The sequence below is a fragment of the Tamandua tetradactyla genome, chromosome X (genome assembly GCF_023851605.1).
Source record: "Tamandua tetradactyla isolate mTamTet1 chromosome X, mTamTet1.pri, whole genome shotgun sequence".
Lineage (NCBI taxonomy): Eukaryota > Metazoa > Chordata > Mammalia > Pilosa > Myrmecophagidae > Tamandua > Tamandua tetradactyla.
Genome location: NC_135353.1, coordinates 162310369 through 162448589, shown reverse-complemented (window position 1 = coordinate 162448589; position 138221 = coordinate 162310369). Strand labels below are relative to the sequence as shown.

The window sequence follows — 138221 nt, the reverse complement described above, 5'->3', positions numbered from 1 at the left end:
TAAGGCAGGCCCTGGTGGTTCAATTCAGTGGCAGAGTTCTTGCCTGCCATGTCAGAGACCTGCGTTCGATTCCCAGTGCCTGCCCATGCAAAAAAACACCAAAAGAATCAGATAAGGAAATGACAGTCATATAGCCCTTAAAAAACTGAATGCCAATGTTTTGGTACAATCTGAAATTGATACCAAAATAATCACATGATCCTTTTGATGCAGGCTACAGACTCCAGTCCTTACATTCTGCCATGAATCAGAGGAGTAATTTTGAAGAAGTCAACGAATTATTTGTCCCTGCAATTTTCTCTAAGAACAGTTCCAGCCTTAGAATAGGCCATGAGCATTTTGTCAAGAAATTGATATACTAATGGAGCAACCTTCAAAGAGTTGACTGAATTGTAGTCTGACTTTAAGAGTGACTTTGAGACAGCAGATTTTTTTTGGTGTACTGTGCAGGTCGTGGGTTACCTGGTGCTTCGGTTATTTTTCATCCCATTGTGGGAGACAAATTGCTATCCCAAAGATAATCTCTTACTTACTAAAATGGCAAAAGCCTTCCGTGTTCAAAGCATAGACCCTATTATCCCTCCTGTCAAAGGTCATGGAATTCATAAGATTTTGAAGTTAGATGGAGCATTTGCAACTGGATGATTCCAATCTTATTTTACAGATGAGGAAACTAAGCAATGAAGTGCCTTCCTTAGTAAGGTGACATTGTTCTTATAAAAGGAAAGCTGGCACTAGAGAACAGGGCCTCTTGATTCTTCAACCCAAGAGTTCTGCATTAACCCAAGCAATCACTGATGATTTTAATCACTATCTCATAGCAGTGAAGGAGCTTATTATTAAACGTCAGGGCGGTGAGGAAAAACTCAAAATATGGTACAGTGATGTCTATCAGAACCTGAAATACTTGCTTCTGCTGATTTGGTTGTCCCCTTTCCTTCTTCATTGCACCAACTGCATTTGCCTGGTCCTTTCAGATGGTCATGCTAAAGTGAGACTCAAAATAATAACACTGGGTAGTGGATGTGTCTGAGTGTCCCAGGGGCTGCCATAACAAGTACCATGAACTGGGTGGCTTGAAACAACAGAAATTTAGTCTCACATTTCTGGGGGCTGGAAGTCCAAAATCAAGGTGTCACCAGGGCTGTGATCCCTCTAAAACCCATAGGGGAGAATCCTTGCTTCCACCTAGCTTCTGGTGGTTGCCAGCAATCCTTGGCATTCCTTGGCTCACACTTCAGTCTCTGCCTCCACTGTCACATGGCATTGTCTCCTGTGTTTGTGTCTTTTAAGGGCACAACTGGTATTGGATTAGGGTCTGAAGCCACACTAGTATGACCTCTTAATTTAACTAATTATATCTGCAAAAACCTTATGTTCAAATAAAGTCTCATTCTGAAGCTAGGGGGTTAGAACATTTACACATCCTTTGGGGAAACACAATTCAATCCCAAACAGGGTATTTTTATAATAATGGTGATTCTGTAAATCAATGGTTTTCTGAGTGTGGTCCCTGGTCCGGTAGCATCTGCCCACCAGGGGACTTGGGAGAAATGCTATTTCTCAGGCCTCACCCCGACCTACTGCAACAGAAACTGGATGGGGACTAGCATGCTTTGGGGGCGGGGTGGGGGGGTGTATTAGTTAGGGTTCTCTAGATAAACAGAATCAACAGGGAACACTTGCAAATATAAAATTTATAAAAGTGTCTCACGTGACCGCAGGAACGCAGAGTCCAAATCCACAGGGCAGGCTGTGAAGCCGACGACTCCGATGGAGGGTCTGGATGAACTCTGTAGGAGAGGCTCACCAGCCGAAGCAGGAATGGGGCCTGTCTCCTCTGACTCCTCCTTAAAAGGCTTACTGTGATTAGATTTAGCATCACTAATTGTAGAGACACTCCCCTTTGGCTGATTACAAATGGAATCAGCTGTGGATGCAGCTGACGTGATCATGACCTAATCCTATGAAATGTCCTCATTGCAACAGACAGGCCAGTACGTGCCCAATCAGATAAACAGCTACCACAACTTGGCCGAGTTGACACATGTTCCTAACCATGACAGTCCACCCCTTGTCAACTTGGCACCTATATATATATATCACCTTAAACCATACTTAATTTCCAAATGAAAACAAATAAGCACACATTTTTTTTCTTTTACCTGACAATACTCAACTGTCCTGCATATAACTGGAAACACATTAAATCTCTCCAGAATAGGGTGCAAATCCTTAGGCAACATTCATTCTTAAACTTGATATCTTACAACTTAAATAGTATAACATGAACAAAACAGCATTACAATCCTCATTTCTGTAACTGATCACGTGGTCGAAGTTCATATTTATCACTACCTTCTTCCACTACCCATTCCATGTTCCCTTTACCCTCAGCAAGCACTTCAGCTGGCCGTGGTTCTTTGCCTGGTGGGGTGACCCAAACCTTCATTCCTGAAGTTCTAGAGCCATTAGTAGTCCTGCCTGGATTGTGTTGTTGCAGTTTTCCATTGATTTTAATCACAGGGCATAGTAATACTAATAGGCGCCCTAGGGGATCTCCTATATTCCAAGAAAACTCTTCTTTACCTCCATTATGTAGTTGCAGTCCTACTTCCTTCTGATAGTCAGGGTCAATTACCCCAGACAATAATGTAATACCCTTCTTGGCTTGTTGATCCAGAGGCATAAGTAGCCCAAAGTGACCAGGTGGCAATCTTAACTTCCAGTTCAGTGGTATCATTGTTGTTTCTCCTGGAGGAAGCACACCCCGTTTTGGAACTAAAACCTGTAGACCAGCAGAACTCAGGGTAGCAGGGACAGGAAGCAAAAATTTTCCTAGTGGATCACTAGGGGTAATAGTGAGTGGTACCACACCCATTTCCACCCCTTGGTTCCTGGACCCATGGATCCTGGCTATGGGAGAAACAGCACCATACAGCAGACGCTGATTCAGAGCATACACAGCTTCCTGGAGAACATTACCCCAGCCTTTCAAGTTCTTGCCACCTAGTTGGCACTGTAATTGAGTTTTCAAAAGGCCATTCTACCATTCTATCAATCCAGCTGCTTCTGGATGATGGGGAACATGGTAAGACCAGAGAATTCCATGAGCATGAGTCCATTCCTGCACATCATTTGCTGTGAAGTGTGTCCCTTGATCCGAAGCAATGCTATGCGGAATACCATGACGATGGATAAGGCATTCTGTAAGCCCACGGATGGTAGTTTTGGCAGAAGCATTGCATGCAGGGAAAGCAAACCCATATCCAGAGTATGTGTCTATTTCAGTTAGAACAAATTGCTGCCCCTTCCATGAAGGGAATGGTCCAATGTAATCAACCTGCCACCATGTACCTGGCTGGTCACCTCAGGGAATGGTGCCATATCAGGGGCTGAGTGTGGGTCTCTGCTACTGGCAGATTGAGCACTCAGCAGTGGCTGTTGCCAGGTCAGCCTTGGTGAGTGGAAGTCCATGTTGCTGAGCCCATGCATAACCTCCATCCCTACCACCATGACCACTTTGTTCATGAGCCCATTGGGCAATGACAGGAGTTGCTGGGGAAAGAGGCTGACTGGTATCCACAGAACGGGTCATCTTATCCACTTGATTATTAAAATCTTCCTCTGCTGAAGTCACCCTCTGGTATGCATTCACATGGTTCACAAATATCTTCATGTTTTTAGCCCACTCAGAAAGGTCTATCCACATACTTCTTCCCCAGACCTCTTTGTCACCAATTTTCCAATTATGGTCTTTCCAAGTCCCTGACCATCCAGCCAAACCATTAGCAACAGCCCATGAGTCAGTATATAAACGTACCTCTGGCCAGTTTTCCTTCCAAGCAAAATGAACAACCAGGTACACTGCTCGAAGTTCTGCCCACTGGGAGGATTTCCCCTCACCACTGTCCTTCAAGGACACCCCAGAAAGGGGTTGTAATGCTGCAGCTGTCCACTTTCGGGTGGTACCTGCATATCGTGCTGAACCATCTGTAAACCAGGCCCGAGTTTTCTCTTCCTCAGTCAATTCACTGTAAGGAACTCCCCAAGAGGCCATAGCTCTGGTCTGGGAAAGAGAAGGTAATGTGGCAGCAGGAATGGAAACCATGGGCATTTGTGCCACTTCTTCATGTAACTTACTTATGCCTTCAGGACCTGCTCTGGCTCTATCTCATATATACCATTTCCATTTTACAATAGAGTGCTGCTGTGCACGCCCAACTTTATGGCTTGGTGGGTCAGACAACACCCAACTCATGATAGGCAACTCAGGTCTCATGGTAACTTGGTGGCCCATGGTTAAGCGTTCAGTCTCTACTAAGGCCCAGTAGCAGGCCAAAAGCTGTTTCTCAAAAGGAGAGTAGTTATCTGCAGCAGATGGTAAGGCTTTGCTCCAAAATCCTAAGGGTCTGCATTGTGATTCTCCTATAGAGGCCTGCCAAAGGCTCCAGACAGCATCTCTATTTGCCACTGACACTTCCAGCACCATTGGATCTGCTGGATTATACGGCCCAAGTGGCAGAGCAGCTTGTACAGCAGCCTGGACCTGTCGCAGAGCCTCCTCTTGTTCAGGTCCCCACTCAAAATTAGCAGCTTTTCTGGTCACTTGATAAATGGGCCAGAGTAGCACACCCAAATGAGGAATATGTTGTCGCCAAAATCCAAAAAGACCAACTAGGCGTTGTGCCTCTTTTTTGGTTGTGGGAGGGGCCAGATGCAGCAACTTATCCTTCACCTTAGAAGGGATATCTCGACATGCCCCACACCACTGGAAACCTAGAAATTTTACTGAGGTGGAAGGCCCCTGTATTTTTGTTGGATTTATCTCCCATCTTCTGACACGCAAATACCTTACCAGTAAATCTAGAGTAGTTGCTACTTCTTGCTCACTAGGTCCAATCAACATGATATCATCAATATAATGGACCAGTGTGATGTCTTGTGGGAGGCAGAAATGATCAAGGTCTCTGCACACAAGATTATGACATAGGGCTGGAGAGTTGATATACCCCTGAGGTAGGACAGTGAAAGTATATTGCTGACCTTGCCAGCTGAAAGCAAACTGTTTCTGGTGGTCCTTACTAATAGCTATTGAGAAAAAAGCATTTGCCAGATCAATAGCTGCATACCAGGTACCAGGGGATGTACTGATTTGCTCAAGCAATTATACTACATCTGGAACAGCAGCTGCAATTGGAGTTACCACCTGGTTGAGCTTATGATAATCCACTGTCATTCTCCAAGACCCATCTGTTTTCTGCACAGGCCAAATAGGAGAGTTGAATGGGGATGTGGCGGGAATCACTACCCCTGCATCTTTCAAGTCCTTAAGAGTGGCAGTAATCTCTGCAATCCCTCCAGGAATACGGTATTGCTTTTGATTTACTATTTTGCTTGGTAGGGGCAGTTCTAGTGGCTTCCACTTGGCCTTTCCCACCATAATAGCCCTCACTGCACAAGTTAGAGAGGCAACATGAGGATTCTGCCAGTTGCTCAGTATGTCTATGCCAATTATACATTCCGGAACTGGGGAAATAACTACAGGATGGGTCCGGGGGCCCACTGGACCCATTGTGAGACGAACCTGAGCTAAAACTCCATTGATCACCTGGCCTCCATAAGCCCCCACTCTGACTGGTGGTCCAGAGTGACGTGTTGGGTCCCCTGGAATTAATGTCACTTCTGAACCAGTGTCTAATAATCACCAAAATATGTGATCATTTCCTTTTCCCCAATGCACAGTCACCCTGGTAAAAGGCCATCGGTCTCCTTGGGGAAGACTTGGAGAAAGATTAACAGTATAAATTTGTGACAGTGTACCAGGTTTCTCCCCCAACGGGACCTGGCCTCCCCTTCATTCAAGGGGCTCTGGGTCTGTAAACTGTTTCAAGTCTGGAAATTGATTAAGGGGCCATGACTCTGTGTTTTTGTAATTCAGGTTAGACTTCTGTTCACTTGACCTAGAACTCTTTTGTTTATACAGCTCCAACAAGAATTTAATAGATTACCCTTCTATTGTATTTCTATGTACCCCATGATTTACTAGCCAATGCCACAAATCTCTGTGTGTCATATGATTTTGATGCCTCCTTTGAGTTTGCTGTATATTATAATAGCCACGTCTACCCTGTCTTTGGTGGTTAAGTGCTGCCACCTGGATTCTGCCAATTCGGGATCCTGTCATCCCCATTGTGTTTAAGGATTCCAGCTCAGTGACAGCAGTTCCTACAGTAATATCTGACCTACAGAGAAGTGCAACCACAGAGCTCTTGAGGGATGATGGTGCTAGTCTCACAAATTTATTTCTCACTGTTCTGGTAAAAGGTGCATCCTCTGGACATTCCTGGGGTGTAAGAACAGGCTTTGCATGATAAATCCACTCTAACATTCCAATCTCTCTAAGCCTCTGGATCCCCTCATCTACATTATACCAGGGCAGTTCTGGCATGTCAACCTCAGGTAATGTTGGCCACCTTTTGATCCATGTTTCAACCAACCACCCAAACAAGCTGTTAACACCTTTTCTAACCACTCGAGCTATAACATTGAATGCAGAATCTCTGCTTAGTGGGCCCATATCAATAAATTCAGCCTGATCCAGCCTTATATTCCTCCCACCATTATCCCACACTCTTAAAATCCATTGCCACACATATTCCCCTGATTTCTGTCTATATAAATTGGAAAACTCACACAGTTCTTTTGGAGTATAACGTACCTCCTCATGTGTGATAATTTGTACCTCACCTTTAGGGGCCTGTTGGGACTTTAGTCTAGTTATAAGTCTGGAAGAAACGAAGGGTTGTGGGGGTGGGTCATAAAAAGAATTAGAAATATCTTCCAAGCCATTTGCTTCAGGGCCTTCATTTGCAGTTTCATCTGGTGAAACAGGATTAATCACTCTAGGGCTAATCCCTTCAGGAGGAGGTTGGGTGGCCAATTCCTCAAGGTAGGCTGGAGGTGGGGCGGCTATGTCCTCAGGGCAGACTATTACAGGGTTATCTAGAGAAGACTCAGCATGGCCTAGGGTTTCAACCTCACCCCCAACATCATTATCAATCCATATGTCACCATCCCATTTTTCAGGGTCCCACTCCTTTCCAATCAATGCCCTCACTTTAACAGCAGACACCATGCAAGACTGAGATTTCAGTTTACATTGTAAAGTTGCCACTCTAACAATAAGCTTCTGAGTCTGATTTTCAGAGATCTCAAGTCTACAGCTACAGGAAATAAGATTTTCCTTCAGGATACTTCTATATCTTTCACACGATGCTTAAGCTTCTCATTTGAAGCCTTAAGCCCATCCCTTTCACCCCTTAATGTAGACAGTGTATCTAACAACAACCAACCAACATCTCTATAACTCTTATTTCTACAAAACTCTGTAAAGGTGTCAAAAACATCATCCCCCAGAGTCTGTCTTCATACAAGCGAAGCATTAGGAGAACTGAATGATGATTTTTTGACTATCTCCTTTGCCAACTCACTCCATGGATTGGGAGTGTCATTCTGATTACAGGAATCAGAGACCTTAGTGTCTCTGAGTCTAGTCAGAGTAGAAAACCATTCATGAAAACCCATTTTTAAGATTCTGTTTCTTAAGAACCACTCCCGGTACCAAGATGTATTAGTTTTTAGGGTTCTCTAGAGAAACAGAATCAACAGGGAACACTTGCAAATATAAAATTTATAAAAGTGTCTCACGTGACCGCAGGAACGCAGAGTCCAAATCCACAAGGCAGGCTGTGAAGCCGACGACTCCGATGGAGGGTCTGGATGAACTCCGCAGGAGAGGCTCACCAGCCGAAGCAGGAATGGGGCCTGTCTCCTCCGAGTCCTCCTTAAAAGGTTTCCCGTGATTAGATTTAGCATCACTAATTGTAGAGACACTCCCCTTTGGCTGATTACAAATGGAATCAGCCGTGGATGCAGCTGACGTGATCATGACCTAATCCTATGAAATGTCCTCATTGCAACAGACAGGCCAGTACGTGCCCAATCAGATAAACAGCTACCACAACGTGGCCGAGTTGACACATGTTCCTAACCATGACAGGGGGCTTGGCATGTGACTCCTATGCAATCTAAAGTTTCAGAGCTACTGTACAAGATGAAGTCCTCCAGTAGTGGTTGTATTGCACATTGGAGCTACCTAAGTATCTTTATCAAATACTGATTTAAAAAATTGATGCCTGAGCCTTATTCCCAGAGATTTCGATTTAAGTGGTCTGGGGAGCAGGATTTTTAAAGCTCCTCAGGCAAATCTAATGTACAGCCCAGGTTGGAAAGCACCCCATGCCTGCTACTGCCGATAGTTATCCCTGTCCATTGCTGGGGGGGGGGGGGGGCGGGAATCCTTCTTTAATAAAAATTGTTCTGACTCTAGAAAGTTACAATCAAATTTAATTATGCTGTACAACTTGCAGGCATACTTCATTGTAAATCTTGTATTCAGCTGAGGAGTTATGCTTACTTTGTGGACACATGGAGAATAAAAGAGCTTCAAACTTATCAGAAGATTCAAATGTACCTAAAACAACGGTTTCGGATATTTGTATTTACTTACCCAACAACCATAATTGCCAGGTAATCTTATGATTAATTACAGATATTCTGAATTTGTTGGGGACCAGAGGCTAACTTAAGATAGCGATTGAGCCAACATGGCCACCCTGGCTAATGCAATGGCATCTATATAGTACAACAAGGTTCTTCACGGAAATAGGTTCCCGCTGGGACCTTCCCGCCGGCTGGTGCGAACTCCCCACCAATTATCTAACCAGCCCTTCCCGCCAGCGCGAACTCCCTCCTATCATAATGCCCCACATACCCTACTCCCTCCCCAAGTCGGTATATATACACCCAGCTTGCTTAATAAAATTTGCAGCTTGATCAGAATCCTGTCTTGCTGTCCTTCTTGCGTCTCTCTGTCCCATAGCCATTCTTCCCTCAGCAGGTGGCGGACCCCGTTGACTGTCCTGCGGGTCAGGACATGAATTGTTTCTGATGCTTTGGTTTTATGGGGGGGGGGCAGAGGAGACAATGCTGGTTTTCTAGGAACAAGTATAAGATAGTGTTTCTCTATTATTAATATTCCATTGGTGAAAATATAGTCATTACCAAAAATATTTAATAACAATAAAAGTACTTATTTTATTTGTAATAAGGGGTTCAATACAAACTCCTTAAAGGTAGTTAATTCCCAATGATTTTATTAATATGAGACTCTCCTTTAAAAAAGTGTCTTTAGCAGGAAAGCTGGATTCAAGGAAAAATTAATAGATGCCTGTTTATTTAAACACTATTTTTAAACACCATTAGTCAGATAACAAAAGCATCTGCTAAATCCAGGAAACATGTTTTTTAAAGGCTCTATACATGACTTAAACATTTGAATTTAAATTATGTAAACACATTTATTTTGGAGAGACCATTATCCACGGGTTGCACCTTTCTGTACGTCTTGTGAGCAGAGGGGCTGTCTGCCTTGTTCAAGAATGTCTGTGTAGCACGCAGCCTTGGGAGACAGCTGTAGTGTTGTTTCCATCTGGAGCAAGCAGCAGGTTTTTTGTAAGAATAAAGAGAATGTCTCCCTCTGAGCAAACTTCAGGCAGGTTTGCTTGTAGCCCACTATAAAAGGTTTGGGTTCTCTAAGCTCAGGATTCCTCACCTGTGAAGCAAACCCACTGCTTGCACAGCCTCTGTCTAGGTCATTCTGTGGGACTGGGAGACAAAGGGAACTGCTACTTCCTATGTCATGAGCATTAAGCTATTTGTCTCTAACCTAGGAGTCTCCCATAGTCTGCCAATATCCAGGAAACTGTGGCAAGGGAACTGGTTAACTGGCAAGGAGGATAAAATCTCAGACCATTCACAGTTTTTGACAATTGTATTCACCAATTGTTTTAATATAGGGGCAACTATGGGGCTATAGGACCCCTGAATGTGAGTCCACGGATTACCACACCTGGAATGCATTAACTATTATTTTCCTTCTTCTTTTTAAGTTTAGTGAGAACTTAAAAACATGTACACAACGACCTGAGTGCAGACTCCTAGATATTTTCTCCCGTCCTTTAAAGTCGCGTCACCCAATTTGATAACCTTTTCTTTTTTAAGCATCTTACCTTTGTTGTCTTTCCAGAACATTTAACTCTCTTTTCCTATACTCATATATAACCGAACTCTAGTATGACAATAAAAATATATACCTGGCACAAATATGTTTAGCAACAAATGTAACTGGCTCTTGGAAAACAATTCATCTGGTAGAACCAAGCGGGCTGACGTATTAGCCTACCAACCTGAAATGTTAAATAAGTTCTGGAAATTAGACAGCATTTTTTTACAGAATATGGTCCTGTATGGAGAATACGGGTTAACCAGTCAGTCCGGAGAGCTTCTGTTATGCCTGTGGGTCTCCAGCTTGGCCCATTAGAATCACCTGGGCAGCACTGAAAAACTCCCAGTACCCAAGGCTCACCCAGATTAGTTAAATCAGAATCTTTGAGTGCCAGGCATCAGTAACCTTGTAATAATCCCTTCCTAATGTGCAGCCTTGATTCAAGGTTATGGCCATGAAACTTTCAAGGTGGGCTGCCTCTTCCCAACATTAAAAGGTATCAACTTTGGGGCACCAAGTTTAGAAAAGTAGAAAGAAGAAGAAAAGGTATAAAGGAACAACATGCCACCATTAACTCCACATATCAGGGACAACCTCATATGATGAAATCACATACATAAATAGATACATTTTTTTCCCCAAAGTGAATTATGTTAGAGTTGGGCTTTATGCTTTTGTCCCATAATATTTTATCATGAACATATTCAGTAAATTTCTTTGAAAATATACTTTAAAATTTTTCTGTAACATTTCATCATACAGATGTACCACAATTTACTTTGGTATTGCTAGATACTGGATTTACAGTGGCTTTCAAAAATTTTTATCAAACAATTTTTTCTGACTATAGAAGTAATATGGTAAAAGAATTTAGAAATTAGAGAAAAACAGAAAGAAAAGAAAAATCACCAAATCTCCAGACATAAAGATAATCTCTCCTGGATCGTAGGGTAGCCCATGACAAACTCTGGGATCTGTCCTGTAACCACTTGCTGAAGAGTGCTTTAAAAACTATTGCTTTTCATTTCTTTGCTTTGTATATATGGTGTACTATACAATAAAAAAAAAGTTTTAAAAAATCACAACATGGAAAAAAGATAATCTCTCCTTATTATCACCTTTCTTCCTTTGCATACATATTTATTTTTTTCCTTTCACTTTCTTTTAAAAAATGAGTGCATATAAATCAATTTTACACGTAACAACAAAAAACAATAATTATTTTCCATGAGACTAAATATCCAAATTAAGAAATTTACTATAAAAACATACATGCATGTGTTAGAGAAGCATAATGTATGCAATATTCTCAAGTGTTTAGATAATAGAAAGATGGATAGATAGAAGGATATAATAAATGTTACAAAATGCTAAAAGTTGGTAAATCTAGTCATCTGGGTGAGGGGGTATATTGGAATATTATGTATTGTTTTCATATTATTTTTGCAACTTTACTGTAAGTTTGAAATTATTTCAAACCAAAAAGTTTTTTTAAGTGTATGTGAATCTACAATTATCTCAATAAGACTTTAAATAAAAAATGTATAACCTGATTATAAAAAAGTAATTCTGACAATACAAAAAACCTTAACAAAGAAAAAATCACCAATTTCATCATCTAGAAGTCAGTTCATTTCTAGAGGTAACAAGTTTAAATGTTTTAAAGAACAGCCAACTAAATATCTATGTCCCTGTATATTAATTTTATATAAATGGGGTCATATTCTACATGCCATTTGGTAAGTTGTTTTTTTTTTCATACAACATGTCATGAACATTTTTCTATGCCTCCATATTTTTATTCAACATGGAAATGATGGACATATAAGTTGTTTTTCTGTTTCTATTCTGCACCTACATTTTGAGGAATTGTTTAATTTTTCTCCTAAAGTAGAATTCCTATAAGTGGAGTTGCTCCAGCAAAGCAATGCCCATTTTTATCTATGATATATTTCAGTTGCTCTCAGGAAGGTTGTATTGATTTGTACTTCCAGCCAATGTCCCTCGATCCTAACCAACACTGTGAATCGACAATCTTTTTCATTTTATCCAATCTGATCATTTAAAAGATGTGGTGTTGTTTTACTTGAATTTTTTAAGAACTTTATTTAATTGACTGCAAATATTTTACTATATAAAATCTATAAAGTAATAGAGTACTGTAAATACTATAACATATAGATATACAACCAAACCTAGTTAACCTATCCCCTATTATTGAAATAAAGTTTTTAGAGTTTTTCTTCAATCAAAAAAATACCCTATTACTAATTTTAAAAATAATACATAAGAATTGAAGAAATTTGGGGAAATATAAGGGAAAGAAGTACAAACAAACCATTCATAATTACTCAGCAATAACAATGACAGACAGTATAGTATATAACCAAATGAGTATTTGTTTTAAATCACTTTTTGGTCAGCGTTACAATATTATCTTTCCACATTTAATATCCTAATGTGTGACATCTGGAGCCTGCGTGTATCCTAAAGTAATACATTTTAAATCCAATATCCCTCAAAGAACCTGAAACAACAGATCAGGGCTTAAATACTAATCCCTTTACATTTCCATTGCATGTACCACAAAGGGTAGTTTACTTTAGAGATTCCCAATGAACCGCACGTCCCCAGTATTCATGCTCTTATGCAGTACCCTCCCACACTGACTTTGGACATGGCCAATAAGACATTAGCAACTATAATGCTTGTCTCTCTTGAAATACTCAATCTTAGGATATAACTACCATGTAAAGAAGCCCCCCAGCATGCCCTACCAAAGCACCAGACATGTGAACAAAGCCATCTGTGCTGGTTTGAAAGGATGTATGGACCCTAGAAAAGCCATGTTTTAATCAAAATCCCATTTCATAAAGGCAGAATAATCCCTATTCAATACTTTATATTTGAAACTGTAATGATCTGATGTGATTTAATCAAGTGTGGTTGTTAAGCTGGATTAGGTGATGACATGTCTCCACCCATTTGGGTAGGTCTTGATAAGTTTCTGGAGTCCTATAAAAGAGGAAACATTTTGGAGAATAAAAGAGATTTGGAGAGAGCAGAGAATGCTGTAGCACCACGAAGCAGAGTTCACTAGACAGTGACCTTTGGAGATGAAGAAGGAAAATGCCTCCTGGGGAGCTTCATGAAACAGGAAGCCAGGAGAGAAAGCTAGCAGATGACGCCGTGTTCACCATGTGCCCTTCCAGCCGAGGGTGAAACCCTGACTGTGTTGACCATGAGCCTTCTCAGTTGAGAGAGAGAGACCCTGAACTTCATCGGCCTTCTTGAACCAAGTTATCTTTCCCTGGATGCCTTAGATTGGACATTTCTATAGACTTGTTTTAACTGGGACATTTTCTCAGCCTTAGAACTGTAAACTAGCAACTTATTAAATTCCCCTTTTAAAAGCCATTCTGTTTCTGATATATTGCATTCCAGCAGCTAGCAAAGTAGAACACCATCTGACTGCAACTTCATTGAGACCCTAATTTTCAACAGTAGAAGAACCACCCAGATGAGCCCCAGGCAGCCCACAGAATCATGAGTAAATAAAATGGCTGCTGTTTTAAGCCAGTAAATTTTTCACTGATTTATTACACAGCCATAGATCACCAAAACATGACAGGTAAACTGTCTAATATTTAGTCACATCAAAACAGAAAATAAATTCTTTAAATCATGAACTCAAAATGGCCTTTTGGTTATTATCCAGTCAAACATGCGAAGGTCCTGGGAGATTAGTTAACTTGCATAAAGAACACGGGTGATGGAGTTAAATGATATGAATTGTAATACAGTTTTGCTTATTACTACATATATGAGTTCTTTGAGAATCGGCTTCCTTGTGAGTAAATTAGGTCTTTAACAATAGCTACCTTGTAGATGTTTTATTCTTCAGCATTGTGAGTGATGGTGCTTATAATTCAAATGGAATCAAAAATAGGACGAAGAATGTTAAAGTGTGAGTTGCAGTTTTATTACATAGCCATGTCTTTTGACTCCCAAGCAACTGCTTTTTATACTCTATCTCACTACTAATAATCCACTTACAAGTCTACAAGAGACCAGATGGCGAGATGGAATGTGATACCCACCTGTGGGGTATTAAGCTTTGACTCGCTGTCCTGTGTGGAATCCTTAAAGAAATATAGGACAGCGAGTCAAAGCTTAACATGGGGGTGGCACTACACCTGATTTTCCAAGGCAGCAGGCAGAACCACTTGAAGACCATTACATCCATAAATAGCCTTTCCTTTCTTCAGCCCAGTCATTTATTCCATGATTTGCGCTGTGGGCCTTATTTCAAAGCACCTGACCCTGTGGATTCATCTGGTGAACCTGAGTATGTATTTGGGGCTAGGCCTCGACATGAAAGTAGCTTTTTATTAAATGAATTTACATATCCTGTGTCAAGACATCTTCAGGAACACTTTCATTTCTCAGCAAAACGAAACTTAAAGCACTAAGGAGGAAGGTGCTGTACATTTCAGCCTAAAAGGGGAAGGAGGGGGAAAAAAGACCATATAATGACACTGGGGCTTCAAAATACAAAAAAAGAAAAAAAGGAAAAAAAACTATATACAAAGGAACCATGTAGGCTGTGTTCTGTTCCCACCAGTCCTTGCCAAGTTATCTGCACATTTCTAATAAAGAATATTGTTATTTTAAAATTTTACATGGCTGCATCTAACTGAAGGGGTTAAAACTTCAGACTTGTTATAAAAACACCATGAAGTTGTCATTAAAGTCCTCCCTGCTTTTCATCAAGTAGACCCTGGCTTATAGCAGCCAAAAGTAGAAGCAACCAGCAGGAATTGGGGAGGCAGTGTGGTCAATGCCTCATTCTTACTTGCAAGCTCGCCCGACCCACACAACTTGCAGAGAGAAACAGGAGGCTTTCTACTACCACATACAAGTAACACAACATTAGGTAGACTAGAGCAATTGGTTGAAGGGATTTATGTAGGCTCCCCATCAGTAAGAAGAATTCTTTCCAACGTTAGAAGAGTATATATGATGCTAACTTTCTACTGTACTACTAAATGTCCTGTGCCTGAGCCACGGGGCAGAATTGGGACTCAAAGCTGAATCTTCTGTCCCCAACTGTTACGCTCTTTCCACAAGCGCCACTCAAGATGGCCAACTCACATCTGACCTTCCCTTTAATTTCAGAGACTTAATCCTAAGTGTTATTTGATGTTTAAGTCTCTAGAATAAAAAATGATACAAAACTAGGGTTGCCAGATAAAATACGGACTCTCAGTTAAATATGGATTTCAGATAAGCAATAAATAATATTTTAGTATATGTCTGTCCTAATTTGCTAAACTTGGCGGCTGTACACTAAGCCTTACTACCCACCAACGGCTATTTCCAATCAATCTTCTTCCTCATCACCTAAAGGGAAAGAAGAAACGCAATGAGACTTAGAAAATAAAGTAGGAGACATCCCAGCCAATGAGAAACCTGTTCCAACAAGATAAATAGAAGAATTCTGTCCTCTGAATAAAGCTACAGGGAACGTGGCCCACAAGGTACGCCACCTTCTGCAACCCCACTCGACTGGTTTAGTTCACTGGAGCCACACTTGACTTTTCAGAAGGTCTTTCATTTGGCCAGGGTTATTCATTCATTCCTTTCCTTTCTCTCTTTCTCTTTGTCTCTCTCTCCCTTACTCTCCTATATAAAAGTTCTGCACCTATTAAAATTAAAGACAAATTTTTTAAAGCTTTTGCTTTACATTGGTGTTTTTTCTTTTTTTTTTTTCACATGGGCAGGCACCAGGAATCGAACCCGGGTCCTCTGGCCTGGCAGACAAGCATTCTTGCCTGCTGAGCCACCGTGGCCCACCCACATTTGTGTTTTTTAAAAGCCCCATTCAAATGTTTTCAGATTGAGAGGGAGAAGAAACAAAGAATGAAACAAATTTTATTGTCTCCATTTCTAAGAAGACAGAAAATTCTTGTAGCTTTTAAATGGCATTTTTTTTCACTTTTCTCAAATTGTACACATTAATGTTTCAAAACCTTAGGGTGCTGTTCTAGCACAGTATGCCCCACTTTGTACATATAAGATAGTCCAGCACATAACTGGAAATACAGGTTGGCCATTCAGGAGAACATTTTTGCCACAGAGCTTAGAGTTAGCTTTGGGAGTGACAGCTTTTCCCAAGAGCAAGGATATTCAGTTATATAATCATCTTAAGTGCAGTTATCAAATTCAAGATGTTTAACATTGATATAAAGTTTACAGCCTATACTTCGATTTTTTTTTTCATTTGTTCCAATAATGTTCTTTTGGGTATTTTCTCCCCCCTTGATAAATCCTGTCCATTCAATACGTAAATTCACATATTGAATTCAGTTGCTATTGTCTCTTTAGTCTCTCTCTTTCTTTTATAATTATGGAAATGTGTGCACCATGACCTTTCCCATCTCAACTCCTCCCAAACACACAATTCAGTGGGGTTAATCATACACACAGTGTTGTGCTACCCTCACCACCATCCATTACCAGAACTTTCCCAGCAGCCTAAACAGAAACCCTGCACCCGTTATGCATTAACTCCCCAATTTCTCCTTCCCCTAACCCGTGGTCTACTTTCTGTCTCTGAATTTGTATATTCTAGCCATTTCATATAATTGGAATCATCAGGCAATATCTGTCCTTTGCATCTGACTTATCACTCAGCATGTCTTCAAGTTTCATCCATGTAGTGGCATACATCATGAGAAGTTGGAATAGTAAATAGCTTTACAAATACTTAAACTCCAATTTTAATTAAGAAACTACAAAATAAAAACAAAAAGTAGCTGAGGCAGGCTGACATGCCAAAGGTGTCTTGCAGTGCTAATTAAGACTCCTGCCTCCATGGGAAAGGAGGCGCTGTGATAAACAAGTCATGCTGACACCAGCAAGTCTGCTATCCTTCATCAAATTGGCCCATTCCTCCAAAAACATTCTGCCTGGGCAGCTTTTGCAGATTTATGGTTCCCAAAGACACCCTGCCCTAGACAACTCACATGCCTCCCCCTCCCCGTTCCCCACACCCTTCCTTTGTTCTAAGCAGGTACATCAACTGTTTTGCTGCCACTTTGCTTTGAGCACTAAATTTCTTTTTTTGTTGTTCTTCTTCCACATGGGCACTTAGCTCAATAAACTTATTCTGCACCTTCGTTTTCAGAGTCTTGTTTTCAACTTAACAATCAGAACTTCATTCCTTTTTAGGGCTCAACAATATTTCATTGTATGTATATACCGTATTTTGTAGTATGGGCACTTGGTTGCTTCTACATTTTGGCTATTGAGAATAATGTCACTGTGAACATTGGCGTGCAGATATCTGCCCAAGTACTACATGAAAGGAAATTAAATTCATGGATAACATAGCCCCAATCTTTGTGATAAATAAAAATGCCCAAGTGATTTCCAAAATGCCTCCCGATTTAAATCAATCTGGAAAGTTTCTCATGAAATCCTATTTGCATTTGATTGAGTTTGTATCATATTTACAAATCACTTTAAGCAGAATTTCCTTCTTTTTTTTAACAGTATTGTAGCCTCTACTCCCAATAAGGATACAGTCCTCTTCATTTACTCACGTCTTCTTTCATTCCCCCAGGGTACTGGTGGGAAACAGATGACACAATCAAACTGAGAAACTGATGAGTTTAACAAAGTGACTACAAGAGTTTGGACAGGATTTAAGGTATAACAAGGCCGGTGCAGCATCTCAGGGGAGTCTTCACACACACACACACACACACACACACACACACACACACACACACATGCCTGAAATGGCAAGGGAAGGCAGTAACTCCTGGAATTCGGGAGGAGTGCCTGTGAGCAGCATGGTCTGGCAAGAGCTTCATTAGAGGGACTCAGCCACCCCACAGCATAGCAGGGAGGGAGCCCTTACCTCCCTCTCTCCTCCCACCCTCGGGTCTCCAGCAAAGGCCTCCCATTGGCCAAACCCAACCAGCAACCAGCACGCGTGTACAGCCAGACAGTTTAATAAACTTGATGCTGGAGAGCCCTGGGAATTCTCAAAGTTGAGACCTTGACCAGGAACTGACAATGTGAAGATTTCTGACTCAGCTGCAGGAAAGAATCTGAGGACTAGTCAGTGTGTGCAGCCAATGAATCCAAACACTAGCCAGTGTGTACAGCTCAAAACTTAAATGTGTAGTGAAAGTACACGCTCAAAGCGGGGAGACTGCGGATGTTCTCCAAAGGAGGAGAAGCAGTCTGAGGCAAGGATCCTTGCATTATAAGGACTTGGAGGGGCCCTTCCCCCTCTGGCTACGCTAATAAGGGACTGATAAGGTGCACTTTTCACTGGTTCTTTTCAGGAGTGGGCCTCAGTGGGGGCTAGGTGTGTGTGTGCTCAAAGGAACTTTTGTTATGGTCCTGAAGGTCACTTCCCCCCTCCCTCCTTCCCTTTCTAACCTGTCTCAAGACTACCCTTTGAGAAGCAAGGCTTTAGATGACATTAAACTCCAAGTGCAGGTGACCTCTTTTAATTGAGGCAAGTGAACTAACTGGTCACTTTACCACTGCTTAAAACAAAAGGGTCCCTTACAGATGGGTGGAAGGAAGACCAACAAGGTAAATTTAGACATTGTCTTTAAGCTATCTATAGAACAGTGGTTCTCAAAATAGCCCCCAGGGGATATTTTGCAATGTCTAGAGACATTTGTGTTCATCACAACTGCGGGGGGGGGCGGGGTTTGTTACTGGCATCTAGTGAATATAGGACAGGGATGCTGCTAAAGATCCTATGATGCAACAAAGAATTATCCAGCCAGAAATGTCAATCATGCCAAGGTTGAGAAACCCTGCTATAGAAGAGAAGGCAGATGGATCTACCAAGTTGTTTGGATTTAGACAAGATGTTTCCCCAATTATAGTAGAAGACCAAAGAGGAACCTGGTGCTTCTGTAAACCTCACATCTGGGTAGCTTCAATAGCTGCACTCCTCCCCCTTCCCCTCTTCCTTCCTCCCTACCCTGTCCCCCAGCTTTGTCTTCACACTTGAAATAAAACTCTAGAGCTGAAAGCCTAGAGTCTCTGTGTCTCCAGGCTTCTTGCTGTCCATCTCGTCACCTCAGAGGACTCCAGGTATAGAATCACTCAGTGCAACCTAGAAGGTATTTTAAACCTCAGGACAAATTCTGACACCTTAAGCAAACTAGATGTGTGAACTGTTATAAGAAGCAAGGAGGGGAGAAGAGGGAACCTCAATCACATGTAAAATTTTTCTTAGACATAAAGGGAAATTTTAGTCTAAAATGTTTAATTCTTCGAAGAGAGTTAATCTTTTAATAACAATAGAAATGATTTCGTGGAGTGTGTCTAGTCTATATAACTTTGAGAAATAACTATAAATAGTTGTTTGAACAACACATTTAAAGCATTTTCCCAATCGGTTTTTAAGATACAGTATATTGCCATCTTTGAAATGTGAAGTTTGATGTTTTCTCTTTATCTTAGTTAATGCTGTTGAGCCCATCTCCACCTGCCCTGGGCATCTCATGCTCTGCTGTCTTTGTCTAGACTTCTATATTCCACTTTGGAAGAAGACTAAAAATGGTAAGCATACCCACGAGGTCCCTGCAAAGTGGTATATGTAATCTTTGTGGGAAAAAAAAAAACAGCTAGCAAGGGTGATGTTTAAGATGTATTTAGGTTATTTGCAGGGGAAAACTGCTTTCTGAAATTTTGTAATCAATACTAATCATGAGGGTATTTCATAATTGGAGATTAATGAATGTTTGCCCAGTCCAACTTCCTATAAGAGTTAATATGGGCTGTAGTGTGGAGGAGTTCATTTTTTTCATCCTGTGCTTTTGGCTTTAAAACCATACAAATTGCTGAAAGTACACTGTGCCTATCACCCAATCGCTGGGAGACTCCATTTCTCTGACTATAAAATGAGCATGGTGACACCTCCCCAGCAACCTTGGGGCCATTGGGAGGCTCAAATAACAGGATATTTGTTCAAGTTGTTTGCAAACTACTTAATGTGATGCAAGTGTGAGTTATTAAGTGGACCACAAATTAAAGACATTAGTGAGTGGCCTTTTTCTCAAATTAGTTTTGTCACCCAAATTAGATATGATGAAGAGGCTTCACCAGGAACCAACATCTGATTGTTGGCTCCAGGGCTCATTTTGTGTTAAATCCTGAGGGTGTAATGAAGAGTTAACCATGGGGATGATTGGTTGGGATGGAAACAACCGTACAGAGTTTCATTTCCTAGAAACCCAGATGTCTATTTTAATGCAAACGATTGGCCACATCTGTCTGTGCCCTTGAGATGAGAATGATAATAATGAAGATAGCTCACCTTTACAGAACACAGGTGAGCTTGAGACACATGATTCTGTTTGAGCCTAGAAGCAGCCTTGTGAAGTTCCAATGAGGGAACTTTGGCTTCCAAAGGTTAAGTAGCTTGAGCGCAGCGGCCCTGCTAGTGAGCTGTCATGGGCCGGCCAGCCAACTCCAGAACCACACTCGGAACCATGCTGTTCTGATAGACTAAGCCCAGCACAGACTAGGGTCCAGGAGACATTCAATATCCATTCTATGGGCTTCGATTATGACAGCTTACTATTTTACAAAAAGGGGGAAATTGGTATTTCTGTTACAAGAAAAGAGACATGAAACAGTTTTCCCCAGGAGAACTACAAAAGACCAAAAAGCACAGGATAAATATTGAACCTCATCAATTGTCATATGTCATATCCTTTCATCTGGATGTTCCACTTCCAGGAATCAGGGATGTGATAAACTATTTTACAAAGGTATTGGCTGCAACATGGCAAAGATTGTTGGGGGAAGGGTTAATTAATTGTGATATACCCCTTAAATAGAATATTATATAACTATCAAATCATGTTTTTTTTAAAAGAATACTTGACAGAAGAAATACTCATGATACAATGTTAAATGAAAAAAAAAAGGCAAGCCAGAAAGCCATTAACGCTGTAGGATTAATGCTGTAGGTTCTTGATTTTTTAAAGCACATGTAAACAGGTGCTACATGCTCTAATAAATGTTTTTACATATATTTTCTTATTAATTTCACAAAGCAGCCCTGTATTATAATCATATTACGGTTAAGAAATCAGAGACCAAATTCAATGTTAAGTGAATTACCAAAGTCAGGGAGCTTGCTGAACTTCGCAGAATGAGGATGGAAAGTCAAATCATTCCACTGACAAAACCCTGGCAATTACTGAAATGCATCTCACTGTGGGAAACAGATGCAGGTACGGAGAGATCAGCATGAGAACGAACCGCGTGAAAAGTTAACAGTAGTTCATTTCAGAAGTAAAAACATTATTCTACTCTTAACGATGGTATATTCCTTCATCGTTCAATAAAGGGATAATAAGGAATCCATTTACTAAATTAATCTAAATTGATTAATCTGCAATTAAAAACCATCACCACAGATTAGCCAACCAGTCTTTTTTTGCCCCAAGAATAGATCCAATATCTCAGAAACCCACCAAAGGTTAGGGCTGGGGTTGGCAAACAAAAGCTGGTGGGCCAAATCTGGCCTGATCTGTATTTGCACAGCCCCAAGCTAAGAATGTTTCGTATGTCTAAATAGTTGAAAAAAATCAAAAGAAGACTATTTCAGGACAGTAAAAATTGCATTAAGGTCAAATTTCAGCATCCACAAATGGCCTCACTGTTTGTGTTTTTGTTTACATATCGTCCCAGGCTGTTTTTGCCCGAGTAGTCGTGAGGGAGGCTGTATTCCCGATGGCCTGCAAAGCCAGCCCTTTATGGTAGAAGTGTGTGGACACCTGGTTTAGGGAAAACAAGGAATCAGAATGTCAAGGTCAATTAAGATTTAACAGCCTATGGTCTCTGGTACTGGCTGTGTTGCATAATAGCTGCTGAATTCCTAATTTACAAAAATTAGCTTATATCATTTTTTTTGTTTTTTTTTATTTGTTTTTTGTTTTTTATATCATTTTATTCTTTTATTTTGAAATCTAAATGTTGGGGTCAAATCAGAGGAAGTAAGTGATAAAAGGTCTCTTTTTTTAAAAAAGTAAGTGGGTTACATCGTTGTACTTAAAATATCCTTTGTTACATAATGAGACTTTAATATTTATGGTACTCCCACTTTACAGAGACTACCCTGTAGTAGAAATATTTCAAAATTCATAAAAAGGGGATATTCAGCCATAACTCTACTAGGGAAATTCCCGGTGGAGGCTTGGTCTACTAAACAAATAGCACTTTAGTAAATTCCCTGATTCATATCTCCCTAGGGGCTAACTAAGCTAACCACACCCTAGGGGGATGTACACCCCACAGATCTAGTCATCAAATAATTCAGTGTAAAATCAACATGGCCAAAGGTGAGTGACTTCAAATTCAAGGATTTCAATAATTGCTCCCCCCACTCCCGACCTCCTGCATCTCCTTTCTCATTATTCTCCAGCCAGCCAACTATCCCCTCTGGTTCAACCCAACCTATCCATCTGTGACCCCCTGCCAGGACATAAAATTCCTTCTTCCACAGCATGGCTCAAGCAACTCTCTCCACCAGAGAAGTTTATCTGGGCACCTCCTTTGAAACGTGGGTAACTTGGCCTTTTTTCTGCTCCATGATCTTGGAAATAAATGGGAGCAGTTGAGTGTCCAGAGCCCTTGTCCTGGAAGCCTGGCCCATACTAGTCCATAGCAGGTGCCCAGTACCTGCTGGTCTTCTGACTGGCTGGTTAGTGGGTTGGTTGGTGGGTTGGGTAAATGAGTGGAGTCAGGAGAGGAGCAAATCCTCTTAACTCAGTATAAAAAGTTCTCCTCTGGCCTCAGCCACATCGCAAGAAGAGTTTCCTTCTGTGAAGAATTTCAGTGAAAGTAACTAACTACAACTATAAAATACCTATGCAAAGAAAATATGATAAAGACTGGAAGGGAAATGTAAATCAAATACAGAACAGTGGATTTTTTTAATGGGGCAGGGGGCAGAGTTGGGATGGTGGTGTCTTCTTATTGCTACCACACAATCATACTCTACTTCAACCAGTCACTCTCCTACTCTCCAAGAGGACTCGCCACCTTTGTCTCTCTTTGAACCCCCACCATCTTCTCTCCAGTCTCCTTGCTCTTGGCTGATAGCCTTGCTTCATACTTCATGAAGAAATCTGAAGCAATTAGAAGAGAACTTCCACATGCTCCTCCTGCCTATAGCATCTGCACCCATATATTCTGTCTGACCCCCTGTTCCAGTTACCTATTGCTGCATAACAAATCTCTCCAAAATGCAATGGGCTGGAACAACAGCCAGAGGTTGACTGGGTTCAGTTATACATTTCGTGCACTGGGTTTCTCACACAGTTGGAGTTAGATGGTGGGGTCATCTGAAGGTTTTAGCTCTCACAGGTCTTGGGCCTGGGCTGGGAGACTCAACAGCTGTAGACTAGAGCAACTGGAGTTCGTTTGAGATCAATCTCTAACTCCACGTGGTCTCTCCAATATGGTGGCTGCAGGGCAGCCAGATTTCTTACATGTGGCTCAGCACTCTGAAACAAGTGGAAAGAGGGAAAGTGAGTACCAGGAGGAAACTCTATCCCCTTTTCTATCCTAGCTTAGAAAGTTCTGCAGCATCATTTCTTCTGTGTTCTATCCCTCAAAACAGTCACGAAGGCCTACTCAAGATCAAAGGAAGATGAGAGATGTGTCCAAGGATATGCAGACCCTTAAATGAAGGATAAAATGTTTATGCTTCTAACTAAGCTCACTCTCGCCACTGCTGCACTATATCCCCAACCGGCTGTCTCTTCAGGGTCAACACTACAGCCTTCTCCCCTCTCTCCCCCATATCATTTTCATTATTATTATTATTAATGGGTACTTTGGCTCTCAGAACCTTCCATTTGTCATTTCCATCAGCATGATAACATGCTGGTATTACTCCTCTCATGGAACAAATTATCTTGACCCTTCTTTCCCTGTGAACTAGTGCCCTGTGTCTTTATTCCCCTTCGTAGGAAACCTCTTAGAAATATTTGCTATCTCTAATACCTCTTCTCCCATTCTTACAAGAACTCTGAAGTCCTATTTTACTTGGCTATACCTTGAATATATGGCCAGTATCTGACCAACCTTCACCATTCCCACCACTGCCATCTGGATCCTGTGCTTCAAGTACTGTAATAGCCTCTTAGCTGGTCCCCATGCTTCTGCCCTTGCCCCTAATTGTCTATTCTCAACACAGTAACAAGTATAATCCATCTATAATAAAGTTAGACCATGTCACTCTTCAGCTCAAACATTTGCAATGGTTCCCAATTCCACTCAGAGTAGAAACCACTATCCTCACAATGGCCAACATGGCCCTACATACCTAGGCCCCTTCCCTTCCTGCCTGCCTCTCCTATTCTTCTATTCCCCTCTGCTCCAGCCACACTGAACTTGTTCCCAATTCTGGGAATACTCCAGTATGGTTCTACCTTGGGATCTTGGCATTAGGCTGTTCCCTCTGCCTGGGACAATTTTCCCATGGATATCTGCAAGGATAACTTTGTCTCTTCCTTCAGATCTTTGCCCAAATATTAGCTTCTTCTCAATACCTTCCCAGACCACCCTATTTATAGTCATAACCCCACCTCCTCTCCCTGATCCCCTTTACCCTGCCCTGTTTTCTTTTTCCATAATACCTATCACCTAACAGCTACTATTGTATTTGTGCATGTATTATTTGCTGTCTGCCTTGACCTACTGAAACGTAAGCTCCAGAACAGCAGGAATCTTTTGTTTTATCCACTGATGTGTGTGTCCCAACTACCTACAAGTCAATAAATACTGGTTGAATTTTTCATTTTTCACAATTTCCTACAATATTGATATAGTAATTGTTCTAGTCTGCTAGCTGCCAGAATGCAATATACCAGAAATGAAATGGTTTTTAAAAAGGGGAATTTACTAAGTTACAAGTTTACAGTTCTAAGGCCGTGAAAATCTCCAAACGAAAGCAAGTCTATAAAAATGTCTAAATTAAGGCACCATCAAGAGGTTGCCTTCACTCAAGAAAAGCCGATGAAGTTCAGGGTTTCTCTTTCAACTGGAAAGGCACATGGCAAACACGGTGAAGTCTGCTAGCTTTCTCCCCAGGCTTCTTGTTTCATGAAGCTCCCCCCGGGGCGTTTTCCTTCTTCACCTCCAAAGGTCTCTGGGTGCCTGGGCTCTGGCAGTTTTCATGGCTATCTCACTGTTCTGAAGTTTTCTCCAAAATACTTCCTCTTTTAAAGGATTCCAGTAAACTAATCAAGACCCATCAGGAACGGGTGGAGTCACATCTTCCTCTAATGAAAGGCTAATATCCACAATTGGGCGAGTCACATCTTGGTGGAGATAACCTAATCAAGTTCCAACCTACATTACTGAATAGGGATTAAAAGAAATGGTTGCTCCCACAAGATTGGATCAGAATTAAAACGTGGTGTTTCTAGGGTACATAATCCTTTCAGACCAGCTCAGTAAGACATTATAATTTTCCTCGTAATTTTAAAAAATCTATATTTATTTTAAACATTTTTATTGCAAAATAAAACATATTTATAAAAAAGCAATCAATTTCAAAGTACATTGTTACAAGTATTTACAGAACAGATTTCAGTTTGGTATGGTTTACAGCTCCACAGTTTTAGGTTTTTCCTTCTAGCTGCTCCAAGACACTGAAGACTAAAAAGAAATATCAATATAATGATTCAGCAGTCATACTCATTTGTTAAATCCTATCTTCTCTGTTATAACTCCTCCTTCTCCTCTGATCCTTCTCCCAATCTTTAGGGGTATTCGGGCTATCCACATTCTAACTTTTTCATGTTAGAAAGGGGTGTCAATAATTTGGAATGGGGGGGTGGAACTAGTTGATGTTCTTGGAGAGGCTGATGCCTCCGGGTTTCAGGACTTATCTGGCCTAGGAACCTACCTGGAGGTTGTAGGTTTCTAGAAAGTAATCTTAGTGCTTGAAACTTCTGTAGAATCTCAGATAGAGCCCTAGATGCTCTTTAGGGCTCACAAGAATGGTTTTGGTTGGGGGTTGGCAAACTGTGGTAATTATCACTATCTAGCTGAAGCTTGCTTAAGAGCAGCCTCCAGAATAGCCCTCGTAATTTTATTTTTTAAAAAAGTTTTAACAAAAACAATGTATGTTCTGTGTAAAAAAGTCAGAGTATAGAAGCAAAAGAAAGTAAAACTCCTTCCCCTCCCCACAATGAAGGCCCCTTTCATACTATTTCCCAGAAGAAGTCTGTTAAAAGTTTCTTATGCGTTCTTCCATGCTGTTCTCTGCAAATATAAATACATATATATGTATATATATATATATACATACTTCCATCATAAAGGGATTATACTATTTAAGCTATTTTGATGCTGCTTTTAAAATTCGTTTTCTAAAAGTTATAGTAGGATTCCTTTTAAGGAACACATGATAGTCTACTCTTGGTGGTTTCCCATTTTTAACCTGTCCCCTAAATTGATGGATTGTTCTCTAGTTCTTCCTATTCTTACTATTTCAGAGAGCTGAACAAAATGAATACAATTATTTTGTCTGAATATATACAATATTATTATAAAAGATATGCTAGGTTTTTTGCATGTTTTTTCTTTATGGAATCTCCAGAAGGTCCATATGATATAAAACTTTGCATAGACCATTTTGAAAAAGCAGCAGCCTGGGATTCTGGAGGACTATGAAGACTTCCAGCTGAGGCTGGACCCAGGCAGATCAGGGGCTCTGGGGGCAATCTTTAGGCACACAGAATAACCACAGTAGGAAAGGACCACTGAGATCAGCAACCTGAGCCCTCACATTTTGTAGACAGAGAGCCATGGTTTTGGAGAATTCAACCGGTAGCTCTGTCTCAGAAGGAGAGGCTGATGAGTCCTAATTTGACTTTTAGTTCATAAGATGCTTGCTAGCTCCCGGAATAAATAAACACAAGGAGAAATCAGATTAATCTTGGTTCTTCCTCTAACTTGTTACAAGACAAAAACCACTAACCTCACTTCCTCAATTTTGCCATCTAATAGTTCCTAGTTACATAAGCATCTCTAGTACTTCATATTACATCCACACATCTCTGAGAAGCTTGCAAAGTTTTGAAAATAAACACACTATCCAAAAAGCATGAAGTTAAGACATATCTTGGTAAATGTTTTTTCCCTATTAGTAATGAAATCTCTACAACCATAGACATTTTGGTGAGAATCAAATACAGATCTCAAATTTTGAGAATTCAGTTCTGAATATGGGCTCAAGTCCTGCAGTAGAAATGGCTCATCCAAGGAGATAAGCTGTGCTGCTTTGAAACTTTGAAAGTTTTGTTAAAACTTTTGTTTGAAGGACAAGCAAGCATCTTTACCTTCAGGATGGACTTTGCCCTCATCCTGCCTTCCTTATTTTTACCACCATGGATTTCTCTGACATCAGAGAGAGTTTTGTGCTCAAGAGAGATACAAGTCTTCTGGCATTTAAGCAGCAGAGATATTTGGTTCATAATTTGGTAGGAATGATGTCATACTCATCTTCATTCCCCTCCCTTGTCTAGTACAGAGCCCAGCAAAGAATCAATTCCCAATAATGTTTTTTGAATGAATATGTAAGCAGATACTTTACTATGAGGGTAAAGCCTTCAAACTTATAAATTCAAAAAATACCTTAATACCATCATTGCTGGAGATTAGATACAATTCTTAAGAAATACATCATCCAAAAAGGCTTTTTTTTTCCCTCAAGTAGGTCCCCCAAAACATAAATATCTTTATTTTTTTTTAACTCTTGGAAATTTTTCTTATGAAAACAAACAATTCGCTTGTAAATTAAATCAAGCCACCCACAAAGTCAAAGTGTTCAAGTTCTAACCCCAGTTCCATTTATAAATGGGACCTTTGAAGATCCTATGAAGATGAGACCAAACTGAAACAGGGTGGGCTTAATCCAATATAGCTGGAGTCCTTGTAACTCAAAGAAATTTGGACATGGGAGTAGAAGCCAAAGGAGGAGACAGAAGAAGAGCAGCACCATGAGACAGAGGCAGAAACTGAGCCATTACCAGAATGCCACAGACTTTGGAGAAAGCATGGCCTGTCGGCATCTTGTCGTTGGACTTCTGGCATCCCAATCTGTAAGCCAATACATTCTTGCTGCTTAAGCCATCTGGTTTGTTGTATCTGCCATAGCAGCCCTGGTAAACTAAAATACACAACTCCTTGCTCCCTGGGGGAAAAAAAAACTATAAAGGGCAAAATGGAAAGATTAGAGTGTCATGAATCCTTTAACTGAAAAGGAAATTAATCAAGATGCGGCCGTATGATACTGGGTGCATTTACTCTAACTACATGAGGCAACTTGAAGATGATTTGTTGAAACTGAATTTGGATGACCTTGGTTTGAAATTACCTCTCTGATCACTGTTTCCTTATTAGTGAAATGGTTATCAGTGAAATGGGAATGTTTACACTCCATTTCTACCTCATTGTGAGGGGACAGTAATGGAATATAAATGGGGTATCTACCTCAGCCCCTGGCACATAATAAGTACACAATAAAAGGCAACTGCTATTAAAAACCACATACAAATGATTGATGACAGTTCAACATGAATTCTACATCTTCCATTTTAACAAAAATGAGCGATTTACTGTGGGAATAGAAATGGCTGTGCACGTAAAATCAAACTTCCCATTTTTACTATAATTAGCTCCCTAAACGAGCATCCAAAATACTTGGTGTATTTGCATGCATAATTAGTTATGACTCACCGCCAAAGCTGGGCCTATGCCATGGTGCGTTAGGCTATTCTACAAATGAGCTTATTGAAAAACGCACATCTGTTGGTCATCCTTGCCAGAGCATCAAACCAAACAAAATAACATAGGATATTTGTAGCAAATGCAAACACAGACCTGGCTCAAAGCTGAACCCTTAAGTTTAAAAACAATGTTTGTTGAAGCTAAGGTTCCCGCCTAAGCACAAAACTGATAGATCCCACTCGTTCATAAGTGGCAATTTCCACACTTAAGGAAATCTTCACTGGAATAAAAGAATATTTCATGTTTTTAAATAATCTTCTCAATAATATCTTTTAATTTTGGGAGCCTCAAAGGTATTATTTCTCTTTAAATCACAAATGTAGAAAGGCATTGCTCATTGAGTACATTTTCTTTTCTTTTTTGGCCTCACCTGCTTGCTTATCGAGCCTAACATACTCATTGCACTTAATCTTCCTCTTGGCCTGGATTCTGGAATGCAAACTTGATGGTACCTCGGAGTTGGAGGCATTCTGTGAAGCAGGCATGGAGAGCAGAGAGCCACCTACCTCAGGGCTATTGGGCAGAGAGCATTACAAGGGCCAGTTGGGTAGCAGAACTACTGACACAGGACAGAGATAGCTCCAGCCAGGCTGTGTCTGGTCCCCGGCAAGACAAATGACCTCTGCTCTTTTGCTGGGGTTTCAGGTTCATGGGGACAAAGCTTTAGGGTGAAAGGATTATGTAGGTATCTGTCCACAGTTTCCCTTCTCCCGTCCTTCCTCTGATACCACCCCCTTTTCTTCCGTGGCAATTTCCCTACTTCAACCCTTCCTTTAGATGCCCCAAGTCGTCCTGGTCTCTCCTTGTGCCCTTGTCAAAATCTGATCTTTGGAAAAACTTCACTGACTGTGATAGTTTAATATGTGCTTTATACGGGATTTTTAAGAAAGCTCAAAGCCTTGATTTAGTCAGCAAATACTTCTCCCACATGCACTATGTGGCAGGCATCATAAGGATAGAGTATTGTAAAGACAAAAAACATTCCAGAGGTGGAAGTGTTCACCACCTCGAGGGAAAGATGGATGAGCTGACACCAAGACTGGTCGAGAAGTAGTATAGCAAAGGGGCTGAGAGGGCCAGCTCAGTAACCCAAGTGCCAGGCTCCAGAGGCCAGCACTCACCTCAGGCAGTTACTTAACCTTGGCACTCCCCTGTCCTCCTTGTGAATGAATCTCTCTCTCAGAACTTAATAAGGATTAAAATAATTTATAAGACATTATTGGTTGTAATTAGTGGCATGTGAACCACCTGACAGACTTGGCGGGTGATATAATTTCTTCTAATACTTGGTAGTCTTAGATTGAATTTGCTGAGAGTTAATTCCATGCAGAGGTATAACAGAAGAGAAGAATTTTTTCTAGACCACGGATTGGCAAACTATGGCCCATGAGCCAAATCTGTCCTGCCACCTGCTTTTTATATGGCCTGCGAGCTAAGGATAGTGTCTACATTTTTCATTATATACATTTTAAACAATACCTAAATAATATAGTTGATTTTGCCTAAAATATTTACTGTCTGGCCCTTTCCAAAAAACGTATGCCAATCCTTAGTCCAGACCAACACTGTCTAAAAGAACTTTCTGTGATGATGTAAATGTTCTGTATCTGCCCTACAGAATACAGGGACCCTGAGCCTGATGTGCTTTCCAGGTACTTGAAATATGGCTAGTGTGACTGAGAAATGGAATTTTTTAATTTTATTGAATTATAATTAAATTAAATTTAAACAGCCACAAGTAACTAGTGGCAATCATATTAGACAGCACTGCAGTAGACAATTTTAAGTCTAAAGCCTGTGCTCTGTCAATGCTGGATTTAATGCAGCTCAATTTAATGCAACTACCTAGAGGTTGTATGAGTCAAGGGGAAGGCAACACTCAATCAGATTTTTGCCCTGGACTGGCTTTCATTTTGTCTGCTAGAATGTGCTTGGAAAATATATGTGGGTACACTCCTATTTTCCTCTTAAGGCTGATAATTTGACTCTATGCATTACATCTGCTTTAGTTTGGGTTAAAGCGGTTAGCTTTATCAACCCTGCAAGCCACTTAATCAACTTAAAGTTCAGGGCTACAGGCAGAGAAATATAGCAAAGCTATATTTCCTTCCATCTCTGCCTGTAGATTAGTTAACTTCAGCCCTAATTCATTCTCTCATAAGAAATGGCTGAAAACAATAAGAAGCTACCAACACACATCCCCATTATGAATATTGCCAACTCTTCCCCCTAAGATTAAAGTCATGTTTGTCACATGTTCTGCCTTCTAAGATAACACAGGTGATAGTTTTATCAAGTATTCTCTAATGGCATAACATGGGGCACCAGCTTTCTGGCCTTCAGTATCTGAGTCCTCATTGCCCTCAGCCTGATGACATCAATGTCGTATATTTTAGGTTCTCTCCTAAGAACCTAAAAAATAAGGCAGCAACTTATTTCCAAGTCCCAATTTAGACTTTGCTTTGTACAACAGGAAATTAAATTAACATTGGCTTAACAGTAACCTTTTATTATTTCTCCTAAACCCCTGGAGGATAGCAGCTCAGAGCTGGTGTTTCTACTCTGCTCTGTGAGGTCATTCAAAGCCATGGTTCATCTACCTAGCTGCTCCACAACCTCCAGCCTATTTTCCTCATCTGCTTAGTCCAACACCCACATTACAAGAAACCGACAGAAGCAGAGAGAAGGGGAACAGTCCCTCCCTTTAAGGACAAGTCCCAGAAACTGCACATATAGATTCCTCTCACATCACACTGGCATGATCTTAGTCACATGGCCACACTTAGTTGCAGTTATCTGTGAAATGCTTTTTTTTCTCTTCAGAGTGACAAATGGACATTCTATCACTATGAGTTGAGAGAGGGGGGAAAGGATATTGGAAGACAGCAATCCTTGGACTCTATGAAGATAATAAAAATAATTAATCAGGAGTATCAGAAACCATCATGTGGAATAAGAACAACAAATAGTTAACCTACACACAATTACATACAAGTGTCATCATCTTGTCCTAAAAGAACTAATGGTCTTCCACATTGTATTTTAAATCTATATGTATTTTTCTGTCCTCCACTAGATTTAGAGCTCTTTCAGGACAGGTACTGAATATCTCTCATCTCTGGTAGGTACTCAATCACTATTATTTTTTTCAAATGAAAGAATGAATATGCATCAGTGGAATTCTGGCATTTATTAGAAATTCTTCCTCACTGGATACTTGGTACAATTCCCAGATGAGAGACTGTTGGAGAATTGTCTGGTCCAGGTCCATTGTCTTGGTCTGGGAGGGCTGTCTGGGTCTTTGGCATGTCTTAAATTGTTGTTTAGGTGCCTACTGTTCTATTGCAGGAGTCTTCTCCTAAGCACAGTACCTCCCTCAGTGGGCTCCAAGGACAGTGACCACCAAGTCAGGACTGGAACCCAGTTCTTCCATCCCTTAACTCAGAGCTCTTTTCATAGTCTTCTGTGGTAGGAAGTGAGAAGAGGGACCCATAACTTCCCATAAGGTTTCCTGAAGAAGATAAATTGGGGCTGGACCTTATAAAAGTAGAGCTTCTTAAACCTTTCCCCAAAGGAATCCCTGGAGAGACAGAAGAGACAGAGCATGACCCCTGGGGAGTCTGGATGTATAGCTTGAAGGAATTTACTCTAAGGAGAAATATCTTTGAAGTTTTTTGCTTTACTTCATTCACTCACTTATTCATTCTTTCTTTCATTTATGTACTCAGCAAACAAAATGGAGCACGTGCTAAATGCCAGGCATTGCCATAGGAGATGATAGCTAAGCTCTGGGAGCTTACATTTGGTACAAAAAAGACAATAAACAAATAAGCACACAAAATCAACAAGGTAAGTTCTGATTGTGCTAAGGCTATGAAGGAAATAAAGCAGGATGGTGCAACAGAGAGTGCATATACCTCTTTGTGCCTTGGTTGACTCATCTATAAATGTAGATAGTAATAGAGGTCTGCAATTCCAAAATTCCCTAACTAACTGCTTTTTTTCTAACTTCTACCTCAGTTAATGGCAAAACGCAACATAATCTGAACTCATCTGGAGGTGCGTCTTGACCTGAACTGAATGAATTAGCTATTCTTTTTGTTTTTTCAATTCAGCTTAAAGTGAACAGTCCTGTGCTTTGCTGCAGAAATTTTTGTAGGTTTGATTATTGAATGCTGCCCCAGGCCCCAAAAGGAATAGTACACAACATAGGGTATGTGAATCAGTCTATGTTCTGAAATCAGAAAAATTCTGAATTCCAAAACACATCTATCCCCCAAGGTTTTGGATGAGGGACCGAGGACCTATAATATTGCCCTCACGGGTTATTTGAGGAGTAAATGAGTTAATGTATATAGAGCATTTACAACGATGCCCAACATATAGTAAGAGCTATGTTAGTTAAGTACTATTGCTATCATTATTACTATTACTACACAAAAGGTATTTAGATAAGTTGGTTCAGGAAGGCTTCTCTGAGGATGCAACCCTTGAACAGACATCAAAGGGATAAGAAAGATCTGGCTGCAGGAAGAGGGGCAAAAGATAACGTCAGGAAGAGGGAACAGCAAGTTTCAAGGCTGAGGTGGTTATGAGCTTGGCTTGAATGCAGAACAGAAATCAGGTGGCAGGTATGTGGTTAGAGAGGGAAACGATGGTTCAAGGTCAGAGAGGTAGGCTGGGGTCAGAACAGGTGTAATATCTGAAGCAAAGGTAAAGACAGGATTTTATTCAAAGTGTAATAGGAAGCCATTGTGGTTGACCTGACTCATGTTTATAAAGAATGTTCTGATGTCACTTGATGAATGATAGGGAAGAAGGGGAATCAGGAAGACCACTTAGGAGTCTAATGTCATAGACCAGGTGAGATCTGATGGCTAAGTGAATTGGTGTGGTAATACAGTAGATGAGAAGTGGACAGCTGCAAGATAAAAGTTAGAAAGGAGAAAAAGGCTGGACTCAGCTCACACAGGCTCATTAGAGTGATTCTGCACATCTTTTCCCAACTCTACATTCAGTGACATCACACTGGTAGCTTGAAATTGGCCATGGGGAGTATTTACATTGTGGAAATTGGCAAACACTACAAAGCAGGACTTAACAATTCAAGGCTTTTGCAGGGAGTGAAAGGGTGGGGAGCCAGTTGTTAAACATTTACCAGCACACCACTGGTGTGTTAGTCAGGGTTCTCTAGAGAAACAGAACCAACAGGAGAGATCTGTAAATATGAGATTTATAAAGGTGTCTCACGCAACCATGGGAATGGGAGCGGCCAAAATCTGTAGGGCAGGCTGTGAAGCTGGTGGCGCCAATGAAGGGTCTGGATGAACTCCACAGGAGAAGCTTGCTGGCTGAAGAAGCAATGAGTCTCTCTTTCTCCTTAAAAGCCTTCAACTGATTGGATTATCTCATTGTGGGAAACACGCCTTAGCTGATTGCAGATGTAATCAGCCAAAGATGCAGTCAACTAACTGATGATTTAATCAACCAGCCATGAAATATCCTTGCAGCAACAGTCAGGCCAGTGCTCGCCTGACCAAACAACTGGGTATAATCATTTGGCCAAGTTGACACCAGAACCTAACTATTACAACTGGTAAGGTGTAGCTTTATTCACTATAACTGAACTTCTTTTGCCCCAGAGCCTCTTTTTACCCTGTTCACAATAATACTAAAACTAGGCATATCCTGGAAAGCTCAGTTTTATTAGTACTGTCAGAATCACTTCAGGTTTTTAACTTAGTTAACTTAGGGATCCTCCCACTTCTTCCCAGGGTCTCATCTAGGTTTATGGTAATGGGATGGGAAGGGAGCACCTGGTTCATGATGGTCCTTTACCCATGTGGCTTCATCTGGAATACAGCTCTCCTCCCTGATCCATATGATTCTTGGCAGCATTCCCTATTGCCTTCTGATAATGGGATCCATGAACCCATCATGTCTTCTGACAGAAGCACAGTTGGGGGTGGGATCCAGGGTTGGATTCCTATTATCAGAGGCCATATAAATAGCTTACTTGACTTCTCTCCTATCCCTGTTCTGAATCCCTTTCCCCTTCTTGACTCAACCTTTATTCCTGAATCTTTGTGATAGCCTGATGCTTGAGGAATATGTACCATATTTAGGTAAGGGCTTCCTGTAGCCCCCTGGACTACTGCCATATCCTCCACAGGTCTGAGGTCTCCATTTTGAGAAGTAGAGCTTTAAGGAATAACTAGAATTCTGGTGAATGGAGATGGTATAGTAGGGTACTCCAAGTGCAAGGACTTGCAAGTCAGGGAGCTGGGTATGGGATTAGCAATTAGAGAAGTGGGTAGGGGACCAAGTAGGTAAGTGTCAAATTATGGAAGACTTTGGATGTCATGATGACTGATTTGTACTTGGGAAGTTTGTTGGTCAGGGTGGATTGAAAGAGAGAGAGCCTGGAGACAAGGAAAAGGCTTTGGAGTGGACCAAGGGTGAAATAATAGGGTCCCCACTGAGACTGTGTCAGCTAAAATGGAAAAGTAGGAAACATGTCAAGAAGAACAATGAAGGAAGTCAACCAGACTCACTGAATGGCTTTAATGATGTGGAGGAGGAGACAGAGTGGGGAAAGAAGAAAAAAAAAAAAGACAACATTGTACCTCTAATTCCAACAAACTTTTGGCATGTAAAGGTTGTGAAGAAGACCTCTGAGACCGTTCTGAACCATCTTGCATTGGAGAAAAAGAAAGTCAAGGGAAAATTAGCTTATTTCCCTCCTATTAGAGGAATTAAAGTAAGTATTTGTTTTATTGGATACAAATGTAATTGGTTGATACAGTCAATTGGGAGGACAAAGGGATTAGCTGAGCTATAAGACTGTTGTCGAGATACAGGCTGGATCATTCCATTAAGTAAGCATGCAGTAAACTAAAACCAGTGTTGTAGAGGAAAATGCTGATAGAAATCCTGAGACTTGAGAGCAAGTCCATGGGTAAATCCTCTAAAGGCAGAGCCAATTCAAGGTAATATGGTGATGTCAGCAAAGCTCTTTGATGCTTCTCACATTTACTTTTAAGATATTTCTCCTTAGGGTTTCAGGGTCTCTCATGGTATCCCTGGATGCCCAAGGATCATCATTATGGGTAGGTGCCCATAAGTTCCAGTGTGCCTGGAACTTATGTTGGTTTATAAATGTTGGTTTATGCCTGTAGTCTCGGCACAATTATTAACAGTGTCCCTCTTTCACTCTTAGAAGTATCTTGCTCAATCAGTTATATGGGGTTACCCTGACTAATGGTCACCCAGACAGTGCCCTAACTGTACCACTCTCTATTCTTCTAATTCATGTGATGTGACCCTGTTGTGCAGAGAGAATGCTCATCCCCAAATCATCCTGGAGATGATTTCCTAAAACAATCCAAGAGGAAAGCTAGATTATAGACTGGCAGCATTGAAGTGACAGGAGTGTATGTTTGATAATCAAATGCCAATTATTAGTTGGATGACCTTCGACAAAACAACTAAAACTGCTGAGCTATGTTTTACTCTGTGAAATGGGAATACTGGGTCTCCTTTTCAACCTGTTCTTAGACTATTACGAGACTCAAACACTGTGAAAGACTTGTAACTAGGGCTGGCTTAGGAAGCAAACACTAGTCGTAATGTTATTCTTCCCAAGCATATTTGCATTTAAACATTCCATAATCCCCACAATTTCAAACTTTGGCAGCCAGTTGATGGCTCTTCCATGGTAGCTTTCTAAGAAATAATACTAGGAAAATGCTGCTTCTACCACCTTAAAAGCCATGAAACTGAAATGGTAAGATGCTAAAAGCTAAATGTGTCACTGCACTGTTTGCCAACCTCAGTAATTGATAAATACAATCATGAGCTGGGGGTGCTATTTATAATGAGGTTTTTTGGTTGCTGTTGTTGTTTTGCATGGGCAGGCACCGGGAATTGCAAGAACTCTGCCTGCTGAGCCACTGTGGCCCGCCCTGGGGGTGCTATTTAGACAGTTATAACAAGACCTAAATCGTTTATTTTGAAAATGTGGCAAAAGAGAGGCAAAAAAATGGGAATTTTTCATTCTTATTCTTGGCATAATTCAGAGTGATAATTTGTTCTTTCCTACACTTTCAGGCATATCTGATGTGGACATCAAATAGACAATTTCTTATACTTTTAAACATGATCCTAATTTCCAAACTCGTTGGGGCTAGATGGTTTCCTAAAACTCTTCCCTGTGATGTCACTGTGGATGCTTCAAAGACCCATGTGGCCGTGGACTGTTCAGACAAGCATCTGACAGAAATCCCCAGAGGTATTCCCACCAATGCCACCAACCTTACCCTCACCATTAACCACATACCAGGCATCTCCCCAGACTCCTTCCACAATCTGGACCATCTGGTAGAGATTGATTTCAGATGCAACTGTGTGCCTATTCGACTGGGGCCAAAAGACCATGTGTGTACCAGGAGGCTGCAGATTAAACCTAGAAGCTTTAGTAGACTTATTTATTTACAATCCCTTTATCTGGATGGAAACCAGCTACTGGAGATACCTCAGGGTCTTCCTCCCAGTTTACGGCTGCTGAGCCTTGAGGCTAATAACATCTTCTCCATCGTCAAAGACAATCTAACAGAACTGGCCAATATAGAAATACTGTATCTGGGCCAAAACTGTTATTTTCGCAATCCTTGCAATGTTTCATTTTCAATCGAAAAAGATGCCTTCCTACATCTGAAAAATTTAAAAGTGCTCTCCCTAAAAGATAACAATGTCACAGCTGTCCCCACCATTTTGCCATCTACTTTAACTGAACTCTATCTTTACAACAACGTCATTGTAAAAATCCAAGAACATGATTTTAATGACCTCAACCAACTACAAATTCTTGATCTTAGTGGAAATTGCCCTCGTTGTTATAATGTCCCATTTCCTTGTACACCCTGTAAAAATAATTCTCCCTTAGAGATTCACAATCATGCATTTGATGCATTGACAGAATTAAAAGTTTTACGTCTGCATAGTAACTCTCTTCAGAGTGTGTGCCCAAGATGGTTTAAAAACATTCATAAACTTGAGGAGCTAGATCTTTCTCAAAACTTATTGGCCAAAGAAATGGGAGACGCCAAATTTTTGCATTTTCTTCCCAACCTTGTCCAATTGGACCTGTCTTTCAATTGTGAACTTCAGGTCTATCATGCATTTGTAAATCTTTCAGACGCATTTTCTTCACTGAAAAACCTGAAAATTTTGCGGATCAAAGGATATGTCTTTAAAGAGCTGAAAAGCCTTAACCTCTCCCCATTACATAGTCTTTCCAAACTTGAAGTTCTCGATCTCGGCACCAACTTTATAAAAATCGCTGACCTCGGCATATTTAAGAAATTTGAAAGGTTGAAAGTCATAGATCTTTCAGTGAATAAAATATCACCTTCAGGAGATTCAAGTGAAGTTGGCTTCTGCCCTAACACCAGAACTTCTGTAGAGAGTTATGGGCCCCAGGTCTTTGACACATTACATTATTTCAGATATGATGAATATGCAAGGAGCTGTAGGGCCAAAGGCAAAGAGACTCCTACTTTCTTGCCTCGTAATGAAGATTGCTACATGTATGGTCAGACCTTGGATCTAAGTAAAAACAATATATTTTTTATCAAGCCCTCAGATTTTAAAAATCTTTCTTTCCTCAAATGTTTAAACTTGTCAGGAAACAGCATTAGCCAAACTCTTAATGGCAGTGAATTCCAGCCTTTAGTGGAGTTGAAATATTTGGACTTTTCTAACAACCGAGTTGATTTACTCTACTCAACAGCATTTAAGGAGCTACACAACTTGGAAGTTCTGGATATCAGCCATAACAGCCATTACTTTCAATCAGAAGGAATTACTCACATGCTAAACTTTACCAAGAACCTAAAAGTCCTGAAGAAACTGATGATGAACAACAATGCCATCGCTACCTCTACCAGCAGGACCATGGAAAGTGAATCTCTTAGAACTCTGGAATTCAGAGGAAACCACTTAGATATTTTATGGAGAGATGGTGATAACAGATATTTGGAATTATTCAAGAATCTGCTAAATTTAGAGGAATTAGACATCTCTGAAAATTCCCTGAGTTTCTTGCCTCCTGGAGTTTTTGACGGTATGCCTCCAAATCTAAAGACCCTCTACTTGGTCAAAAATGGGCTCAAGTCTTTTAATTGGGGAAAACTCCAATTTTTAGAGAATCTGGAGACTTTGGACCTCAGCCACAACCAGATAAAGACTGTCCCTGAGAGATTATCCAACTGTTCCAGAAGCCTCAAGAAACTGATTCTTAAGAAAAATCAAATCAGGCATCTGACAAAGTATTTTCTACAAGATGCTTTCCAGTTGCGCTATCTGGACCTCAGCTCAAATAAAATCCAGATTATCCAAAAGACCAGCTTCCCAGAAAATGTCCTCAACAATCTGGAAATGTTGCTTTTGCACCATAATCGATTTCTGTGCACATGTGATGCTGTCTGGTTTGTCTGGTGGGTTAACCACACAGAAGTCACTATTCCTTATCTGGCCACAGAGGTGACTTGTGTGGGGCCAGGAACACACAAGGGCCAAAGTGTGGTTTCCTTGGATTTGTATACCTGTGAGTTAGATAGAACGAACCTGATTCTGTACTCGTTTTCGATATCTGTGGCGCTCTTTCTGATGATGTTTATGACAGCACACCACCTTTATTTCTGGGATGTGTGGTATAGTTACCATTTCTGCAAGGCCAAGATAAAGGGGTATCAGCGTCTGATATCACCAGATCCTTGCTATGATGCTTTTATTGTGTATGACACCAGAGACCCAGCAGTGACGGAGTGGGTTTTAGAAGAACTGGTGGCCAAACTGGAAGACCCAAGAGAGAAACATTTTAATTTATGTCTTGAGGAAAGGGACTGGTTACCAGGGCAGCCGGTTCTGGAAAATCTTTCCCAGAGCATACAGCTTAGCAAAAAGACAGTGTTTGTGATGACAGACAATTATGCCAAGACTGAAAACTTTAAGATAGCATTTTACCTGTCCCATCAGAGGCTCATGGATGAAAAAGTAGATGTGATTATCTTGATATTTCTTGAGAAGCCCCTTCAGAAGTCCAAGTTCCTCCAGCTTCGGAAGAGGCTCTGTGGGCGATCTGTCCTTGAGTGGCCGACAAACCCACAGGCCCACCCATATTTCTGGCAATGTCTAAAAAATGCCCTGGCCATGGACAATCACGTGGCCTATAGTCAGGTGTTCAAGGAAACTGTCTAACCCTTCTTTGCAAAATGTGACTGCCTAGCTTGCCAAGTTGATTATTGAGCTACATAGATTCTCCAACAATGTCCTGCCAAAATGATGCTTCGAACTTCTCCAAGAATTGCCCCTATAAGAAGAGAGTCACCAACATTACACACATGAATTGGAAAGATGGGATTTCTATTATAAGATCAAGTCTTGCTTATTATCTCTCTGCGTCTCCATCTGGACTTGAGTCTTTCCCCTAGGCTCTTGCATAAAATACTATTGGGAGCAGGGTGGTGGGTAGAGGACATGGCGCTCTGATTTTTCTCTAATTGTGATAACAAAACATACATGCAAATTTGAGAAAAACTGTGCTTCTATCTTAATAAGTACTGGTGTGTTCAGAAATGGGAGGAAATGCCCAGGTTCTGTCTATGTGACACCACAATGTCTCACAGTTCATTCAGTGAAATAAAAACCTAGTTCGTTAACTCACTCCTCAAGCATTTGCTCCATGGGGCTAGGTGGCCCCCTTCTGGGTCAGACTGAGTGTTGGCAGTGAGCACATGGTTGCTGCTTGTCTTCGCTACTTCTTAAATCCGGATTTGCTTTGCTGGGTTCCACGGGGAAATAGTGAGAAACACTGAAACTTTTTATCACTTAAAGACATGACTTCCCTACAAATGGACAAAAGTTTTAATGATCTGAATTCCTATAAAGTGACACTCTTTACCTCTGATGATTATGTGCTTAAACATTTTCATCTGCACTGCAAACGACTATATTCAAAGGATAATCGTTTCATCCAATGATCTTTCAAACTCTGCTTAATTAACTAGTGCCATATATTTGTAATTATCTAAGACCTCGATCCACCAATATTAGATGGTTTTGACCGTCAACCCGCAAGGAGGACACCGAGAGCATTTATTTATTTGTTTATACCTACAGACAGGTTGACAAGACTCCTTCCATTTTGCAGGGATGGGGGAGCAGGAAAAAGAGGTTTACAGACCTTAATAATGAGAAAGTTTCTGTTTTGAACTTCAGCTTTAGTACTCAAACCCAACAAAAAGAACCAAGATATGTCCTTCTAACTGGGTATGAATTCACATGAGTTCAAAGTTTGAAATTCAACCAACTCCCCTGATTTCATGAACAAAGTTATCCTACAGAGATGTCTGTGCCATATGGAAAATCGTGTTTATGGGTTCAAATCCTGGGACATTAGCTTGGAGGTAATGTATTTTCCTCATAATGGAAATATCAAAGGTTTTGCTTTAAGTATAGCTGTGAATACATAGTAAATGAAAAATTTCCAAAGGATATAGGATCAATTAAAAAGGATCACAAAAATTCCCCAAATCAACTCGAGAATGAATATAGAAGTAATTAAGTTGCTAGCATCCATTATTTGACAACTTCTGCAAGCTTTACTGTGCTTAATCAATGTCCTTTCTGTTCAACGTAAACAAAGTTAACACCATAAAATTTTGACTATTGGCCACCATAATTTTTCTTCTATTAAAACACATAAATACATAAGTCTTTAATTCTCTTAGTAATTTATGGTTCTATATTTATGGTTATAAACCACCTGCAGACAATTTCAACTTTCTGCAATGGATCAAGAGGAAGGGAAACTAAAAATAACGCAACTCAGAAACCACAGGCATATTTTGACATGAGGTTAAGTACAGTGGTTTGTTTTAGGAAAACAAACCAAAACTCAGCAACACATGTTCTTAGTTTTAATTCCTTTGTAATCTTGACAAGCCACTCTTTTAAGTTCCTGTAGGTCTTCTGGGAAGTTCATAGCTGGCTCAGCGCAAAAGCCACCAGCTCAGGCTACAAGGGGTGCATGCCTGCCAAGTCCCCACAGAGCTCTAAATACAGGCTCTTCCTCTGCTTGGCTCCGCACTGGAAGAGACTCCCAGGTTTTCCATAAATTCCACTCCACCTTCAAGGCTTGGCTCCCAGCCCCTTCAACCCTGCAACTGATGAGGGTGTGTCCTTCCTCCTCAGACTGATCTCTCAGAAAGATGTGGGCATTTTTAGGATCCAAGCAGAGAGAGATATTGGGCAGTGCAAGTACTATCGCTGAGAAAAAGGCCAGAAGAGTGTCTAAGCTTTTGAGAGGAAGGAGAGGATGGGTCTGATCATAGTCCCCACTGCTTGTTCCCATCCTTACGTCTACATACAGCTCTAGTTGTCTGAACATTCTTTTAGGGCCTGCAGGTCCCTTAAATGTAGTCAAGGAACATACAGCATGTGAGGGGGTACAGTGACTTCAGAACATGGGCATCTTGCTCCCCAATCTCCAAGGAAGTTGTGGTAGGGACAGAAAGAATATATGCTCTGCTTTTTTCTGAGGCCTTAATTTTCCAATAAAACATGCTTTGTCTTGATAGCCTCTGTCTTTTCCTAACCCAGTGTGAACAGAAAAATCAGGTTGCACATCATGCTAGGAACTTATGATCCAATTTTAAAACAAGGCTGGAGATGGGATTTGATTTGTTTCCTCTTCCTCTTCTGTTCACTTATGCTAAAGGGAAAAGGGAATGCTGGTGAGGGGGAAGATGAGCCAGGCCATGGGAAGGGGCCCCTCCTTGAAGGTTTGGAGAGCCAGTTCCCAGGAGCAGTTAGTGATGGAACACACTGTGGGTCACATCTGCTGGAAGGTGGAGCCTTTGACCCTGAAGAACACTGGAACTACTGGTATCTCCCACAGTACAGCTGGCAGTATGTGAGAGAAACAACCAAAGACAGTGATTGAGGGAGACTCAAAAGGAGATGCGCTTTAGAGAACACCAAGACAGAAAATTAGTGCATTTCACCACGTAAAGGCATGAAAGAGAATATGAGACCAACCAACCAACAAACATAGGGAAAGGGAGGGGTTAAAAAGAGGAAAAAAGTCCCAAACCCTGGTGTGATTATAGGGAAAAGCTCTGGAGCCTGCAGGGACCATCCATGCTGGTGAGAATGAAATTACTATACTGTTTCAGATTTTATTTCTTTTCGATCTTTCTTCTTTCACCTCCTTCCTTCATCCTCCTACTCCACCCCTGGGTTTTCTTTTGCTCTAGCTATCCATGGCAAGCCTCATGTAACACACAAGAAAAAAAAGAAAGCAGCCGTTGCTGCAGATGGGTTCTTCTGTTTGACGGGGTGGTTTTGTGTGTGTTTTGGGTTTCAAACAGATCTCTCTCCTCACACAGAGTAAATCCCCACCTGCTTCAGTGAGCACAGCCTTCCATAACTGGCTCAGTGAAATTGCCCTTGGGTGACATTGGCTGGACTCTCTGTCACACTCAAGTCCATTTTCTTTCTGCTTATCTCAACCAGGCAAGCATATGATTTAAGAAACTGAATTTGACTTAAGATTACCTTCATTTCGGGTGGTGATTAATTTCTAACATTTGTGATGGCATGTCAGTGGTTTTATTTCTTCTTATGTCTTTTCCTTCTCACTTTGCGTGATTTAAATTAAAGAACTGTTTTGGAAAAGCCCAGACTTAAAATGACAGAGGAGATTTGAGTCATGGCATCTCACAGTGCACACCCTTAGAAACAGTCTGGGAAGATGAGGAGGGGTGGGATGTCCTGTCGGTTTGCAGCAGTTTTCAGCTATCTTAGGAGCCCACCAGTGGGAAGGGTGAAGCAGGGAGGTGCACCCCTAGACAGAAAAAGGGCCTCCATGTTCTTCTGGCATGGCAGCCCCTGAGGCTGAGGCCAGATGGAGATAACCAACTAGGACTCCACAGTCCTCTTGTATAATACATGTGACTGCTTTGCTTCTCACTGATGGAGGCCATGGAGTGGATCATAGATCCTAGGGGCTTTCTTAACAGTGAGTTGCAGGAGTTGACATCTTGAGCAACGTAATCTTAGGAAGAAGGCACATGATGAAGTCACTGGAACCCAGACAATGTTACCAAGTGGGTGGAAGAGGACGAGGAGGGAAGGAAGTCACATTTATCAGGCAGCAAATGCCAGTTAAAGGCTTGTCTTATTCCACTAAGCCTTCCTGTCACCTCTATGAGGTTGGTATTAGTTCCATCTTAAAGATGAGAGGTTAACTAGGAGATGAAGTTGGGATCACAGAGGTTAAGTCAACTGCCCAAGATCACAGAGAAAGGAAATGGCCCTGACCAATTGGGTCTCTGATTTTACTGGAGACCAGAATCCCCTAAAGAGCTTGGAAACAATGCAGATTCTAGGCCCCCACACCAGAGATCCTAGCCTCTGGGGCCCAGGAAACTGCATTTCTGAAGATTTGCCTAGGAGGTTCTGAAGCAAATGGTCTGCAGAGTTTGGGAAGAATCACATCTTCCTTTGAGAACCCAGAAACTGTTAATACAAAGAAAGCCCAAGCCCCCGATCCCCACCCCAAGATATGCCCATTTCCTCATTCCCCTTCTATGTAACCTTTGGCACTATAACTCACTGCCAGGGATTGGAGCTGCACTTAAAGTATAATCACTTTCCACTAAGCACCTTTTGTGAGGGATATAACTGAACTATTTAGGCCTGGCAGTTCTGTCCAGGGCTAGAATGTAAAGACAGCCTGGACAAGAACACTGGGATGGATTTGGGAGACAGGGGCAGATGGCTGAGGGAGTAATAGCATGGCTTTACTGTAAATTTCCTAGTATCTGACTGAACGGTAGACCCGGTGCATGGCCCATAGTGAGGCCTAGTGGATTTTGTGGTTCCTCGTGGATGTCAAGGGTCTGCTTCTGAAACCCTCATGTGACCAGGTCTCTACAGTGGGGTGTGGGAAGAAAAATATAAGAATAGATATAATCATCTTTTAAGAATTCTGTTTGTGGCATTCTGGGGAGCTGGTGGAATATGATAGGTGGAATTTGCCCCTGCTCCATGGAACAGCTAGAGAAGGGATAGGAAGGTAACTGGGACAGTGATTCCAGGGTGTAGGTGACCTGAGAGGATGTTCTACACCACATAGGGAGGCCCTGGTTGCAAAAGCTAAAGAATTCAAATGCAGAGAACCAGAGACAGTGCAAACAGCCTAGTGTGCCCATTTCCAGACAGAGGCCCAGAGCCTTAGGAGTGCGCAGATGGAGAGAAGGGGAGATGGGGACTAGGATTTAAGGCAAGCCGTGTTCCTTGAACATGCTACTCTCATGTGCGCTGCCCCCAACCTTCAACCAGCAAATCCCCATACACCTCACACACTTGAACCCTATCACCTGCCCTCCTACCACACTCTAAGCGCCCCCACCCCAACACCCACCCATCATGTGTCCCCACCCCACACCCCCATCCCAACTGAATGCTTACACACCTGCCCCAGCCTGACCCATCTCTCCTGCACAAGTGCACAGTCTCTCTCTGTCCACCTGAAGCTCCACGTGCCCACCCACATCTTGCCTGCGAAACCAGCCCCCATGCATCTGCTCAGCCTCTCATCCACCTCCCACTCTACCCTACCTCTGTATTCCCAACACTGCATGCACTCTGCTCCTGCACTCCAAGGCCTGCCTGAGCTGCACCGCAGCCCTATGGACCCCATGCTGCACCTCCACAACCCAGCACCCTGGGTTTGATCCATTACAAGTTTACATCTCCGCATATTTCCCTGTATTAGCTCATTTATTCGGTGTACATCGTCATCAGTTGCTGCTTTTTTCTTTGGGATAATTCCTTCCTGCAGGTTGGTTAAGTCTTTCATAAACATCATGTTCAAGATTTGTCAGCTGTAGTAACTGGGCAGCACACAGGTGAACTTTCCAACCTTGGGCACGACAGCACACTCCCTTCTGATTAGCTTTGTCTTGCAACATAGCTTTTTTCTCCTCTTTGACCCGGACATCACTGTACCACTGAAAGTGGTGGTAAGCAGCTTTCCAGGGATTCCGATATTGACGGAGCAAAGTAATAGGAGGCCTTGGACGCACTGGGACATACCTCACACCTTCCTCATCAATATACTCTTTGGGAGGAGACCTGCGCTTCTCAGCCTTCACCAGTAGACTATTGGTGGTGGATTTTTCATCGTCAGTGCTGTTGGTCTCCATCATATCACCTTCTTCTGTGGAAATCACATGCTGCTGCTTTCTAGGCTTTTTCCTTGGGGAGGCACCAGGTGGTAGGTCACTTGTAGGCATGGATAGGTTGTTAGCCAGCAATGCAAGAGATGGAGACACAGTGTTGGTGGCCAGTGGAGGAACTGCAGAAACTGGCCTCATGATGTCCAAAGGTTCCACCTCTTCTTTAACTTTTATCTCAGGCACAGGGGGGCCCAAAACAGAAGACAGACTGCTGCCCACAGATGCTGACGGTGGAGGGGCTGCTGCAATGGTGGTGATGGGTGGCGTGATGGGGACTGCGCCAGGAATGGTGGAAAGGGCAACCGTGGGTTGTGAGGGGGGACTGGCTGCTGCAATCATGGCTGGCATGGCTGGTGGAGGCTGCTGAGCGGTTGGGGGGACCACGATGGTGGGCTGGTCACTGTTTTGATTAGACACGGTCTCCACAGACACAGTTACTGGAGTAGCCATAGATACATGGATTTCCGACTTTGGTTTGGCACCATCTGTGGCAGGTTTCTTCCGTAGTATACTTGGCCAGGGGGATGAGCCCTGGGCTGGGGTGTTAGTGCTGGCACTCTGGCTGTGGGTCTGCACCACAGTTGTGGCCGCTGGAGCAGCACTGAATGTACTGCTAATAGGGTTGGCTACGATGGTAGCTCCATCCGCCAACACCACTGCTGAAGTCTTTCCCTCGGGCTGTGGCTGCTGAGTAGCTATTGGTGCAGGTTGCAGTCCTTGTGTTCATTGGGGCTGCTGAGTGAATTCCCTGTGTTCCAATTGGGGCTGGCTGTATCCCCTGAGTCCCAGTGGGTGCTGGCTGTATGCTCTGTGTACTGATAGGGGCTGGCTGGATTCCTTGGATATGTCGTGCATGAGACGCATCCACTGTCATCAGCTGCATGGGGTTTAAGTGGACGGTAGATGCCACCCCAACACCAGTCTGAGCTGTGATGGCAGAGTTTGGAGCTTGAGCTGAAACTGGATACTGTCGGATGGTGGACACTGAGCTGGTGATGGGGGTGTATGTGTGCGCAGCCAGCGGGCAGGCAGAAGGGGGGTAAGTGGGCAGAAAGTACTGGAACTGGGCAGGGACAGACGGCCTGTTGTCACTTCGGGTTTCCATTGTCACAGGATTTGGAGAGGCTCGGTGTCCTGAAATGGGAATCAGGCTATTTCTCTCTGCGGGGTAATCAGGCTGGATCCGAGAAGTGTGTGAGAGCTGCTGAGGTACCACCTTAGCGACAGGGATGTTGGAGGTGGTCACGGCAGTGGCATGGGACAAATGCGAGGGTACAGTCATGGTGACAATTGTGCTAGTGGGAGCCTGTGTGTGTGGTACGGATCCAGCTGTAGTGGCTGAAGGAATGGTGTTGGTTGCCAAAATAGGCGCTACAGTTGCTGCAGCCACTGGTGTGCCAGTACTGAAGATCGTTTTCTGAGCCATGGTATGGAGCTGCTGTTCTGGCGTCCCTAATGCAGGGTGAGACGGCAATGTGATTTTTTTTTTTTTTTTTTTGCGGCCGCATCGACCTCTTTATCACACCTCCTTCCACAGGCACCAAACCCTATGCCAAGTCCTGCCGGAGACACATAAAGCACCTGGCTCACAGGTGCCAGCATAGCATCCCCGACCCATGCCTATACCTGTGCTACAATTCATCACTGCACTGTTATGCCCCGCATCCTACTCCACATCCATCCCGCAAATATAAAGCTTTAGTCAACTGAAGGAAATCAACATCCCAAGTAACCCTATCAAGATATCTACATGCCTTGAAGGCAACAGATCACTGAGCATATCATGATTGCAGGCAGATATATCCCAGCCTAGTGACCAAATTAAAATACCAGAGGAAACTCAGACTTTGGAACAACTAATCAAAGATGCTCATATAGCTATACTAAATAAAATAAATGGGATGGCTAAAGGAGATCAAGAAGACACTAGAAGAGCATAAATAGGAATTTGAAAGAATTAACAAAATAGCAGATATCACAGAGATTAAAGTTACAGGAGACCAAATCAAAAATATACTAGAGATACACAACAGCAGATGTGAAGAGGCAGGAGAAAGAATAAGTGAACGAGAAGACAGGGCAACTGATTTTGAACACAGAAAAGAGCAGGTGGCAAAAAAGATAGAAAAATTTGAATTGGATCTCAGAGAAATGATTGACAAAACAAAGTACACGAATGTAAGAATTATCAGTGTCCCAGAAGGAGAAGAGAAGAGTAAAGGGCTAGGAAGATTAGTTGGGGATATAATGGGGGAAAACTTCCCAACCCTTATAATGGACATAAATATAAAAATCGAAGAAGTCCAATGAACTCCAAATAGAATAAATCCAAATAGGCCTTCCCCAAGTCACACACTAATCAGTCTGTCAAATATTGAGGAGAAGCAGAAAATCCTGAAAGCAGCAAGTGTTTATAAAAAAAATCTACTACATACAAGAGAAACCACATAAGACTGAGTTCAAACTACTCAATTGGTACTATGGAGGTGAGAAGGCAGTGGTATGATATACTTAAGACCCTGAAACAAAAAGACTTCCAGACAAGAATTCTGTACCTAACCAAATTGTGCTTCAAAACCGAGGGAGAGAGGGGTACAAGGGTAGTTCAGCGGTAGCATTCTGCCTGCCATACAGGAGACCCAGGTTTGATTCCCAGTCCATGCCCTTCTCAAATAGCAAAGCAAACAAACAAAAATTCAACAACTGATGCTGCAATAACAGAATACTCACAGAGAAAAATAATGAAATGTGACCCTGCCACACAACATACAAAAAAAAAAGACAAAACTGAGAGAGAGACTAAAATTTTCACAAGCAAATGCTGAAAGAATTTGTCAACAAGGGACCGGCCCTACAAGAAATACTAAAGCGAGTTCTGCTGGCCAAAAAAAAAGACAGGAGAGAGAGGTCTGGAGGCGGGCACAGAACTAAAGAGTACCAGTAAGGGCAACTTAAAGGACAAAAAGAAAAAGAGGGAAAAGAATATATAGACCTGACAAATAAAATCCAAAGGATAAGATGGTGGATTCAAGAAACGCTTTTACAGTAATAACTTTGAATGTTAACAGACAAAGCTTACCACTTAAAAGATACAGATTGGCAGAAGGGATTAAAAAAATATAATTCAGCTATACGCTACTTATATCTTAGAGACTCATCTTAAAAACAAGTATACAAATAGATTGAAAATGAAAGGATGGAAAAAGATGTTCCATGCAAGCAGTAACCAAAAGAAAGCAGGAGTAGCTATACTACTATCAGACAAAATAGACTTTAAGTGTAAAGACATCATAAGCGACAAAGAAGGACACTATATATTAATAAAAGGGACCATTCACTAAGAAGAAATAACAATCATAAATGTTTATGCTCCCAATCAAGGAGCTCCAAAGTATATGAGACAAATGTTGGCAAAACTGAAGGAAGCGACAGACATTTCAAGAATAACAGTAGGAGATTTCAATACACTACTCTCTAAGATAGAACAACCAGACTGAGGATCACCAAGGAGAGAACTTAAACAATTTGATAAATTAATCAGACCTAACAGACATATATAGGTCATTACACCCTAAAACATCAGGATATACATTCTACTCTAGTGCTCATGGAACATTATCCAGGATAGATAATATGCTTGAACACAAAACAGGTGTTTATAAATTTTAAAACACTGAAACTATTCAAAGCACTTTCTCTGATCACCATGGAATGAAGCGGGAAATCAATAACCACCAAAGAAAGAACTTTCCCAAATATATGGAAATTAAATAACATTCTTAAACAAACAGTGGGTCAAAGAAGAAATTGCTAGATAAATCAGTAGCTATCTAGAGACGAATGAAAATGAGAATACAACATATCAGAACTTATGGGATGCAGAAAAGGCTGTTCTGAGAGGGAAATTTATTACCTTAAATGTCTATATTAAAAAAGAAGAAAGAGCAAAAATCAAAGACCTAACTGCTCACCTAGAGGAACTTGGGAAAGAACAGCAAACTAACCCCAAAGCAAATGGAAGAAGAGAAATAACAAAGATTAAAGCAAAGTTAAATGAATGGGGGAACAAAAGAATAATAGAATCAATAAAAGCAAAAGTTGGTTCTTCAAGAAAATCAATAAAATTGATGGACCACTAGCGAGGCTGACAAAGAAAAAAATTGAGTGGATGCAAATAAACAAAATCAGAAGTGAGAGGAGGTGGTTACCACAGACCCTGAAGAAATAAAAAAAGTCATAAGCAGATACTATGAACAACTATATGACAACAAACTAGACAACTTACACGAAATGGACAAATTCCTGGAAATACATGAATGAGCTACAATGACTGAAGAAGAAATAGAAGAACTCAACAAACCAATCACAAGTAAAGACATTCAGTCATCAAAAATCTTCCTACAAACAAAAACCCAGGGCCAGAAGGCTTCACAAGGGAATTTTATCAAACATTCCAAAAAGAACTAACCCCAATCCTGCTCAAACTGTTCCAAAAAATTAAGGGAAAAGAAACACTACTTAACTCATTTTCTGAAGCTAACATCATTTTAACACCTAAAACCAGGTAAAGATACTACAAGAAAGGAAAACTACAGGCCAGTCTCCCTAATGAACTAATGAAAGATGCAAAAATTTTCCACAAAATACTAGCAAATCGAATCCAACAACACTATGTTGTTGAATTATACACTACAACCAAGTAGGGTTTATACAAGGAATGTTAAGGATGGTCCACACAAGAAAATCAATTAATGTAATACAGAACAATAGCAAAATGAAAGGGAAAAATCAAATATCATCTCAATTGATGCTGAAAAAGCATTTGACAAAATTCAACATCCTTTTCTGATAAAAATGCTTCAAAAGGTAAGAATCAAAGGTAACTTCCTCAATATGATAAAGTACATATATGAAAAACCCATATCCCGCATCATACTCAATGGTGAGAGATTGAAAGTTTCCCCCCTAAGATCAGGAATGAGACAAGGACGCCCTCTGTCACCACTATATTATTCAACATTCTACTAGAAGTTCTAGTTAGAGCAATCAGGCAGGAAAAAGAAATAAAAGGCATCCTAATTGGAAAGGAGGAAGTAAAACTTTCACTATTTGCAGGTGACATGATACTATACTTGGAAAATCCTGAGAAATCTACAACAAAGTTACTTGAACTAATAAACAAGCTCAGCAAGGTGGCGGGATATAAAATTAATGTGCAAAAATCAGTAATGCTTCTAAACACAAGCAATGACCTGAGGAGTCAATTAAAGAAAAAATTCCATTCAAATAAAAGAATCAAGTTTCTGGGAATGAACTTAACTAGGGACGTAAAAGACTTGTACACAGAAAACTACATAACATTGCTAAAAGAAATCAAAGAAGAAATAAATAGGTGGAAAGACATTCCTGCTCATGGATAGGAAGGATAAATATAGTTAAGATGTCAATTCTACCCAAAGCGATCTGCAGAGTCAATGCAGTACCAATTAAAATTCCAACAACCTTCTTTGAAGACTTGGAAAAACTAGTTACCAAATTCATCTGGAAGGGAAAGAGACCCTAAATAGCTAAAAGCAACCTAAAAAAGAAGAACGACTTGTGATTTTAAAACTTATTATAAAGCCACAGTAGTCAAAACATCATGGTACTGACTTCCAGGCCAGCTTAACAAGGTGCACATTTTAGTTCGTCCTCCAGAACAACTACTAAATAACCAGAAACAGTACAGAACAGCTCCTGGGGCCATGTCAGTGACCGGACACACGGTATACCCCAGTCTGGACCAGCTGGACCAGCTGCGAGCCGCCCCAGAATCGTGAGTTCCCCAAGCCGAGGTGGCCGGCGTCCCTCCCCCACAAGTGGCTTCCCAGAGAGGAAAGGAAAGAGACTTTACCAACAGCAAGGACTGGGCACAATCAAACACCAATTGTGTAATTAATTAACAAATTCTGACTACTAAAATATGCCGCCAGCTCAGGTGAACCTGGTCAAAGCGGAGGTCGCTCATTTTTGCCCTGGAACCAAGGGGGCAGGACTGATGGAAAAAAAAAAAAAAGAAAGAAAGAAAGAAAAAGGAAACAGGTTTTTGTGGCTGTGTTTCTACAAAGGCTTGACTGCCTTTGAATACAGCAGCGGGGCTTCTCGGGCTGCAACTGCCCCAGGCATAAGCAGAAACAAGCTCGTTTTGGGGCTTGTCTGGAACCTGTACCTTCCACAAGGGAGGGGTGAAGTCCAGCTCAGGTGGAATCCCTCCCTCAAGGAATTCAGACACCAGGGCTTGGTAATTTGAAGCCATTAAAACCAGCCTATAACCTCTCCTCTATCTCCACCAGGCCCCAGCAGGGAGAGTCTGCCAAAGTTAAAGGTACCGCATCATCTTATGCTGATGGGACCTGCAGGCAGACAAGTGCCACATACTGGGCAGGATAAGAAAAAACAGAGTCCAGAGATGTCACAGGAAAGTCTTTCAACCTTCTGGGTCTCACCCTCAGGGAAAACTGATGCAGGTGGCTCTTTCCTCCTGATAGGAGGCCAGTTTGGTCTGGGAAAATCTGGCTGGGGTCTAGAATACCTAAGTAGACCCTCCTAAATGTGTGTGTGTGGGGGGAAGGCACCATACAAACAGGGCAAGAAACAAGAAAACAAGAACTGAAAAATTCTCCTCTGTTAAACAAAACTTAAGTTAGAGGTCCAGATAAAGGTGAACGGAATGTCAAAGAACAGATAGACAACAAATTCATCCAGCAAGAAAACCCTAGGTAAAAGAAGTGAAAGCAATCTCCAGAATAAACTAATTAAGGTAATTAAATGCCTAGACACCAGCAAAAAATAACAAATCACACTAGGAAAACTGAAGAGATGGCCCAGTCAAAGGAACAAACCAACAATTCAAATGACATACAGGAGCTGAAACAATTAATTCAGAATATACAAACAGACATGGAAAACCTCATCGAAAGCCAAATCAGTGAACTGAGGGAGGATATAAAGAAGGCAAGGAATGAACAAAAAGAAGAAATCGAAAGTCTGAAAAAACAAATCACAGAACTATGGGAATGAAAGGCAAGGTAGAAGAGATGAAGAAAACAATGGAAACCTACAATGGTAGATTTAGAGAGACAGAATATAGGATTAGTGAACTGGAGGGTGGAACATCTGAAATCTGGCAAGAAAAAGAAAATATAGGGAATAAAATGGAAAAATATGAGCAGGGACTCAGGAAATTGAATTACAATATGAAGCACATGAATATATGTGTTGTGGGTGTCCCAGAAGGAGAAGAGAAGGGAAAAGGAGGAGAAAAACTAATGGAGGAAATTATCACTGAAAATTTCCCAACCCCTTTGAAAGACTTAAAATTACAGATCCAAGAAGTGCAGCATACCCCAAAGAGAATAGATCCAAAGAGACGTACTCCAAGACATATACTAATCAGAATGTCAGAGGTCAAAGAGAAAGAGAGGATCTTGAAAGCAGCAAGAGAAAAGCAATCCATCACATACAAGGGAAGCCCAATAAGACTATGCATAGATCTCTCAGCAGAAACCATGGAGGCAAGAAGACAGTGGGATGATATATTTAAATTACTAAAAGAGAAAAACTGCCAACCAAGAATTCTATATCCAGCAAAATTGTCCTTCAAAAATGAGGGAGAAATTAAAACATTTTCAGGCAAAAAATCACTGAGAGAATTTGTGACCAAAAGACCAGCTCTGCAAGAAATACTAAAGGGAGCATTAGAGACAGATATGAAAAGACAGAAGAGAGAGGTGTGGAGAAGAGTGTAGAAAGGAAGACTATGAGTAAAAAGAAGGAAAACTAGATATGACATTTAAAATCCAGAAAACAAAATAGTAGAAGAAAGTACTACCCGTGCAGTAATAACACTGAATGTTAATGGATTAAACTCCCCAATCAAAAGACATAGTCTGGCAGAATGGATTAAAAAACAGGACCCATCTATATGCTGTCTCTTCTCAAAGGACATGAGGGCAAGGACACAAACGGACATTTGCACACCAATGTTTATAGCAGCATTATTTACAATTACCAAGAAATGGAAACAGCCAAAATGTTCATCAACAGATGGGTGGCTAAACAAACTGTGGCATATACATACGATGGAATATTATGCAGCTGTAAGACAGAATAAAGTCATGAAGCATGCAACAACACAGATGGACCTTAAGGACATTATGCTGAGTGAGATTAGCCAAAAACAAAAGGACAAACACTGTATGGTCTCACTGATATGAACTGACATTAGTGAAGAAACTTGGAATATTTTGTTGGCAACAGAGACCATCAGGAGATAGAAATAAGGAAAGATATTGGGTAACTGGAGCTGAAGGGATACAGATTGTACAACAGGACTGAATATAAAAACTCAGAAATGGACAGCACAATACTACCTAACTGTAATACAATTATGTTAAAACACTGAATGAAGCTGAATATGAGAATGATAGAGGGAGGAGGGCTGGGGGCACAAATGAAATCAGAAAGAAAGATAGACGATAAACATTGAGATGGTATAATCTAGGAATGCCTAGAGTGTATAATAATAGTGACTAAATGTACAAATTTAAAAATGTTTTTGCATGAGGAAGAACAAAGGAATGTCATTACTGCAGGGTGCTGAAAATAGATGGTAATTAATATTTTAAATTTTCAACTTATGTGTGAGACTAAAGCAAAAAACACTTATTTGGTACAAAATTTATATTTTGACTAGTGCATCTCCTAATATAACTTATGTAGACAGCTGGTTGAACAACATAAGTAATGGAACCTTGGGTAGGACATGAGATTTTGTTGGTTTGTCCAGAGTGATGCCCCGATGAATACCAGAGTGATTTGATCAGTGAGCGGAAAAGTATTTGCAAAGTCCCCTTTGGGGAGTGGTGAGAACGGGGGGACATTCAACCTCCCCAAGTTGAATTCTTGATATTCTCACAAGTAGTGTGGCCAGCCAAAGCTATAGGCTGAGCCCCCAGTCTTGGGGTTTGTTCATATAAAACTTAACCCCGCAAATGATAGGTCAAGCCTACTTAAAATTAGGCCTAAGAGTCACCCCCAAAAGAACCTCTTTTGTTGCTCAGATGTGGCCTCTCTCTCCAGCCAACATGACAAGCAAACTCACTGCCCTCCCCTTGTTTACGTGGGACATGACTCCCAGGGGTGTGGACCTTCCTGGCAACGTAGGACAGAAATCCCAGAATGAGCTGGGACTCAGCATCAAGAGATTGAGAAAAACTCTAGAATGAGCTGAGACCCAGCATCAAGGGATTGAGAAAACCTTCTCGACCAAAAGGGGGAAGAGTGAAATGAGACAAAATGGCAATGGCTGAGAGATTCCAAACAGAGTCAAGAGGTTATCTTGGAGGTTATTTTTATGCATTAAGTAGATATCACCTTGTTATCTAAGATGTAATGGAGAGGCTGGGGGGAACTGCCTGAAAATGTAGAGCTGTGTTCCAGTAGCCATGTTTCTTGATGATGATTGTGTAATGATACAGCTTTCACATTGTGATGTGTGATTGTGAAAATCTTGTGTCTGATGCTCCTTTTATCTACCTTGTCAACAGATGAGTAGAATATATGGAATAAGAATAAATAATTGGGGGAACAAATGTTAAAATAAATTTAGTTTGAAATGCTAGTGATCAATGAAAGGGAGGGGTAAGGGGTATGGTTTGTAAAATTTTTTTTGTTTTCATTTTATTTTTCTGTTGTCTTTTTATTTCTTTTTCTGAATTGGTGCAAATGTTCTAAGAAATGATCATGATAATGAATATGCAACAATGTGATAATATCATGAATTACTGATGATATATGTAGAATGGAATGAGCACATTAAAAAAAAATCATGGTACTAGCACAAAGACAGAAGTACTGACCAATAGAATCTAACTGAGAGCAAAGAAATAGACCACCAAATCTATGGTCAACTGCTCTTCAACAAGGTCCCCAAATCCACTGAATTGGGATAAAATAGTCTTTTCAATAAATGGGCATGGGAGAACTGGATATCAATAACCAAAAGAATGAAAGAGGATCCTAACCTTACACCCTATGAAAAATTATCTCAAAGTGGATCAAACGCCTAAATATAAGAACCAGTACCATAATGCTCCTAGAAGAAAATGTAGGGAAGTTTCTTCAAGACCTAGTAACAGGAGGTACCTTCCCAAGCTTTACACCCAAAGCACAAGCAACAAAAGTAAAAATAGATAAATGGGAATGCCTCAAGATCAAATACTTTTGCACCTCAAAAGACTTTGTCAAAAAGATAAAGAGGCAGACAACTCAATGGGAGAAAATACTTGGAAATCACACATTGAATAAGGTTGGATATTCTGTATACATAAAGAAATCATACAGAAACTTAACTCCACAAAGGATAGGTCAAGCCTACTTAAAATTAGGCCTAAGAGTCACCCCAAGAGAACCTCTTTTGTTGCTCAGATGTGGCCTCTCTCTCTCCAGCCAACACAACAAGCAAACTTACCACCCTCCCCCTGTCTACATGGGACATGACTCCCAGGGGTGTGGACCTTCCTGGTAACATGGGACAGAAATCCTAGAATGAGCTGAGAATCAGCATCAAGGGATTGAGAAAAACCCTAGAATGAGCTGAGACTCAGCATCAAGGGATTGGGAAAACCTTCTCGACCAAAAGGGGGAAGAGTGAAATGAGACAAAGTGTCAATGGCTGAGAGATTCCAAACAGAGTCCAGACATTATCCTGGAGGTTATTCTTACACATTAAGTAGATAGCACCTTGTTATTCAAAATGTAATGGAGAGGCTGGAGGAAACTGCCTGAAAATGTAGAGCTGTGTTCCAATAGCCATGTTTCTTGAAGATGATTGTATAATGATATAGCATTCACAATGTGACTGTATGATTGTGAAAACCTTGTGTCTGATGCTCCTTTTATCTACCCTGTTAACAGATAAGTAGAACATATAGAATAAAAATAAATAATAGGGGGAACAAATGTTAAAATAAATTTAGTTTGAAATGCTAGTGATCAATGAAAGGGAGGGGTAAGGGGTATGGTATGTATAATTTTTTTTCTGTTTTTGTTTTATTTATTTTTCTGAATAGAAGCAAATGTTCCAAGAAATGACCAGGATGATGAATATGCAACTATGTGATGATACTGTGAATTACTGATCATATATGTAGAATGGAATGATCAAAATAGGAATGTTTGCATTTATTTGGTGCTTTTTTTTGGTATTTAAAAGAAGAAAAAAAAATCATACAACCTAACAATGAAAGAACAAGCAACCCAGTTTTAAAGTAGGCTAAAGATATGAATAGACCTTTTTTCTGAAGAGCAAATACAGATGGCTAAAAAGCACATGAAGAGATGCTTATTCTCGTTTAGCTATAAGGGAAATGCAAATAAAGACTATAATGAGATATGACCTCAGACCTATAAGAATGGCTGCTATTAAACAAACAGGAAACTACAAATATTGGAGAGGATGTGGAGAAACTGAGACACTTATGTACTGCTGGTGGAAATGTATGATACAGCTGCTATGGAAGACAGTCTGTCAGTTCCTCAGAAAACTAAATATTGAATTGCCCTATGAATTGGCAATACTACTATTCGGTATATACCCAGAAGAGCTAAAGGCAGTGACACAGACAGATATTTGCACACCAATGTTCATAGCAGCACTACTCACAATCACCAAAAGATGGAAACAATTGAAATGCCCATTAACAGACAAGTGGATTAACAAAATGTGGTATATACATACAATGGAATATTATGCAGCAGTAAGATAAAATGATGTTCTAAACCACATGACAAGATGGATGAGACTTGAGGACATAATGCTGAGTGAAATAAGCCAGACACAAAAGGATAGATACTGCATGATTCCACTTTTATGACCAGATAAAGGTAAAATCAGAGGCTTATAATACAGATTATAGGGGATTTAGAGATACATGGAAGGTTGAGATGGCTAAACAGTTAGCTAATGAGGTTGAACTTAGTTGTAAGCGAATACATAGAAGGGAAGGCAGTTCACTAGTGGGTACATAAGTAATAATACCATACTGATGGTGAACATGATTGAAAGGGGTTGTATAAACTAATGTGTCCCACTGATTAACACTACAAATATAAATAAGTTCTTGCATGAACTACTGCAAAGGTATGAATCTTGTACAAAAGTTCATAATTTGGGGGTATTGGGGGAAATGCTATTGCATGCTATGGGCTATGTTTAACAGGAAAACATCAACAGCACCACAGCAATACCAGGGGTATATAATGGGGGAAGGGACAAGAGATAGAGGGAGTTTTGGATTTTCTATTTGGTGTGTTCATTGGCTATCTTTCTCTTTGGAACAATGAAATTATTTAAAATTGATGGACTGTTGACTCTGGACATTATACATGACGCCCAGCAGATGGAGGTGGCTGAAAGACACACTGACTGAGAATTAGATTGGCGAACACTGGTGTATACATATGAGTGAACATTGTGCTGCTACAAAAAGGAACGAAGCTGTGAGGCATGCAATGATGTGAATGAACCTGTGGGATGTGATTAGGCAAAATAAGCCAGAAACAAAAGAACAAATTTCTATGATCTCGTTTTGAAAGTACTTATAAGAAAACTGGGGCCTAGACTGCAAGCTCTTACAGCAGTCACATTTAATCTGGAGTGGTAATTGGTATTTCTGGATTTTAAGGGGCTGTTTTAAATATGTATAACCTGGTACTTAGAGATAAGAACAAAACTGATAGGTCAGGATTAAGGTAATTCAGAATACAGAGGTAAGGAAGACATTGTCCGTATTTTAGAACTTCACCTACTCTTTGAGACCAAAGGAAGAAAGATTTATTTTGTCCAGAACCTAAATTTTCAGTACCACATAATCTAACTCAATCTGTCTGAATAGATCGTTTAAACAATCCAAACACAGGGAACCAAGAATAAGAATAAGAATGAGAGACTTTAATCCTGTAGAGTTTAATGTAATGCCTGGCTACATCCCAGATATACTAAGCAGATAATCAAAAAGTACTGGCAAAGTCCCTTGAGGAATAGGAAAAACAACATGTATATTAAACTTTACCACTGGGGAAACCCTGGACACTGTGCCAAATATTAGGGACACCCAAATCAATAGACCAAAACCTTGATCTTGAGGCTTGCTCTTGTGTGGCTTATGTATGTAGCAGAAAAGCTTAGCCTAACTATTGGTATACCTAAGAATCACCTCCAGAGGACCTCTTTTGTTGCTCAGATGTGGCCTCGCTCTCTCTAAACCCAACTCTGCAAGTGAAATCATTGCCCTCCCCTCTACATAGGACAAGACATCCAGGGATGAAATTCTCCCTGGCGGCATGGGAGATGACCCCCAGGGATAAGTCTGGCCCTGGCACCATGGGATCAACAATGCCATCCTGACCAAAAACGGGGAAAGAAGTGTAACAAATAAGGTATCAGTGGCTGAGAGAGTTCAAATTGAGTAGAGAGCCTACTCTGGAAGTCACTCTCACACAAGCTTCAGTTCGATACTGCTATATCATAACTTGCCAAATCTCAACCAAAACCATTCCTGCCAATCCTGAAGAACACCTAGGACATTATATAAGATTCTACAAAGGTTCCATGCACTAGGGTAACTTTCCAGAAGCCTACAATCTACAGATCTCCAGATGGTCCTACAAGGACCAGATAAGTCCTGAAATGCAGAGAAGCCAGCCTTTCTAGAAGGTCAAATAGTTCCATCCCCCATCTCATATTATCGACAGCCCCTTCCAACATGAAAAACGTAGAATGGGCATAGCCCAAATATCCCTAAAGAGTGAGAGAAAGATCAAAGTGATGGAGTTATAAAGGCAAGGTCAGGTTGAACAAATGAGTATGAGTGCTGAATCAGTATATTGATATTTCTTTTAGTCTCCAGCACCTTAAAGTAGCTAGAAATAAAAATCTAAAATTGTGGAATTGTAACCCATACCAAACTCTGAAATCTATTCTACAACTAACTGTTGCAATGTACTTTGAAATTTATTGCTTTTTTGTATATATGTTATTTATGACAAAAAAAGAAAAAAGGAGACAGAAGATTATAATAGAGAAGATAGTATTTAACAAATGAATATGACTGCTGAATCAATATATTGATATTTCTTTTGTTCTCCAGTGTCTTGGAATAGTTAGAAAAAAAATGAAAAAGCATGGAATTGTAACCTATATCAAACTTTGAACTCTGTTGTATAACTACTTGTTAAAATGTACTTGGAAATTTATTGCTTTTTTATATATGTCATTTTTCAAAATAAAAAAACATTCTGTGGCAGTGTACTAGTATAGAAATACGTACAGGTGTATGCTAAACCTTATTTATTGATGGGAGGACAATTTTAAAAAGACTTGGTGACCACAGACCATCGAATCTCTGCTTCTACCACTTGCTTCTAATGCTTTTGCTCGGTGTCAGGGTAGGACTGATTGTGCAATTTCCTTTGCATGTGGAGGAGTAGATGACAAAACCCGAGTTAACTCAAATTAATGGAGTGAGCCATCCTCTTTCCTATACCATGTATTTCCTCTTTTCATACAATGTGGCCCCCAGATGTTAAACTGTGGTTTAAGAAGCAGTGGAATCCCTCTCAGTCTCTTCTGAAAAATCCAACCACTAACCATCCCCTCCCACCACCCCTGTGGCCCATAAGTGACATCTTTGAAGCCTGCTGTAAATTGGTAGTTTGCAGGTTAGCCATCTCTGTCCTTCTACCTGTCAGTTCATGAAAACTGTCACCGGGTGGGCAAGATGCTCAGGTGTTTCATGCCCAGCCTCCCACAGACAGGGTTAACCAGGTCAATGATGGTGAAATGGAATGCTCATTTGTCATATATACACACATCCACATATACACACATATATGTATACACACATCCATATATATATTTATATATGTGTGTGGATATGTGCATAGATATATATGGATGTGTGTAAATATGTGTGTGTATCAGAATTACTAATAAAGTCCACAGCCACCTCCCACATGGGTTAGTTGTTGGACTAAGATGCATGACTAATCCATGAAGAGTGCTCAAGTCTGACATCTACCAAGTGCTCCATAAATATTAGCTTATATCTTTTTTTATCATTTTAGACTTATAATCAATTTCTTTGATCATTTCAAGAGACTAATTCTATTTCCTCATTCAGTGAATATTTTTAATCTTTTTCTTTTAGTGTATAATATCTGGGAATCTTCTACTACACATTCCTGCTATATATAAAGTTTATGCTCAACTTTTCGTTGATCACATCCATATATTATTTTTAAGTATTTTTTTTAATTTAAAGGGATGGCACTCAGCTTTTCCACTCATTATATATTCTTAACCACTACTTAGTCTAGTCTCATTTTCTCTGGTTTTAAGTATGTGAAACTTTCCAAAGATATACCAGACACCCAGAGCTCAACTCTGTAGGTTTTTTTCAAATACAAATTCTCATTTTCCATAAACTTCACACTACCATGAGAAAACTGACCACTTCCTGCTCAAAACTTATGTGAGGAAAGTCCCTTTTTGTTCAACCAAGTTCCCAGATTCCCCAAGTTCTGCTTTTTCCTGCTATCCCAGAAAAAGAAGAAAATTGAAAGTATGAATTACAGCCAGATGTTGGTTTGCATAAAACTCTATGATTGGGGCGGGCCACGGTGGCTGAGTGGCTGCATTCTCGCCTGCCATGCCGGAGACCCCGGGTTCATTTCCCAGTGCCTGCCCATGCGGGGGGAAAAAAAAAAAACTCTCTGATGGTTCTTTTCCTGTTAAGACCCAGAATTGAGATCTTCCCATTCTCCCTTCCCCTTCCTTCTGCTATTTCTCCCGTTCTCTAGGTATAAGTGATCTTCTCCATGATTGCAGATGAGTATAAATCCTTCCAGAGATAGCCTGCTTTCATAATTCATTTAAAAAGCCATGTCGAGGAAGAGGATGTCAAGGTTTACATACAAATGTTTAAAGTGGTTTCTTCTGAGAGCACAGTGGGCAGGATTTATCTCCCCAGAGGAGACACTGGCCTCCAGAGCTGTGCCAAGTCAAGCATCGGCAAAACACACCTGGGAAGTGAGAATGCCAGTTTCAAGGAGCTGGATATTTACACCTCTCTCCAGCTGAGCAATACACTCTGGAGACAGGTGACGTTAAAAAAATACAGTTTTGGGCGGGCCACGGTGGCTCAGCAGGCAAGAATGCTTGCCTGCCATGCCAGAGGACCCAGGTTCGATTCCCGTGTGCCTGCCCATTTAAAAAAAAAAAATACAGTATTTGCAGGACTTGGCTGGGAACTCTCCACTCCTCCCACTCCACTGAATTGATCCACCAGAGACAGGTAGAAAAGATAAGAAATGCAGGCATTCAATAGAGAGCAAGGGGCTCCCTGCAACAGACAGCTTACCCTAAGGCACCAACAACAAGGACAGGGTGTGCTCTGTTTGTGGGCGAGCTGTCCCAAGAGAATCCAGGGCCAAGATACTGGGTCAAACAGGGGCAGTGAGTACTCCCTCCCAGTTTCCAGACAAGTCACTCCATCACGTGCGAGAAGCACAGGCAGGGCTAGAGGGGAAGAGGAACACATGCCCATCCTTCCTCATTGCAGGGATTGATGTGGAAATGTAGGCAGAAGAGAAAACTCCCTCTAAAGTACTAGTCTAAATAAACAATACATAAATAAATCCCAATGAAACTGTCTATGCTAATAGTTAGTTCTGCAGACATGATGCCATGCTTGGAATCATCAGATGAGGAAGATTCTTCTCTTTAAAGCCAGAAACCAGAGTTTTTAGATTTCCCCTGATTGTGTATATGACTTAGGGAAGGCAGAGTCCCTACCTTTAGGGGAGCTAAAAAGACAATTTTCAAGACTCATTATTATTAATTGGGTTCCATAATTTCCTATAGGCATTCATGAGATCGTATAAAATGCAGTCACGAGATTTGTATCTTTCCTCATGTAGATGTTATATTCAGAAGCTGCCAATTGTACTAATTTATTCATTCAGTCAGCCAGTCAGTCCATCAATAAGTATTTATTGTGTGCCCACCATGGGCCCACCATGGGCCAGGTGAGGGGCTAGGGGATGGGGAGACACTGGGGAGCAGAAATCGAAACATTCCCCGTTCTCACAGAGCTTATGCAAAAACCCATTAATCAGATCATCACACTGAGGGAGATTCAAATGTTTGAAGGAGAAGAGAGTTCTGTAAGATGTTAAAATTCTCATGTAACCACCCAGAGAACTGAGGCCACTGAGTCAGACTGGGGAGTGCAAGGAGCTGACCGCCCCAAGAAAGGCCATCCGAGTTGAGATGTAAGAAATGAGTTAACTGAAGAAAAACCATATTGAAAGAAGAATGTATTTGGGGGTGGACGATCATGAGAATGTCTTAGTCTTATTGAATTTTGAGCCTCTGAATATCCAAATTGGAGATGCTGAGTCCGGAGCTGGCCCTATGGAGAGAGCTGAGCTAGAGACAGGCAGCTGAAATCTCCTGTGGTAATGCACCCCTAGGGCCTTGCTACTCAAACTGTGGTCCCCGGAGCAGCAACACCTGCATCACCCAGGACCTGGCTAGAAATGGAGAATCTCAGGCTGCTGATTAACAACTGAATTTTAACAAGAGACCCAGGTGATGCACATGCCTGTTACGGTTTAAGAAGTACTGTCTCAGGATAGAGTCTCTCAACCTTGTCATTACTGACATTTGGGGACAGGTGGAACTTTGTTGGGATGGGGGAAGCGGGCGGGGGGGGGGGGCTGTCCTGTGCATTGTAGGATGTTTAGCAGCATCCCTGGCCCTACCCACTAGATGTCAGACCTACTACATGCACACACACACTTGAGAGAACCAAAAATATCTCTGGATATTGCCAAATGTCTCTTAGGAGGTAAAGTTCGCAGCCACCCACTCCAACTGAGAACCCCTAACCTAGGAAAAGGGTTTAGAATAAGAAAGGAAGGGCAACTGGAATTAAGCTTGGAAGAATTCCAATACTACATAGCTGGTAGTAGAAGATAAGTCTGCAAAGAAAAAATGAGAAGGCAGGAGCAGCGAACGAAAAACCAGGAGAGCAGAGTCTAAGAAATTAAGGGGCATGAGGAGGCTAAGGACAGAGTCCCATGATGCTGAAATGAAAAGGAAGAGGCAGGTTGCAAAGTGCCCATTTAATTTAGGAAAATGGAGATGACTGGTGACCTCCGAATGAGCTCTGCTGGCAGCAGGGAAAGGCTAAGTTCAGATTGGAAAAGGCTGGGAAGACAGTGGATGGTGAGGAAACCAAGACGGCATGCCTCCTTCCTTTTACTCCGTGTGGGCCATGCAGAGTGCAATGGCCCTTGGGAGTGCTTTCGAAATTTATCAGAATCTGAAGTTTAACAGAGAGTCCCGGATTCTCAGGTGATTCCTATATGCACTAAAGTTTGAGAAACACTGGCAACAGGCAATCCTCTAAACTGGTTTGTGTGGTATAAGGGAAAAAATGGTCTGGTCTTTGTGCTCAGTTCCTGGGGAAGCAACCTCTGAATGTGATTTCCTGTGATGGGAGTGTCTTTTGTTCTCCTGCTGGGTCCGGGACAACACCTGAGAGTTCCTATGCTAAAGAAGCAACAGGAAGGGGCCAACCACACCTGCAGAGTTAGGGTAGGGGGCTGGCCTCACCAGAGAGACCAACCATGTGACTGAGGAGTTGGGGCTCTGAGCCAGGTCCTGTCAACCCAACTGCCCAACCCCTGGGAGGAGGCGGGAGGCCCTGCAGATTGAGCTCAACCACGTGGACATGGATTCATCAATCACACCTACGTAAGGTGACCCCTTAACTCAGGACACTTGAAGTCCCGATGAGCTTCTGGGACTGAGAAAATACATCTCTGCACCAGGAGGGTAATACATTCTTGCTCCACTTGGAGAAGGCACAGAAGCTGGCGTTTCAGACACTCCCAGACCTCACCCTATCCGTCTCTTCTTGTGGCTTCTTTTGATTTGTATCTTTTGACTATAATAAAGCCATAATGGTAAAGGATAGCACTTTCAGGGAGTTCCATGAGTTGTTCCAGCGAATTAATGAATCCGAGAGGGGTGGAGGGAAGCCCCGAATTTATAGACAGTTGGTCTGAAGCACAGGTGGCCCTGGGGTCCCCCGAACTTGTGACTGCTACTTGATGAGCAACTGCAGGACTGCCCTTCCCTGGGGGTCTGGCCTGACACTGGTTCTTTGAGTCAGAATCAGAGTGATCAAGTCCCTGCAGTATTCGCAGCTGCTGACGGCAGTTTCTTCTACCAATTCAGGTGGCGCCAGAAGCTGTGTGGTGGAAGCTGTGGAGGGTTTTCTTGGTTGTTGTTTGGGTGGGGGTGGGGGGTACACGGGTCAGGAATCGATCCCAGGTGAGCATTCTACCACTGAACCACCTGTACACCCTGCTGTTGTGGAGGTTTTAGACAACCCACACAGTTGGGTAGTGAAGGAGAGGAGAGAAACAGACGTCGTGTGATTGCATATACAACTGGTTTGCTGCATGGGCGCGCCTTAAATAAAAAACGGTCTATAAAGAGATTCAAAAGAACTAACTAGTGTTGAACACTGTAGACATTTTTAAAAGAATATATGCAGTTTGCAAACTCATAAATCAGAACTCTGATTTTACTCCTATTTTCAAGATACTCAGTGGACTAAAACTTCATGATTCTATTTAGGTATCACGTAAACTTTTATATTTTATATATATTTATATATTATACTTTTATTAAGGCAATTAGTACCCATGAAATTAGTTTGCAACTTATTTGCTTTCATAAAAGCAGCACACCCAATGTAGATTATTAGTGTAAACACGATTTTAATGAACGTTTTTACTAATTGGTTTTTATACCAGTGGGAATGGGGTAGACGTCTATTATTCTAGACTAGTGGTTTTCAATTTTTTTCCCCCAATGCAAACACACACGTGGAACATGGCCCAGTCCCATCAATAATAAGAGTTAAAACCTCAGAGATTCTCAGGGTGGGGGCAGCATCAGAATATACCGACAGGGAGTGCATGTTTACTGTGACAAAGTCCCAGTGGTTCAAATATCACTGTAACCGACCTGTTACAGTAGTTCTTAACCTTGACTGCACATTGAAATTACCTGGGGGGCTTTTAAAAATACTATGCCTGGGTCCCAGCCATGGAGATTTTGATTTAATTAGTCTGGAGTACAGCCTGGCTCTTTGGATTTTAAAGCTCACAGGCTATTTCTCATATGCAAGCAAAGTTAAGAACCATGGTTTTAGAATCTCTGCTCCCTGGCAAGCGGTTCTTAAACTTGCGTGTGCATCAGAATCACCTGGAGGGAGGGGGTTTGTTAAAACAGATCGCTGGGCTCTTTATCACGGTTTCTGATTCAATAGATCTGGGGTTGGGGCCTGAGAATTTGCATCACTAATATGCTCCCAGGAAATGCTGCTGTTGCTGGTCTGGAGACCACACTTTAAGAACCCCTGCTCTGCTGAGAGGACAGCAAACTTTACTGGCTAATAGAATGACTTGCAGATTCCTAGGCTCTACCCCAGAGCCCCTGAATCAACATATCTGAAGGTAGAATCCCAACACTTGCATTTTAAATAAGAACCCAGATGACTCTGATTCCAGGGATGGAAAGACTAAGTTTTGCAGAACACTGCTCTAGACACAATTTACATCTATATCCTGGCACTGGGGTGGCACTGGGAGGCAGAGTCACCTCTGAGAAAGTCATCTTTTTCTTTCCCCTTTATTTTCCATTTCCTTCTTTCCTGACTAAACTGACCTTATAATCTGAACACACTGTCTTGGGCAGCAAGTAACTTGGATTTCATCTGCTAAAGGCCTAAAAGTCTTGGGGATGATAGGGGAGGTTGTGGCCATAAAGAAATTCAAGAACCCCAGACTGGGTCTCCAGGAAATGCAAAGGGAGAAGTGTGGTCCTGCACCTGTTTTGGAGAGAGAAGCAAAAGGCAAGGGGGGAAGGAAGGGAACAGGAGAGCTGAACAGAACTGTTGGTGCTGAGAACAGAGGGGACCCGCCAACTCTATAGGGAAAATGACTAAGAAATGGATTGCCCACACCACCGTTGTCTGTCATTAGATCAGACTCACAAACTGTGCCAGACCCTGGGTAGCCAGAAGCCCCTGGATGAGCTGACTTTCGCTTCTTGGGAGTCAAGCAGAATGAAAGATCAGTCACAGAAAATAAAGTCGTCTTTCCACACATCTGAGTTTGTGGACTGCGTTACACCAGATACGTCAGACATATTTTCAACTATCTGAACTTTCCACCTGCTTATACTATATAACCAGGTATAAAAAAAAATCTAACTCAGTAGATGAATTTAAAATACAGTTTGTAAAGTCTGAGCCTTATTTCATAACATTCATGATTTATGAAATTGACCCCTCTCAAGCTCAAAACATAGTTAAAATCCTCTACCTACTCCCAAATGAGAGGAACAAAAGATTATTGTTCTGTGGTGTTTGCTTCTCATAAATCTTAAGTGCGTTAAGACCCTTAGGGAAAATTATTAATATAAATTGTTTTTAATTTGAAAACTTGGGTTGCCTTAACGGAAACTGTCCCCAAACCAGGAATTTTATACATATATAGCTGTCATTAACTTTCACAGAACATGTTATCACACACAAAAATTACCAAATCGACCAATTAGGAAATCAGGAAAGTGGGCGGTGGGCGCCATCTAGTGGCAGGATGGTTATTAACACCTTTGCTGCGAGCCACGTCTTCCAGGAGTCCAGGGTGCAGATGCAGAAAGGAAGAAACAAAAATGTTTTCCTCCAACTCTAAAAGCACTACTTCTAGAGAATAAAGACTGGAAAAACAGAATTAGAAGAGAGAAAAGAAAACATGTTGGGAGGGAGGGAAGAATGTACTCGGGGTTAGGAGCAATCGCATGTAAATGTTTCCCTGGAGAATCTGCCTAACTCATGGAAATTGTCCTCCACGAATTTCCTCTCCACACCAAGCCCCAGGCCTCGATCCTAATGGCTTGTTCTCTTGCTCTTCCAGAGTGCTCTTGCATTTTTTAAATGAGATGGCTGCCTCCTACTTTTCAGCCTCTGCTAATTGACCCGTCCACCAGATGCCCTATCCCCCAGAACACAATCTCATTTCCTACATTACTAAGAAATGTGACACCCACAAGGTGTGCTTCCTGTCTACACCAAAACTTGTTTATGCCCACATCTTCTCACCGTCTCACAACCACAAGACTCTTCCCCTGAAGAGCCTATCCTTCTTCTTTCCTATCCCCCAAGAATGGGTGGCTCTTGCCCTTTGTAGGCTGAAAACCCATCACACCTTGCTCCTGGTTTCATACCCTCCTTCCATCACACATGGTCCTTTGGTGGCATAATCACTCCTTTCCGCTCTGCTGAGGTTTGCTCCTCACCTGAATGCACTTTTTAAATTATCTTCCCTCCAAAGAAGTGTTCGTAATTTCAAAAAGTTAAGACAAACCCAAAGAGTTCTGTAGGTAATTATATGTCCATATATACAAAGGAAAAATCTTGAAAAACATACTACAAACTGTTAATAATAGTTATCTTTGAGGAGAGGAATTTGGAGAGCTCTAATCTTTTGTTACACATTCCTGCATTTGAATGTTCAATAGTACCTCACAAATTTAAAATCAGAAAAAATGTGAACGTAAAAATCTTCCCTCAATTCTACTGCTATCACCCTCTTCTGTCACCCTTTCATTTGCACCCACATTTATCGACAAGTAAGTACAAAAGACTGCACTGCGGTGCACGGGTGGTTCAGTGGTAGAATGCTCATCTTTCATGCAGGAGAACCAGGTTCGATTCCTGGACCATGTACCCTAAAAAAATAAAAAAAAGACCAGGCTGGATGAATAAAACATAGCCTTAGGCCAAAAAGATTTAGAGTATTGTGGAAAGGTAATATAAGAAGAATCCACCAAAATATAATCAGGGCAGAATAACTCAGGGCAACTCTGTTGCAACTCGTGTTCAACAGCTTTCCGTTCAAATCCCATCTTTGCTGCTAAATTTGGGCTGATTGCTGAACCTTTGCAAGTCTGCTTCCTCCTCCAAAGCGGGGATTATAATAAAAAGCAAAGGGTGGTGTGAAATGTAACTAGATAGAGCCTTTAGAGCTGGGCCTGGCCCAGAGGACTTCACATGGCACAAGAGACACAGAGAGCCTGGGATCCAGAGCCCAGAGAGCTCACTTCTGCTGGCAGGGTCTGGCCCAGTGGGCACCAGTTGAAAGGGCAGATGCCGACAGACCACGTTCCAAATGCTCATGGCTGAAAGGCACCCACCCAGTCAAGCTCCCTTGACTGACAAGGGAGAGCAGGTGAAGTACAAGGAACAGGAGACCTTTAGGAAGCCTAGGTAAGGCCACAGATTCAGAGAGACATAGGAGGTCCTCAAGGAGCAAAGGGTGGTCACATCAGGTGAAGAACAGGGCTGAGGTCCAGGAATACTGAGAGAGAAAGCTGGGAAACAGATTGGATCCAGATTGTAGAGAAACTTGCCTGCCAGCTCATGGCGCATGCTTATGGCGGTGCTCTGATACTGGTAGTTGTGCAGTGGCTCAGGGAAGTTTCCTCCAGTGTACTGTACCGCCATCAGGGGGGCTGGTGCTGAGGGTGGTGCTATTATGTTTGGCTTCAACTCCCACTACTGTTTAACCCCCACAACCCCTTTTGGTCCTACCACGCTGTCAAAATTAAGCTCTGGAAAGTCACAGTAACTTTCTCTTTGTTAAATCTGGTGGCTTTTTATGGGTCCCTGTGATCTCTAACGTTGTTGAACTATCCTACAGAGCCTAACTCGAGCCTGACTCCTCTTTAACTGTTTTATGCAAAATGGACAGAACAACAGTCACAGCATCACAGGGTTACCAGGAGGGGTGATAAGTTCACCAATGAAAGCACAAGAGTCAGCTATGGCCATGCAACTCTTCCTTTCTTCTCCTCCCACTCTCCCTCCTTTTCTCTCCTTCTCTCCCTCCCTTTATTCCAGAAACCTTTACCTGAGTTTCTACCACTCCACAGCTGCTGCGTTGGGTGCAGAGGGATAAAACGACAACTAAAGCACTTATCCTCAGGGAGCTCCTAGTCCAGGCTGGGGGCCAAGCAAACCAATCAATGAGCCCAGTGCAGTGTGGTAAGAATCTTGAGAGAGGGAAGTGGAGGACGTCTTGGCCCTTTGCGAGCACAGAGCCAAGGCCTACCCCATGGAGGTGCGACTGTTCAGAGAAGCCATCAGAATTGATGACTTCCAAACAGAGTCCCGGAGGGATCACAGAATGCAGCCAGACTTTTACAGAAGAGTGAGATGGAAGCAGCCTACACATGTGCCCAAAGGTGTACATGGGAGGGCCATTGAAGTGGAATCACAAGTGGCGTTAAAGATTGGACCGCTGAGTAAGAAGGGGAATTTGTTTCATGCTTTATCCTGAAATGGGGAAGACTTTCCGTAAAGAGGAGGGTGAGATGTTGACTGCTGCATCCTGAAAAACCTAGCCTTTTCCTCTTTAACTTCTTTAGATTGCTCAGGCCTGGTTCACCCCTTTCAGTCGGTTACTCTTTGGCTCCTTGTTATTAGTCAGGGTTCTCTAAAGAAACAGTGCAAACAGGAGGTATCTGTAAATATGAGATTTATAAAAGTGCCATGCAACCATGGGGATGCAAAAGTCCAAAATCTGTAGGGTAGACCACAACGCTGGCAACTATGATGAAGGTCCTTGACAAACTCCACAGGAGAGGCTGGCTGGCTGAAGAAGAGATGCAAATTCTCTCTTCTCCCTAAAAAATGTTCAACTTGTTGGATTAAATCCAACCGAATGGATTCTTTCATTGCAGGAGACATACCCTTAGTTGATCGTAGATGTAATCAGCCACAGATGCAGTCAGCTGACTGATGATTTAATCAACCAGCCTTCTGGTTTATCAACCAGCCACTAAATATCCTTGCAGAAATGGTTAGGCCAGTGCTTGCCTGACCAGACAACTGGGCACTATCACCTCGCCAAATTGACACTTGAACCTAACCCTCACACTCCTCCTTCTATCACCCTCATTCAACAACAAATTGGCATTGAGTCCTTACTGTAAGCCTGGTTCTTAGTGCAAGGAAACAGGAAGACAATCATCACCCCAAACTGGCCCTCTTCGTTGTGTTCATCGCTCTCTGAGCACATCCTCAGTGCTCACACCATCTGCCTCACCTTCTTTCCGGGAAAAGCTTTGTCTGTCTAGCTTCTTTTTCTTTTTTGTAAGCAAGCCCAGTTCATGCTTTATTTTACATATATTTGTATACACATACATAGAATCTGAACTTGTCTCCATTTACATGGTCATGTATTTTATTTCTAATGTCCTAAGTAAACTTTTCTTTTAGAATAGTTTAGATAGACAAAGAAGTTGCAATGATAGTATTAGAAAGTTCCCATGAACCCCACACCCAGATTCCCCTTCTGTTAGCATCTTATGTTATACTATGTGTTTCAGTTCGTTAATGCTGTCGGAATGCAATATACCAAAAATGTATTGTCTTTTACAGAGATACAGAGGGGATTTATTAACTTACAAGTTACAATTCTAAAGCTGTGAAAATATCCAAATTAAGGCATCAACAAGAGGATACTATCCCTCAAGAAAGGCTGATCACATCTACGGTTTCTCTGTCACATGGTGTCATGGCACATGACAAAGTCTGCTGACCCTTCTCTCCTGGGATGATTTCAAAATGGCTCGGCTCCTGTGGGTCCTTCCTTAGCATTTCCCAGGGAATTCTGTCTCCAAGTCCACTCTCTGTGTCAGCTGTTCAAGCATCTGTACTTTCTCCAAAATGTCTCCCTCTTAAAAGACTAAGTAAGTGGATTAACACCTAGCTTGAATGGGCAGGGTCACATCTCCACGGAAACAACCTAATAAAAAGGTCCCACCCACAACTGGGTGGCTCATACCTCTGTGGAAATAACCTAATCAAAATGTCCCACCCAAGTCCAGCCCTGGCATCATGGGATCAACAATTCCATCCTGACCAAAAGGGGGGAAAGAAGTATAACTACTAAAGTATCAGTGCCAAAAAAGAGTTCACATAGAGTCAAGAGGCTACTCTGGAGGTTACTCTTAACAAGCTTCAGGCAGACCTTGCTACCTATCATAACCTGCCAACTCCCAACCAGGACCATTCCAGCCAATCCTAAAGAATACCTAGGGCAATATAAGATTCCACAAGGGTTCTGTGCACCAGAATAACTTTCCAGAAACCTACAACCTCCAGATGGGTCCCTGAACCAGATAAGTTCTGAAACCTAGAGGGCCCAGCCTCTCCAGAACATTAGCTAGTTTCATCTCCCTACCCCATATTACTGACAGCCCCTTCCAACATGAAAAATTTAGATTGGCCATAGCCCAAACACCCCTAAAGAGAGGGACAGAATGATCTAAGGTGATGGTGGAGTTATACAGAGAGGATAAGATTTAACAAATGAATATGATTGCTGAATCATTAAATTGATATCTCTTTTAGTCTCCAGTATCTTAGAGCACCTCGAAATAAAAATATAAAATTGTGGAATTGTAACCCCTGCCAAACTCTGAAATATGTTCTACAACTAATTGAGGTGCTATGCTTTAAAATTTATTGCTTTGTTGTATATATGTTATTTTTCACACACAAAAAAAAGTCAATTGTGATGATAAAAAAAAACACTTCTTCCTTCTAGCCTCCTGTATTCTGGTGCATCTAGAAGAAAAAATCTAAAAGGATCATATGGTAGCCCATGACAAACTGTGGGGTCTGTCCTGTAACTACTTGCTGAAGAGTGCTTTGAAAACTATTGCTTTTTTCTTTCTTTGCTTTGTATTTATGTTATATTATACAATAAAAAAGTAAAAAAAAAAAAAAAAAAAAGGTTCCACCCAACAATGGGTCTGCCCCCACAAGATTGGATTAAAAGATATGGCTTTTCTGGGGTACATAACAGTTTCAAACCAGCACACTATGGTACATTTGTCACAATGAACAAACCAATACTGACACATTATAATTAATCAAACCTCATACTTTGTTGGGATTTCATTAGTTTTTTCCCCAATGTCCTTTTTCTGTCCCAGGAGTCCATCCAGGATCTCACATGACTTTCAGTCGTCATGCCTCCTCGGCTCCTCTGGGTTGTGACAATTTCTCAGCTCTTCCTGGTTTTTGATGAACTTGACTGTTTGGCACATTGAACAGGCATTTTGCAGACTGCCCTTCAATTTGTTTGATGTTTTTCTCATGATGAAACTGGAGTTATACGTTTGGGGGAGGAAGAAATGCCCTTCTCAACACATCATAGCAAATGGTCATGCTATCATCATGATTCATCACTGGTGATGTTGACTTAGATCACCTGGCTAAGTTAGTGTTTTCCTTGTTTCTTCACTGTAAAGTTACCCCTGCTTCCATACTGTTCTCCTTGGAGGCAAGTTACTAAACACTTAAGGAGTGAGGAATTATGAGAGGGTAGTATCTCCATAATTTATTTGGAATTCTTCTGTATGAGAGATTTCTCTTTTCTCCCCCACTGGTTTATATATTCAGTCATTTATTTATATCAGCGTGGAGTCAAGGATATTCATTTTATACTTTGGGTTATAGCCAGATACTACAGTATTTATTTTGTTGCTCAAATTGTTCAAGCTTTGACCACTGGGTGCTCATTCAGGTTGGCTTCTGTGTCCCTTTGACATGCCCCTATCCTTTTGTTTTTTGAGAACCTCCTGACTTTCAATGAGATGCTCCAGGCACACCTTGTGTTTTCCTTGCCCCAGCCCTAAAATCTGCCATTTTTCTAAGGAGCCCTGATTCCTTTTATTGGGGAATGGTATTAGAAACCAAGATCTGTGTACTATGTGTGCTTATTGCTACTGGAGTATCATTGCTTCCAGGCCAGCTCAGTGGACTGAGCTAGGTAATATCTGTATGAATATAGTTAGTACCTGTGTATATACATCTATCTATAATTATGTTTCTATTTATCCATCAGTATCTATATTATGCTAAATGAGTTCATACTGATGTCTCCAACTCTAATTCAGTATCACATAGTTCATTCTAGCCTTCCCCCCAACACTGTATAATCTCTATTTTTGAGTATAAACTGTATTTTTGACCAAGCCCTATTGCATCCTAACTCTACAAAGACTTTCTCTTCCATCCTGTTCTATACCCACTGATAAGGATGGCTAATACTTAAAGATTTACAAGCTATGAAAAACATTTCCATCTGGCTGCAGGTACAATGCAACAATCACCCAGGGTAGTCTGGCTTCATCACTCACCCACTCAACTGTGGCCCCATCAGTCTACACCATCATCCACTGGTCCCTTCAATCTGATCTTAAAACCTTCTTGAACTAGAGTTGACTCTTTCAGCTGACATTTGTTCCCTTCTTAAGCATCTACCACTGGGACACTGAGGATCAGAGAAAACCAGGGCAGCTGTCCCAAGCCCACTTTGCCTCAAGGCACCACATACTGCTCCCTTGCCAAAGTGTTGTGGAAAATTCTAGAAAATTCTGCCTCTTCCCAGGATTCCAAATGGACTGTAAGGGAAAGGTTCCTTCAATTCTTGATCCCCCAAATTTATTTGGCTATTATAGGTTTCCTCTGTGCCTGATCTTACTACAGATCAATGCTTTCTCTGAGATGCTCCTGGCATCTTTCTCTGTTGGGCTGTCTCTTGACAGTTCATCTTCTCCAGCTCAGATCAGTTTTATCTTGTCCTGTGAAAGGAAATACTGTTTTCCATTGTTTAATACATCTCAAACATTTAGAACTGGACCACAGTTTTTGAAACTCCTCCCTTTTCTCCAGTTCTGCTGAGGCAACCTTCTCTAGGGCAGTGACTACCTGATAGCTGATGTCCTGACTGGAGGACTACAGAGAGAAGGAGGACCTGTCTCTCAGGAGCAGGGGGGAGGCGGGGAGACTCCTATTAGTAAATGTTCAACAATGCTTTTCTGCTTCACTAATCCCTTTTGGTCTGGGAACTCCTGTGAGTACCTAAATTTACTTTGGTGGACCTGGAGCACCACAGATTAATATTGACATATTTGCAATCTGTCGCTGAAGAAATAAACCTGACCATTATGATGAGATTTTATAAACAGAAGTAGGAAGTAAGGACATGGGGTTGAGAGGAACCAGACAACCCACCAGCATTCTCTTCTCAATGGTACAATTTGACTTTTGACTTATGACATTCGTGAAGGGAGAAGTTGAAAGAACACAAGAGCAGAAGCTGAGTGCTGAGAGTTCCAATGCTGTGCTCTACCACTACTGTACCTTGACCTTTGGCTTCAGTTCCCACATTCTTGAAATAAGGTCCCTTCCAGGTCTAAGAACCATAAGGTCCTTGTGGTGTCTTGACCCATTATTTGGAAAACACTTATTTAAGGAACCATAGGGAAGGGTTGCAACTAATGGAAGATGTAGGTTTTCAGATAATTTCTCTTGAATTCAAGACTTACTTAAAAAGGAAACTTGCTGGAGGCTGCAGGGACCTTGCTTTGTCTCCATACCAGTATCATCAGACATGCTGTTAGAAAGAGCTGGTTCCATTCATCATGATGAAATGAGCTTCAGTTTGGTTTAGCTGGGCAACCATGTACACTTGCACAGGTTGTCCCCCGCACAAGGCCACAGAAGGGCTATAATGTAGCCCTTCCTTCTTTGACCCGGTTCTGTGGCCTGACGTGGGGCTACACCAGCCCACAGGAAGAGTGCCATTAGCTTATTCATTCTCTCAGAGAGGCACCATTTTCTAATTCTCACTGAGGCAGTGTACAGACCAGCATTTTATGCTTTTGTTTTAAATGAGAAGTAATGGTACAAATGGAAAACAACTGGCTGAATTTGAGAATGACCATAATGGGGTAGGAGTAAGTCAGAGTGAGTGCTCAGACTGGGAGGGCTCACAAAGAACAGGTTGAAGGGTCCAGGAGTGAGGGAGGAAGGGATGGGAGAGAGGGAGCTGTGGAATTGTTGGAAACAGTTCAGAAGGAACGTGAAAGAAATGAAACAAGCTACCCACTTCTGTCTGCATCCTGAGACCCATGTCGCCTGCATCTGCACTGACCAAGTTAGAGCAGCCTGCTTTCAGGTGCCAAGGGAAGCCATAACGTGGCATCCCCAATCTGAGCTCACAGCAACTGTCCCCCTCAGTAGCTCTGCCTCTCAATTTGAAACCAGAAAAGGATCGCATCAGATCTGGCCTTCATGTAAAGGAATCCTCTTTGTGGATTTCTCCATCCAAATCCTTTGCTCAAAAAACTGTTCGTTTACATGATTCCTTGCACTTTAGCTTCCGTCTACCTTAAATGTTGACTCTTTAAAAAAAAAAACTCATGACAAATACCTGGTTCCTGGCACCTGGTGTCTCCCTGGGCCTTGAGCCCTCTCTAAGCTTCCACGTGCAGTTCCTTTGCTGCAGCCCTGATGTGGGGAAGCCATTTGCTGCCCCATGAATTCTCTGGTGGCCATCAACTCCGGAGGAAGGGACTGTGGCCAGGGCTGGGTAAGGTCCCTAAGAGTGGTTCTCTAGGCCTAGCTCAGCAACTGAGATGAGTGAAGTGCTTCGTGGGGCAGACAGGGTAATAATATTAATACCAGCTCTACCTGTTGCATGCTTACCTCCGAGCCAGGTACTGTTTCCCAGGTTTCACAAGTATGAACTTGTTTTACCCTCAAGGCCCTGAATGAAGAAGGTTCTATTATTTTTATTCCCACTTGTTCGATGAGAAAACTGAGGCTCAAAGAGGCTTATCTGCCCCAGCTGGGAATTTGTGTGTCTGTTGCCTGGCAGGCTTGCCTCAGGGGAGCAGTTAATGACAGATATTCCTCATTTTGAAATAAAGTCTGTGCACGCATGAGGGCAAGGGGAAGAGCAAGGAAAGATTCATTGTAAGAACTGCCCAAGGGCCTTGTGCCCTCCCAGGGCAGTTGGGGGGAGAACAGACCTGGCTGCTGGGGGCCAGTGCTGGGGCTCGGGCAGGAAGTGGATCATCCGGTTTCTTTCCGCACGGGGCGAAGTTCTGGTTCCCAGTGACCTTCCACAGCAAGTTGTTGCAGCAGTGTGCATGGGAACACAGGCTTAGGACACAACAGACGCTTTCAGCAAATGACCTCTTCGTTACTGCACAGTCCAGAAGGGCAAATAACCCCGTTGTTACTTACGCATCAAAAGGAATCCAAAAGAGTAAGGGAAGAAGTCCCATCATGGCTGGTCTCCTGGGTGACCGAAAACTAGTCTGGGTCAGGGCTGATGGATGGCCCGCTGGGAACCGGAGAAGAGAGACAGATCTAGATGGAGTGTGGTTTTTATCCACCTCAGGGGGAGGGGGCCTCGCCTCTGAGAACCCCTGCCTTGATTAGCATCTGGGGCTGCTTGGTCTGGTCGAGCCTTTTTATTCAACTTAAAACTTCCCCCCGGGTTGTGGAATGGAAGCAAACTAATAAATACCATCGCACACTTTCTAGAGGGATGGGGGACAGTGGCAGGTGAGGGCTGGGAGATGGCCACTGAGCATCTCTGTGACTTCCCCAGTACCTTCCTACCATGATATCGATTCTATTTTCATTTTCATCTTTTATGGTTACTGGTTGTGTGAGAAAAGCTGTGAAGGCTTATTGTATTTGAGAAAATAGCTCATTTTATGAGTTTGCAGATAGACACCAGACCATATGCAATAATAACCCAAGCATGCATCATGCTTTCTGAAATCGGAATCGACTGGTCTAAAATTGGCCCACACTTTATTGCCTGGAAGCCAGGCGTGTGAGTTCAGCTTTTCTGGAAAGGCAAACTCTCCAGTCACAAGGAGCCTTGCTTAGCTCACTACTGGAAGTCATTTTTGTTTAATCTCATCCTCCATTTCTGAGCAAACATTTTGAGGGTAACAAAGGCAGTAAGGTGGGGTCTTTGAGCTCACTGTCACAAAGGTTTTTGGTTAGGATACAAAGTCACAGGCTGTGCTCTCTGATGCCACGGGGATCCCCTCTGACAGGGCACATCAAGCCCTGAATCAGTTTAAGGACTAGTTGTTAGAGGTCAATTTAGGAACGGCTGCCCAAGTCTATGACTTCTGAAAGACATTCCTTCTTACAAGGTTTTTCAAAGTCGATATGTTATGAGAGATGTGATAAAGAGAGGGAAACCGAAGGTCTGGGGGGCGGGGGGGGGGGGGGGATAAAGAAAAAGAAAATTATATATATACATCTTTATGAGAATATCACCTTCACTCACCCTATCCCCACTGGAGTTTCCTCCCATTCAAAATGTGTAAGGTGAAATGAAACATATCCCATTCCGAAGTCTATTCTTTTGGCCAGGGACAGGAAAACTCTTTCTGTAAAGGATCAGATGGTAAATATTTTAGGCTTTGGAGGTCCAGAGACCAAATCAAGGATATTATGTACGTACGTAATTTCCACAACTTTTCTTAATGGATGAAATTCAAAATATAATACTATTCATTGAGTGCAGGTTTTTTTGTGTGTAATATAAATCTAATATTGAGAAGAATGGACTTCTTTTGGGGGGCAATAACATTTTGCTTAATTGGAGTTTATTTAAAGTCAGTGTTCTTTATCATCAAATAAACAAACAATGTTCATCTATAAAATTTATTCCTCTTGGGCAAACTGATGACAGGCCGGATTTGGCCCACACGCCACAATTTGCTGACCCTGGTTCTTGGCTTAACCTTCTGAGGCCCTCTCCGTGAGGATTTTTAAAAATACAACTCAGTTATCAGACCAAATCTGGAAAATTAAATTTCCCTGCCTCACAAATACTAATCATCCATTCAGTTGCTCATTCAAAGAACATTTCCCCAGCTTATGTGCAGATGTTGGGTGAGGGACAGTGACACCCAGGAGAAAGATGCCCTCTCTGTAATCACAGCCTAGTGGGGACACTCACACTCTTCTGTGCTATGTGCTAGATCAGAAATGTGCTGGACAAAGATGAAGCAATACTCAAGTTATTTAAGCACATCATAGATTATATAACCATAGATGAGTTTGAACAATCTTAAATCAAGTACAAATTTGTGGTAAAGTTAAAAAGAAAAAAAAAAGGATATACTAAAGTTTTCTAAGTAAAAGGAAAAAATGTCCTATTTTCTCCCCCTAATTTTCCCCAAATCCCATTCTCCAAAGCTATCTGGGGTTGACATTTTGGTGCGTATCCTCTCAAATTGTCTCCATTCCCCCCAACCCCCATGCACACAAACACACAAAGACACACTGCATCTTTTTCTGGCTTAGGTTATATTTAAGCCATTTTATAAATGACTTTTCGTCCCAATTTCAGTTTTGAAATTTTAAGACTCAGTCAATAAATGATTTGGCAACAGTTAAGAAATCACTAGTTCCCCTCTTCTCACATAAACATCTGCAAACCACTTACTAGGTTCTGCTGACGGTAAAGAGGCCAGTTTCAGGAAGTCAGCCTGCTTCTTTACTCTGAGTGCGCCTACTGAATGGAGGGTGCCAACTCTACAATGCAGCAAGTTATGCCATGAGAAATTAGAAAGGACCTCAACAGAAAAGTGGTAAGCCACTTCTACTCTTTTAACAAGGCTTCGCAACAGACTCCGATTTCTGACACAGTAATATAGCTTGATAGCAAATGATGTTAACAAAGGAAGTAACAAATGGGCATACAAGCATAAACAGGTTAAGTATTGCAACAGCTTTGAATTAGACAAAGTGGCTTGGTATATGCTCTCTAATTTGCGTGTCTGTTAGTACAGACTCATCAGGACATACATCTTGAAAAATCAAATGCCATAATGGTCCCATTAATTGAACAGGAAAACAAGAAAACGCCAAATTAAAAATTTAACTGGAATATTACTTTCTGACCCTACCGGAGACAATGTTCTCTTTTAGAACAAAAGGGTTGGAGGTGAAGGGGGAGAGCAAGTGTTTTTACTTTGCTGCTTCTATAGAAAAGGACAGGCTCTCTGCCTTCTGCTCCACAGGCCAGTTGCTGGTGGTGAAGGGGGAAGCCTGAGCTTAACATACAGCTAGAAGCTTAAAGATCAGTCATCTATTGCTACTTGTCTCCTTCAGAGTTTTTAAGTAACATGCTACTATTTCTATAACTATTATTCTGTAGTATCAAGATATAGCAGTTTTTCTTGTCATGAACTGTCTTACTGGAAAATAAACAGACTTTACAATTGTTTTTAAATGATGTATTTTCTAGGAAATTCAATGTGGTTTAAGAGAGCAATTGAAAAATATGACTTCCAAAGAATTTCATCCAAAATTTACCTTATTTTTTTTCCACACCCATTAAGTACTTATTAAGGTTTGTGTAGTTATTTTTTTACAATCATTTCATGTTTATTTAAATTCTTGATGTTACATTTTTACAGTCATTTAATGCCCATTATATATCCTGAAGGTAAATTAATTTTGCACTAAAATTTAATGATGCTTTACAAAACGACTGCAATGGCCCTACTGCAATTGTGGCTGAAATTGTCCAATTGCTCCTTAGTATTTGTAAACTGCTGCAATGGCCACTATAACTCTATTATAAGAAAGTGGAAATAGAATAATAAAATCAAACTAAACTTGGAATCATGCCCCACCTCCCTCCCATTGGTGGCAGGTGGAGGCCAAAGACCTAGGAAACTCCTCATCTGAGAGTAGAGGTTCTTAGCCTTGGCTACATCTTAGAAACACAGCAGGGAGTTTTAAAAAGTCCTGCTGCCATGTGACTATGTGCTTATGAAAACCTTGTGTCTATTGCTTCTTTTATCCAAGGTATGGACAGATGAGTAAAGAAAATATGGATAAAGGACAGACCACAGTGGCTCAGCAGGCAGAGTTCTCACCTGCCATGCTGGAGACGCAGGTTCGATTCTCAGTGCCTGCCCATACAGAAAAAAAAAAAATATATATATATATATATATATATATTTATCCATATATATCTATGGATATATAAAAGTGTCTTACGCATCTGTGGAGCTGCACAAGTGCACATTCCAAGGGCAGGCCATGAGTCAGTAACTCTGATGAAGGCCCTTGATGAATTCCCCAGGAGAGACTGTCTGACTGAAGTCGACAGTCATATCCATATATATATGGATAAAAAATAAGTAAATGGGGCATAAGGGGTAAAATAAATTGGGTAGATGGAAATACTAGTGCTCAATGAGAGGGAGGTGTAAGTGGTATGGTATGTATGAGTTTTTCTTTTTATTTCTTTTTCTGGAGTGATGCAGATGTTCTAAAAATAATCATGGTGGTGAATGCACAACTATGTTATGATTTTGTGAGCCATTGATTGTATACCATGTATGGAATGTATGTGTGTGAAGATTTATCAATAAAAATATTAAAAAAAAAAAAAAAAAGTCCTGCTGCCCAGGCTGGATCCCAGGCCAACGAAATCAGACTCACTGGAGATAGGTCCAGGCATTAGTAACTTTTAAAATTACCAAGTACCTGTGATGTACAGCCAAAGCTGAAAACCACTGCCTTAGAGTAACAGATAAACCATTATTTCTGACCTTTCAATAAAGAGCACAGTCATTTCTTAGGGAATGGGGAGGCTCTGGGAAGACCTGAAGCTTACTCATTAGCCCCTTGGTTTGATTTCAAAAAGGAAAATAAAAGTTCCAAATATATTTTATCTGAAACAAAATGGAAGCTGTGGATGAAGTTCATTTTCCTGCTTTGATCCTTCAGAGAATAAACCTGAAACTGCCCAGCGCTCAGAAGAGAGCAGGCAGTCTCATGGAACACCCCAGAGTTACAGAGTTCTAGGGTATCTTATAAGGGAGGATCTCATCACCCACGTTTAGTCTTTGCAACTCAGTTGGGTATTATTTCACAGTATGTCTCAGTGTTATCCCCAGGGTCCATCAAAAGGAACATCACTCCAGTGGAATGTCTTCTGAGCTCACCCGAGTTATTAAATGGAGTTGAGGGATTTGTTGCTTTTAACTTGTAGACCTAGTTTATGACTATTCAGGACTATAAAGACATAGTAAATGTAAATGTACAACCCATGGTACTGGGTTGGCATTAGCAAATACAGGCTGTGTCGGTTTTTTCAGATGAGTAGAAAGAGCAGTTCGTTGGCAAATATGGACTAAAGCTAGTGGGTTTCTGGTTGTTCCATGGGATGGCAGAGAATCTGGAAGCTGCAGTAGCTTGATCAGCATGTGAAGGCTGGATGTCCACACATGGCTATGCTCTCTTTGCTGAGCCTCAAACCCAGACCGCTGCCAACTAGCCCCTTGGCTCCCACTCTCCCGATTCTTTAACCACTCAGCTAGCTCTAGGCTCAACTTCAGCTCTGTCACCCACGAGCTGAGTGGCAGTAAATAAATGAGCATCAGGTTTCACTTCTGTAAAACAGGCTTATGATAGCACCCTCCTCATTGCCTCATGTTCTGGTTTGCTAGCTGCCGGAATGCAACACACCAGAGACAGATTAGCTTTTAATAAAAGGGGATTTATTTTGTTGGTTCTTCAGAGGAAAGGCAGCTAACTTTCCACTGAGGTTCTTTCTTACGTGGAAGGCACAAGATGGTCTCTGCTGGTTTTCTCTCCAGGCCCCTGAGTTCCAACAACTTTCCCCGGGGTGACTTCTTTCTGCATCTCCAAAGGCCTGGGCTGAGCTGCGAGTGCTGAGATGAGGAATGCTGAGCTGCTTAGGCTGTGCTACATTGTGCTCCCTCATTTAAGCACCAGCCAATTAAGTCAAATGTCACTCATTGCAGCAGACACGCCTCCTAGCTGACTGCAGATGTAATTAGCAACAGATGAGGTTCACGTACCATTGGCTTATGTCCGCAGCAACAAGACTAGGTATGCTCACCTGGCCAAGTTGACAACTGAATCTAACTATCACACCTCATATGAGGATTAAACAGGAAAATGTATGAAAAGCACTCGCCCCAGCATTTGCCCCTGGAAAAGCACTCAACAAATGCTCCCTACGCTATTTCCTAGAATCCAAAATGCATAATTTTTCACAGTTTAATGTATATATGAAATCAGGACCCATCTTTTCACTATGTGAATTGAAGGTGGTAGTGTCTTCTTTTGTGTTCCAAAGTGGTTAATAAATCAATTTGGAGTGGAGAAACTAAAATAGCAGGTGTTAATTGTAAATTTCCACTAAGATGACAAATCCTATGTTTGTAACTCTCCACTTCTTAATGAACTTGCTTTTCATAATGGCTCAGCTGTTAATGCCATCAACTGCAAAAGAGTAAGAATCTAGGAAAAGTTAGAAATGTTTCCAGCTTGGCAAAAGTGCAGTTCTTACCAAATCCCACATCATGCCAAAACTATTCATTAATTCTTTGGGGACAATTAATCACATTTTATAATCAATAGGCGCTCTTGTCCTTTTAGTGTTAGGGGCGCATCAGTGGGATCTCTGAGGCAGGGGTGCAGCTGGGGAGATGACCTGAGGCAAATCACATCTACTCAAAGGGAAATCTAACCTTGAAGGAAACCTGTGAGGAAGGAGACTGATGAAGACCACACGTTTGTGGTGGCCCAGGAAGAAGGTACAAAAAGAGGAGACGCTGTTTATTCCATAAAGGCAGCTTTAGGTCCCCCCCAGACCACCTTCACCCATAGACTGGATAGAAGAACCTGCAGGATATATTTCAGCATCATTTGTTCATGTCACTTCTCTTGCACCCAGCACTTCCAAACCGTTCCCTGCCTCAGCCATCACCCCCAGGCTGGGTTCTGGGGGTGGCCCCTCAGCTCACACTGATTCTCAGGTTGTCTTGTCCTCAGCTAAGGGAGATTTTCTGGGCTGCTCTTAAAAGAGCATAGCTCTTTTAAAAATATGTTTCTGGCGTTCACTAGGGCCCAGTTTGTGAGGAAGATTAGGGCGAGGACTGGGAGAGGTTGCTTCCATTTTGCTAGTTGGTTCCTTCAACACCTAGAGGAGAAAACAATCTGTGCTAATTGTATGTCATGGAACCAAGAATGGAAAATAAGAAAACAGTTATGAAATTGCTTCCTCAGTAACTAAGCAGTAATTATATTTGGCCGGAAGAGGGGATGTTAAGCAGATTTGTTTTTTTTCCTCGTGATTCCTATGCTTCTTTAAAGAAATGGATCCTTTTTTTATTCTGGGTGCTCCGAGGCAACACACAGTGAAAGTACTGGCCCAGCAGACCCAGTAAGCGCGTGTTCTCTATGCAGTGAGCCTCCGGTGGTGTCCAGACAAAAGGGTTCATCCCAGCAGTGGGTTCCACTCAGCACATCTCATCTACCTCCTCCTCCTCTTCTTTTTTGATCTTCTATTCTGCCACTTCCACTTCATCTTAGCCCTTCACTTCATCAGCTCCCACAACCTAATACTTATATTAAAAGGTAAGTATCTCTTGCTTTTGTACCTAGTACCTAATATCCTGGAGACCTGATATGAGCCCCATTATACCATCACCGACAACCACTGCCCACTTCTCTTTAGGCACACCAGGCACAGGGCATACTTTAAGCAAAGGCTGTGCTTCCTTTTAAAATGAGGGAGAAAAACGAATATAAGCCATGCTGGATTATATTCATCTTTAAACCAAAATATAATTTTTAACTTTTTTAATGTAAAAGAAGGGATTCAAGAAGGTCCTAGCTTGGCACTGTGACACCTGTTAAAATAAATAAAAACTTGAGCAAAATTTGGTTAGGTTAGCTATCAGAGAGTCTTACTGAATCAATTCATTAATTGGGGAGATTCCAATCACCACGAGGTAGAGAGGAATTACGCCGAACAGAAAGAGCAATAGACTTTTATAGACAGAAAAAGGGAGGTCATGGGTGGGAGGAACTCTTCACTGGTTAACACAGACTACGTTTCCTAAATAGTGCAGGTACAGGGCATTGCTTAGCAACGAGGAAGTGAGCTGGCTAAGAAAAGGTAGTTGGTGATGGTTGATATGGCTGATTCAAATTCTGTTTCCTGGGCGGGCAGGCTATGTACAGGAAAAAAAATACTTAGATTTTGGTTTTGCTAACACGGGGCTTAGCACGGGCACCTCCATGTTGGGCCTACTAGATTCTTCTTATCACAACCACACTCTGTTTCCTGAGTTAGCAGATATACCAAGCAAATTCAGAAATTGCTTATGTGTTCCTAATGTGGGCCAGAATAGTGCCAAAGTTCAGACTTTGTATTTTAGCAAGATAGCATGACGCATATACCATATATTACAAAACAGTTCCAACATGCCTGGGGGAGCCCTGTTCAGAGGCCCATGGACACTTCTGCCCTGACACAAGAATGCTCATCCCAGTGGGCACCTAAAAACCAAGGTAGCCTTTGGTCAGTTCAGATCCAGTTTTGTTGCCAAATACCTTACCCTAAACAAAACAAAATAAAATGCTTTGGTGCTCAGAGGTTTCAGGATTTCAGAATTGCAGGAAAGGGATTGAGGACCTATACCGGGTAGACTTGTTTTAATAAACTGTAAACTACTGTCCTGGGAGCCAGAAGACCTCATTCTGCCGATTACTGTTTCTCTGATTTTCTTCTTCTTTTTTCTCACTCAGTCTCTATCTTTCACGTTGGCTGAAGCCCTCAGGTGACTGGTGATAGCCATTATTTCATATTTAAGGGTGGACGCCAGAGCTGTTGATTAGATGGGACTAGCTGCCTGATGAGTCTCACTGCAGGATGGGTGGGTGTGAATCACCTTTTTGGTCAGGGCATACCCAATGCAATCTGTAGCTCTTTTCTGTTGTAGAAGGCCTAGACAAGGCTGAGGCAAGTGAGGTACTCGCTTCGAGCACAAAATTTAGGGGAAAGCTCCACAGAGTCAGTAATCAAGATAAATAATGTTTGAATGTAACATTAAAAAATTTCAAATTGGCGAACTCTGACCCAGGAGCCGGTAAATAAAGTTTCATCAGAATCAGGACCAGGATTAGGGTGAGGTGAGTGAAGTCAGGTCGTGCAAGTGCAGGATCATATTCTGTCTTGATTTAAAATGTTGACATTTTGTTCATCATGGGTTTTATATGGGGGTGCGGGCATTAATTTTGATTTTTTTAAATAGCACATTAAAATGTTATTCATCCTGATGACTAAGTCGAATGGATGTCAGAGCTCCTAAGCTGAGGGAAGGCAGAGGATGGGGTCCCAAGCTTCCATACACAGGCTGTCCTTTAACCCTCACGTTTTCTCTACGGCAGTTTGTCTCCTGCCTTCACTTGTGCCTGAACTCCCAAGTCTGAGACTCTTGGATTCAACTTTTCCAGAGAATAAGTCCTTGGGTGGGTATTAGGACAGGTTTAACATCTCCTCATGCAGAATCTAAACCAATCCACTGTTCAACCCCACCGGGTTTGCCACCTCCCAAGATACTCGAGTTTTTCCAAGGCTCTGTGATGTGAACTGACTTTTCTCTGGTTGGACTGAGGTTTCAGGCTTTCTGCTCTATCACTACTGCTCATCCATCTGTTTTCCATCTTCCTAAACTGTTGACCTTGCTCATCTACCTCAGTCTCTTTTTAAGTCCTCTTTGACCTTGTAGGGTTCTATGCCTTTTTTATCACTCCAGTGGGCCTTCAGAACAGAGCAGGTAGACTGCCAGGTTAAACAACAGAAATGTTTTCTGTTTTTCTTGGTTTCTTTCCATAGTTGACCTTCCTCTCACTATTTTAAATGCACAATTATTCTTGGTATTATGTGAAGAGGAACGAACTTCACCTCTGATCTTCTCCCCAAAACCTGTAACTCCAGTTGAACCCTAACAAAAACATCAGGCAAATCCAATTCAGGGGCAGTCTACATTTCCATTCTCCTTTCTGCCTTTATTTTTTTCCACGGTGTATTAGTTAGGGTTCTCTAGAGAAACAGAATCAACAGGGAACACTTGCAAATATAAAATTTATGAAGGTGTCTCACGTGACCGTAGGAACGCAGACTCCAAAATCCACAGGGCAGGCTGCGAAGCCGATGACTCCAATGGATGGCCTGGATGAACTCCACAGGAGAGGCTCACCAGCCAAAGCAGGAATGCAACCTGTCTCCTCTGAGTCCTCCTTAAAAGGCTTCCCATGATTGGATTTAGCATCACTAATTGCAGAAGACACTCCCCTTTGGCTGATTACAAATGGAATCAGCTGTGGATGTAGCTGACGTGATCATGACCTAATCCTATGAAATGTCCTCATTGCAACAGACAGGCCAGCGCTTGCCCAATCAGATGAACAGGTACCACAACTTGGCCAAGTTGACACCTGTCCCTAATGTGGAAAGTACACACGGTACTTTCCACCATCTAAGATACTGTCATATAATATATGTTCCATAAGGGTAGAGATTTTTAATCTGTTTTGTTCATTGCTCTTTTCTCAGCTTGGAAAAGGTTCCTGAAATAAAGTAGATGCTCAATAGTTATTTATTGAATGAAGGAATAAACACATGTCGAGCTGCCTTATTCTTTTTAATTGCTGCACACTATCCCATTGTACAAAAATATCATAATTTAGTTAACCAGCCTATTAGTAGATTATCCCTAGCCTTCTGCTATTGCAACAACCCTGTACTGAACTTTCTCGTGTACAGTAATTTGCATACGTAAGGGCATATCTTTAGGATCTACTTCTAGAATTGAAATTACTGAATCAAAGTATTACTGAATCAAAGTATACGTTTTCAACTTGCATACATATTATAAACTGCTCTCCACCTTAGAGGCAGTGGTAATTTAATCTCTTACTAGCAAAACATAAGAGTACCTGTTTCCCCACATCCTCACCTACACAATAGAATTAGTCAAGAATGGTACCTTAGTGTAACTTTTTGAGAGAAGTTGAGTATCTTTTCCTATGTTTGAGAATTACTTACATTTGCTTTTTCTGTGAACTGTTTGTTCATATCCTTTTGATCATTTTTCTGTTGGGTTGTCTTCTTATTTATACATAAAAAGTCTTTACATTAACTATATCTTACACTGAAATATTTTATCCCACTGGAATTGTTCTGCCATAAAATGTGAGATACAAACACAACTTATTTTTTTCCAAATGGAGACCAAGTTCCACCAGCACCACTTATTGGATAACCTTTTGCTCACTGATTTGTTACACTACTTTCATACTAAATGTCCTGTGAATAGGGATCTATTCACTCCCCGTTCTGTTTTGTTGAGGTAATGGTACATCATGTACTGGTACCATATGTTTTAATAATTATAGTTTTCAATTATGCTAGTATCTGATAGGGGAAGTCCCACTCATTATTGCTGCTTTTGTGAATGGGTCACTTCTACCTTATCTTCTAACAGGTCCTTGCTCGTATATACTAAGGCTGTTGATTTCTATTTATTAATTTTATACCTAATCGCTGTATTAAATTTTCTGACTACTTAGAATACTTGTTTTTTCCACATGATTTTCTTGGGTAAAAACTGAACCATCTGCAGATAATGGTGATTTTTATATCATCCTTTATGTAGTCTAATTTATCTTATTGTCTAATTGCATTGCCTAGTTACTCTAGACCAATGAAAAAAATAATAGTTTTGCTCCTGATCTTAATGGGAATGCTTTTAGAGGTTCCCCATTAAGCCTGATGCTGGCATGTATCTTAAGTATCAAGGAAATATCCATCTATTCCCATATTAATATGCGTTTCTGTCAAGAATGATATTTCATTTGACCAAGTATCTCTCTTATAATATCTTTGGAGATGATCATATTATCTTTCCTTTTTATCTAATATGCAGGATATATAAATCACATGAATCGATATCTTGATCGATTTTTTACTTAATTTCTTTCTTTTCCCCCTGCCACACACACACACACACACACACACACACACACACACACACACACACGGAGTCATGTTATATTATTATTTTAATATGCAACTGGATATTCATTTAGGCATTTTTGCAATGGTGTTTATACATATAATTTGGTTTTCTTTTCCTCTGCTATCTTTTCTGTTGTTTTTGTTCTGTTTTTTTTGTAAAAATGCTATGGCTACTTCATAAAAATAATTGTAAGTTATCCTTCTTTTCCTATGATATTTAAGCATTTAAACAGAATTACAGTTGACTTGGCAGTAGAATTCAGCTGTAAAACATCTTTTAGGGAGTAGCTCTCTGACAACTTTATCTACTTGTTTTCTGATAACTGGTGTGTACATTTTCTATTTTTCCTGGGATCAGTTTATATTTTCCTAGAAAACCATTTATCTCATCCAGTTTCTCAAATGTATCAGCATGGAAATGAACAAAGAGATCTCTTATAATCCGTTTAATTTCTCTCCATCTGACATTATTTCTACGTTATCATTTCTTACTTGGAATGCTTGTGCTTTCTCTCAAGTCTCAGCTCTACAACTTCCAAAAGTTACTTAAGTCTCTGAATTTGTTTCTACAAAATGTAGATGATAACAGAACCTATGTAATTGTGTTGCTGTAAGGATCAAAGCGCGTGTGGTAATATTTAAGAAGCACCTAGCACAATACCTGACACTTTGTTGTTATTATCAACATAAGGAGCTCACTTTCCTGTCCTGTAAGAAGATGAGAATACATGACACAGATCAGCATAGAGGTATAGAAAAAACCTTGTGGGAAATGTTCAGTAAAAGAGACATAGCTCTGCAAAGAATGCAGAGATGATTCTGGCTTGGAGATCTTGAATGATATCATAATAAAGGTGGACCCAAACTCTCTTTGGGGGAATGGCTAAAGTTTCATGCAGCGCTATGTCAATAGGTTGATGCTGTAAATACCCAACTTGCCATGCTGTAGAGCCAGTATGACCACAGCCACAGTCCAGTGCCAGACCCATGAAGGTGGTGGCGCACCCTGATGAAGGCCTCTGCCAAAGGTTCCCAGAGCTCATCATGAGAAGCTCAGTTAGCTTCTTCTTCAACCTCTTTTAGCATCAAGAAGCAGAACACAATGAAAAATTAAGATCCTTCGGAACTAAAATGATATAATTTATTAAACTGTTAAGAGAACTCATACAGAGTATGGTGGAATACTGTTAATTTCATCATGAAATGCCCGGCAAATACTGCTACTCTGATACTGACTTTCACTTTTGATTTTTCCTTAGGAAAACATGACCCTTCAGTCTCCACTTCTCATCTGCCTTTTCCTGTTAATCTTGGGCTTCACAGAAGCAAATTATTCTAGAAGCTATCCTTGCGATGAGAGAAAACAAAATGCCTCTGTTGTTGCAGAGTGCAATGATCGTCGACTGCAAGAAGTTCCCCAAACAGTGGGCAGATATGTGACAGAACTAGAGCTATCTGGTAATTTCATCACACACATAACGAATGAATCATTTCGAGGGCTGCAAAATCTTACTAAAATAAATCTAAACCACAATGCAAATCAACAGCATCAGAATGAAAATCCCAAAATGGATAAAAATGGCATGAACATTACAGACGGGGCATTCCTTAATCTAAAAAAACTAAGGGAGTTGCTGCTTGAAGACAACCAGTTACAGAGAATACCTGCTGGTTTGCCAGGGTCTTTGAAAGAACTCAGTCTAATTCAAAACAATATATCTTTGGTAACTAAAAAGAACACTTCAGGTCTTAGGAACTTGGAAAGTCTCTATATGGGCTGGAACTGCTATTTCGGCAATCACTGTATAAAAACTTTTGACGTGGAAGACGGAGCATTTGAAAGGCTTATGAATTTGAAGGTGCTATCACTATCTTTCAATACTCTTTTCCAGGTGCCACCAAACCTGCCTAACTCTCTAAGACAACTGTATCTTAGCAACACCAAGATCAAAAGCATCAGTCAAGAAGACCTCAAGGGACTGAGAAATTTAAGGTTACTAGATTTAAGTGGGAACTGTCCACGGTGCTTCAATGCGCCATTTCCATGTGAACCTTGTGATAGGGACGCTTCACTTAAGATACATCCTCTTGCTTTTCAAAACCTGACCCAACTTCGCTACCTAAATCTCTCTAGTACTTCTCTCCGGGTGATTTCTCCAAGCTGGTTTGATAATATGCCTCATCTGAAGGTGCTGCATCTTGAATTCAACTACTTAGTGAAAGAAATAGCCTCTGGGGCATTTTTAATGAAACTGTCCTCCTTAGAAATACTTGACTTATCTTTTAACTATGAAAAGACTGAATATCCACAATATATTAATATTTCCAAAAATTTCTGCAATCTTTCATCTCTCCAGGTACTGCATTTAAAAGGTTATGTGTTCCAGGAACTTAGAAAAGAAGATTTTGAGCCCCTGATGAAGCTCCCCAAATTAAAAACCATCAACCTGGGCATTAACTTTATTAAGCAAATTGATTTTACTCTTTTCCAACATTTTCCCAATCTGACAACTATTTATTTGTCAGAAAACAGAATATCACCCTTGGTAAACGATAGGCAAACTTTTGCAAACAGTCCTTCTTTCCAAAGTCATATCCTTAAACCACGCTCAGCCAATGGCAAATTTGACCCGCATTCTAATTTTTATCATAACACCCATCCTTTAATAAAGCCACAATGCACTGCTTATGGAAAAGCCTTAGATTTAAGCTTGAACAGCATTTTCTTTATTGGGAAAAAACAATTTGAAGCGTTTCATGACATTGCCTGCTTAAATTTGTCTTCAAATGGCAATGCTCAAGTGCTACATGGAACTGAATTTTCAGCCGTGCCTCATGTAAAATATTTGGATTTGACACACAATAAACTAGACTTTGCTGATGATAATGCCCTCAGTGACTTGCCCAATTTAGAGGTTCTGGATCTCAGCTATAATTGGCATTATTTCAGACTAGCAGGAGTAACACATCGTCTAGGATTTATTCAAAATTTAACAGAACTAAAAGTCTTAAACTTGAGCTATAATAACATTTACACTTTAACCGAGTTTGAGCTGAAAAGCATGTCTCTGGAAGAATTAGCCTTCAGGGGAAACCGCCTTGACCTTCTGTGGCACGACGAAGACAACAGATACTGGCATCTTTTTAAATTTCTCAGGAATCTGACACGGCTTGACTTATCCTTTAATAAACTTCAGCGTATCCCGAATGAAGCATTCCTTAACTTGCCCCAGAGCCTCACCGAACTGCATCTAAGTGATAATAAGTTAAATTTCTTTAATTGGACTTTACTCCAACAGTTTCCTCATCTCTGCTTGCTTGACTTAAGTCAAAATGAACTATCCACTTTAACTAATAGCCTATCTATATTTACATTTTCTCTTCAAACCCTGCTGCTGAGAAAAAACAGAATTTTCCACCTGCCCTTCGGTTTTCTTTCTGAAGCCAGCAGTCTGATACACCTCGATTTAAGTTCCAATCAGCTAAAGATGATCAGAACATCCACGTTGCACACTAAGACTGCCACCAATTTAGCTATTTTGGATCTAAGAGAAAATCCTTTTGACTGTACCTGTGACATTGGAGATTTTCGAAGATGGATGGATGAAAATCTGAATGTCACAATTCCCAAATTGATAGATGTCGTCTGTGCCAGTCCTGGGGATCAGAGAGGAAAAAGTATTGTGAGTCTGGAGCTAATGACCTGTATTTCAGATACCACTGCGGCAATCCTGTTTTCCTTCACATTCTTTGTCACCACCATGGTTATGCTGGTCGCCCTGGCTCACCATTTGTTTTACTGGGATGTCTGGTTTATCTACCATATGTGTTCAGCTAAGATAAAAGGCTATAGGTCTCTTTCCACCTCCCAAACTTTCTATGACGCTTACATTTCTTATGACACCAAGGATGCCTCCGTTACTGACTGGGTGATAAACGAGCTGCGCTTCCACCTAGAAGAGAGTGAAGGCAAAAATGTCCTTCTCTGCTTAGAGGAGAGGGATTGGGACCCTGGACTAGCCATCATCGATAACCTCATGCAAAGCATAAACCAAAGCAAAAAAACCGTATTTGTGTTAACCAAAAAATATGCCAAAAATTGGAACTTTAAAACGGCTTTCTATTTGGCCTTGCAGAGGTTAATGGATGAGAATATGGATGTGATTATATTTATTCTGCTGGAGCCAGTATTACAACATTCCCAGTATTTGAGGCTGCGGCAGAGGATCTGTAAGAGCTCCATCCTCCGGTGGCCTGACAACCCCAAGGCGGAAGGCTTGTTTTGGCAAAGTCTGAAAAACATGGTCTTAACTGAAAATGATTCCCGGTATAACAATTTGTACATTGATTCTATTAAGTAATACTGACTGATGTTTAAGTCATGGTTCAACAGTACAACACAAATGCAGAGCCCTTCCCAGCTCTGCAAGTGTAATCATTACCCTCCCCCCTACGTGGGACATGACACCCAGGGGTGAAAGTTTCCCTGGCAATTTGGGCTATGACTCCCAGGGAGCCTGGCAGCCTGATACTCAAACCATGGGATCGACAATCCCTGCCTGACCAAATGGGTGAAAATAATTGTAACGAAATAAGGTATTAGTGGCTGAGACAGTTCAAATAGAGTCAAGAGGCTACTCTATGCAAGCTTCAGCTATATATTGCTATTTACCATGGTTTGCCAAACTTCAACCAAAACCATTCCCACCAACCCTGAAGACCACCTGGGTTCTACCTGAGATACTACAAAGGTTCCATGCACTATGATTACTTTCCAGAAACCTACAACCTCCAGTTGGGTTCCTAGGCCACATAAGTCCTGAAACCCAGAGGCGCCAGCCTTTCCAGAACATCAACTAGTTCTATCCCCCCATCCCATATTATTGAAAGCCCTTTCCAACATGAAAATGTGATAATGGGCATAGCACAAATACCCCTAAAGACTGGAATAGAAAGATTAAAAGTGATTTTGGAGTTGTACAGAGAAGACAGGATTTAACAAATGAGTATGATTGCTGAATCATTATTTTGATATTTTTTTTTAGTCTCCAGTTCCTTGGAGCAGCTAGAAGTAAAAACCTAAAATTGTGGAATTGTAACCCATACTAAACTTTGAAATCTGTACTACAATTAATTATTGCAATGTGTTTTTAAATTTATTGCTTTTTTCTGTATATATGTTATTTTCCACAATTAAAAAAAAAATTAAAGAGCACTTAGTCTTCTTAGTTATCTATTGCTACTTAACAAACTGCCCCCAAACTTTGTGGCTTAAAATTACATACCTTTATGATCTCACTGTTCCTGTGGATCAGGAATCCAGGTGTGGCTTGGCTTGGTTCTCTTTGTCAAGGTCTGTCACAGGCTGCCACCTAGGTGTGCGCTGGGGCTGCAGGTATCTTCTGGGGAAGGAGCTACTTCCAAGCTCACATTCATTTGGTCACTGTCAGGAGGCAGTTCCTCCTGGGCTGTTGGCCAAAGGACGCTGGCCTTCTTTGCCATGTAGGCCTCTCCCCCATGGGCAGCTTGCTTCAGGAAAGCAAGCAAGAGAGTGAGCCTGCTAGCAAGAGGAAGTCACAACCTTTTGGAATCTAACAGTGGAAGTGATATTCCATCACTTTTGCCATATTCTGCTTGTTAGACTTAAACCATGGGTCCTGCCCACACTCAAAGAGAGTGATGCCTCAGTCCAGAGAAACTAGGCGATGGTCAAGACAGCTGGTGTAATGATCTCAGTCCTGGGAAAGCCATCTATGCCAGAGAGAGAAGGCCGTGAGGGCCTCAGGCCAGGGAAAACGGGCTCTGATCAAGTTGGCCGGCCAGGAGCGCCTCAGGCCAGGGAAAGTAGTTGATGGCTGAGATGGAGGGCAGTGATGACCTCAGTCCAGGGAAAAGAGTCCTCTGGTCGTGTCCACTCAGTTCAGGGAAAACAGTCCCCAAGCCCGGATTGCCTGCACTGCCACAGTCCAGGGAAAACACACCGTGGCCAAGATGGCCGCTGGGATCACCTCAGTTCAGGGGAAACAGTCGATGACCGAGGTAGCAGCAGCGATTGATTTAGTCCAGGGAAAACGCTGTGTTCGAGATGATAGGCCATGATGTCCTCAGCCCAGGGAAAACAGTCTTCTGGTGGTGGTGTCCACTTAGTTCAGGGAAAACGGTCCTCAGGCCTAATTTCAGGAAAAACAGCCTTTGGGCACTGAGTGCCACAATCCAGAAAAAACACTAGATTACAACAGCGATTACCTCAGTCCAGGGAAAGCAATCGATGACCCAGAAAGGGGGCTGTGATTACCTCACTTGGTCATCAACTGTTTTCCCTGAACTGCGGCCATCACGCCCGCCATTTCAGTCACAGATTGTGAATACCGAGAAAGAGGGGGCCTTGTGGGCTTTCCTAGAAGTCTGCCTTCCACACCTTCTTTTCAATATCTGAGACCATCTGCAATTGTAAATTATGGTTCTCATGCTAAGTTGCTGTTGAAATTTATCACATCCCCGTGGCTATGTGGCTCTATTGCTTTAGTCTTTCATTTCCAATGAATTTTACAAATATTGTCTATAATATTTGGCTTCTAAAGTTCGGATGCCATATAAAAACTGGTATGTATAGAGTTTTTCACCAGTCTTCTACTTCTTAACCAATTTTCAAAAAGTAGGCAGATAAATTAGAAACCTTTAGAATATTTGCCAATTGCCATTACTGTAAATCTTAAAATGAATTATTCAAAATGCCACATTTCACATGGTTAGCATCTGATAAATATATAGAGGGAAATAGCTCTAAAGTGCAAAAGTGGCTTTCATCTCCACTGGATTTATGAGACTTTTTAATCTTTGGTAGAAATGAAAGGGGAAGCAGTTTTCATAAAGTTTTTGTATGAAGATAATTATTCATGCAGAAATTAATTTTATCTTCACTTCCTACACAGAAGACATAAGATCAGGATGTCTACTTCCTGGTACCCTTTATGCAGTTTTCCCAGATGAAACTACTTTGGCATCCCCTGACACCTTTGCCTTTCCCTTGTCTCCTCCACCACAGTCTGGGGCACCGTCTATCCACTTTAGAGGAATCTTACTAACTTTATCTGAGAATAAATAGACTTTACCCTCAGAAGGAAAAGAAGAAAAACCTCCAGTGCATCATCTTTCCTTAAAGTGTAGCCTCTTAGTTAATCTTGCAGGATGAGTTATCTCTAAAAATGTGTTTCTAAGGAACTGGACAAAATGGTGTGTCATTTGGTTATGTAATATAGGCAGAGGAGAAATCAGCATGCGTTTACCAAAGATGATTTTAGTTTTGTCACATCGAACCCTGTTTTTTGACCATGATGAATTTGTAGAAGGATATTTATGCCTGTACTTGCTGGGGCATGAGGACAAATATCTAAAAAGCATCATCTAAAAGCAGGATCATTCCATGAAGGGACACCTTAAGCAAAATGGTGGAGGGGTAGTTACCGTTCATTCCTGCTGATCCTACATTAATTTGTTGTCTGTTATAAGTTCATTTGAATGTCCCCTGATTGTTTTTGATAAAATGAAAATGTAGGTTTTTCAGAAGCATTAGTAATTAAGGATCTATGTTAAGCTCATGCAGTTTGGCAGTGTTCTGCTGACAGAATCAAAAGTTAATGAAAGTCCCCAAAACTTTTACCTTTTCCTTAGCAGATATCTTCATAAAGTGAAGATAGGAAAATACAGTGGTTAATGAAAATGTTCGTTTCTGAAACTTACTCCTCATTTAAAATACTGACATGGGAAACTTAGACTATAACTTGTCAAATAGAAAGTCATATTGTTCTGTTTTCTATTATTTTAAAGTGAATAGTTGCAAATACTGGCAAATAAATTTTTTTAATTCAAACCTAACAAAAGGTTGTACAATGAAGCTTAAATCTCTGTCCCAACACAATTTTGCTTCCTAGAGGCAATCACCATTAAAGATTCTTGTTTATCTTTCTGTATTATATGTGTCAAGACTTACCTGCTATATATAATAAAAGAGACTCAACAATACAGACGTTGATTTCTGTGCCCCATAACATTTCCAGGTCAGGTTGGCAGGGAAGCTCTGCTTTACATGGATGTTCAGGATCCCGTGTTTCTTCCTCTCGTCCTACAGCCCCGAGAGTTTGCACCACTTGCATGGTCCAAGCTGGGTCACCACTTTATCTGAATTCCAGCTGGAGGCAAAGGATCAAATGACAAAGGAGTACACGGACCAGTGTCTTAAGGCCCGGACTAAAAAGTGGCACATATCTTCTGCTCACCTTCCATTGGCGAGAATTTATGTGGCCATACCTAACTGCAAGTATGCCAGGAGATATACCTAGCAAAAAGTCTCTAACTATGGAAGAAAGGGATGACAGTTTTGGTAGACAGCTAGCAGCCTCTGCCATGACTTCTAGAAGTTTTCGATGCAAATCTAAGCCTTTAATTACTGTTTTACAAAAAAAGTTGCAAATTTTATAACACTGTTCTACGGTTTGCTCTTTTCACGTATATCTTTCTTTCTTATGGCTGCAAAATATTTCATTACATGTACCACAAGGCATTTTCCTCTTCCTTTATTGCAGCACATTTAGGTTGCTTCCAATCTTTTGCCATTAGAAACAATTCTATAATACTGTGTCTTTGGGCTGCCAGACAAGTATAGTTACAGAATAAAATTGTTTAGAACAATGATCCTAAAAAGAGGGGTCTGTGGTCCGATGCTGATCTGACAACTGAACATTATTAGTTCGTGGTGGGATAAATACATCTGTTGAGAATTTTATATCAGCTTGATGTTGCCATGACAACCGTGATCAGTGATTAGTGACAGGTTGGATATTTTTAAAATTTGGCCTCTTGCCACAGATGGTTTGAGAAGTACTGGTCTAGAAGTGGAATTACTGAGTCAGAGGGTTTGTGCATTTTAGGTACCTATAGATACTGCCAAATTGTCCTGCAAAGTAGTTGCTCAACTTCCACCAAGAGTGTTGGTATAAAGATTTGAAGAATCACAGAATGAAAGAAAAGGTTGATGGTTGCCTTTTCCCTAAATAAGGCAAACTGTGCTCAGAATCCATCCCATGGTTCCTTCTTGATGGATTAATGGAAGTGAGCAATATGACATAGCCGCGGCCCACCCATCCAAATACGTGGCAAGCACAGGTGAGATGTAAACATCTAGAGCCTGCAGGGCATTGTGGGGTTTGCTGGGAAGGAGGAGGGATGGCTAGAAAAGTATACATATGGCTTTTATAATACAAATGACACAAGGCAAAATTTCAGAAAATGTTATTGATCCGTGGAGATCCATCGAGTGAGTGAAGAGTGACAAGTACCATGGGGAGGCACTGGTTGAGAATTTCTTGGATAACTTTCACTCAGCTTGATGTGATTAATCGACTGAGTAATGATGGGGCTAAGGGGTGTTACAGGGTGGCAGGAGGGAGAAGTCCAAGTCTACAAAGACCCGATATGCAGCCCATGCCATTATTCATTTAATTGCTTCTTCAAGTACTTGTTTTTTTTCCTTTAGGATCTCTGCCCCTGAAAGATTTGATGCACGACTTGGTTCCATAAAGCTAGAGAAATGGGCCTCCCAGATGTTGTCAGAAATCTAACAACTTCTCAGGGATATGCTAGGGTTTCTTTGACCTAAAATCTCCCTTTGTACTAGGGTTAGCAGCTGACCCAAGAGCTTCCCACTATCCTTCTCCGCAACGGACGCCCAAGGTAGAGGAAAGGAGGAGCCTTTCCATGGGGTGGGTATCTAGCAGGAATGAGTTTTAGCCACTCCCTGGGAGTCCGAGCCACAAGATCCTCCTCCTCCTCCTCCCTGAGCCTTGTCTTGTCTAGCGGGGACCCTCTTTCAGAGGAACTCTCCCACTCCCTTTTTGGGGCTTTGCTTCATTTACTGTGATTTATTTTCGTATAGAAGTGTGCCTTCTATGAAACCAATCAACTCTACTGCCAGTGCATTTCTGATGCTGTCTTGTAGTTCTGAGGATCTTCCATATCTGACTGACATCTTTTCTTTGGAGGACAGGCAAAAAACAGTGGACCGTCATCTGCTGTGATTGTGGAAGCTCTTTCTTCTTAATTCAGCTCAGATCTGGTGCCAGTAGTGGCCTCTGGGAGTGGGGGCTAAGGAAGGGGCTGGGATGCAGCCCCGGGATACAGACTGTGAGCCTGCGGCCTCCTCCAGGAGCCTCCACAAGCCTGGGGGAAGCCTCTCCACTCTTTTGATGCAGCTCCCTACAGCTCCAATATTCCACACTGCTCACGCACAAACATGGAGCAAGTCCCTGGTCAGTGCAGCGCATGGCTCTGTCACAGCGCACTGGGGCGGAGTCACTGGATGGGTCTTCCATCCCCTGTCCGTGGCTCTCAACACCTCAGGTAAGCGTGTTTCTTTGGGATGGAAGAGGGGAAGGAAAAGAGGGCTGTGGGTGGAGGCACTGTGTTACAGTGGTCCACTTCTGGGTGGGAAGGACTCACAGGAAGGTCTACCAGGGCGCCAGGCTCTGGGCTCCAGGCTCTGGGCTCCAGGCTCCTGGTGCTGCCGGGGAACTGAAAATATCCACACCTCACTCATTGCTCTGGGCCAAAGGAGAAAGGGAGGAGCCAAGAACTATGTCGTTAGCACTTTACTATAATTACCTCACCAGACCCCACCTGTTAAAAAAGAATAGGGGTGGGCCATGGTGGCTCAGCAGGTAAGAGTGCTTGCCTGCCATGCCCGAGGACCCGGGTTCGATTCCTGGTGCCTGCCCATGTAAAAAAAAAAAAAGAATAGCTCTCAAATATTCCAAACATTTTATCTTTCTCAAAGCTCCATCCTCTCCCATCTCTAAGGTGAGAATAGAAAACCATCAGGCATAGAGTGCATGGGTGGTTCAGAGGTAGAATGCTCACCTTCCATGCGGGAGACCTGGGGACCATGCACCCAGAAAATAGAACAAAACAAAACAAAAACAAAACCATCAGGCCTGGGATCTCTCATCTTTCTTCCTCCTCAGTCCACTGTTTGTACTTAATGGACAGATGTTTTTTGAACAATGAGTACAAGCAAAGCACCATGTTGAGTCTTAAGTGACCAAGACACATGAACTGATCATTTGGGTAAGTAAAATGTGGTACATCCGTACGATGGAACATGATTGGCAATAAAAATACCAACACATGCAATAACGTGGACGAACCTTGAAAACAATATGCCGAGTGAAAGAATCCAGTCACAAAAGACCACATGTTGTGTGGTTCCATTTGCATAGTATATCCAGAATAGGCAAATCCAGAGGGACAGAGTATATTAGTGATTACCCAGGGCTGAGAGGTTGGGTGAAATGGAGAGTGACTGCTAAGGGGGTTGGGGTTTCTTGTTGGGGATATGAACATGTTCTAAAATTGATGGTGGTCATGGTTACACAACTCTGGATACTGACAGCCCCATTTTTCTCATCCTTGCCCTTTTTTTTACTAGCTTTTCTAGCATGACCCACCATATCTGAAGCTCCTGGCATTTCCATGCCACACTCCTGAAGTCCTCTCTCTCAGGCCTCCTTTGGTCCTTCACTTTTTCTCCCCTACTGGAGCTGGTCAAAATTTGCCAAACCCCTGTTTGGCACTGATCTCTAATCACTGGCTTCTAGAACCATGAGAATCAGGATGCCCAGTACTGATCCTAGCAAATGACATGGGTGACTCTGGAGAAATCACTTCCACTTTCTGAGCATGATTCCTCACTTGTAGGATGGACTAATTGACCTCCAAGGTATTGTCAGGCATAAAAACCTTGACTTTTCTTTCTTAGAATTTTCTCAGAATTCCATAAAAGTTGAAAATGCCCTTGAGAATGGGAAAGTCATTTATGATGGTTGGATGGATAAGGACAATTTCCTGCTCAGCTGTTAATAAAGCTATTATAGTGGTATGGCCAGGTTTCTAGTGCCATTATCCTTGAACTTAAAGCCATAATATTGTCCATTATTTCCTACCCATACAGAGGCAGGACACACAATTGTGTTCTCTTCCTTTCTGCCCTCAAGTGCCTTCAGGGAAAGGGGGAATTGGCAAAGCCTCATGCCTTAGTCGGCAATCATATTATAGTCTTGGAAGAACCAGGGAAGTTATAGCTGTGTTTTAAACTTGAGGGGACACCTCTGGACTTTCTGAGCCAATGATACACAAACCTCTGGACTTTCTGAGCCAATGATACACAAACATGCAGACACGAAAAGGTCTTCTTTAAAAAGTCCCTCCAGTGTGCAAAGGGCAGAGACTAGAACTTACAATTCATCAGATATTAATCAGAAAAAACAAAAATTAAACAAACAAAACCCAAAGCCCACTTATGATAGCAAAATATTGCCATTGGAAAACTCTATTATTTGAGCCATTTTATTTCTTTTCTTATGAGAAACACATTCCTAGGAGTAGAGAGAAGAAACCCCTCTCATATCTTCCCAGTCTTCCTCCACTTTGAAATTATAACTAATTGTATATCAGTGTGGTAGTTAGGTTCAAGAGTCAGCTTGGCCAGGTGATGGTACCCAGTTGTTCTGTTGCTGTCAACTTACATCATCAGTATGTCAGATTCCTCTATGGCTGATTACATCTGTGGTCAGCTAAGGGGAGTGCCTTATGAGAAACACATTCCTAGGAGTAGAGAGAAGAAACCCCTCTCATATCTTCCCAGTCTTCCTCCACTTTGAAATTATAACTAAACCAGTTTAGGGAGAACTTCTGGTTATCCCAGTAATGATTGCATCAGAAACACAGAAACGATCAAAAAGAGTCTTGGCTGGTGAGAAAACTCCCCAAAGCAGCTGCCCAAGCCAGAAACCTGAGGCTAACTGTTGATACTTCCATCTCACCCACACACCCAACCATTCATCAAGCACTCTTGGTTTTACTTTCGAAATTTCTGTCCCATCAGCCCTCCCATCTCCATCGCCATCGCCAATGCCCCTTGTTCAAGCTACCAGCATCTCTCATTGTCCCCTCCACACAGCTCCAGCAGCCAGAGTGGTTCTTACATAAGGGGATGGGAGGTGCTTCTGGGTGAAGTTTAAAAATCTCAACTCCTGAACATGGTTCACAAGGCCCTCCATGGACCCACCTTTGCCTGCTGCTGAACTCTATGCTCTAAGCACCCCTGTCATTAGACTTGGTTCTTGTCGAGGACACATTAAACTCCTGAACCTCGTCACCCAATGCACATGCCACTGCTCTGGGTACTCTCTTCCTTCAGATTTCACTTGGCTAATTCCTGCTCACCATATAGTAGAGGTTGAATGTCATTCAAAAAGGCTTTCCCTCCAGACCTCCAAATCTCACTTAGGTACCCTCCTCATATAATCTTCTTAGCACTTAGCACAAATTTCGTTAGCTAGACAATAAATAACTAAATGGATCTTCCATTAGACCGCAACCCCCAGAGATTAGGGATAGTGATTTTTTCGTGCTTCACTCTGTCCCCAGTATGCATTACCATGCCTGACTGTTTTAGTTGGCTATGACTGCCAGAATGCAACACACCAGAGATGGATTGGCTTTTCTAAAGGGGATTTATTTAGTTACAAATTTACAGTTCCTCTGAAGAAATGCAGCTAGCTTTCATCTGGCTTTCTCTGTTACATGGGAAGGCACATGGCGACGTCTGCTGTGCCTTTCTCTCCCAGCTTCAAGGTTCAAACAGTTTTTTTCTGGGGGCATTTCCTTTCTGTGGCTTTTCTCTGGGGGCATTTCCTTTCTGCAACTCCAAACATCTGTGTCTGTATCCACTTTGAGCTCTGAGCTGAGCTGTGCTTGGCTGTGCTGAGCTCCTCTGAGCTGCTTCTCTTCTGACCTCTCCTTTTAAGCCTCCAGCTAATTAAATTAAACATCACTCATTGTCCACAGCAAGCACAGCCTAGATCAAGAAGAAGCCAAGAGAAGAAGTAATGAAATAGAAGAAGTGAGTAAAGTTTAGTGCAACTGTGTGGAGATCATGGGCTGGGCCATAAAGAAATACTTGATAACAGTGAGTCTGAACACTAGCTCACAAAAGACAGTTTCTGGCTGTGTCTGTGTGGGGTGGTTTGCAAGTTCTATGGCAACATTCAAAGAAGAATTTCCCCAAGTTCATTGCATACCATGTTAGTAAGTACTGCACCCAAATAGCTCCTTAAGTCAAATAAGTTTGGGAACTGCTTGGTTATTACAGAATTTCTAATATGCATTGTGATCTCCAAGATGAAACTATAGTACACCATGTCCCAAATTTATTTGGCCACAGACTCCTTTTCTTTTGCAAAGCATCTCTTAGAACTAATGTTCTTGCTCTCCTTGGAAGACGCGATTTGAAAGTCTGATAGATACTCCCCCAGCCAGGTGAGTTCCTAGAGATGTTCCCTGGTGTATGGTGACTGTGCTATTCTGACACAGGTTGTTTCTGCTTTAAAAGCAGAAAAATAACCATCCAGAACACGTGCCTTGAGGACTTTATGTCCAGCTGATCAGCAACTTGAATCGGTCTTTCTAGGTCTCCAGAGGGAATATTATAGCTGCTGAAGAGAGAAGTGACAACAAAGCCAATTATGATTCCAAAGCAATAAATAACGAAGCTGCAAAAATGATAGATTCTTCTTTGGCATAGGGTGAAGAGGTTAATACTCATTTCTACAACATCATCAACCATATAAAGGAAAATTTTAGCACTTGACATAAACAGAAAGCAGAAATAATAATCCCATTGATTGGGCTAACCTTTGCTGTGGCTGACGGAGCTCTCTAGTGACTTATTAAAGAATATTGTGCTTTCAAAGATGTTAAATCCAGTGGGAATGGTGAACACAGTTAGTCTCTGACCGCAAAAGAATTTCCATCTTTGACTAAGCAAACTAGACACAATTGAGGTCTTCTACTCCAGAGATATTTCTTGCATTTAAAGCCAATATGAAATGTATGAGTGTAGGTATAATATTTACATATGGATACTGGTGGAGTATGAAAATGTATAGATAGAGATGGCCTTTGCTGATCGCTCTAAAGGAATTAAGCAGATGAAATTTAAAATAAGGAGATGGTGAAGAAAATGAGAACATGATATAGCAATTTCTCTATTTCCATTTAAATGTTTTTCTTGTATCCAGTTTATAATTTCAGACTCACTGAAAAGCATCACTTCATTAAGGCAACACAAGACAAAACCCTGAAGATTCCCTCCAAGGCACTTCTTCTCTAGGAAAGGCAAGCAGGTATTCTCTGTGGCTAGGCTGTGGTGGCGGGGAAGAGAAGAAAGACCTGGGAGAGTGGATGAATGTGCAGGCAAGAGAAGAAACAAGCTGGGGGAGCGGGAAAGGCCACAAATGGAAGGCAGTTGATGGAAGGAACAGGAAAAAATAAAAACCCTGGTAAACCACAAATTACTTACTATCTCTCCAATATTTATTGTTTGACCCATACACAAGCAATTTAAGAGACAAATGGAAGTACATAATCAAGATGATCAAGTGAAACTTCCAAAAGAAAGCTTAAAATTCATGTCAGCATGTTGATCTTCCCTTTATGATAAATAAATTAAAATTTTAAAGAAAAAATAAGAAGAACAAGGGCTTACTATGTACAGATATTGTGTTAGACATTAGGGATGAGTAGCAGAAATCTGGCATTTGCCCTGGAGGATCATAAAAGCTAGTAGGAGCCAGCAACTGTAAACACACAATCAGCATGGGAAATCAGAATTCTGACCCGTGGGAGGATGGATGAAGAGGGACTGACTCTGCCTGAGATGACACAGGAGTTTAGTCATGAAGGAGAGGTAGAGGTTTTTGCTTCTGTTTTTCCTGTTTATTTTTAAATACTTTCAAAGTTACAGAACAGTTTTTAAAAATTAGTACAAACCCCATACAGAGAATTTCAACATGCCCTATACCCCCAGATGCCCAGATCCACCAATTTTAACATTTTGCCAATTTGCATTATCATTCTTTCTTTCTGTCTGTCTCTCTATCTCTACCTACCTGTTTTTCTGTCTAGTTATCAGTCCATTTTACGAGCACTTGAGTGTAGATTGTACATACCATGCTTTTTGAACACTTAAAACTGCCATGTACCCTTCCTAAGAACAAAGATATTTGCTTATGTAATCACCTCAAGTGCACCTATCAAGTTCAAGAAATTTAACATGTATATAAAGCTTGCAGCCAATAATCCAATTTTTTTCATACGTCTTATTTTAGTTTCTTAGGCTATTCAAATCAATACCATGAAATGGTTCGGCTTAAGCGATGGGAATTTACTTACTTACGGTTCGAGTCTGGGAAAATGTCCAAATAAAGGTATAATCAAGGCAATGCTTTGTTTCTGAAGACTGGCTGCCGGCAATGCTTGGCTCCTTTGCCACGTGGCAAGGCACATGCCAGCATGTGTTGGTCTCTCCCTTCTCTTCCAGGCTTCGTTGACTTCAGCTTCTCATTTCTGTGGCTTTCTCTCTGCCCTTTCTCTCTCTCTCTCTCTCTCTCTCTCTCTCTCTTTTTAATTGTAGGAACATATATACAATATAAACCCCCTCAACCCCTCTCAAGCATACTATTTGATGGGAATAATCACATTCACAATATTATGGTGCCTCTTTCCATCACTAAAACTTTCCCATCTCCCCAAACAAACACTATATCCATTATGCAGTAACTCCCCATTGTCCCTGCTCACTGTCCCTGGCAACCCATATTCTAATTTCTGTCTGTATGCTTATTCTCTTATATTTTCTTTGTAGTTACCAGGGGGCTTAAATTTAGCATCCTAAATCTATAAGAATTTCCTTTGCTTTGATACCAGTTGAACTTGAACAGTATACACAAACCACAGTCCTACACCCCTTGCTTCCCACCTTGATGTAGTTCTTGTCACAAATTACATGTTTATACATGATGAGTCTAAAACCACTGATTTATCATTGCGTGTCATGCATTTATGTTTTAGAACCTATAGGACATGAAGTGAGAAGTGGAGCCACAAACCCAAAATACAACAGTACTGGCATTTACATGCACCAATGTCATTTATTACCCTCACAAGAGATGTTTATTTCTTCATGTGGCTTTGATATCTGCAGAACTCTCTATAGCAGCTCTTCTAGGGCTGGTCTAGCGATGACAAACTCCTTCAGCTTTTGTTTATCTGGGAATGTCTTAACCTTGCCCTCATTTTTGAAAGACACTTTGCTGGATATAGAATTCTTGGTTGACAGGTTTTTTTTCTTTCAGCACTTTAAATATGTCCTCCCACTTCCTTCTTGCATGTGGTTCCTGACGAGCAATAGGCACTTAATCTAACTGAGGCACCCTTGTATAGGACATATTGCTTCACTCAGGAGGCTTTCAGAATTCTCTCTTTATCATTAACATTCAACAATTTGATTATAACATGCCATGACATGGGGTGGTTTGGGTTTTTCCTGTTTGGGATTCATTGAGAGTCTTGGATGCAAATATTCATGTTTATCATTAAATTTGGGAAGTTTTCAGCCATTGTTTCTTTGAATATTTTCTCTGCCCCTTTCTTTCTTTCCCCTCCTCCTGGGACTCCCACAATGCATATATTGGGACGTATGATGGCATCCCACAGGTTCCTCAGGCTCTATTCACCTTTCTTCATTCTTCCTTCTTTCTCCTCCTCAGACTGAAAGACTTGAATTGTCTTATCTTCAAGTTCACTGATTCTTCTTCCAGCTCCAATCTGCCATTGAACCCCACTAAGGAATATTTTATTTCTGTTACTGTGGTCTTCAGCTCTTCTTGATTCCTTTTCATAATTTCCATCTTTCTACTGATATTCTCTTTGTGTTCATCTATTATTTTCTTGACTATTTTAGTTCTTTGTCCATTTTGTCCCTGTTTTCTCTTAGCTCTTTAAGCATATTTAAGGACCATTGTTTTTAGTCTTTGTCTGGTATGGCCTGGGTCTCACCCTCTTCATTGATGGTTTCTAATGCTTTAATCTTCTCTTCTGCCTGAGCCATCACTTCCTACTTTTTTGTATGTTTTGTAATCTTTTGTTGACACCTGGACATTTGGGCACTTTGATGTGTAACACTGGAATTCTGAGGCAGCTGGTCCTTAAGCCTGTATCCAACTTGAGTTATGACAGAGCCTTCCTTGAATCAGGATATGTAGAATTTTGCCACAGAACAAAGAAGGACTGTACACCTGATGGAAGGAATAGGTTAAAGAATCTGGAAAGGATAGGTGATCTTTCAGGAAGAGGGAGAGCTTTACTAAGGCTGAGGCATGGAGGGAGACTGGGCAACAAGGGAAGGGCAGGAGGTGTGGCCAGTGAGTAGGGTGCTGGTCAGGCTAGGAGGAGCTTCCTATGCCATGCAAAAGCTCTTGTATTGGTTACCTGGCCCAAATTATCCCCCCCTACACAGTGTAAAACAACAATAAACATTTATCTTCACATACAGTTTCTTGGGGCAGGAATTCCAGGGCAGGGAAGCTGCTTCAGTCAGGGGCTCTCCTGAGGCTGTGGTCCCGAAGTCAGCCAGGGCTCCAGTTACCCAAAGGCCTGACTGGGGCAGGAAGATCTGCTCCCAGGATGGGGTGATCCCGTGGCAGCAAGTTGGTGCTGGCTGTTGGCAGGAGGCTTCAGTTCTTTACCACATGGACCATCCATAGGGTTGCTTGAATGTCCTCAAGCCATGCCAGTGGGTTTCCCCCAAAACAATTGATGCCAGGAGAGCAATGAGAAGCTGTAAAGTCTTAAATGACTTCTGCTGGAAAGTTAAACTCTGTCACTTCCACAGTGTTCTATGGGTCACACAGGCCGATTAGGATCCAGTGTGAGAAGGGGCACACTATCCATTCAACCATTTTTAGGGGCCCTTATACTCAGGCACTGTGCTGGGCATGGAGGACTGAAAGAGGAAAATACAGGGTTCGTCCAGAGTATAATGGAGAGCGAATGGATTCACACAGCAGAGCTCAGGAGTGGTTCAAACTTTTAGCCTGAAAGAGGGGGAAAACATAGGGGAATCATTGCAAACCCATGGGGAGCTTGGTTTTGAGTTTTGACATGTCGACTTGGAGGTGATGGTGAGATGCACTGGCAGGGCTTCTCAAGCTCGGCACTAATGACATTTGGAGCTAGATCCGTTTTTATTGGGATGGGGGTGAAGGTCTGTCCTGGGCATGTTAGGACGCCTAGCAGCATACCCGGCCTCTATCCACTAGGTGTCAGTAGAGCCCTTAAGTTAACGTGTCATACTGATAAAGAAAAATCTCATTACACTTTTAGGGTCCAAGGCTTTATCTAATGGCTACAGGCTATTAAAAGTCGCCCACCTTTGTCCTTAAGCTTGGAGAAAACAACAGGATTTATGTCCATCTGTTCCTCAAAGGCGGCTGGTTTGAGTGACAAGAAAATGCTATGATGTCCAGGTGAGATTCAGCCTTTTGGATACTTCTTGACATTCAGTGACTTTTCTTCCAGCTCTGCCTCGGTGGCTGCCATCTTCACCCCCAACCAGCGGCGCTCTCTACAGTCTCAGGTATGGCAACCCTAGAAATGCTGACAAATCAATAAGCGGCTTGAAGGCTTCGTAGAGGTCACTATCCCTGGTGAAAATTATGCAGAAAGGAAACCAGCCCAGGATGGAGAATCAGGAGCCCAAGTCGCAGTTCCCGTGTCCTCCATCAAGCTTGGGTTTTTCTCATAGGCAATGAGAGTGCATAAAAAGAAAATAAAAACAACATAAAATATCAAATTAATAGCCATTGAATGAGCAACTACTCTCTGTAGTTCGTGTATCATATGTAATCGTCACCAAAATCCCCATGGAAAATCTTACTGTTATATTTACAGAAGGGAAAGCAGGTCCCAAAAGGTTAGGGACCTATGTGCCATGGGTTGCATAGCTTTGTAGCAGCATGAGGATTTGTACCCAGTTCTTATTTGCCTCCAAACCCAAAACTTTTCTACTTCCTTCTGTCTCATGTCTTTCGTTGCAAAGGTAAAATCAGATGATAGGGCAGAAATCACAAAACAAGCATGAGGGACATCCTTCCCACCATCCTTTAATTCTAAAAGCCTGACTTGGCCGTCAAGACTTCTTTCTAGCTCAAGTCATCTCTTTAAAGTGGTCGTTTTCAGACTTCGGTGTGCATCACCTGGGGAACTTGTTTGAACACTGTCTAGGGCAGACCTGAGAATTTACAACTGTAACAATTTCCCAGGTGATGCTGGGGTTGCTATTTCAGAGACCACACTTTGAGAGTCACTGGTCTAAGCATCAACCAAGCACCCTATGCAAAATCAAAGGCTTCCACCTCCCTATTTCGCATCTGCTTTGGGGCCCTTATTTGTTCTGTCCTAGTCATGTTAGCAGCTCCATCTCCCTCCACAACAAGACTGTAAGTTCCTTGGAGGTGGGGAGCACAATTTGCCCAGGCACAGTATGTTTCACTTGGTGGTTGCTCAATAAATGTTTGTGGAAATAAACTGTGGGAAATATGATAAATGTCTATTAAAAAATGCTGTATATATATCAACTTTGCCTAGGTTTCCAGGGTTTGTTTCCTGCTAGCACTGTCTTAAAACCACTTGGATGGATTCTAACTCCATCCTTCGAGGCAAGGCACCAGGCCCCTTGGGGATATAGTCTGGGCCAAAACCTGCCCAGTGGCTCCTAAACTGCAACAGGTGGGCTTCTTCTGGACCCCCTGTTCTTCTGACATAGCAGGATAGCTCTGCACCCTTTCCAGCCTCCAATGGCCAGAAGTTTCAAGCTAAGCCCGCACTCATCAGAACACAGGGTCATGATTTTCTGACCACAAAACATGAGACATTACAAAATGAAGGCACTTTTAAGAGTCACATGGATACAGTCTAAAGACGAGGTAAACTAGTACACGAGTGTACTTCCTTATTCTCATTACCCTCCTCTGTGCTACATTTAAGGGGGATCCTTTCTGCCCAAAACATTATTAGAGAAACTCAGAGCAAGTGCTCAGGGTGGGTCCAGCCTGGGACCCGCGATGCATTTTCACGAGTCAATACCAATCGCCACCAGTAGGTGGCAGCAAGGGTCCACCTAGCGCCTTTAGGCTCAGGTTTTAGATTCACTGGGCGCCCTCTGAGGGTGCAGTTTTCATTGTTTCCTGTGTAACCTGGCTTCTCACCCGACTGTGGACTCAAATTCTCCCCTCGCCCAGACTACAGCAACCACAAAGCAAAAGTGTCGAAATAGAGAAGGCTCCGTTCTAAAGCAGAGACTGGGCTCATCAAAAGAGCAGTTTCGCGGGGGAACCAAACCCTACACTTTGTCCAGCAATTTCTAGGTTTAATCAGTCCAGACTTCAACCAGTGAACTCAAGTGGAAGATTTTTATTGGCTCCCGGTGATGTCACCCTAGCCTGGGAAAACTGGTTTTCTAGATGGGGAGGTTCTTTATTCTCTGAAAGGTCCTCCAGGCCTCTCAGTGTCTGCAGGCCTGGGCCCCCAGTTGTAACCTGATCCCACACTTTCCCACAGACTCTTTATAACAAACAGGAAACCCAAGAAATAGAACTGCAAACAAGAGGAAGGGGATAAAACCTTGTCACTTAGTGGTTCTCAGCCTTGGCTCCCATCAGCATGAGGGGGCGCTTTCAACCCTCCTGAAGCCGCCCCACCTGCAGAGATTCTGGGGAATGGGTCTGGGGTGCAGCCTGCAGGGCTTCAAGGTCCCCAGGTGATTGCACTGTACAGCCAAGGCCGAGAATCTTCACTAGAAAAACATGCAGCCTTTGCTCCAGTGTTCTCTCATTCCCAGCACGCTCTATTTTAGCTTCCTTTTGCCTTAGGGTACATTTAAAATAAAAACCAAAATTTAAAAAGAAAAATCAGTAAAGGGCCAGAGTAATAGGAACCTGATTAAAATTGAGCATAAAGCAACGTCGTCTTTTTTTCCCACCCTTACCAGTGTTCCCCAAAGGTCAACAATACCAGCCTGCTATTTGCTTAATACATTTCTTAATGGAGCACTTGTATTTGCTGACCTTCACACACTCCCGTGTTGTCTAAACGTAAGCCATGTGGCGTGGCACTTTGACTTTTTGAGTGATCTGGCGATTCATTTGCATCAAATTCTCCTTTAAATCTGCAGTTGGCGGTGGGGAATTCGCTGTTTTCATATGCTGTCTAAACGCTGGAGTGGAGGGCTTCAAACACTCTTTAGGTCTAATCTATTTAGAGGTTAATACACAGGGACCCCCAATATGGACAGGGACCGGGGAGAGCCCCATGGAACCTCGTCCCCACCTGTGGCTGAGTTCCTGGTGCATGCTGGTTACATTTTTGCACATGCTGTTAAGTCCCATAATCCTCTTGGACAGGTAGACTAACCGTAGGTCTCAAGTGTGTGCAAAATTGGAGGATTGTAGGATGGTTGTAGGGTGTAGGGGAAAGACCGACGTTTAGAGTCAGACAAGCTGGCCCTCCCATTACTCAACAGCTGTATGGCCTTAGGCAGGTTAATCACTGTCTCTGAATTTCACCTTGCTTATCTCTCCGGTGAGGTAATTATAACCAATTTAGGTAATTTTCTTTAGTAATGGGATAAATCTGTGGTGTGCTAGTAACTGTTTAACAATTGGCTGGGGGCAGGCAGGGCTGGTTCATAGTGTTTGTCAGTTTCCACAGTGTATAAACTCCCACATGGTTGATTTCAAGATAACCAATGTGACGGCACTGAATGTGGAGTTGGGAAGAGATGTACACCATCCAGGAGAAACCATCCTAAAGTACCTGCTGAGAACTGTGTGTATTAGGGCTCTCGAGAGAAACAGAACCAACAGGAGATATTTATATATGTATATGTATCTGTGTAGGTGTATGTGTATAAATGTTAAGCGACATATTTTAGGAGGTGGCTTACATGAAACCGTGGGGATTGGCAAATCCAAATTCCGTAGAGCAGGCCACAAGTTGGGAACTCTGATGAAGTTTAGTACGAATCCCCCGAGCAGCTGGCTGGCCAAAGTAGAGATGGAATTCTTTCTGATTGCTGAAATCATCAGTCTCCCTTGAAGACCTTCAAATGATTGGATGACACTTCTCTCATTGCTGAAGGCACTCTCCTTTGTTGATTGTAGATGCAATCAGCTGTAAATGTCATCCACTGACTGGTGATTTAAATCCATGAAATACCCTCCCAGTAACAGTGAGGCCAGCACTTCCTTGAACAAACAACTGGCCACCATGATTCAGTCTACTTGACACATGTACTTCACCATCGCAATGTAGCAGATGCTCCCAAAACATTAAATCCCTGTCCCTTCCCCCTAATAGGAGCATTTATGTTGACATAGAGGTCTACCATTTTTAAAGTGTTTTCACACACACATCATTAAATTCTCGAAACGATGTGAGATGGGCAGGGTGGGTATTATTTCTACATTTTACAGATGAGAGGCCTCATACTCAGAGATGTGGGAACGAATGGCCCAAGGCCACACAATCAGTCATCTATGAAATGGACGCAGTAGGCAGAATAATGGATGCCCTAAAAGGTCTATGCCCTAATCCCCGGGACACATGACTATGTTAGATCACATGGCAGAGGGGAATTTGGATTGCAAGTGGAGTGAAGGCTTTTTCATCAGCTGACCTTGAAATAGGGAGAATCTCCTAGATTATCCAGGTGGATCCAGTGTTATCAAAGGAGCCTTAACAGTCCATGAGGGAGGCAGAAGAGAAGAGTCAGGGGGAACTGTGACTGCGGAAGGGTGGCCATAGAGGTGCCATGCTGCTGGCTGTGAAGATGGAGGGAGGGCCCCATGGGCCAAGGATTGGGGGGAGCCGCCAGAAACTGGGAAAGGCAAGAAGATGGATTCTGCCCTAGAGCCTCCAGAAGGGGATGCAGCTCTGCTGACACTTTGATTTTATCCCAGGGAGACCCATCTTGGACTTCTTGCTTCCAGAACTGGGAGATAATCAATTTACCTTGTTTAAGCTACTAAATTTGGGGTAATTGATTCCAGCCAGCGATAGGAAGCTAATAGAGTGGGACTGGAGATCAGGTCTCCTCATCCTTCGAGTCTCAACTCAAACTCTGCTTCAGGGGCAGGCTTCTTTTTCTTGCCCTTCCTAGGCCTTTGCTTTCTCCTCTGAGTGACCATAATGCCTGGCGGGGAGCATTTAACCACACGGTTGCGATTCTTTGCACCCCCATCCGTCTTCTCCCCAGTCCTTAGGGCAGGAGCCCTGTTCTCACCGTTTCTGCATCACGTGCTACCAGCACACTTCCTTCCCCAAGGCCAGAGCATAAAAACCACATTTAGAATGCATGACTATGTGAAGGAATGAATGCATGAATGCTGGCATCTGCCTTTAGCAACAGTACCCACCTGAAAGTAAGGTGTGCGAGTTGTCACAGCTGCGCGGCGACTGAAAGCACCTCTTGGTAGGGTGGCGAATGGCCCCCCTCCCGCGCTGCTTCCTGCAGTGCCATCTGGGACCCACGGAAAGGACCCAGCACGTCTGCCTCCACATGCGCCCCGGGGAGCAGCATGCGCGCGTTGGCGTCTCCCGAACAGGAAGGAAACTTCCGGCTTAAGACCAAGGCCAGACAGCCATGATGTATGGGTTCAAGGAGCCCCAGACTCTGAGGCAGGCGTCGTTGCCTCGGCAAGGCCTGTAATTGGATTTGCGCCCTTAGGCCCGTCACTTGTGCACTCTGTCCTCATTTTTCAAATGTGAGCCACACCACCTGCTTGCTCTGCTTCCCAGTGAGAAAGGACTGAAAGAAGAGGTCTGGACAGGCTTTGAAAAGATAAAACGCCGCCACGTAGGTAATACGCTGAGAGCAGAGGTGGCCGGTGCACCGCGGGGCGGCTCGCCGCGGCATGGGAAGCGAAAGTGAATCGTGTCACCGTTTCCACCCCGCGACAGCTGGGTGGTGCCTCATGTGTTAAGTGGGGACAATGTGAGCGCCTGTCCATTGACCACTTCCGCGGCGCCTGACCCAGTTTTAGGCACTTCGCTGCGACCAGGAGCCCAGGCTGGGACGGCAGGGCCTTCACCCGGCCAGGCCTCCTCCCCGCGGGCCCCTGTGCCCTGCTCCGACGGCCAAGAAGCCGGCCCTGGGCACAGCCAGTTCACAAATCCTGGCAATCTGACTCCAGAGCTTTCTCCTGCGCCACCCAGGCTGCGAGGGCTGTCTCCCGAGGTGGTTGCAGGGTCGGAAGTGAGACTCGTGCGCTCCCGGCAGAGGCCACGGCACCAAGAATGGCCTGCACGCGGGGGCGTGTGGCGGGACCCGCAGAAGGAATGATAAGCCCTTGTGGCCAGAGCTCCGGTTCCTCGCGGAAGCAGGAGGGGGCTGGGAGATAGCGCTGGTCCCAAAGTACGGCGTCCCGGAAAGCCAAACTGAGACCTTTTACCCCTTCTGGGGCTGGCAGTAGGGAGTGCTAGAAGAGGGGTGGCCCGGGGGGTGCCGGGGATGGGGAGCAGGGAACTAAGCTAGGAGGCAGTGTGGAGCAGGGCAGGTGGGGCGGAGCGCCCCCTAGAGGCGGCTGCTACAACTACTCTCCAGGGAACCAGTATGAAGGAGAAGTAGGAGAAAGAAATGGACAAGTTTGAGGTCAGTAGAAATGATAAGTTCTGGTGACAATGTGGATAGAGGGACTGGAAGTAAAGGGAAAGCTCCTGATGCCTGGCGGCCAGGTCCTTTGGTTGTATTGGGGTGTTGTCACGTCCAGACCCTGCCTTTGAGCACACAGCAAAGAGGAGACATTTCTTCAGGAAGTAGAAACTTTCTGAGACAAAAAGAAATTGATTTAACTTCCTAAAAAGAACAGCTGTTACTGGCTATAAATTCAGTCATTTCTCAATTTGGGTTTCTTCCCCAAAATATTCCCTTCCAGTTTTCAGAGGCATAATCAGTTTTCTGATTATTTCCCTTGCATATAATTATCTCACATAATAAGAATAACAATTACAAACTCTGGCAGAAGCAAACAATGCAGTGAAAACAAAACAGAAGCAGAACAAGAAGAAAAGCTTCTTCCCAATCTCTCCCGGATTCTTCTCTCCAACTTGGCAGGTGCCTGAGGAATGGGGACCTAAAGCGGACTGCCTGGGTTCAAATCCCAGCCCCCCATGCCCCCACCCCATCCCCAGCAGTGTGACTTGGGACACTCAGTGACCTGGCTCCTCTTCTGTACAGTGGAGGCACCATGCTAGCTCTTGCCTCCAGCATACCTTGTTACCTTCTTCTGAGCATTCAGTGCTCAGAAATGCATCGACCAGTACCCGGCATATAATAAGCAAGCCATGAGTGTCCATTACCATCACGCTCTCCAGATCTGCTGCAATGATCCTAAATGGTATTTGAAATCAGGAGCGTCTAATATAAAATCTCCATACAATCATTATCATTACATAGTCATTTGCAACGTATGCCAAATGTCTCCTCTTTGCTGTGTGCTCAAAGGCACAGTCTGTATATGGCAACACCCCAGCAGAGGCCTGATGCCCCCCGAAGCAAAGGGCCAGGTGACCAGGTGGAAGCTTTGCCTCTTCCCCCCAACCCCTATATCCAGATTTTGGTCAGAACTTATCACTTCCCCTTCCCCAAAGGGAGATGAAAGGACAGGGCCATTGACTGCTGACCCTGTGGCTATGGGGCTGGGTCTAGCCTACTGCCTGCCCTGTCAGCCTAGGAGGACACTCTCCTTTTGGGCCTGTAAGCCATGGCCTCTTTGGTGGAATATCTGAAAGCGAGTGGAGCAAGACCCAGAGGAGAGAAGAAATGGACCTGGGGACACAGCTGCTTTTGAAGGGGAGCCTTCCACATCAATTTCCAGTATTCAGGCTTGGAATCCTACCTCCGCAGGATAGTTCTTGCCCATTCAACAAGCACTGTTTATTGCCAGCAAGTGTGACAATGTGCTGGAAATACAAACACAAATAAGACTTAGGCCCACAGGTGCGAAGGCCCAGCCTGATGGGGCAAAAAGACAGGGAAACAAAGGGCAACAGCTGTGACAAATGTCATAACAGAAGACTTTACAAGGCTAGGGCTGGTAAGGCCTGCTTTCAGTACATTTTTTTTCCTTAAAATAATTTAATTTCACCTACATGGAGTCCAACCAAGCTACATTTGGCATAGTAAATTTTCATTAGTAGCTTCTTGTATAAAGTAATACACGTGTCCTTCAGTAAATAATGGCAGCCCTGTCACTCTATTTCAGGTCCTGATTACACCTTGTAGTCACTGCTCCGTGCCAAGAACACAGGGCTTGGCCTTCTCGTTGACATCTTCTCCACTTTCATCCAGTGGCGCTCTGGCATCCCCCTTCACTGGTAAGCCCTGCTTTCGGCCTCAGGCATCAAGCAAGCTACCACCAGTAGCCAACCATGAGAGAACTTTCTGGGAGGACGGAAATATTGTGTCTTGTTGGGATGGTGCTTACAAGGGTGGACATGTTTGCCCAAACTGAAGGCACTTTCTTCTATATAAATTAATCCTTGATACAGTTGATTTTCTAAAGGGTAGGTGTCCAGTTGCGGCGCCAGCCCAGGGCCTGGCAGTCAGCAGACACTGGGGAATTTTCTGCTGACGGTGGACGGAGAGAGCACAGGGGTGCCAGGCCTACCCAGGCTGAACGGAAGGTTCTAGCAAGGCCTTGTGAGCGCGGGGAAGTTTCAATTTCACCCACTGTGTCTGTGGTGACACGGATGGGGAACCAGCTCTGGGCCTTGCAGGTTTGTTGCTCATGGCGGTGGTTCCCGTCTGCCCCTCAAGGCCATCGTCCGTGTCCTCCCCCCGCCTGGGCTCTCGGCCAGCGCCCCCCATCCCTGTGCTGGTCTCCTCCACCTTCCCAGGCCCTGCTCCCCTCTGACCCTTCCTCTCTCTGTCCTCAGCCAAAGCCGCCAGCTGGGGCAGGGTGGGCGGGAGCCCCTACAAGGAGAACGGGGGAGCCCGAGACTTGCTGAGGCCTCTGTGCATGTGTGTGTCTGCCTGTCTGTGCTTGGGTGGTACTGAATGGACAGACATATGAAGTAGCAATCAACCTGTGAAGGGGTTTAGGTTTTCTCCCTCTGTGTAACTTTGTCAGATATAATGCAGGACACCCTTTAAAATCTGAATTTCAAATAAATAATGAATTGTGTGTATGTGTGTGTGTGCGCGCGCGCGCGCTATCACATGGGCTAGGCCTATCCTAGAAAGTATTTATGATTTATCTGAAATTCAAACTTAACTGGAAAAATGAATAATAAACAAACTTAACTGGGAGGCCTGCATTTTGATTTGCCAAGCAGGAAGGGAGGAGAGCACAACTTTCACTGAAGCCCCCACCTGGCTGTCTCAGGGGAGGAAACAGCGGTGGGGGGCGCACAATTCTCCCTCCCCAGCAGCACCGGGATCAAAACCCAGAAGGAGGCCTTGGGGGGCGTCTCTGCTCTGCTTCTGGAATTATCCAAACCTCCGTGGGGCAGCAGGCCCGCGGCAGGCAAGAGACGTGAACGGGCTCCGTCCCCACCGTCCCCCACCCTGAGAGACGCCCCTTCATCTCCCGGGCCCTCAAGCTACACGAGGTCATTGAGCGTGAGTAACCGGGGGTTCTGGGCATGGAGGAGGGAAGCTAAGGAGGGAGGCCGGGGATGCTTCTCGAGGCTGCCCCCTCCACGTGGGTCCCTCCCTGCTCAGCACCCCCCACTTCAGTGCCCCATTGGCAATGAACCTGCCAGGGAGGCCCAGGAGAAGACAGTGGAAAGTTACTTCCACATCAACGGACGGAGGGTGGATGATGAAACCCCAGGAAACCACAACTACTCCCCTGACGGGACCTCGGGCCAAGGGCCCCAGCTCTGCCCTCCCTGCAGGCCCGGAGACCCTGGGCATGCCACCTCCCACGTGCCTGCATCTGCACTGCCAGACAGGCTACCCGCTGCCCTGTCACACCTTAGGGGACTGCCAGGGGGCAAAAATGATCTGGCAGAAGCCAGAAGAGTAAAAAGTTAAAAACAAAGCACCTGGACAAGTGTCTGTTTATTTTATAGATATGTAACCCAGTCATAGGTGCTTTTACTTAAAGAAACCCCGTATGTGACGAGTCAGACAGACAGATGCACACACACATGTCATTTGGAGAAGAATATCAACTTTACAAAAGAAATCATTATACCAGGTCAGGGGCGGCTTCCCTACCTCACTGAAAATATGATTCAAGCCACCAAAATATGTTTGCTCCCATTTCAGAGGAAAGCGTCCAAGGCACAGCTGTTCTCACGGAGGACAGGGCAGTGACTGAGCTTGCTGGGCGGTGGCCGGGCCTGCTGGACGGTGGCTGGTCCTGCTGGGGGGTGGCCAGGCCTGCTCGGTGGCTGGCAGCTGCGTTCTAGAACCAAGGCCCACTGCGGATGCAGGCAGAGTGGATTTGATTTAGGATTCTAACAGCCAGAACCTTGAAAGCAACCGTCCCCCTGCCCCTTTAAGAACAGCAGTTCCTGCCAAGGCGGAGCAGCAGGAGGGGGGCCTCCTTTATCCGGGCTACATGTCACAGGCTTTGCAAGGTGTTTTCTCACTAAAGAAACCCTCAGCCAGTACTCACAATCTGTTTCTTTCAGAGACACTCAACAGCCTTTGTGTTGGCTTTGTGAAGTGTCTTGAGCAGAAAAATTTTTAAAGATTTTAAAAATAAAATAAAAATTGAAGTAAAATTGAGGTATAAAATAATATTTAAACGTTTAAAAATATAAAAGTAAGACACGCTTCCGGTAAAAATGCAAACGTGAGGGGAGCCTCCATTCCCCTTTGCCGGGGGTAACCTCTGATCATACATTTTTGTAATTCCCTTCTGGAATTTGTCTCTCTACCCCTCACTATGTGTTATTACGAGAGAGGGGATCATGCTTACTCTCTGTAAGGTCTTCTTTCTTCCACTTAGGAATATATTTTGGACATCTTCCCATAGCATCGCAAATAGATCCGTCTCAATCTCCTTCTAATAGCAGAATAGTTTGCCACTGCTTGGGTATTTAGTCTCCTAATAAATGTATGCTGAAGTTGATTCTAGTTTTTATTCTCATCCAAAATGTTATGGGGAAAAAAGATAAATACGTGTGCATGTGTCCACATAGATGTATGTGCACGTGCGTTTCCAGATCTTTCTGGCAGTGCCCAGGTATGGCCCTGGAATACAATCCGAGCAGTGGGGCCTCAGAGTCAAACAAGCAATGCTGCCTCCACTGTGAGAGCCGCTGGGACGTTTGAAAATGCTGTACCAACTCACACTCCCCAGAACGGCCTGTGACAGCTGCTTAGGCCCTTTCTCTCCCCACATTGTGGCCCACCGGAGGCATCAGTCATCTTTCCATTTTTGTCTGTCTGAAAGGGGCAGGGAGGGCCTTGTCGTTTGATTTGCATTTGAAAGGCCCGCCGAGCTGGGGCGCCTCTCCAGGCCCCGGCTTTGGAGCCAGCTCAGCTGCTGGCCAAGTCTGATGGGAAAGTTACTTAACCCCTTGAGCCTCAGTTTCTTCTTCTGTAAAATGAGCATTCTGAGGCCAAGTTTCATGGGGTTATTGGAAAGATTCAATAAAGCAACGCGAGGTGTCTGGCACCATGAAAGCTAGTTATTTCCCATCAAGGCAAAAAAAAAAAAAAAAAAAAGTCCTGATTTTGACAACCCTACTCAATGGCCCATGAAGGTTTCTGCAGTTTCTGAGCTCTTCCCTTCTCCATCTCTTCCCCTAGGCTGCTGCCCTGCGTGCGGGAGAAAGATGCAAGGCAAATGGTGGAAAACTAAACTAAAACCGATCCCATTAAGTGGTCAGTCTTTCTAGCTGGGTGATTCTGGGCATGTTACCTCTCTGAGCCCCAGTTTGTTCCTCTGTGGAATGGGGGTGTTTCCTGTAGCTACCCCATGTGGTCGCTGGGGGGATTTAAAAACCCTCTGTAGATGGTGGTGGTTATTGTTTTAGGAATGGATCCCCCAAACTGCTCAGTCCCACTTCTTCCCGTGTGGTAGGCAGAGAGCAGCGTCCTCTCCCTTAACAGATGTTCAGCGACGGGGGGGGGCCTGGGAAGGGCACTTCTGGTCCCTTCTTTGAGGCCCAATTGCATCCTGCTAGGAGCAAGCAGCTTGAGCCCTCAGCCCCAAGGGGTTTTAATCTCCCATGAGGGTCATCCTTGGGCCCCATTCTCTAGCCCTTAATAAGAAAGGCCCTCCCCTACCCCCTACCCCCCACCCCCCACCCCACCCCCAGGGGAACTTGTGTTCTTGTTTGGCTCAGGCATCGGAGTCCTTTTATCTGTTCGAAGGCTGGTGGCGAGGGTAGTAGTCATTGCAGGCGTCTTAACGTGGGTCTGCTGCGTGCAAAATGAGTTTTGCCCTGTGTTACCTTTTTACAACCTCCTCTCCTTGGGAGCAGGGTGCACTCTTTCAGTACCGTGATGTTCAAACACAGCTAAGCTCCTTGGGAGTGGGGACGGTGCCGTCCTGGCCCCTCTGTGCCCGGCAGCGCTGTAGGGAGTGGGGTGGGGGCTTGGGTTGGGAAGGGTAACTCAGCTCCACTGCCCTAACTGAGCCGGGACCCCCTGTGAAGACAGCGGAACCACCCCCACCATGCAGGGAATAGAGACACATTCAAAAGAGCGTCTCAAAAGCTCGTAGCTTTGCAGAGAGGACACCTGATAATAATCCTTAACCAAGTGATGGAAGTCACCATTCCCAATAAAGGAGAAGCCCCAACATCCTGTGCCTCCTGGGGTGAGAAGCCTGAAGCTCACAACATCCCTGGGTAGCATTCCTGTCAAAAAAAAAAAAAAAAGGCAAAGCCGGGCGCACGGTGGCTCAGTGGTAGAATGTGCGCCTTCCATGCGGGAGACCCAGGTTCGATTCCCGGACCATGCACCGCCCTCCCCCCCCCACCCCAAAAGGCAAAGCCCAAATCTAATCGGGAGGATACACATCAAATCCAAATGGAGGGAAATGCCACAAAACAACTGACAGGACTTCTTCAAAAATGCCTGTATCATGGAAGACAGAGACTGAGGACTTTCTAAGTGAAAAGACGCTAAGAAGAAATGATAAGAAAATGTGGTCATGGTCCTGGATAGGAACTTGGACCAGGAAAAACAAAATTGTTACAGATAACATTATCAAGCTAATAGGCAAAATTCAAACAAGGTTTTGATGAGGTGACAGTTTTGCAGCAATATGAAATTTCCTGGTACTGATCACTTTCGGTAGCTATTTTGGAGAATGTCCTTGTTCTTCATAAATGAATACGGAAGTATTTGGAGGGTAAAGAGGTGTCATATTTATAACTTATTCTCAAATGGTTTAGAGAAATAGATAGATAAGATGAGTGAGAAAGCCAGTGTGCCAAAATATTAGCAATTGGTGAATCTGAGTAGAGGGTATATATTATATTTGTGCAACTTTTCTGTAAGTTTGGAATTATTTCAAAATTGAAAAGTTTAAACCATTCCCGTGACTCTAGCCATGGTGCACATTACAAACTAAATAATAAGGTTCCTAGTAACACAAGTGAAATAAAAGAAAAACAGTTGCAGGAATTTAAAACAAAAGCCAAACGCCACCTGTCTTGTAACACAGAACACTTTTCTTCCATTCCTTCTTACACACTTCCCATCTCCCTCTCCTGGCATTTTGGGATTCTTTAGTTTGTTGTTCCAAACTTCTCTTAGTGCAAAATTTAAATACTACTATCAGGATGGATTTTCTGGGCTCTACCACCCAAAATCATGCCTAAAGGACAATGGCGCCCATGGTTGAAAGTCTTGGCCCTGCCAACCAGCTGAATGCCCTTGGAGAGATCACTTAACCTCTCTGTGCTGAGTTTCATCCTCCACCAAATATTCATGTTAATACACAGCCCCTTTATCTGCTTTAAGGATAATATGCCGCAAAAGATGTGAAAATGCTTAGAGGAAGCTCACAAACCCCAGATCAACATGAGTTGTATTCATAAGGAATTAGTAAACCCCAAAGCGTAAGGTGACACCTATAAGCCTGTCCCTGCCCCCGCAACTGCCTTCCAATTTCCTGGCTCCCCTGAGCTGGCACTTAATTTTTTTTTTAAGTTTAGTTTTTATTTTGGTAACATATATACACACATAAAACTTCCCATTTTAACCTCCTTCAAAGCTACAATTCAGTGGTTAATCACATTCGCATTGCCATCAGCAGCCATCCATTGCCAAAACTTTTCCATTACTCCAAACAGAAACTCTGTACCCATACGGCGCTTAAAACCTCTTAGGTGGGCTGCGGGTATAGACTGCACAATTTAGACCACGCAGACAACATGCAGAGTTAACTGGTAAATTAAATTTCACAAACAGACCTGTTCAGTGGTTTATCCAGTCCATTGGTATCCATGCCATCTCTTCCATTTCTCACTCAAAAACCCTGCTAGGCTTTCTCTAGTTCAAGAGACCCCTTTCTTTGCCTGGGATCTGCGGGTTCTTTCTTTGGAAAGAATCCAGACATTCCATGAACTTAGAGAGCGAAAATTACACCTTTATTTTCATTAACCTCTAACTGAACATGAGCATTTCCTTCATGTAGGCCAGAACCTCTGTAATATTAGCAGTTCCTGAGATTTAGTCAATGACGGAAATCACAGATATTTGTGTATCCATGAACATTTTGCAGCTGTCTAAATGCTCATCACTGTTTTAAATTTATGGTGACTCTGAGACCTACTACAAGATTGTGTTATTTAATGCATAAAGAAGTGCATATATTACTCCATCACAATTTTTAGAAACTTTTTGATAACCATATGTAAATATAATTGCTTTCACTTGTGATCCCAGGTGTTTTAGTTTAAGCATTTATATAATTTTGAGAAAGGGGTCTATAGGATACATCCAACTGCCAAATGGGTCCGTGGCACAGAAAGAGTTAAGAACCCCTGACTCTCATTCCACCCGACTCTCCTCCCACCTTCTCATAACCAGACACTTGGCTGTGGGAAATAGGGCTGTGATTTACTTTCTTTCCTTGGCATTTTTAAAAATTGAGATAAAATTCACTAACATAAAATGAACCACTTTAAAGAGAACAATTCAGTAGCATTTAGTACGTTCACAATGTAATGCAACCACCACACCGCCTAATTCCAAAGCATTTTTATCACTCTGAAATAAAGCCGCATGCTCATTACGCAGTCATTCCCCATTTCCCTCTCCCCAGCTCCTGGCAACCACCAATCTGCTTTCTGTCTCTGTGATTTACCTATGCTGGGTATTTCATGTAAATGGAACCATACACTACATAACCTTTTGTGTCTGGCTTCTTTCACTTAGCTTAAGGTTTCAAGGTTTATCTGCATTGTAGCATGCCTCAGAACTTCATTCCTTGCTATGGCTGAGTAATATTTCATTGTATGGATAGACAGCATTTTGTTTATCCCATTTATCCATTGATGGACATTTGGGTTATTTCCACCTTTTGGCACAAAAGGCTGCTCTGAGCATTTGTGCACACGCATTTGTTTGAACAGCTGTTTTCATTCTTTCAGGTCTATTCCTAAGAGTGGAATTGCTGGTATGTGTGATAATTCCATGTTTAACTTTTTGAGGTTTATGATTTAGCTTTTTTTTTTTTAACATTTTTTATTGTGAAATTTAGCACATATCCAGAGAAGTGATAAATTTCAAAGGACAAATATTTAACAAATAGTTATTGAGCAAATTTCAAAGTATGGTATAGGTTACAGTTCCACAATTCAGGTATTTCCTTCTGGTTGTTCTAATATACCAGAAACTAAAAAGAAATATATGGTTTACTTTTCGATCTTGAGTTGCCTCTAGTATCTAAAGTCAGACTTGGCCATTGTGGTGTCTATGGGTCTCGATTGTCCACAGCATCATTATCAACAGAGAGAATGAAGTCTTCCATAAATTGCATGGTATAAACCCGGAACTTCTGTGTCCTTTTCCGGGGGCTTCCATGTGTACTGGGTTTGGCTTTTGTGTGACACGATGGCATCCTCCTCTTCTCTTTTAGTGAAAATGATGACTATTATTTTTACCCTAGATGAAAGGTAAATGCAAGGCCAAGATAATGTGGGGATGGAGCTCTTTGCCTGGGAAGGCTCCTCTGAGCACAGACATCAGAGAGAACTGGGAAAGTGGGTGAGGATGCTAATATAAGCTGGCTCCTTCGTGGGCCTTGATGGGCCCTGCCGCTCAGTTCCGATGCTGCAGGTAAGCTGAGAGCTGCAGGCATACCTCCACCAGGAGAGGATAACCGACAGAAAGGAAGGGGAGAGAACTGGTGCGTGCCCCTGGTACAGGCCCCAGGAAAAAGGTGGTGGCCACCCAAGGCCACACAGCTCCAAGGGAAACTAGGCTTAGATCGAAACTTAACCAGGGGTTGAAAAGCTGAGCCCTCCGTGCACACACGGGCTGCTCCACCGGCACAAGAAACCGGTTAAGGATGAGGAGCCTGGAAACCTTCCACGCTGGTTAACAAACTTGATGGCAGCAGGGTCAGGAGAATGTCCAAAAGGAACCACTGGGAGTCAGATAGGGAAGTCCTTTTCTCATGGGGGTCACTGGGGGTGACTCTGCACAAGAGGGGTTCAGTCCTGGGCCAAATGGAATGGCTCTCAACTGGGGAGAACAATCCAAGCAGGGGTGAAGAAGTCCACCAATGGTTGGCTCCACGTGGAGCCAGCGGCCTGAGTATATGTTGGTCCATATTCACACCTCCTCCAGGCGGACAGGCACCCAGGAAAGGGACAGAGACCCTTTAGCCTCTAAGCTGTGCCAGCTAAGTCAATCTACATTTAGAGCCCAGTATGATAAAGTAGCCCATGCATTCCTTTATATTAGAGCAGCTGAAGGTTTACAGAAAAGTCGTGCAGAAAGCACAGAATTTCCATCTTCTCTGCCTCACACTCATTTTCCCCATTATTTTTTAAAATTTTTTTTTTATTATTATTTTTTACATGGGCAGGCACCGGGAATCGAACCCGGGTCCTCTGGCATGGCCCATTATTAATACTTTGCATTAGTGTGGTGTCTTTGTTACAGTTGATGGAACAATATTATTATAATTGTACCATTAATTATAGGTCCATAATTTACATTAGGGTTCAGGTTTGTGTTGTATGGTTCTCTGGTTGTGTTGTGTTTTGTTTTGTTTTTCATTTTTATTCTGGTAACATATATACAACCTAAAATGTCCCATTTTAACCACTTTTAAATATACAATGCAGTGGTACTAATTATATTCGCAATGTTGTGCTGCCATCACCACCATCCATTACCCAAACTTTTCCATCACCCCAAACCGAAACTCTGTACCCATTAAGCATGAACTCCCCATTTCCTGCCCCCATCCCGGTCCCTGCTAACCTGTATTCTAGGTTCAGACTTTATGAATTTGCATCTTCTATTATATCATATAAGCAAGATCATACAGTATTTGTCTTTTCATGTCTGCCTTATCTCACTCAACATGATTTCTTCTAGTTTCATTCATGTTGTCACATGTATCAGAACTTCATTCCTTTTTTATGGCCAAACAATACTGCATTGTATGGAGAGACCACATTCTGTTGATCCATTCATCTGGTGATGGACAGTTGGGTTGCTTCCATCTTTGGGCAACTGTGAATAAGGCCACTATGAGCCCTGGTGTGTATCCATTTATTTTTTGTGCATTAACCTTTGTTTTCCTCTAAATTTCCTGTTAAAAAGCCCTTTTGTGGGATGCCACCACTTGCTGCCACTTTGTCAACTGGGCCAAGGAGAAAAGGACCTTTCCACACCCAGGCAGCATAGATGGGTGTGATCAGGGAGGGGATTCAAGGCAGAGGACGGAGCTCACGAGAAGCTATTTAATGAAATGCAGAGCCGCTTGTTCAAAATTTATTAAGCATCTCAAGATGGTGGCAGCAGGGCATTAACCTCAGCATAGGGCCCTTCTGAGCCCGGGGCCCGTGTGACCGCCCAGGCTGCACGTCCACAAAGCCCGCCCTGGCAAGGGGAAGTGCTCAGGGTTAGCCAAGATTAACCTTGGCCTGCCTGGGGATCCCCCTCCAGTTTGTGTCTGTCGTCTACTGCCCATGCTTCCCTTTTCTCACCGTAAAGCTATGAAGCACTTTGTGCCGATGATCTGGGAATAGTCACAGAAAAGCTTTGAGGCCCCAGAAGAAGCCTTAAAATACATGAACACTTATTACTTGCTAATGATAACTCTCCTTCTCAGATAGAATACCAAGTTTAGAATTTTTAACACAGAAAACCATTGGGAGTATGTAATGGCTTCCCTTTCCATACATTATTTGACCTACTAATTTTTTAAAAACCATTGTGATATGAATGACTGCTGGGAGAAATATTAGGTGAGCGAAAAGCTATGCAAAAGCACAAATGTTCAGGATTCCCAATTCCCTTTATTGCAAGTGCATTAGGCTCTGTAAAAGAAGGCAAAAAGAGCAGAATGAGTTTCTGTAATGTAATATTAATTTTGAAAATTGGGGGAGGCAAAGTTTTCATTTATATGATATACTATTACCATACCTATCTTCAAAAGTTTTAGTGATGGAAAAACTAAGTGGCTTATTGAGATGACCTGCAGCTGTCCCTTTATCTTGGTCTGTAGGACAAAAGGGCAAAGGCCGGAGCAGCGTGGGGTGCTGGAGGGAAGCGCTTCTACATAAGCCAGCCTGAGCTCAAGCCCTGCCTCCAGCCTGCACTCTGTGACCTCAGTTAAGTTGTTTAATCTCTCTAGGACTCCCTCATTTTAATGGGGGAGAATAGCAGCACTTCTATCCTAGTGCTGGGGGACAATTTAGGGAGACGAGATACTGTGAGAAAAGCTTCCTGGCCGATAGGGAAACAATTAAGAAATGTTTGCTATTATTCCTGCGATTATTTCAGTTCTGATTGTTGTCATCGTCATTATTATTATAGACTTTGGCCTTTCCTGCCTGCTGAGATTATTTGCTGTCACTCTGTCTCATTCGCCACATGCCTTAGCCACGCGACACTACCAAAGGCCCCTGCGCAGACCCCGAGCTGCCCTGCCTTGCTGACCATGGGCTGCACGACACCTGGAGGGGGTGTGGTGGAGGTGAGGGGAGGCCACAGGAGGGGAACCAGGCTGGCCGAGGGCCCTCTCAAAGTTCCTTTGGGTCCTAGGACTCCATCAGACCAACCAAGTCCACAGGTGAGTTAGTGGCACAGCACCGGGCACTCAGCATTACCAGGGGTGTTCTTTGACTCCCCCTTGTTTCATGTCACCCCCCAGAAGAGGGGCTTTCTGTTAGATGGCACCCAGCACAGCGCGGAGCCCAAGGTGTGACTCGTGGAGAAAGACTGATTTCCCCCGAAGGTAAGGCAGAGATGGGAGCTGACTGGAAGGGCTGAGACTCCGTAAGTATTTGATCTTGGGCAAGCTGCTTGCATTCCCAATGCCTGAGTATTCCCAGGAGTAAAGTGAGTATCAAAGCAGATATTGTACACACAGGGCTGACTGGTGCTCCAGCATCCTCCCCTCCCTTCGCTTCCCTCCCCCATCACTGAGGGGACACCTGGGCTGGGACTTGAGGGGATTAGATTATAGCAGGTGGAAAAAGAACTCGCTGTCATGGAGGCCTGGAAGAACAAATGGTGATTTGGGGGTTATAGGGGAAAGAGGGTTGCAGGCAGGTGGGAGGGCCTGAAACCCAGACAAAGCAATCTGGGCTTGAGAAAGCAGAGTTGGGGAGCCTTGCTGTCATCACGCCCTCCTTCTGCTCCCCTTCCTTCTCCGCCTCTTCTTCCGGTCAGTCCACTCCAGTGGGGGTTCTGCACGACATTTAACAGGCTAAACATAATGGAACTAATTTTCAAGAACACCAACTTCAATGGTTCTTTCCCCATAGGTGGCAATAGCCACCCCTCTGTCCCAGGCCCCGCACACCTCTTCCTGATGCCAGTGGGCACAGGCCTAAAGGAAGGCCACCGCCGCCGGGGCTCTGTTGGCACATGTATGGAGGCCCCCTGCCCATGCAATGAGGAAGGCAAGGCAGGCACCCAGGCGGCTTTTGGCTCATCTCCCAAGGGAGAGCCCAGGGCCGGAGCAGGCCAGCGAGCTGGAATCCCCTGTGGCATGGCGTGGGCAGGTCTCTCGCCCCTCGAAGCCCCTTGCTCTTCATCTTTAAATTGGGATTGATACTCCCCCCTCCCAGGATGGATGTTCCCAGCACGTGCTAACCCACTGATAATGGTAGCTTCCATGAGGCAGGGCATCTCCCTGGCATCTGGAACATTCACACAAGTGGCTTCCATTACCTGGAGACTGAAAACAGGGTGATTAGGGTGGTAGGTTGGTAGCCGGGTTCTCATACCTTCCTCATTTGAACATTTCAACTCAACACAGTCCCATAACTATTTATGATGCAACTACTATGTCTCAAACGTGGTGGAAAACCAAGTCTCCTGGCCCCTCCACCCTTCCTGGTGATTCCCAGGCACACAGTCAGCTTATGGGGCAAGGGAGAAGACTTTCTCTCGCTTAGCATAAAATTAGAGAGCAACTGTCGGCTTAGTTATCACAGAGATTCAGCTTCTCTAAGCCTCAGTTTCCCCATCTGTCAACCTCTTTCCACGGAAAGGAGGCAGGTGAAAGGCTAAGAGAAATGGAAAGCACTGATGACAAGGCCTGACTCCTAAAAGCCATCAACAATGGAAGCTGCTACTTTGTATTTGCTGTAAAACTAACAAGAGGCCTCATTTTTACTGGTACTTTATGAGAGAAATAACATACAAAACTCTTGCAATTTTTTAATTAATCCCAAACACTAAAAACCTTACTTCATTATTTTTTTCTACCTTCTAGCTTATATAGGAATAACTATAATAATAGTAATAACGATACAAAGGGCTTCCTAAGTGCCAGGAACAGCCGGAAAGATTTAACCCTCTCTGCACCCTGTGAGGTAGATGTAGCCATGATCCCACTTTGCGGATGAGAAAACTGAGGCGCAGAAAGAGTAACTGACTTGACTAGGGCCCCACGACTTTTTAAGGATAAGTCTTAGTTTGCTTTTCCTCCCATCTGCCTCCCCTTCCCTTCACTCTCTCTCTAGGTGTCCCATCAAGTTGACACACCAAGCCCAATTATGGCAGACACTTCTTCCTTCCTTTCCATCACCTCCTCTTTTTCCCTTCCTGCCTTTCCCCACCTGCGCTCTCTCTCTCAAGCCTCTAAACATGGCAGAAACTGCCAGATACCAGACTAGAAGAGTTCTCCAGGCGATCCAACGCTCCCACCCCTCTATCTCCTTTGGAAATGCTGTTTCCTTGGGGCCTAACCCTCTTCAAAGAAAAGCCCTTGGGAGACCAAGCAACGGGGAGGTGGCGATATTCTTGATATTCTTTCGTAATCCGGAGAAGTGGGGAGGAAAGAAGTGATTGTCCCCAGCAGCTGGGTGACAGGAAATGGAAATGCAGGACCTACCAAAACGGTGTTCGTGGGATCACAGCCACCAGCTGAAACCAGCCCCAGGTCCTCCTGCGAAGTCTTTTCTGTGTCTCGTGGGCTCCCAGGCCAGGGGCCAGGGGGCGGGGGCAGCCGAACGTGTTAGCAGAGAGGGGCCAGCCACCGGTGCAGGAAAAGGCCCGGTAGTCCCTTTGGAGAACAGAATGGCCGCCATGCAGCAGGGCCTGAGCGGGGGCCCTGCCCACTCCGCCTCCCTCTTCCTCTGCAGGCAAAAGGAAGTCAAAGAGGCAAAGAAATGGGGAAGCCCACGCTGCTCGCAGTGGCATTTTAAGGGCACATGTAGCAACAGTGGACTCTAATCCTCAGCATGACAAAAGCCTCTGCCATGAACACACCTAGCAAGCGCTTTCTGAAACTATTTCCCCGGGGGCCCAGTAAAGGAGAAAGAATATTTTGTACACTGCTCTGTATCCTCTAGAAATAATGACAACGACAACGGGGCCTTTCCAGAACCAGCAGGGCCCGCGGCCCTGGCAGGCTCAGCGAGTCGTCTGCAACTCCTTTCTCCCGGGTCACTTGGTCTCTGTCAGGTGCCATCTTGGAAACCGCTCCCCTCTCCACCTGAATAGTCCACGGTGAATAATTTCCACATGTGACTTAGAAGGGCGCTGCGAATGTGTCCCAGCGCTGATAAGAGCTCTCTTGAAAACGGAGAGTTCTCTTTTCTAAATTTGATCTAAACATTTTAGGGATCGTAGACATTGAGATTCAACATGGGCTCCCTAGCAAGCACTCTTGGGGTTACAAGACATTTAGGACATAAGGGACGGGAAAGGGAAGCGACTTGCTCATCGTCAGGCACTAGCAGAGCTGGGACTTAGGCTTCTAAGGGGAGGCACAAACTCCAGGCCAGCTGCCCTCCACGCAGCGAGTGTCGTCGTCGCTTGATGGGTGCTGACAAAAATTACAGCGATGGGGGAGAATACGGATGTTACAGGGATGAAACTTTTAAAACCATTTAAGGGTGCTTCACCTCCCACCCAAGTCAAGGAGAGAGCAAGCGAGGGAGACAAAGGAGAAGGCGGGGTGGGGCGAAGGCCCTCGGTTGGTCTGAAAGCTGAGTCACGGGCCATCTTACTCCGGTCCTGGGCACCCGCGAGCACGGCGCCCCGGCTTGGTAGGTCGCTGCCTCAGAGATTGCCCCCTCCGCCGCGTAGGAATGCCGGCCCCCCCTAGCCAACACCCAGGCCCTTACTCATGGTGCACGGGTCCCCAAGAGCCAAAAAAAAAAAGAAAGAAAGATTACAATGAAATCAACAGGAAAGGGGGAAATGCATTGTGAAGGAAGGTGGACGCTCTCATTTTTCGGCCCTCCTTGCGGTTAGGGGGCATCGGTGGTCGCCGGCGGGGGGGTCCCCAACAGCGGGGCGGGCACCCGGCCGCGGTCCTAGGGCGCGGCGCGAAGGAGTTAAGCGGGCGCGGGTGACATCATCTCATTTGCATAGGGCCGCGCATAAAGGCGCGCTCGCCGCACCCCGCCCGGCACTCGGCGGCGGCCACTTCGCAGATCGGACTCTTCCTCGCTCGCGCACCTCGCTCGGGTGAGCCCCGGGGCCCCTGCCTCCTACCCCGCTGTCCTCCGGTCCCCCGCGCTCGTGCCCGCCTCACCTGCATCCCCACCAGGGCACCCCGAAAGCCGCACCGAAGCGATCCCTCTGGGAAGGCTGCAGGGGAGCTGGGCGAGACTGAGCCGTCCTCCCGGCTGCCGGCGCGAGTCCCGGGGGCTTTGTTGCGTTTAAAATCGACAACTGAAAGCGTGGCGTTTGGCCCTGCAACCTCGAGGGAGCCTTTTTCTTTATTTTACTCCCCCCGCCCCCCCACCCCCTGGCCCTCTGCATTGCCCGCGAGCGGGGAGTGATCGGGAACTGAGAGGCCCTTTGTTCCGACTCACACCCACCCGGGCCCGGCAGCGCCTCCTTCCCTAGCCCCGCGCTGGCCCCGGGGGGCGCGTCTGCCCAGGACTTGGCTTGGGGGCCGGGCTGCAGGGTGAGAGCTGAAAAGCCGCTCCCGCCAGGGAACGTGGCCGGGGCTGCGGGCTGCGGGCTGTGGGGAGGCGGCTTTGTGCGCCGCTGCGGCATCGGGGGGCGCGGGGAGGGCGGGGGCGGCGGCGCCCTCTTTGTGAGCAGAGGGGAAGGGGGGCCCGGCCCGCAGCCTTTTGGGGGAGACCCAATATGTAGCAAAACGGAGCCACATTTTACAACCTCGGCTTAATCTTTTATTTTCCCATCCCCGCCCCTTGAAACTGGGGCTTGAAGTGGCGGCACTATTTGCTACTCCTAGCCAGGTTGTAGTTTTTGGAACGCTGCAATCTACAACCCCTGGTGGGTTTCGCCTAGTGGTGGGAGAGCGCGCTCGGCGCCCAGGTCCGGTCTCCCCACTCGTCCGGGTTTGACATATGGTGGTTTTTCTTTTAGTTTTGCTGCCTCTCAAAGAGGAAGATAAATCTTGAGCCCTGAATAAAGGCGGAAGGCAGGAGGAGGTGGGGTTGCAGGCGGGGGCCGGGGAGGGTCGGGAGAGCCGAGGGTGGGTGGCTTTCTCACCCTCCCCCTTCTTGCCTTTGTACCTGCAGCCTCCTCTCCAACCATGTCTGACAAACCCGATATGGCTGAGATTGAGAAATTCGATAAGTCGAAATTGAAGAAGACAGAAACGCAAGAGAAAAATCCACTGCCTTCCAAAGAAAGTAAGTCCCCACCCCCATCCCCCTTCGTGAGCAGAGGCTGGGCGGGAGTGGCCGCGTGGGTGGGTGGGTGGGTGAGTGGGAGGCCGGGAGAAGAATGCCAGGGGGGAGGGCGAGGAAGGGAGGGGGTGGAGGCGACAGTTTTATGATCGGTGTGGCCGGGAAGGATTAATTAAAAATTGTTTTGCAACCAGCAAACACGAGGCTTTAGTACTTGAATAATGGCATGTTTAATATAACAGATTCCTATATAAGTCATAAAGGAATACATTTCGCTGTTCAAATACACATCTATTTAATTTATTTAGTATAAATTTTTATTTCATGATGAATGCCTATTTTTACGTGTATAGAGTTTTTATGTGACAAAGAGATATTTTAAGTGAAAGGCCTATAATCCCATAGTTTAACCCCCTCCATCTTTTTTTCTTTTTTGTCTCCCCCCCACCCACCCCTTACAGCGATCGAACAGGAGAAGCAAGCAGGCGAATCGTAATGAGGCGTGCGCCGCCAATATGCACTGTACATTCCACAAGCATTGCCTTCTTATTTTACTTCTTTTAGCTGTTAACTTTGTAAGATGCAAAGAGGTTGGATCAAGTTTAAATGACTGTGCTGCCCCTTTTCACATCAAAGAATTGAGAACTACTGACAAGGAAGGCCGCGCCTGCCTCTCCCAGCTGCCTGTCTGGCCGGCAGGGTAGGAAAAGAACTTGCATGTTGGTGAAGGAAGAAGCTGGGTGGGACGACAGTGAATCTAGAGTAAAAGCAAAGCTGGTCCAAGATGTCCTACAGGCTGTAAAATGCAGTTTAATCAGAGTGCCATTTTTTTTTTCGTTCAAATGATTTTAATTATTGGAATGCACAATTTTTTTAATATGCAAATAAAAAGTTTTAAAACCTGGCTGGTGTCACTGTGTGGTCTATAGAAGGAGATGTGTTTGTGGATGAAGCCCTTGGCAGGCCTGCCTCTAGATCTCACTGGGGAGCCTTAAGTGCCAAACATCTGGTGATTCGGGTAAATTCAATTGCGACCTATAACTGGTTTTCGCCCAGGTATGTAAAATACCTTGCCTATACTAGCTAATATGAAGATCATTATTTTAGGCTGTTTGAATTCCTACTACTGAGCCGTATGAAAAGCGTATTTGCTGTTCTATAGCTTTCGCTGAGCCAACAATGAATTCATTTCATATGATCAAGAAAATGAAGGTGGTGCTAATTTATGGCACAGTGTCTTATTTCAGGTATCACATTGAGTTGGTTATTGAACCAATTACTAACACTGACACCAGTAGAATTTAAGCGGTTCTGTAGGATGAAAAATTGAGTAAAAATTAACCTATTTAATAGGTTCTTTAAAAGGAAGCTTGGGACTTGGGTGTGCTTTCTCATTGTCTGGTGGCCAGTTTCCAATTCAATATGTAAAATTGCTTTTATAAAGTGATAAATGGCATCTACCATTAATAGATTTTTAAATTATTGAGTTCTAATTGGAGTAATTGCGGCTCTTTGGATTTCAAGAGTAACTAGCAGGGCAGTGCTGAAGTTTATACGGGAATTAGTTGGTTTATGGCTAGGTTTGGAGTCTGATAACTCGACTATTTGAAATACGTATTCCTGTTGGTGGGTAAAAGCAAAGCCCTTGTTTGGCCATTTAATGTGCAAGAAGAGGAATGAGGTGCTAAGTAAAAAGTATGTCTTTACACAGTTCTTGATAACCTGGATATATATTTTTAAAAGCACCAATTTTAATAAGAGGAAACAACAGCATGTAACAATGGTAGCTTACCCAGTATCTCTGCAAGCTGAAAATTTAAAATTTACAGTGCAAATAAATGTCCAAGAATTACACCACCCCTCCCCCCAAAAAAACTGATTTATGAAAATATCTTCTTGAAGTGTGTGGGGCTGCGGTACAAATTGTTGATCATTTTTAAACCGGTTGATTTCATTTCCTTTGCTCAACACTTATTTTGAGAAATGCAGAGGAAGCCATTTACCTGTGGTTTAGACAATCAACTAGACCATCTCAGCTAGAAGCCTTTATCTGCCTTGCGAGGAAAAGGATGTGTTAGCTGCTGCAAAACCCTGCTCTACCATGGGAGACCAAATCAGAGAGCGCGAAGGTTCTCGCAGCCATCCCAAGATGGAGCCAGCCCTCGAACCCAGCATTTTATTTTCTTGCAGGCAGGGAAAGGTGTAGGCAAAAACGAAGATGCACAAAGCACAAAGGTAAACCAGTGCCATGGTAGGTTTTGTTGTGTGCATTTTTCAGACAATAAGATTTCAAGAAATTTAAGGAAGTCCAGGGTTCCTCAGTTTAAAAATGAGTATTAAGGGAAAGGAATTATCCATGAGATCAATTAATGCAAAAGAAGACCCTTCTCCCTTGGGAGGGAAAGGCAGAAATGCGGAAAGCTTCTGTCCACATCACACTCAGTTTGCACATTTACATCTGGGGGATAGGTTAGGAGAGGATACCTTTTTATTTTTATTTTAAAAAATAAAAATTTCAGGTGGGAAGGTCGTTGTTCTTTCTTCCGCAGAGAAAATCTTCCCAGAAGGCCTGGGGAGATTAATGAATCAGTATGGGAATTACACTCCTGGAGCTTGGAGTGTTTTTCAGAGTAGAGAGGGACATTAGGTTTACAATTAAAATGAGAGAATGTTCAAATTGAAGGAGACCTTAGCAACCACATCTTTCATATCCACCCCTGCCCCGCTCCCCGTAGAAGGAAGCAGGCCGGGGCAGCTTAAGTAATAGCTGAAGGTCATGCAGGCTTGTTTGGGACTTTCTGCATATTTTTAATTGATTGCAATTAATAAGGAAATAGAGAGGAAATAAAAGAGAACGGATAAAGATCATTTGGGACAGCGCAGCATGCATTTTACAATCTCACACATTTTCCAACCATTGCAGTCATATCTTCAGTCTTCCAATGGACGGAATTTGAAAGCCATTTCATTCTTTCCGGAGTACAACACAGCCTTGGGGCTGTGTGTGCAAGGATTGAGGCTGTGTGAGGGGGGAGGGGACAGGCGGTTGGCAAAGTCTTAACAACTGGTGAACCACTGCCCATGCCAGGCTTCTCACCTTCCCCCAAACCACTGGATGCCCCCCCTCCTCCCCAACGCTTGGAAGTCGGGTTCGGTAGTGTCCCCTTTAAATGCACGAGGACGAACTGTTTATTTCCTGAAGGAAGCATGGGATTCTTCAAGACGCAACTATAAAACGATTTTGTATTATTTCTAAACCTAAGGGACCGATTTCAGGCTGACTTGCTTCAAGGAGAGCGCATTTGGGGAACAACATTAAAGCCAAGTCCAAATTTTAAAATCTCCAGCCTTTCTTATTATAAGAATGGAAACTTAATAACCATTGCTTAAAAATGTCCAGAGCACTTAATTCTGGAATACAGGAGCCTTTACTGACCTAGCAAGAGAAAAGAAAAATACCCTCTCCCCCCCACCCCGCCCCACCCTACCCACAAATACATGTTCCAGGTTTAGGATAGATTTTCAAGAGTGGCTTACACTGCGGTCTAAGAGAATGAAACACACCAACCTTAAGGGTCAACTATACATTATTTGCATGTCACGAGCAGGGAGTAATTATACATTTAAGACACAAGTGTGCAAGGATGTAAGCTAAGAAGGAAATACATTTCTAAGATCTGTTTTTACTGTGCTTATTTTTTCTTTGAGTATTTGTTTAGCCTTATATCTCCTAGGCACTTTGCTGGGCTGTTGCCACCCCTAGTCTTGGCTTCTGAGACTTTTTTAAAATAAATTTTTACTCTAGCAATATATACACGAGCTAAAATTTCCCCTTTTAACTATGTTCAGATACATAATTCAGTGGTGCTAATTATATTCACAGTGTTGTGCTGCCATCACCACTATCCATTAGCAACTTCTCTATCACCCCAAACAGAAATTCTATGCCAATTAAGCATTAACACCCCATCCCCTACCCACTCCCTGACCCCTGGTAACCTGTATTCTAGTTTCTGACTCTATGAATTGGCTTTTTCTAATTGTTTCAGGTCAGTGAGATCATACAATATTTGTCCTTTTGTGTCTGGCTTTTTTCATGCGACACAGAGTCTCGGGGGTTCATCCATGTTGTCACATGTATCAGGACCTTGTTCCTTTTTCACAGCTGCATAATGCTCCTGAGAGTTTTACAGGCAGGGGCCCCACAATCTACTCTTTGTGTACTCTTCCTTATACACACAACAGTGTCTAACATAGTAAGGGGCACATATTGCGGCCTTAAATGTACACCCCTCCCCCCATTACTTGGTGAAGGCTTCATTTAATGTGTTTGTTTAGGGGCACCTTTGAATGTGTGAATGTCATACTAGATAGCACAATTTTAAATATACATATTTTTAAATTTATTTAAAGAGCTTAGAAGCACTAATTTTCCACTGCCCTTGATTTTCCATATTTGAATCAATACTTACGGCCAACTACCTATTATTAGGCCAAAGCACTAGCACTGGCCCCTTTTTACCAATATTTATTGACTGCCCGGTATCCCAGTATGTATTAGGTATTATATTGACCATAGAGATGCAGTTGTAAATAAGAAGACGTAGGGTGAATGATGAAGGTAAGGGTTTTGCATTTTTAAAATGAGTGTTACAATCTATTCTTTGATGTAGCGTGGATATTTTCCCAAATATATCATGATAATTACATTCAAATCTCTCCAAGAGCTCCACGATGAGTTATCTTTGTTGGAAACCAACTGATTCTTAGCCTTAATCAAATATTTTATCAGCATAGGAAAATTGTGCATGATAACTCTTGCCTGTCACCTTTTGAGCATCCTTTCTGAGGAGCACCAGAGATCTAGGAATGGACTGGGTGGACATCCTTTTCAAATCTATCTTTTTCTAGGATTTTATGATTTTGATGTTGAATCTCCAGAGAAACACTTCTTATCGGTAACGCCTTACCCTTCCTCTTCAATCTTCTCTCTCCGATCCGATGGTTAAGTTTCTTTGAAATCCCTCAGAGAACCCAGCAAAATGGTGGACAACTAAGGATGTCAAAAAGCACAGCACCTGGTTGGCGGATGGCTGGGCCACATTTGTTTTTTGGATTCCACAGCGCAGAGCTTCAATGGAGAGGGACAAGTTATGTTCATGATCTAGCTAAAACAGTTGGACCTATTCCTGTCACATTATTGTCAAACCACAGGAGGAAATTATGCCTTTCCTCATTACCACATCAAGCTCTGTAAGTGGCTGATACCTTCTGGCCACACAAAGACTTTGTGATAGTGTTTTCCAAATCTAGAAACTAGAAATATACACAAAAAGATTAAAAATATATATAAAAGTCAAATGCCATATGGTTATTTCAACCTAAAGTAATGGTTTACTGGGAGGGTGGGAAGAATCATTCTTTACTCAACAAACATTTACTGAGCAGCTACTGTGTGCCAGGTTCTTTCCTGGTTACTGGAGACAGGAAGATGAATAAGAGCTGGACTTGGATTTGGTCTAATGGCAGAAGCAGACACGTGTGCACAAACAGCCAGAATCTGTTTATTGAACAGTTATTTACTGAGCTTCTATTTTTGTCAGGCAGGACACTGAGCTGGGAGATAAACCGGAATCAGATGGTTAAAGGTCCCTATGCCCAGGTAAAGAGTTTGAAAATTACTCTTTGGCAATTGGGAGTAATCAGAAATAAAATCATCTAGCCCACACGAGCAGCTGATAGACTATTTTGTTTAGAAATGTGGTTATGTGGAATTGGACAAAGAAAAAACTGTCCATACTTGTCACTGA

The 138221-nt window shown here is 42.8% G+C and overlaps 3 protein-coding genes, 1 long non-coding RNA gene and 1 pseudogene across 5 annotated transcripts; 3 read left to right on the top strand and 2 right to left on the bottom strand.

The window, feature by feature from the left end:
• The first annotated feature begins 19178 nt into the window (after positions 1-19178).
• TLR7 (toll like receptor 7) lies at positions 19179-42015 on the top strand. 2 transcript variants are annotated; one of them, XM_077146366.1, is made up of 3 exons: positions 19179-19258; positions 19631-19729; positions 37097-42015. In XM_077146366.1, the coding sequence occupies exons 2-3, from the start codon at positions 19727-19729 to the stop codon at positions 40244-40246; spliced, it is 3153 nt and encodes a 1050-aa protein (XP_077002481.1). In that variant the 5' UTR covers positions 19179-19258; positions 19631-19726; the 3' UTR covers positions 40247-42015. The 2 variants fall into 2 exon arrangements, with proteins under 2 accessions (XP_077002481.1, XP_077002482.1); XM_077146367.1 differs by having other exon boundaries at positions 19180-19287.
• Positions 42016-42756: 741 nt separating this feature from the next.
• LOC143671056 (histone deacetylase complex subunit SAP130 pseudogene) lies at positions 42757-69983 on the bottom strand (annotated as a pseudogene).
• Positions 69984-79810: 9827 nt separating this feature from the next.
• Positions 79811-94444, top strand: TLR8 (toll like receptor 8). The gene is made up of 2 exons (XM_077147062.1): positions 79811-79969; positions 90495-94444. Exon 2 carries the CDS (start codon positions 90501-90503, stop codon positions 93594-93596), a length of 3096 nt encoding a protein of 1031 aa, XP_077003177.1. The 5' UTR covers positions 79811-79969; positions 90495-90500; the 3' UTR covers positions 93597-94444.
• Positions 94445-126105: 31661 nt separating this feature from the next.
• Positions 126106-129927, bottom strand: LOC143670153 (uncharacterized). The gene is made up of 3 exons (XR_013169283.1): positions 129690-129927; positions 128445-128528; positions 126106-128035 (listed from the first exon to the last, which is right to left on the bottom strand). It is a non-coding gene; the product is annotated as an uncharacterized LOC143670153 (long non-coding RNA).
• A 1261-nt stretch (positions 129928-131188) lies between these two features.
• Positions 131189-133315, top strand: TMSB4X (thymosin beta 4 X-linked). The gene is made up of 3 exons (XM_077146676.1): positions 131189-131272; positions 132301-132414; positions 132873-133315. Exons 2-3 carry the CDS (start codon positions 132315-132317, stop codon positions 132905-132907), a joined length of 135 nt encoding a protein of 44 aa, XP_077002791.1. The 5' UTR covers positions 131189-131272; positions 132301-132314; the 3' UTR covers positions 132908-133315.
• The last annotated feature ends 4906 nt before the right edge of the window (positions 133316-138221 follow it).

Bases quoted from the DNA above. Each gene is read 5' to 3' on its own strand.
- TLR8 (XM_077147062.1), top strand. From the start codon at position 90,501: ATGACCCTTCAGTCTCCACTTCTCATCTGCCTTTTCCTGTTAATCTTG.
- TMSB4X (XM_077146676.1), top strand. From the start codon at position 132,315: ATGTCTGACAAACCCGATATGGCTGAGATTGAGAAATTCGATAAGTCG. The intron at 132,415-132,872 runs GTAAGTCCCCAC...CACCCCTTACAG, and splicing joins TCCACTGCCTTCCAAAGAAA to CGATCGAACAGGAGAAGCAA.